Source organism: Pseudorasbora parva, chromosome 3 (assembly GCF_024679245.1).
Source record: "Pseudorasbora parva isolate DD20220531a chromosome 3, ASM2467924v1, whole genome shotgun sequence".
NCBI lineage: Eukaryota > Metazoa > Chordata > Actinopteri > Cypriniformes > Gobionidae > Pseudorasbora > Pseudorasbora parva.
Window position 1 is genome coordinate 61504459 of NC_090174.1, and position 102500 is coordinate 61606958.

Consider the following 102500-nt stretch of genomic DNA (forward strand, 5'->3'; position numbering starts at 1 on the left):
TATTTGGAAGAGTCATGAATATTAATGTTGAGCTCTGCTCTGATTGGCTTATTTCAGCAGGTCAGAGGAGTTCAGTGAAGCGGCTCGTGAGTCCTGACAGAACACAGACAGACTAATAACTTTAAGCAGAACATCTCAAATGGAGATTGATAAAATGCAGCTTACTTGTTTATTTGGTGTTTTCAGATCATCCGCGTGAGAAAGAGCTCGCGCTCGTGCGGTTGCCAGATTTCAGTTATTAAATCCCCCAAACAGAGTTTTCGGTGAAGAGAAACCCGTATACACTCCGGTTTTTATCTAAACATGTCCAATCTGACAACCATATGCACGCAAGCTTACTCTTTCTCACGCACGGATGATCTGAAAAACCAAACAAGTAAGTTGCATTTTATCAATCTCCATTTGAGATGTTCTGCTTAAAGTGTGTCGTTCAGCCTACACTTTAGACTTGTCTTTTGTCGTCAACGATATTGCATGTTAGTCACAATGTAGGTGTAGCCCCTACTGTTCGGACCGGGACTCGAACCCGGGTCCCCCAGCATGAGAGTCAGACCCTCTAACAAGGAGGCTAAAGGCTGCAACCTCTAGCGTCAGTCGCTAGAGCATCTCTTGAGGTCAGAGGAGTGAGGTTTACTCGCACAGCAACTACTACTGGCTGGCCTCAGTTACACTCACCCCCCCTAAACCTCACTCCCACCCGGGTCACGGCACCAATGTAACCCCTACTGTTCGGACCGGGACTCGAACCCAGGTCTGCCGGCATGAGAGTCGGATGCTCTAACAAGGAGGCTAAAGGCTGCAACCTCCAGCGTCAGTCGCTAGAGCGTCTCTTGAGGTCAGAGGAGTGAGGTTTACTCGCACAGCGACCTTTACTAGCTGGCCTCCGTTACATAGGCTAAGGTTACGCAGTGACTGTGATGTAGCCTAATCTGAAATACAAATAGGCAAAAACATCATAGGAAACACCATACTTTAGTTCTCAAAAATATAAATATATAACTTATATTTTTACAAAATGAATGGCCTTGTCAAATGACTATCGTTTTAACTTATTTGGTGGAAAAGGTGACGTTTGCTAGAAGGATCGAGTGAACGATCTGTAAGTGAAGTATCTACGGTTGTATTTTGTAATATAAAATAATATTACCCTTTGTCATTAGACACACTATTTCGTTTGGTATGGTACTTGGAGTTTCCTATTGTTACTGTAATCATCTTGCGTTATCTAGACAATGCGGTCTCTCTAAGAAACTTTCAATTTAATCAAATTATTTAAACAGTCAATAAGTGGATAAATCTCTACTTACTGCTTGCAGGAATACAGTCGCCCCTTTCTTCAGTTTAAGACGCTGAGCGAAGCTTGATTGAAATGGGCCGAACAAACGAACGATCTTGAATTAAATTGTTGTGGTATCGGATTATGAACATCAACCGTGACTGCTGACATGTTTGATCTGTGGGAAGGATATGTAAAGTCCTCAGGTCTCCTGAACAGCCTGAACATGAAGTGTGTCCATGCCAGCAGCTTGTTTTGATGATTCGCTCCGTCATTTCCGCCTGACAATGAACATGTTTGGACAGATGCAAATGTTGGGGGCGTGCATATAAATGATCCCCAACGCTTACGTCACGGTTGGGTTTATGTTGAGAAGCACTTTTTTTTGGATTCACGAGATTTACATAAGAAGGAGGAGGCAATGGTGTTTGAGACTCACAGTATGTGATGTCCATGTACTGAACTCTTATTATTTCATAATGGCAAGGTTAATTCAATTTTTCATTCTAGGGCACCTTTAATACACATGTTGTCATGACTTTTTACAGTGCATCTACATTCAGACATTAGTGTCAGGAGTGTCATGTAAAACAGAACTGGACCATTTCAAATAACACTGAATGAATAAATTGTTAAGGTTACAGTCTAAAACGAATGCTGGGTTGTTTTAACCCATGTTTGGGTCAAATATGGAAAAAACATTATAGGTTTGGGTGAAGTGAATAGACATGTGCAGTAATGATTATGGCAGCCGTCCAGACTTCAGCTGATCAAAGCAATTGAACTGATAGTGTGGCTGCGGCCGGACACTATTGATCAGGACGAGTCTCTGCTTTATTCAGAAGGTCTGTTAATAAAGAGTTTAAAAAAGCACTTGTGGTTTTATGTGCAAATGAAAGACGGAGGTTGTTACACACACACACACACACACACACACACACACACACACACACACACACACACACACACACACACAGCCCCTACATCACACACACACACACAAAACCTACCCATCACAGGAAACATTCTGCATTTTTACTTTCTCATAAAAACTCCTCCTGTGTGATTTATAAGCCTTTTAAAAAAAGTGGGGCCATGGGTAACGTCCTCATATTTCACCCTCTCCTGTAAAACCTGTGTCATACCCATGTCATTATACACATTTGTGTCCTCACATGTCACACACACACACACACACACACACACACACACACACACACACACACACACACACACACACACACACACACACACACACACACACACACACACACACACACACACAAACACACACACACACGTATGGTTCACTATCTTTGTGGGGACTCTCCATAGGTGTAATGGTTTGTATACTGTACAAACACTCCATTCTATCCCCTTACACTGCCCCTGCCCTAAATCTACTCATCACACACACACACACACACACACACACACACACACACACGCACGCACGCACGCACGCACGCACAAACAGTCCCTTCCCTACATCACACACACACACACACACACACACACACACACACACACACACACACACACACACACAAAAACGTTCAGCGGGTACCTCTAAAGGTGACAGCCACACACACACATACACACACACAAAAAAAACTTTCCACATGTACCTCTACAGGTACTTTTACTTTCTCAAATAAACTGATCCTGTATGATTGATAAGCATTTTGAAAAGTGGGGACCGCTGGCTGGATATCTCAAGTTTTACTATCCTTACATTTGGTCTGCACAAAGTATTATTATCAAGGACACACACACACACACACACACAGCCCCTACATCACACACACACACACGTTTGGTTTTGTGACATATGGGGACATTCCAGAGGTGTAATGGTTTTTATTCTGTACAAATTGTATTTTCTATCCCCTTACACTCTAAACCTACCCATCACACACACACACACACACACACACACACACACACACACACACACACACACACACACACACACACACACACACACACACACACACACACACGTTACTGTACAGTGTTTTGGATGATCCAAACCGCACCTTTTGTGAGCGCAACCTGAAACCAGAGATGCTGAGATTGCTGTAAAGGGCTGGCTTTTTTACTGTCTTCTTTCCTCCTCCCTCTTTTCTCTTCATCCACATAAGCCAGGCAGGGTTCGAGGTGTCAGGGCAATAATGCTGTTGTATTGTTTTTTTTTTTGTTTTGTTTTACATAATACGTAATCGAGCAGTCAGGTACTTATAGACACACAAGGTTAGTGAGATGAAAGACCTCGTTGCTCTTCAGCCGGATGCACTTTTTTCTTTTCCCAGCTATCCCAGAGAGCTGAAGAAGTGAGCTAAAGACGCCTGAAATCACACTGGACTGCTGCTTTTGGAGAGAGAAATAAAAGGTTTTGCTTGTGAAGAAAATTGCTTTTCATCAAAGGTATGTTTGTCTATCATTGTCATTATGCGGTGTCATTTAAACCCATCTGACAGGAAATGCGTTGCATTGGGAAAATAGAGAATTATTGATTTTATTTGCTTTTTAAAAGATACTTTATGCAAAATTAAAATACAATTATATTTAAAAAATAGCATTTATTTTTGCAATAATTATGGAAATACTTTTTAATTGCTATATATTATTATTTCTCAAAAGTAGGTTCTTTTAATTGTTGATTATTTCGATTTAAATGTTCATCTGTTGCATTTGTATTTATATTTAGATGGAAAAATTAATTTAAAAAAGCTGAATCTGAATTTTTACGAACACCAGTTTGAAGTCTCCTGGCTTTAAGGGTGTTTTTTTGGGATATGTTTGTCTATCATTGTCATTATGCAGCGTCATTTAAACTCATTTTACAGGAAATGCGTTGCATTGGAAAAATAGAGAAGTATTGATTTTATTTGCTTTTTAAAAGATGCAAAATTAAAATACAATTATAAGTAAAAAATTGCATTTATTTTTGTTAACTTTCTCCAATAGTTCTGGAAATAGTTTTTAACTGTTATGTATTATTATTTCTCAAAAGTAGGTTCTTTTAATTGATGGTTATTTAGACGGTAATGTTCACCTGTTGCATTTTTACTTATATTTAGATGGAAAAAACGAATTTAAAAAGGCAAAACTGAACTGAATCTGAGTTTTTAAGACAGCCAGTTTGAAGGCTCTCCCGGTTTTAAGGGTGTATTTTTTTGGGAAAATGTGCCTATCATTCTCATTATGCTTCTCAAAAGTTGGTTCTTTTAATTGGTGATTATTCAGACTTTAAAGTTGACCTGTTGCATCTTTTTATATTTAGACTTAAATACTTAAAAAGGCAAAACTGAACTGAATCTGAGTTTTTAAGACAGCCAGTTTGAAGGCTCTCCCGGTTTTAAGGGTGTATTTCGCGAGCGCCTGGGATCTGTCAGTGTGAGACGGAGAGGGAGGGGAAACAAAAGGCAACATTATTCCCTCGTGGACCCATGCTGCATCCAGCCATGAATGGAGTATTGAAAAACATAATATTGGTGACTAGATTCATTTCCAGGCCCTCACAACCACACCATTCTGTCTGCAGGTTTTCAGCGCTTCGCGTTAGAAAGTGCTCAGCGGCTAATTGGCTGCACAATAAACGCTCTCCGAAGCCGATCAGAAACTGCATACGCTTCTTTCTGAGGCCGACGGATGGAGGTTCAGCTTCGGCTCGTGCAGGTTCATGATTCTTTTTAAAGGGTTAGTTCACCCAAAAATGAAAATTTTAACCCCAATCACTCAAAAAAATGATATGTTGTATTTACTTCAGGTTCCACGTAATTGGGTTATGTTGAATTTAATTAACATTGTTTATTTCGGTAAACGTAATTTTTTTAACGTAAAGTAAATTCAGTGGCATTTAGTTAAATCAGGTTAACATTCTTAACTCCGAGGACCCTGTACAGGGTCAGGAATGACATTGTCATGAATATACTCTCCGTTTTAAATGTCTGTGGAGGAGCTCTGACCTTACATGTGGTACCAGTTGAAAGCTTAGAGTCTCTACTTTCTGGAGATATGCATCACTTTGGCATTTGTTTTACACAAAGTAATGTATTTACACTAAATTACTCTGATGTCATTTCCGCCTGGATTTGGCCGACCCAAATTGAAAAGCCTCCGATACACACATACAGTGGTCTGGGTTCAAAATGTTGGTGTCATTTTACAGGAAACCCTTTAAAGTTACATAAAACACTGCTAAAAGTGATAAACATGTAAGTATGTGTTGTGTAAGCTGTAATAACCCCCCCAAAAAGTATAGGCGCTTTTAGAGCTCTGCTTCCCTTATAATGTCACAAAATTAATGGTCAAATATGTTCTATTAACATTTTATTGACTAAAAATGCGTTAGAAAACGTTCATCTCAAAGACGAGTTGGTTCAGAATCAGTTACATACAGCAGGTCGGCTGACTTGATTTCCTTCTCATACATTCCCGCAGCGTCACAGTGCATTTCCCTATTGAAGCCCAGCGTCCATTGACTTCAATGGGGCTGCTTTAAACAGGTTTTTTTAAAGTGCTTCGAAACTGATCGGCCATTGGATAAACGCTGCGATTATGTCCCGCCCACGGACGCTCAGCGTCTCTGGGGGTGAATGGGGAGTGGGCTGGCCCGGACTCTGAGCTTCTGCGTGATGATTGGAGGGGCTGTCGAGAGACTGCATCTCCTTTTGACTGACAGCGTTTCTGTACTATAAGGAATCACTGAAGCTATTCGCGCTCAGTCCCATCGCGGATTTCTCAAGTTCAGTTGAAATAAAAACTGCTGCAACCTATTTAGGCTTGGTGAAATTGCTTGATTTTCATCATACATTTCACACAATTATACACCTCATTCCTTGTTTTAGTTTTACCGAGTTTAATATTTTTTTATAGCTCTGCTGGCCATTGAGAGGACACTGGTCAAGTCACTTGAAAAGACTCCTAGTTGGTACGACAGGGTCACCGACCATTTTCTTGAAAAGGAACGTAGGGCAGAATTTACTTTTAAATAAATAGACAATTTTATGATGTAGGCCGAAAATGAGCTTCCCCTCTCTGACAGACCAGTAGCCGCCACTGATTTATATCACTGTATATGGTGGTGGGAGGGGGGTCATCCCTTCAGACCCATTTGAGTAAATCTGTCATACAACATGACACAGACAAACTTCTTTTTTCCACTATTTTCTGTAATTTAGTGGAAGCAGCCCAAACTGTCTGCAGGGTCCTAGAGCACACAGGGCCTGAGTTACACACTTTCAAAAATGAATTTATGGGAAAAAAATCAAAAATAGCCTACTTTTTTGGGGGGTTATTATAGCTTAGACAACCTATGCTTACATGTTTATCCCTTTTAGCAGTGTTTTATGTAACTTTAAAGGGTTTCCTGTAAAATGACACCAACATTTTGAACCTAGACCACTGTATGTGTGTATGGGAGGCTTTTCAATTTGGGTCGGACAAATCCAGGCGGAAATCCCAAAAAATGGCCCTGGAGTGTAAGAGGTTAATTTTGTCCAAAACTATTAAGTTTAATTACTCTGAAATTAATATATAAAATAAAAAAAAGTAATCCAGTTTAATTGATTATTTTTATTTAGTGAAATGCTATTTTTCACAACATTTACAAAACCTTTTGCATTGGAAGATTGTATTGGCTAGATGGTTTTGTTACATCCATGGCGTGCCCAAAGTCATTGTTTTTTAATTATTAAAACAGCTTTTATTGTTATTAGCAGATCCTCACCCCAAGCATACGCTCTACACTTCACCACAATGATAACCTCCAAAAACACTACGGGTGCTTTCACACTTGTAGTTCGGTTAGTTTGGTTCGTTTGGTCCGGAAAAAAAAACTAAACATATAGTCCTGGTCCGCTTAGCGTTCACACGGGCATTTTTAACAGCGGACCTAAAGTTACCGAACCAGAGGCACAGGGAGACCGAGACTCCTCTTTTTAGCGCTCTCGGTCCGCTTGTTTGGTGCGCTCCAGGGTTCAGATGGCAGCATTCACATGTGTTCAAATGAACCGCACTAAACGAGCAATCGCACCAGGGTTCGTTTTAATCCAACCAAACATGACAAGTGTGAACGCACCCTAACATAAACACACACTTTTAAATACCAACATAAAACATTAAACATTAAAAAGTCTCTCCGTTTTCTCATCTCGTTAGAAATGCATAAAATAGCACTTTATTTAAACATTTACTCTCCAAATGCAGCTCATTTGCAAAGCATGATGGGAAGTTAAAGTCCTGTTTGATTGGGTAACATGACTGAAACGTTATTTCAAAATAAAAACATGTCCAAGAGTAACGGTTTTAAGTCAGTTTAACATAAATCAATTACATTGGAAGCAGAAACCTGATATAATGGTGTTAAATCGAGATGAATTGCTTAAATAAAGTGAACAGCATCATACGTTCATTTTTTTGAGTGACCATAGTAGGGGGAAAAATACTATGGTAGTCAATGGGGTTCAAAATCTGCTAATATACAAGCATTCTTCCAAATATCTCCCTTTGTGTTCAGGAGAAGAAAGAAATTCATGCAGATTTGGAGCAACTTGAGGGACAGTAAATGATGACAATGTTTATTTTTGGGTGAACTAACCCTTTAAAGGCACATACGGAAAAGAATAATAACAAAAAGAAAACAAGGATAGGGACTGAAAAGATGTGGGGGGGATGGTTATCTTATATTATTATCATACTATCTAAAATTAATAGATCCATTGAATGTGGTGACGATGATAAATGTTACATATAAGGACAAAAAAAAGACACCGACTAATACAATGATGGCGGTGTGATAGTGATAAGGAGTGATGGTAGTGATAATATAATAATAAATAGTAAATGAGTAATTTTTCTCATGAATACACACACACCTACACTCACCCACACACACACTCACCCACACACACACACACACACACACACACACACACACACACACACACACACACACACACACACACACACACACACACACACACACACACACACACACACACACACCTATACATTGACACTTTTATTTCACTTCTAGAATTATGTAATTACTTGATTGCCAGTTACTGCATAATTATAGTTTCTATGCCAGTTTGTCAATAAAAATAAAATTAAATTAAAAAAGGAAGAGAAAATTAACAAACAAGATCTCTTCCCTTGTGAAAAAAACCCACAGTAAAAATGGAATAATAAATAATGTGTTGTTTCAACTTTAAAAAAGTGTGTGTTTGTGCTTGACTTAAAATATTAAGTTTAGTTGGATTTTTTCATTCTCAACAAATTTTAAGTTGTTATAACATTTTTAGGATTTGCTACCACAACTTTTATCTTTTGTCAGATCATCTTAGATTATAAATGTGGTTCAGATAACATAATATTTTGAGTTTCAATCTCCTTGTATTGTATTAACTCAATGCACTTAAAATTATGCAATTACTTTTTTTATAAATGATGGATGCACTTTTATAATGGATGGATGCACTTTTATGATGACTGGATGCACTTTTATGATGACTGGATGCACTTTTATGATGGATGGATGCACTTTTATAATGGATGGATGCACTTTTATGATGACTGGATGCACTTTTATGATGGATAGATGCACTTTTATGATGGATGGATGCACTTTTATGATGACTGGATGCACTTTTATGATGGATGGATGCACTTTTATGATGGATGGATGGATGGATGGATGCACTTTTATGATGGATAGATGCACTTTTATAATGGATGGATAGATGCACTTTTATAATGGATGGATGGATGCACTTTTATAATGGATGGATAGATGCACTTTTATAATGGATAGATGCACTTTTATGATGGATGGATGCACTTTTATAATGGATAGATGCACTTTTATGATGGATAGATGCACTTTTATGATGGATGGATGCACTTTTATGATGACTGGATGCACTTTTATGATGGATAGATGCACTTTTATAATGGATGGATGGATGCACTTTTATAATGGATGGATGCACTTTTATGATGGATGGATGCACTTTTATGATGATAGATGCACTTTTATAATGGATGGATGCACTTTTATAATGGATGGATGCACTTTTATGATGGATGGATGCACTTTTATGATGGATAGATGCACTTTTATAATGGATGGATGCACTTTTATAATGGATGGATGCACTTTTATAATGGATGGATGCACTTTTATGATGGATGGATGCACTTTTATAATGGATGGATAGATGCACTTTTATAATGGATGGATGCACTTTTATGATGGATGGATGCACTTTTATAATGGATGGATGCACTTTTATAATGGATGGATAGATGCACTTTTATAATGGATGGATGCACTTTTATGATGGATGGATGCACTTTTATGATGATAGATGCACTTTTTTAATGGATGGATGCACTTTTATAATGGATGGATGCACTTTTATGATGGATGGATGCACTTTTATGATGGATAGATGCACTTTTATAATGGATGGATGCACTTTTATAATGGATGGATGCACTTTTATGATGGATGGATGCACTTTTATGATGGATGGATGCACTTTTATAATGGATGGATGCACTTTTATAATGGATGGATGCACTTTTATAATGGATGGATGCACTTTTATGATGGATAGATGCACTTTTATGATGGATGGATGCACTTTTATAATGGATGGATGCACTTTTATGATGGATAGATGCACTTTTATAATGGATGGATGCACTTTTATAATGGATGGATGCACTTTTATGATGGATAGATGCACTTTTATAATGGATGGATGCACTTTTATAATGGATGGATGCACTTTTATAATGGATGGATGCACTTTTATAATGGATGGATGCACTTTTATGATGGATGGATGCACTTTTATGATGGATGGATGCACTTTTATAATGGATGGATGCACTTTTATAATGGATGGATGCACTTTTATGATGGATGGATGCACTTTTATAATGGATGGATGCACTTTTATAATGGATGGATGCACTTTTATGATGGATGGATGCACTTTTATAATGGATGGATGCACTTTTATAATGGATGGATGCACTTATGATGGATGGATGCACTTTTATGATGGATGGATGCACTTTTATGATGGATGGATGCACTTTTATGATGGATGGATGCACTTTTATGATGGATAGATGCACTTTTATAATGGATGGATGCACTTTTATGATGGATAGATGCACTTTTATAATGGATAGATGCACTTTTATGATGATGGATGCACTTTTATGATGGATGGATGCACTTTTATGATGGATAGATGCACTTTTATAATGGATGGATGCACTTTTATAATGGATGGATGCACTTTTATAATGGATGGATGCACTTTTATAATGGATGGATGCACTTTTATGATGATGGATGCACTTTTATAATGGATGGATGCACTTTTATAATGGATGGATGCACTTTTATAATGGATAGATGCACTTTTATAATGGATGGATGCACTTTTATGATGGATAGATGCACTTTTATGATGGATAGATGCACTTTTATAATGGATGGATGCACTTTTATGATGGATAGATGCACTTTTATAATGGATGGATGCACTTTTATAATGGATGGATGCACTTTTATGGGCTTTAAAGTCTCCTCCTCCAGTCACTGCCATTATAAACCCTGGGATATTTTTTAATATAACTCTGATTGTGTTTGGCTGAAAGAAGAAAGTCATGACACTTAGGATGAGTAAAGCACTGGATGATTGAAATGTTTGGGTGAAGTAAGCGTTGGACTATAATAAGCTGATTTGGATCTGATGGTTAGTCCCAGGGCTGCCTCCGTGAGCGAGCTCTGCCCCCCTCGAGAGGCTCATGTCATCGGCTGCCTGAGCGTTCAGGACAGTCCCAGTGACAGATGCGCAGGAAGTCGCGTTTAGCAGAAATGTCTTTTTGTGCGCCCGAGGCCCGGAATGTGCACTATCTGCCCCGCGGAATATCATATTCTCCCCCAGAGCGCCGATCCTGAGCGCGGCCGCCGCTTACACGCATTCCTGTGGAAGGTCAGGAGGGTTTTGGGGGAAACAAAAAGGGACAAAATAATCAAATTTGACTATTTCAGCTCTTCAAACATTTATGTTATGTATTATTTATTAACGCAAAGTTAATCTTTTATAATATCAACTACGTTGCAGTTATTACACTTATTCATATGGGTGTGTTTGTGTGTGTGTGTGTGTGTGTGTGTGTGTGTGTGTGTGTGTGTGTGTGTGTGTGTGTGTGTGTGTGTGTGACTATGTGTGTGGTTCTGGTAAACACATGGGGGCAAAATGTCCCCACAAAGATGGCAATATCTGAAAACCTTGTAGGGACTTTTTTTGGTAGGTTTAGGGGTAGGGTAGTGTAAGGGTGTGTGTGTGTGTGTGTGTGTGTGTGTGTGTGTGTGTGTGTGTGTGTGTGTGTCTGTGTGTGTCTGTGTGTGTCTGTGTGTGTGTCTGTGTGTGTGTGTGTGTGTGTGTGTGTGTGTGTGTGTGATGGGTAGGTTTAGGGGTAGGGGCAGTGTAAGGGGATAGAAAATACGGTTTGCACAGCATAAAATAAATTACGCCTATGGAGAGTCCCTGTAAACCACATAGACCAACATGTGTGCATGTGTGTGTGTGTGTGTGTGTGTGTGTGTGTGTGTGTGTGTGTGTGTGTGTGTGTGTGTGTGTGTGTGTGTGTGTGTGTGTGTGATTTTACGTTTGTACATATATAAGGCGGTCTAGGAAAATGGGTCAAAATCTTGAATACATGCATGTAAATCAATAAAAAAATTGATATACATTTTTTACATTTTTTACTAAAATTCATACCACATTAACATATCATCAATTTTTCCCTAAATCCCGGGAACATATTGTACAAACAAAACAGCGAGCACATGGCCACAGAACGATCGGTCTATCAATATGTGTGCAGAAGTATCTGTGGCCTGCAGGCGAACATTGGTTGTTGTTGTTGTTGTTGTGTGCGCGCGTGTGTGTGTGTGTTTACATAACATACTATGAACAGAAGCTGTTCAATCACTGACGAGCAGATTCAGTAGTAGCCTAGTTACTGTAATAAGCTATAGTAGTGAGAATATAAGTGACAGAACCGGACTGTGAGAGAACAGGCACTCACTGAAGGTGTGTGTGTGTGTGTGTGTGTGTGTGTGTGTGTTCTGCAGGCGTCCACTGGATCGGTTTTACCATGAAAGCTCAGCGTGTGTCAGACGGGTGTTGTAAATCTGCAGCCTGGATCCTGACCGTCCTGCTGGCATCCCTTTTTCTGATCGCCATCACCACCATCCCTCCATCCGGTCAGTGAGAAGAACAGCTTTATGTGGAAACAAACTATATTTTAGATATATATTTACTAGTCAAACATTAGGAAAATCCTGGTAAAATGTTTTCAAAACTGATAATAATCATAAATGTGTGCTGATCATCAGATCCTCCTATGAGAATGATTAGTGAAGGATCATGTGACACTGAAGACTGGAGGAATGATGATAAATTCAGCTTTGATCACAGGAATACATTACACTTTACTATATATTCACATTTACACTGCCGGTCTAAAGTTTGGAATAAATAAAAATAAAAAAAAGTTTATTTTATAATTTTTTATATGCTCACTGAATAATATTGTAGCAGTTTTCTATGTATATATATAGTAAAGTGTAATTTATTCCTGTGATCAAAGCTGAATTTATCATCATTACTCCAGTCTTCAGTGTCACATGATCCTTCACTAATCATTCTCATAGGAGGATCTGATATATATATATATATATGTTAATATTAAGCACATTAAAAAAACATTTAAAACAGCATTTTGCTAATTATATAATATAGGTTCAAGGCCGACTTTGGGGATAATATGTTTTAAATCCAGTATAATATAATATAATATAATATAATATAATATAATATAATATAATATAATATAATATAATTAATAATATAATATAATATAATTAATAATATAATATAATATAATATAATATAATATAATATAATATAATATAATATAATATAATATAATATAATATAATATAATACATGCAGGATTTATGAGCTCAAACGGAGAAACTACACACAATGTTAGTCTTAAAGGGTTAGTTCACCCAAAAAATGAAATGTCTGTCATTAACTCCTCTCCCTAATGTCGCTCCACACCTGTAAGACCTCCGTTCATCTTCACACACAGTTTAAGATATTTTATATTTAGTCCGAGAGCGTATGCAAGTGTATGCACACTATACTGTCCATGTCCAGAAAGGGAATAAAAACATCATCACAGTAGTCCATATGAGACATCAGTGGGTTAATTAGAGTCTCTTAAAGCATCCAAAATACATTTGGGTCCAAAAATAACAAAAACTACGACTTTATTCAGCATTGTCTTCTCTTCTGGGTTTGTGTTCAATCCTCAAATAAAGATTCAAACGGTTATGAATCAGTGTATTGGTTCATGATTCGGATCACCAATGTCACGTGATCTCAGCAGTTTGAAACGTGATCCGAATCATGACACATGACCGTATGATTCTTTATTTGAGGATTGAAAAGAAACCCGGAAGAGAAGACAATGCTGAATAAAGTCGTAGTTTTTGTTATTTTTGGACCCAAATGTATTTTGGATGCTTCAAGAGACTCTAATTAACCCACTGATGTCTCATATGGACTACTGTGATGATGTTTTTATTCCCTTTCTGGACATGGACAGTATAGTGTGCACACACTTGCATACACTCTCGGACTAAATATAAAATATCTTAACCTGTGTGTGAAGATGAACGGAGGTCTTACGGGTGTGGAGCGACATTAGGGGGAGGAGTTAATGACAGACATTTCATTTTTGGGTGAACTAACCCTTTAAGTACAAACTTTGATGCATAATTCAGCCAAGATCATTTGTGCTACTATTATTAATGGAAGCTCACATCAAGTGTCTTTACAGTTTTTCTCGATTGCTAAGGGTGCTTTCACACCTGCTTCATTTAGTTTGGTTGAATCGTACTAGAGTTGGTTTCCGTCTTTGGTGCGGTTCGTTTGGTCAGGTCTGAAAGCAGCAATCGCACCCGGGTGCGCACCAAAAGCGGACCAAACAAGCGTACCGAGACCTCCTTGAGAGCTGGTACGCTTGTTTGTGGTGAGAACGTGATCCGACCTCGAACAGAACAAACTGTAAAAGTAGGCTACTGATCATTTTTGGACTAAACCAGCTGCCGTAGTTAGCTGCGCTGACATTGTGTGCATGATATTATTACCTGATAGACCGTTGGAAATATTTTCGGGAAGATGAGCATGTCAGTTAAGAATAATTAATGCACGGCTCCGCTTGAAGTGACGAGTGATGCGCGCTCGCCGTCTGCAGTAAATTAGAACGTTGTTTTCACGTCGCATCTGCGCTTCATTATAGAAATGTATTGTTTGCATACTGTGGCAAATACACACAGTGTAGTAGATTATGGCCAGGGACAAAACCAGCCCGTGCAGTCGTCTCTCCATAGTCTTATTTAGTTTGTGTGAATGAAGCGAATTTCACGCAGGAATGAAGGAATGGATTCAAATTGTTCAAGCGTCCAACTTTGCGCGAATAGCACGATTTATTCACGCCATTCGCGTGTGGTGTGAACGCAGCATAAGACACATTTGTTGAAAGCTGCTCTCCTTTTCTCTAAACTGTGAACACAACCTAATTTTCAAGCCCATTCACAAAACCTTAGACTCTTCTAGCAAAAAAAACCTTTCACCTCAAAACCGAGTCGATCAAAATTAAAAACACGACTCAACAGTCAGTAAACATAAAAATAGAAAACACAATGCTCAGGACATGAAGCTGGAGAAATAAATGTCTGTTGTTCACTGTAGGCCAAAAGCATGTTGCAAAACAAACAAACAAACTAAAGCCTGTGCATTTAGCACTTGTACAAAAAGACAAAACAGAAATCTTATCTGGTTGCCACCTGTGTACAGTAAGCCCATTTAAAAATAAAGTTATACAAATAAGTGTTTCTGTTCCTCTCTATCACAAACCAGCGCTCTCTGAACTGGCTCACTGTATATGTCCCCTCACGGCATTAGCCATAAGTGTGATCAGTCTTTTTTTTTTTTTTTTTTTTTTTTTTTTTTTTTATAAGTGTGATCAGTCTTGAGTTGTGGTGTTCAAGCGGTGACGTCTCTGCTTTAATTGTGTTTGACTTGTGTCACCTGTGCTCAGCATTATGCAGCTCGGGTGCATCTCAATGAAAATGAGTTGGCAAGTTGTGTCTAAACAGGTGAAGAGTGCTTCTGGTTTAGCCAAAAGAGTGATTGATTCAATCCGTGTGTTCAGGCCACTGAGCATTTGGTACAGACAAAAGGGTTTAGTGTTTTAGCAATTGAGAAAAACTGTACAAGAAAATCCCATAATTCCCTAAAAAGTAAAGAGTAGAATACATAATTCTAGTAAAAATTGTCTTTAAATGGTTTTATCAAGATCTCGACGAGCAACATTTCAGTGACCAACCTTGTTCAGTTAACATTTATTATATTTCAAGTAACAGAAATGTTCTTTATGGTTTTAATTAAACAAACAAAACAAAATATAAAACAAAACAAAAATAACTAAATAAAACAAAAACAAAAAATGTAAAAACAAAATAAATATAAAAAAATAATTCCCTATAAGACTTCCCTATAAGATTAATTAATTAAGGGACTTTAACGCGTTAATTAAGATTAATTAATTACGGGACTTTAATGTGTTAATTAAGATTAATTAATTAAGGGACTTTAACGCGTTAATTAAGATTAATTAATTACGGGACTTTAATGTGTTAATTAAATACGCAAAAAAATAAATAATTTTAACTACACTTATTTTTGTACCGCGGAACGTTTTTCAATGAATGAGTTTCGACGGACCAATTATACTGGAGCACCAACTAGCGCTCCGGAGTCACGACCAAGCGGGTAATCTAGCGCTCGGAAAGCGTTCCACCCATAGGGGCTGCCATTGCTAACCAAGCCATCACCTGCTGTTAGCATCCCATTGACTCCCATTCATTTTTGAGTCACTTTGACAGTGAATAACTTTACATCTGAGGCGTTTAAAGACTCCATTTGTCCATTGTTTATTTCTAAAGAAACACGACACTGTATAAAAGGCTCCATTACCTTGTATCTTACACTATCGCCCCGTAGAAGCTGTTTTTGTAAAAATAGGCTAACGATTACGTCATAACCAACGCGACTCTGTCGCACAGTTGAGAAATTACCGTATAGACCTGAGGAGACGCTCAGAGGCAATCTTTACTGTCTATCAGACAGTCGGGGGGACGTGGAGACATAAAGTCTGATAAAGTCAAGGGAGAAGAATGGGGAGAAGCCCATAGTGAGACAAAAGCAACGGGACAAAATATTTAAACAACGTGATTCAGATTTCACTTTCCACAACTACTAGAAGACCTACAGCTGTCAGACAGGAGGCTCACGTCACATCTACGTCCTCAAGCTCAGTCTGAGCCGGCACAGTTCGCTCAGCCATCAGGAAGTGATTGCTCCTTACTGACATCACTTTCCGCCGTTGAAGTCAATGGGATAGCTCTGTCCATTTCTTTTACTGTCTATGGTCACGACAACAACAAACCATAGTGAACATGAGCGAAGAAGCTGATAAGACGCTTTTGTTTGGCCCCGTGGATGGGAAATTTTGTTTTAAAAAACGAAAGGATGGAAGCGTCGACAAGAGCATTGTGTGCAAGCGATACAACAAGGAATTCACCGCAACACATCGAGCCTCAAATATCACACATATGCTTTTGCTACACTTAATGGCAAACATTGCGCTGGTCTGCTGGACTGAAATAAATAAACTATATTTTGTTGATTAAGCTTATGTATTCAGTCATTATTCAATGGTATACTAAAAATCCATGCGAAAAATTACTTCTCATTGTTCTCAGATCAAATATTTATATGCAATTAAAATCCGATTAATTTCGATTAATTAATTACAAAGCCTCTAATTAATTAGATTTTTTTTTTAATCGAGTCCCGGCCCTAATATATATATATATAGTTGACTTGAGTTGAGTAAACTACTGTATAATGACCCTGATTTAATCAATCAATCAATCAATCATCTTTAATCAATCAATCATCGCGCTTTTATAATCACGATTGTGTCAAAGCAGCTTCACAGTGTCAAACAGGATAATATTGCAACAAAATTAGATTTGGCTGTACAGTCGTACTGGAGAACACAGTGATGTTATCAGCTTATTTTAATTTATCATATCGACAATGTTGGCAGATCAGTATTATAGTTTATAGAATTAAATAAGACCTAATTAATTAATTCTATTTGTAGATTTAGTTGAATAATGGATCATCATTTTAGTGTCCCCAACTGAGCAAACCAAGCCAAAGTGGTTTAACTACTACAGCACTCCATCAAGTCTTAAATCAGCGTCTTCAAAAACGTCTGCTCTATGGGGACAATAGTCAAAATCAAAGACAACAGCCTCGGGGTGACACAAAACACTTCTCATTGTGCGCTCAGGACGTAAATCTCCCTGTTTAAAGACAGAACTAAAGCTGTAAGAGGACATGGACATCTGAGAAGAGTATTATAGGTGTTTCCTGGACTGAACATCAATGCCTTCGCATGAATCGACACTGACGCAAACGCCAACAAAAGCCTGAGATAATGTGTGTGTGTCACAGACTTTGTTTAGGGGCCAATTCTCACTATTAATAGTCGCTTATTATCATGGATATTACTAGGATTTATTAATTCATATAACGCCTTTGTTCTGCATGACCATATTCTACATCCATTCATCTAAATTTAACAACTGCACTCTAAAAAATGCCGGGTTAAAAACACCCCTGGTTGGGATGAAAACGGACAAACCCAGCAAATGGGTTAAATGTTTGGGCTACTATATGGCTGGCTAAAAATAAGCCCAAAATATAGGTTGGTAGTTAAAACTCAGACACGGGATTACTAGAGGCAGCAATAATAATCAAAAGATGAACATTTAAGCAATTTAATTTAGACTTTATTGTTTAATTATTATTCATGAAACCTATTAATAATGTTCATTTGTTAAACATAATAAAACTACCCATCATTCACTGGGTTAAAACAACCCAACCGCTGGGTTAAAACAACCCATTCACTGAGTTAAAACAACCCAATTATTGAGTTAAAACAACCCAACTGATGGGTTAAAACAACTCAACCGCTGGGTTAAAACAACCCAATCACAAGGTTAAAACAATACATTCAAAGGGTTAAAACAATCAATTCACAGGGTTAAAACAACCCAATCAAAGAATTAAAACAACCCAATCTCTGAGTTAAAACAACCCAATCTCTGAGTTAAAACAACCCAATCTCTGAGTTAAAACAACCCAATCGCAGGGTTAAAACAACCCAATCACAGGGTTAAAACAACCCAATCTCTGAGTTAAAACAAACCAATGAGTTAACCCAACCCAACTGATGGGTTAAAACAACCCAATCACAGGGTTAAAACAACTCAACCGCTGGGTTAAAAAAAAAACAATCACCAGGTTAAAACAATACATTCAGAGTGTTAAAACAATTAATTCACAGGGTTAAAACAATCAATTCACAGGGTTTAAACAACCATTCACAGGGTTAAAACAACCCAATCACAGGGTTAAAACAATCAATTCCCAGGGTTTAAACAACCATTCACAGGGTTTAAACAACCCAATCTCTGAGTTAAAACAACCCATTCGCAGGGTTAAAACAACCCAATCACAGGGTTAAAACAACCCAATCTCTGAGTTAAAACAAACCAATGAGTTAACCCAACCCAACTGATGGGTTAAAACAACCCAATCACAGGGTTAAAACAACTCAACCGCTGGGTTAAAAAAACACAATCACCAGGTTAAAACAATACATTCAAAGGGTTAAAACAATCAATTCACAGGGTTTAAACAACCCAATCAAAGGGTTAAAACAACCCAATCACAGGGTTAAAACAATCCAATCTCTGAGTTAAAACAACCCAATCGTAGGGTTAAAACAACCCAATCATTGAGTTAAAACAACCCAATCACAGGGTTAAAACAACCTAATCACAGGGTCAAAACAACCCAACCGCTGGGTTAAAACAACCAGTTCACTGGGTTCAAAAACTAACCACTGGGTTTTTAGAGTGTTCCTTATTAACTATTAATAAGCAGCCATTGGGAGTATAGTTAATAGTGAGAATTGGACCCTATAATGTAAATATAAATCTTCTGATGAATTGCACATTTAAGTTATTAGATGATGATGATGATGAGGATGAGGATGATGATGATGATGAGGATGATGATGATGATGATGATGATGATAGTGTCTGGTTTATGTTTAATATTGTGATCTTTCTGTGTGCAGAAGATGTCAAACCCAGTCCCAGACTCAAACGGAGATCAGTTTCCAGTAAGTGACTGAAGTTTTCTCATTCTAAATAGAATGTTGCTACATTGTTGCGATGTTTTAGGTAAAAACATTCTAAACGAGTTCTAACATTCTAAACGAACATTGCCATTTGAAAACGAACAATTTAAAACTCTAGTTTGTCAGTAATGCGACATGCTTTCTAGGAAATCTAAAGCTTCATAAATATAGTGTGTGAGAACGAACACACATGCCTGAAGCGTTATATATTCAGTGACATATACGCATTAATAAGCGGACAAGCCTGTGAATTGACCTAAATGATGTGATGGAAAAAGGCTCTTTTTTTGCTTGTCTTTGTGAGGTGCTGGAATCCGACACCAGCGATTCACACTTTAATACAATAGTTTGTATAGACACGGCATTAACTGTCTCAATACGGCTGCAGAACACGGGACAAACAAACCCTCAGTGTGTGTGTGTGTGTGTGTGTGTGTGTGTGTGTGTGTGTGTGTGTGTGTGTGTGTGTGTGTGTGGTCTGGTAATCCCTACTCTATGGGGACAAATCGTCCCAACAAAGATGGCAATATCCAAAATTCTTGTCCTTGTGGGGACATCACAGAAAGTAAAAATGCAGAATGTTTCCTGTGATGGGTAGGTTTAGGGGCTGTGTGTGTGTGTGTGTGTGTGTGTGCGTGCGTGCATGTGCGTGTGGAGTGAAGGGAAGTTCAACACAACACACACAAAACAGTAGTCGAGGCAAAACATGTCTAAATGTCATGGATGTTGAGTTATGAACTAATGACAGCAGCACAGGAGCCAACAACACTTACATTTGATTATTTATCTTGAAATATTGCACTCATATATTTGACATAAAAAACATAAAATATATGATTCAAATGCTTCAAATGTTTTTTTTTTAAGAATTATCGTACGTTCTCTTACGTTACGTTCGTAAAAACGTATTATATTATTATTATTATTATTATTAAAAACTGATTTGTTCAGTTTACTTAATTTAATTGTACAAACTCATTACTCAATTCCATTAATTTGTTCTTACTTAAACTGTTTAAGTGTGTGTGTGTGTGTGTGTGTGTGGGTAGCGTGTGTATAAATGTGGCGATACATGCACAGGTCCAAGGGCTCGATGTTTGCAAGCACATATGCTCATATGTGTACATGAAAATAATGAACATGCTCCTGAAAACTAAATTGTTCTGTTATTTTCAGTCTCTCCCATTCACTTTCAATGGTCGGCTATTGTGACCATTTTTGACCATGCCTACTCTCAGATAAATGAGGCCCACGATTAATCAGATGCAAACAGAAATATAAATCCAGTCCTAATTGAAAGAGAACAAGTTGGCAAAAAGATTGAATCCAAGATTGGGTGAAAATATGGTATAATGAGTGATTTATAAGCTATTTTTTATAGGCCGGTCATTTTTGACCAGGAACACCACAAGTGTGACTATGTGCCATATTTTTTACAAAATAAAAGTTTCAAAACAAATTTCCTGGTGAAACATTAGAGTAGACTAGTGTGATCAACAATACCAATTTTCTTCAGATTTTATTTAATATTTCCAAAATTATTCAAATAAATTAAAAAAATTACTCAAAAAATGAAATGCCTACTCTCCTATAAATGAGGCCTATGATTATTCAGATGCAAACAGAAATATAAAACCAGTCCTAATTGAAAGAGAACATGTTGACAAAAAGATTGAATCCAAGATTAGGTGAAAATATGGTATAATGAGTGATTTATAAGCTATTTTTTATGGGCCGGTCATACCTCAGGTGTTATAGGGTTTTGAACACCACATGAGGGTTAAAAACACTTTTCTTTTATTGGTCGGATGAATTATGCTAATTTTTTGAGATAGGAATTTTGGGTTTTCATGAGCTGTATGCCAAAATCATCAGTATTAAAACAATAAAAGACCTGAGATATTTCAGTTGGTGTGCAATGTTAATCTAACATATATGAAAGTTAAATTTTTATCATTACATTATGGAAAATAATGAACTTTCACAATATGCTAATTCTTTGAGACGGACCTGTATATATTCTATACATATTTTTTCTGAAAGTGTATCTTGAGTGGCTTATTAATGCGTCTCGCAGGTATCGACTGAAGCAGACAATCTGCAAGAAAACATAAGAATAATTCTTGATCTGTTTTATGAATCTGATCAGATTCACAGCGTGTTTTATTGTGCCATGCCACATATTTCTGTCCGTCTGAATCGCAGCCTGAGCAGAATTCACAGTCTTCCTGTTTCACCGGTCTAAGATTACAGGAAAATAGATGTAGTAGATATAGAGCGCTGGAGCTATGGAGGGCCAAGAACCTCCTTTCAACAAATAATTTGACCACAATCGTTGTTTTCTCTCTCGCTCTCTCTGACTTTCTCTCCTGTTTTTCCCCCACAGCCAATACTACAAATGCTCCAGTGACAACACAGTCTGGTGGTGAGTGTCTCTGCAATTCACTATCTTTGAACAAGAACACACCCTTTTAAGAAAAGACCCATAGGGGTCAGCGAGAGAAAAGGTGGATGGAAAACAGATAATGGCCGAGGAACAAAAAAAAGAAAGACAGGTCACTTCCCCTTGCTCAGTTTACACAATCCCCTTCTCCACCGCTATGCCACGTCCTCGCTCTCTTTTTGGAGTCATATGTCATATTTAGTCTTATTATTGTGCCTTAAGGTGAAGGGGATTAGGCACATTCTTACAGGCTTCATTATGTCATTATATTTGAGCAGAGAAGATTTCATGACTATGGCCTTCAACTGAACACTACACTCTAAAAAATGCTGGGTTGTTTTAACCCAATGTTGGGTCAAATATGGACTAACCCAGCAATTGGGTTGTTTTAACCCAGCGATTGGGTTGTTTTAACCCAGCGATTGGGTTGTTTTAACCCTGTGGTTCGGTTAAATATTTGTTTAAGACAACCCAATCGCTGGGTTAAAACAACCTAATCGCTGGGTTAAAACAACCCAATCGCTGGGTTAGTCCATTTTTGACCCAACATTGGGTTGTTTTTTACCCAGAATTTTTTAGAGTGAACATATTTTTCAGACATGATCCTTTGGTAACACCGTATTTTTGCACACTCACTCTAAAAAATGCTGGGTTAAAAACAACCCAAGTTGGGTTGAAAATGGACAAACCCAGAAATTGGGTTGTTTGAACCCTACACTGTAAAAAATTGCAGGTTTTTGTTGGTTTAACTTAAAAAAGTAAGTAACCTGGTTGCCTTAAAGTTTTGAGTTTATTGAAATTAAAAAATTTGAGTTGATACAATGAAGGAAATTTGTCTAATAAATAGAAACTCAAAATATTATATTATCTGAACCACTTAAAAAATGTGATAAATCATGAAAATAGCACTATTTGGCATGTTTCACTGCGTCATCAGAAATAAAACACACACAATTACCCAATATGCTTACAAAATCTTTTAATAATATTTTAATAAAGGTTGTCAAATCTAAAAAAAAATGTTCATTGTATTAACTCAAATTTTTTATTTCAATGAACTCAATTTTAAGGCAACCAGGTTAATTTTTTTCTAAATAATTTTTTACAGTGTAGTAAATGGACCCATTCAAACAACCCAATTTCTGGGTTTGTCCATTTTCAACCCAACTTGGGTCGTTTTTAACCCAGCATTTTTTTGAATGTTCTTAAAAATAAAGATTCCAAAAAGGATTACTTTGAAAAAAAGATTATATTGAAAATCTAAAGAACCTTTTGTGGAATGGAAAGTTTGTAACGATTCTTCACGGAACCATCAATGCCAATTATGAACCTTTATATTTACACTCAAAAAAATGCTGGGTTGTTTTAACCCAATGTTGGGTCAAATATGGACTAACCCAGCAATTGGGTTAACCCAGTGATTGGGTTGTTTTAACCCTGTGGTTGGGTTAAATATTTGCTTATAACAACCCAATCGCTGGGTTAAAACAACCCAATTGCTGGGTTAGTCCATATTTGACCCAACATTGGGTTGTTTTTTTACACAGAATTTATTAAGCTATTTATCGATTTAAACGCACTGACACTTTCTAATGAGAACACAATTTGGACTGAATTGAGCTGAATAATGATAATGTAGTGATTTTTACTTTTGTCCACCCAAGGACACTAAGTAAGAGAGTGATTGGTACTCACGTCACCGCTGACGTTGTGAATTTGGATCACACGTCACTTAAGGTGTGGTTATGAGTACATCAGATGACCACCTTCCCCCCTCTTAGTTTGGGACACTAGTCAAGGCCTTTTACCTTGGCTGTATGAGAACACTCCGCACAGGAGGCTGCCCAGTCATTTATAATGAATGTAAAGGGGGGAGAGTTGGTCAGCTGATTTATCTGAAAGATTGGTGAGATTTCTAACTTGTAGAGCCTTTTCTGCTTTATCAGCACAAGGAAGACACAATTGTAATAAAATAGATTTTATTAACAAAAGATAAACAGAACAATTAACAAAACTACTAAATGAATACAATGAATGATAAAGGAATAAAGTGCGTAAAATGCGTAAAATACATGTGAGTAAGTTAAGTGTGGCTATAGAAGAGTTACGTTATCTTATGGAAAGATAAACTGTTGTTTCTCTGAAATTAAGGTGAAGAACCTTATTATGTATCAAACAAATAAACGAAAGATTATTTGTTATTAACTAGCATCAGTTATATTACGTCTAATGTAAATTAGAAAATCATATACTGATAATATACAACAATGCCAAGGTCTCTAGAAAGAGGTTTGGTTAAGTGATATTTACGTTCCACGTGGTTGAGTAAGCAGTCCGATGGTGATGACTTCTTCCACTGGTTTTGCTGGGAGACAATGCAGTGAAGAAAGGAGCTGGAATCCGTTTCAACAGCCTTGAACACGAAGATCTGTGGGATGCTGATCTCCTGAGGCACCAAAGGGTCCTAAAATCTGGAACACGCAGATGAGGCCCTGAAGTAGGTGCAGAAGGTCCTTAATCTGGAACACGCAGACGAAGGAACCTTGAAGTGAAGGTTTGCTCTCCTGAGCTTAACCTTGTTGCAAATGTCTCTGTGTGTCTTCTGCCTCTTTGGGCCAGACACTCAGAAGTTGGTCAATCTGCTCTGGTCTCTCTAGCATGGAGACTCGGGACGTGCTGTAGTCGTCTCGCTGGACTAAAACTCTGAACGTAGTGTTGGTTAATGTCTCTTTCCTCACAGGCTGGAGGCTCAGAACGTTGTCGTATCTGTCGCTGCCTCACAAGCTGTAGATTCAGATCCTCGGATCTTGTGTTGTCTCTCTGGTTAAACCAGAGGCTCAGAACTTGGTTGCTCTGTCAAAGTCTAATCCTCGGCGGACAGACTCAGAACTTGGTGAACTGTTTGTCTCTCGGATGTGGAGACTCAGAACCTGGTTGCTCTGTCACAGTCTAATCCTCAAGGGACAGACTCAGAACAAGGAGTGTCTATTGAAAGGGTACCTTTATCCTTTTCCGAATAGGAGGAGATTGCAATTTGGCGCTTCTCCATTTCAGTGTTGCTATTGGCTGCTGGCATCAGAGAGGGCACACAGTGTGGCCCACCCTTCTTTCCCCTGTGGAACTCATTTGCATACTGTACACAGTTAGAAGTCTTTAAAGGGTCTTTAAAGTTCATCAATGCATTTCTCACTTTCCAAACCACCATCAGAATACCCTTGGCAATATACTAAACACAGACACCAAACATGATGGAAAAAGATTGAACTGTCATGTGTTCATTCATTTGTTCATTAACAGCTGAATTTGTGGAAGATGTTGCATTACAAATAGCTGTCACTGCAGGGATGGAAATTAGCACCCGCCACCAGCCAAATGCGGGTGATTTTGAGTTGTGACGGGTAAACTCGCTTCACCTACCGGCCACCGTGGCGGGTAAATAAAAATAGCATACTGTTTCCCCTCTTTATAAACTGTGTTCAGTGCATGCGAGTGCGGCCGTATGTCCGAATATGACCAGTCGTTTTCGCCGTCATTACCCGGATGTAGTGCCAGAAGACGCGAATAAGAACTCGCGCGCGCTGAGAGAAGGTCCGTCACTGTCATCCGGAAGCGCGCACCCGTCTCACAGCGCGCAAATATTGAGTTATCTTTCGAGTCTTGTGCTTAAACAGACAAACTCACACAAAAAGTATGCCAACATGTTCATCTTGATGAGTATCCTAGCAGACATAGTCTGAATATGCCTTAAGTGAACTTTATACAGTCGTGAAAGATAACGCATATCCTTCTATTAGGTCTTAAAGGGGAAGTCGCCTTTACTCTGTTTAATGTCAAACAAAAGGACATCACTCACTGCTCTTGATTGAATAGCTTTTGTAAGTTTATTAAGGATTAATCTTTCATTTAAACAGTTAAATATGCAGTTATTTTACATTTGATTACTTTATTCAATTTCTTTACCTTTCTGCAGGCCAGTAGACCTGTACATTATTATTTAATGTACACATAAGTGAGGTCAAGTTAAACATTTTAGTTTGAATTTAATTTTATACTGTGGGTTGTTGCAATGTGCTAAATAAATATTTGCATAATTTGTAATTGTAACTTTACTAAAAATCAAGGCATTGCAATTGCATTAATTAATATTAAAGTTTCAAATAATAAATCACAGTCATAGCATTAGCCATAAATGCAATGGATAATTGGCTAAATTTCTTTTAGTGCTTCGGTTTCAGCCAATAAATTTTATTTTGGTGCATCCCTACTGACAATGTTCTGCTCGGTGTGTCGTCAACACGCTTCAGGAGATGCCAAAACTAGTAGTTTCATTGTTGGTACTAAAAACCTAAAACTGGAAGCCATAAAAGATCACAAATCATCCAAATGCCACATCCAGGTAAAAAAAAAAAAAAAAAAAAAGAGCACACAGAGCCCTACTCATTTAATGAAATGTATATCAGTTCATGGTTTGTGTGTGTATTAGAGTGAAAGAAAAAAAATTCAGTATTTCATTGAGATTTGAGATTAAATAAACAGCTTAAGTATTGTAGAGCTTGTAGTATTAATTTTCACGTGCAGTTACACATTGTCGGTTATAAACAAGAAAGTGGCTGGTTAAAACATTGAGTGGCTGGTAGATTTTGAAATCCACCAGCCACAGTGGCCGGTGGATAAAAAAGTTAATTTCCATCCCTGTGTCACTGAGAATACTTATTTCTCTGAATAAGTATGAAATGGATGTGTGTAATTTGCATCAGTCTTAAGGTTTCCAAACATAGTTGTGAATGGATTTGGATGGATCAGTTTTGGTCTTTCTTTGTTTCACCCACTACTGCTGAAGTCCTGAGGAATGTTTATGGCCGTCACAAATCAGGACATTAGGGATCCATCTCTAGATGGGTGAAGGGCAGAAACTGCATGTGGACCAATGAGAAGTCCTGTCCTTCCTGGGCTTGTACTAGAGGTCTTCTTCTTGCCCTCAAAGAGGTGTCTGGGTGTTGTCCAAGCATCTTTATCTGATGGGTTGGACATCTTGTTTGTGCTAGTCCAACAAGATCCAATCAAAATGGAGCAAACCTTTGTCCACTGTTATGGGCAAAGAGGGGCCTGCCATAAACTGGGCCCTAGAATTCTGCTGTCCACTACAATAACGACTATAGATATTCTTAAGACTATTTACTTCTATTACTCATGAATGGGTGAAACTGCAACGCACAAAATGGTGGAAAAGTCCCACCTTCTAAATCAAAGAGCCAATCACTGACTCGTAAAGTCATTGTGTCGCTGCAGCTGCAGTTAGATGCTTCGGTTCCCATAGAAACCTGAGACTCATTGGCTCTAATAGCCTAAAAAATACACTTTTCGAGCAAGAGGAACATTTATGGGACAGTTCATGTCAGATTTTGATGCAGATTTGAAATATGTTATTTAATTTTAAGCTCCGGAAGCAGTTTTTGAGATTTTAAGATTACCACAATTAGATACATGCTAAATGCTGGGTTAAAAACAACCCAAGTTGTGTAGAAAAATGGACAAACGCTGGTTGGGTTGTTTTAACCCAGTGAATGCTGGGTAGTTTTATTTAACTTAACTATTGTTTAAAAATTACTGTATTGCTTGCTTAAAATTAACCAAAAGTATGTTGGAAATGAACATTTATTAATATGTTTAATAAATTAACATTATTAATAAGTTTATATAAATAATACATTGATTAATAAATGTTCACCCTTTTGATTATTATTGTTGCCTCCAGTAATTTCGAGTCTGATTTCTAATTTCCAACCCATTTTCCTGAAGCCTTTAATATTTGTTTGTGTTTTATTTGTAAAGAAAGCTCTTCTGCTCACCAAGGCTGCATTTATTTGATCAAAAATACAGTAAAAAATGGTGTAATATTATTAAAATTCAGAAAATTTTCAAGTATATTTTATTGACGTGATAAAAGCTGAATTTCCAGTCTTCAGTGTCACATGATCCTTCAGAAATCATTCCCATATGTGGATTTAATGATAATCATCAATGTTGACAACAGTTGTGCTGCTTCATATTTTTAAGCAAACCATGATGCAAAAGTTTGGTGATTACAAATTTATAATTAAGGATGCATTCAATTGACAGAAACGACATTTAAACGGGTGGGTGTACCTGTTCTCTTCCTACCTGTGTAACAACTTAAAGGGATAGTTCACTTTAAAATGTAAATTCTGTCATCCTTTACTCACCCTCCAGTTGTTTCAAACCTGTATGAGTTTCTTTCTTCAGCTGAACACAAGGGAAGATATTTTGAAGAATGTCAGTAACCAATCAGTTAACTGGAGCCTTTAGTAGGAAAAAAATACTATGGAAGTCAATGGGGTCTAATTAGAATTACACCCCAGTGGGTGCGCTTAAATGCACACCAGTAAGCCGAGAACTCAAAATATCAGCTTTTTGAAATAACCAGTTTTCCCCGTGTACTCTAGGGTCGGGCCTTAAAATCCGAGCTCGGAGCCCTCCCCCTGGACAGCACGCCAAATACGCATTTAAAAATTTACTCTCCATAAATTATATATAAGTGTGAACTCGTGAAACACACCTACATGTTGGACGCCCTGGGGGTCAGCAGATAAACATCACAGGCTCATTTTTGGGTGAACTATCCCTTTAAGATTGAGCTTGGTCTGATGATAGCCAGACAACATTTTGACTGTATTTTTGATCAAATAAACGCAGTCTCGGTTAACAGAAGAGACTCTTGTAATGCTCTTCTCACCTGCTCTTCTGGTTCCAGTGCGGCTGATGAACGGCAGGACCGCGTGTGAGGGCCGCGTGGAGGTGCTCCATAACGGCACATGGGGGACCGTGTGTGACGACGACTGGGACATGGTGGACTCTAATGTGGTTTGCCGGCAGCTGGACTGCGGAGTGGCCGTGGCCGTGGGGAGCAGCTCCAAATTCGGCCAAGGCTCCGGCCCAATCCTGCTGGATAACGTAGACTGCAGAGGAGGAGAGATGGACCTGAGTCAGTGTGGGAATCAGGGATGGGGCGTCCATAACTGCTACCACTATGAAGACGTGGCCGTCACCTGTAGAGGTATGTGCAGAACCGTTTGTGTGTGTGTGTGTGTGTGTGTGTGTGTGGCCGTCACCTGTAGAGGTATGTGCAGAACCGTTTGTGTGTGTGTGTGTGTGTGTGTGTGTGTGTGTGTGTGTGTGTGTCACCTGTAGAGGTACGTGCAGAACCGTTTGTGTGTGTGTGTGTGTGTGTGTGTGTGTGTGTGTGTGTGTGTGTGTGTGTGTGTGTGTGTGTGTGTGTGTGTGTGTGTGTGTGTGTGTGTGTGTGTGTGTGTGTGTGTGTGTGTGTGTGTGATGGTTTAGGGGCAGTGTAAGGTGATAGAAAATACGGTTTGTACAGTATAAAAACCATTACGCCTATGGAATGTCCCCATATGTCACAAAAACAAACGTGTGTGTGTGTATTCCTCCAGAAGCGTCTCACACACGATTACCAGCAGCATTTATTGTGTTTAACGCTCTGAGACGACACTCGTTTATCATCGAGTGAAAAGAGCCAGATTACAGCAACTAACATTTTTATTACGGATATTTTACACCAGTTTTTAATGAAGTGATGATTTGTTCCCTTGAACACGTGAGATGGATACGCTGCTTTATTCACAAATGTTTTGATCAATATCCCAATTTTGCGCATACTTTGAATGTGAACAGCTTCTGAACACTAAAACGTTCAGGCTAGGCTTCTCTAAACAGCTGTTAAAGTTAAACATTCACACTACGAAAGCTTGTTTTGCTAATAATAAAATACAAAAAACTAATTGTGACTATTGTTTCTTGCAGTTGTGAGTTTATGTTTCACAATTCAGATGTTTTCTTGCAATTCTGAGAAAAAAAAGGCAGAATTGTGAGATGTAAACCTGCTATTTTTGAGTTAATACCTATTTTTTAAACCAATGGAACCAATATGTCCAATTCTCTTTACACTGTAAAAATTTTTTTAGAAAAAAAGTTACCCTGGTTGCCTTAAAATTTTGAGTCCACTGAAATTAAAATTTTTAGTTAATACAGTGAACATTTTTTGAGATTCAACAACCTTTATTAAAATATTATTAAAAGATTGTGTAAGCATATTGGGTAATTGTGTGTGTTTTATTTCTGATGACGCAGTGAAACATGCCAAATAGTGCTATTTTCATGATTTATCACATTTTTTATGTGGTTCAGATACAATAATATTTTGAGTTTCTATTTATTAAACAAATTTCCTTCATTGTATCAACTCACATTTTTAATTTAAATAAACTCACAATTTTAAGGCAACCAGGTTACTTACTTTTTTAAGTTAAACCAACCAAAAATTTTTACAGTGTACTTTAAGAGAAAAGTGACACAAAAGTTCTGAATCAAAACTACTGTGCAGCGAATCATTATAATCAGTGATATTTTAATACCTAGATGACTTTTTTATTATTATTTTTTTTTTATTAATTAAAAATAATTGTATGATTTATATAATATAATTTAATAACTATACATAAATAATTATTTAAATTGTTTTATATAGCTTTTAATAATTTAATTTAAATTTTATTTAAAAAATAAAGCTATATTAAGTTAAACTAAATGAAAATGAGAAATGTTTTAAAGCAATTTTTGTATTCATTTGATTTCAGTAAATATTTATGTTTTATGCATTTTGTGTTATGTTTATTTGTAAAGAACTTTAACATCAACTAATAATGAACTGCATTTATCAATGCATTATTTATCAAATAATATCATATAATTAATATGATATACGTAATATAATATAATATAGTTTTCCTATTGTTTTTTGTTTTTGTTGTTGAATGTCATATTTGATACATCTTATTTATTTTTGAGTTTATAATTTTTTTTTAAATTAATTCTAAGATTTAAACTCATACCCGAATAAAAATTCGGAACTACAAGATGTAAATCTGAGTTTATAACATGCAAATGCAAAATATATATATATTTTTTTACCTTTTTTTATTATAGTATAAAACAAGCTTTCATATATTCTGTTGCTCACTGCAGTGCTGAAAGTCAAATTATGGAGAAGTTACGTCTCAAATGCATGCATTACTCAGACACCTGCACTCATTTACGTTTACTGTATTTTAATTCTGTAAGTGCTGATTATTAATATGCATGGGTTTGATGGTGAGAGGGTGTATGGTTTGTTTCTCACAGGCAGTAATGTGGCGGAGTCTCGTGGCCTGGAGCCGACCACGCCGCCCCCTCCGACCTCTGGCTTAAGTAAGTACAGTTCATGTCAGCTCATGAGGATATCAGATTTAAACATCTTTGGCATTGTCAAACTCATTTGTGTGACTGGATGGAGTGTTTTAGAGAGACAGAACGTGGGCCTATTGCACAAAACTAGGATAAGGGATTACGCCGGGATATCTTGGTGATCCTGGCTCAATTTATCCACTAATCGCTTTCATTACCGGTGTGAGTGTGCCTTTAGGGTACGTTTACACGACAGCGGTGTACTAAAATTTGCATGATGACAAGATCCCCAAGATATCCCGGCTTAATCCCTAATTTTGTGCAATAGGCCCTTGATCTGATACTTGGGCTGCGTCTCAACCAAGCGGCAATCTCCCGCGATCTCTCTTGAAGCCAATACGGAAGTAATGTAAACTGCAATTCCTCGACTGGCCACTAGGGACAGGCTCTAGAAGAGAGCATAATCTCAGTGAGCCCCATGTTAAAATACCAAACTTTACAGCAGAAAAAAAACACGTTCACAGTAGAGGCTGACGTTTTTCCGGGAATCCCACTGGTCACGGGATTCCCGTGGGATTCCTGCAGGATGGGAGTCATCTTTGCTATTAATCACGGGATTTGGACGGTACAGGATAAATGGTTAACGGGAGCAGACGGGAGCGGGAATCAACCAATAGCAAAGATTGATGTCAAAGTGGAGGAATGAAGTGGAGCGCGGCGCAGACTATAACCGACATAAGTGTTCACGGACGAGTGGATCTGCAGCTGAGTGTTTATGGGCGTGCATTTCCTCTCTCGCTCTCGTCGCGCGCGCACCCTACCGGGAGAAGAGCCCGTACGGCCCATACAAGGACCTTCCGCTCTATTAACGTCAAGCCGACCCATACTCGAAAAAAACTCTCCGAAACTTGTGAGAAACCGGAAGGAGTATTTTTAACACAGAAATACTCCATCAAACGTCCAACATTAGTTTTTGAAACTTTGTCTATGTTTAGGATGGGAATCCAAGTCTTTAACAGTGTAAAGCTCAGTATGCATGAAACAGCATTTCACCGCCCCTTTAACAACCGGATAGTCATTGCGTCACCTAAGCCCCGCCCACATCCCGCCATTTTCTATTATCCGGAAGTGACATGCAATGACTCCCTCGCAAAATGCTGACGGCTCGTCCCTACTTTACGCTTCAGAACGGCTTATCGGAATCCTATGGGTGACGTCACGGACACTACGTCCATATTTTTTTTACAGTGGTCTCAATCCCTCATTCACTAGTTAGGGCACAGATCAGCACAATCAGCACGTGTGTGAAAACCAGGGACGTTCTGAAACACAAATCACATGAGCCATCACACTACACACACTCACACATGACGGATGTTTTCGAAAATACAAACTATTATTTCATTATATTTCATATTGCATAAAATAACATACATTGAACATAATCTAGCTGACATTTATAATTTAATTTACGGCATTGAATTAATATTTAAAACTCTGTAATTGATCATTTGCACAACTAAGATTTTAGTAACTGTTCATTTATTGTATGTTTCTATTTCTACCTGCCCAGGGACTACGGGTGGAAAATAGCAATTTGCTAAAACCCGCTGCAATGCATCTCTCCACGCTATAAACAGGGCTAATGTTTTTATTGAGCAAATAAAAGTAATAATAATTATTGATTTATAAAATGTTGCACGTATATCTACTGTACCAAGCAAAGTATTTATCATAATGTACACTCCCAGGAAAAAAAGGTACAGTGCTGTCACTGGGGCGGTACCCTAAGGTACAAGAGTGAAAAGGTACATATCAGTGTTTTAAGAGTGCATATTAGTACCTTTTCGGTTTTGTACCTTAGGGTACCGCCCCAGTGACAGCAATGTACCTTTTTTTCTGACAGTGTAGGCCTACTTTAGAAAAATAGTATATAAAGATATTAGTTCTGCTGTCTGTCCCAATATGTAGTCCCTTCTGTCCTAAAAATATCTTGGTGTTTAGGAAGCCGATTGAGACGCACCCATACTATTCCCTACAGATGGTTTCCCTCCAAAATGATGTCACTTCCTGGAGGATGATGTCATTCACTGGAACTTAAACAAGATCTTATAATTAAGAATGGAAATGGAATGGAAAGTGAGATTAAGGACATTTTGAAATATCAGTAATTTATGACTTTAGTGAAATGATTTAAAATCCACCTTCATATTCACACTTTATAAAGTCAAAGTCACTGAATAAAAAACAAATCTGGTTGTTAAAATATCACTGATTATAATGAGACGCTGTACGGAAGTCTAAGAAGACGACCTAAAATTGGGCATTTTGGGTTATTCTTTATATACGCAGAACATCATACATGTCATAATATTTTTTAAAAAAAGTTAATAATTACTTAATAAATTATTGTTAATAAAATTGGACATTACTATAAATGCATTACATCACACATATCTTAATATATTTACTAAAATATTAAAAATCTATTTAATTTAATTATTAAAACAAATATAAATCATACACTACATTTTAAATATGTAAAGATGGAAATTGTGAATATGAAGTGAATATATAAAAAAATGTATTAAGGACAATTTCAATTTTTTTTATATAAATAAAAATGTAGTTTATGATGTATATTTGTTTTAATAATTAAATTAAATAGATTTTTAATATTTTATTAAATATATTAAATCCAATTATAGGGCCTTTTTCTTGATTCTTTAAGAGAAAAAGTGACACAAAAGTTCAGAATCAAAACTACTGCGCAGCGTCTCATTATAATCAGTGATAATTTTATATCCAGATTTTTTAATTAATATATTTTATACAGTATAATTCATCTTAATTATTAATTTTAATATGTTTTTCATTTTTGTTTAAGTTTTAGTAATTTAGTCATGTTTATATTATTTTAATAGCTTTTATTAATTTAATTTAAGTTTGAGCTATTTTGGTATCTTAAGTAAACCTTAATGAAATTATTTTGTTTCACTAAACGTTTATATTTTATGCTCATGGTTTTTGTTTTATGTTTATGAGTAAACTACTTTAACATGAACTATGAACAATACTTCTACAGCATTTATTACTATTAGTTCATGTTAATTTCAGCCTTTACTAACACATTATTAAAATCAAATGTTAACGTTAGCATTGTGAACTAACATGAACAACGATTTTTAAAAACAAAAGACAGTTGGGGACACTAAAATTATGATCTAAGTTATTCAACTAAATAAATATACAAATAAAATGAATTAATTAGGTTTTATTTAATTCTATAAACTATAATACTGATCTGCCAACATTGTCGCTATGATAAATTAAAATAAGCTGATACCATCTCTGCGTTCTCCAGAATTACTGTACAGCCAAATCGAATTGTGTTGTAATATTGTCCTGTTTAACACTGTGAAGCTGCTTTAAAACAATCGGCATTATAAAAGCGCGATATAAATATAGCTGATTGATTGATTGATAAATACTGTAATTGTCTTTATTGTCAAGTGTGACCGTTTTAGTTAATAACCCTGATTATAGTTATGATTTATGAGAAGTAAAGCTGAGAGCTCCTGTTCATCCGGTCTCCTGTGTCAGTCGAGGACACCCATCGGTTAAATGATGGCTAAAGAAAGCCTTCTGGGAACGTGTTTGGAGAATTAAATGCTCAAGTCTTTGTTCCTCTGGCAATATGAGAAAGGCTTTGGAGCCGACGTGGCAGCATCGCTCAATAAAACAATATGAGAAATATCAGAGTGCTTTAGTTTGCTTGAAACCGTAGCCCTGCGTTTGCATCATATTCTCATATATGAGATCGGCAGACTAAAATGACCGATAATCCGGCCCACGCCCTCGAACTTTATGAATTATGAGAGCAAACAGCTCTAGGGTTTCTGTTGGACACACTGAGTGTTTTTCTCAATGTTTCAGAGTAAACACTTACATAACAGCAGATCACTCGATATATGCACGGGAATAACTACCCAAATTGAAAAGCTTCCCATACACACATACGGTTCAAAATGTTGGTGTCATTTTACAGGAAACCCTTTAAAGTTACATAAAACACGGCTAAAAGTGATAAACATGTAAATATAGGTTGTCGAAGCAGTTATAATCCCCTCAAAAAGAAGGCGCTTTTTTCATTTTTTTTTCTTAAATTCATTTTTGAAAGTGTGTAACTCAGACCCTGTGTGCTCTAGGACCCTGCAGACAGTTTGGGCTTTCTCCACTAAATTACAGAAAATAGAGAAAAAGATTCATATGCAAAATTTACTCAAATGGGTCTGAAGGGATGACCCCTCCTTTTCCCCCCTTAAACCCCCCACCCGCACCCTGATACCCCCCCCCCCCCACCCCCACCCCCACCATATACACACACTCAAAAAATGACTTGTTGAATTTACTTTAAAAATATGTGGTAAGTGGTTGCACACAACTATATTGGGCATTTTTTTTTACAAATAACAATTTAGTTATATGAACAATACAATTCAAGTAAAATTTCTTTGAGTAAATACAAACCATTTGAATTTGTCACTGTTACATAATATTTATATGTGAGGTTTACTTAATTATGTTATGTTAAATTTATAAAAGTTTATTATGTAAGGTGAACACTGTTATCAATTTAATTTGCCTTTAAAAAAATGTAATTACAGCAAGCATATTTTTAAAAATAAAATGTAAAATTAACTCATTGGACAAACTAAAAATATTTAACAACATATGTCCAGTAAGTCAAATATGGACTTCTGTACAGCCATAACATGTATAAAAAAATAAAATAAAAAAATCTTTAAAAAAAAACTTTTGGCTAATAATGGGAATTAGAAGTCAATGAGTATGTATAGTAAGTTAGACTTTAAACAGGTACTTCAGCGCTGGGAAGATGAATCTGTATTTAAACTGGGTCATCAATGTAGTAGAAATGTAAAATTATTTTTTAATTTGGTGCTTTCTAGACTGAGAAAAGACAGAAAATGTATTTTTGTCTCATGGGGATGAAAGATTACAATTCCCAGAATGCTTTGCTGCCCTGTGAGGCCATTCCCAAAGCCACCGCTACTGGATTACTGTGACTGAGTTGGAGAAGACACTACAATTAAAAACTGATTTATCATAATGTACACTCCCAGGAAAAAAAGGTGCAGTGCTGTCACTGGGGCGGTACCCTAAGGTACAAAAGTGAAAAGGTACATCTTTGCACCCCTAATAGGTACATATTAGTACCTTAAAAGGTACTAATACCTTTTAAGCGCGAGTGTCACAGCACTGAGCACTAACTGCAGGAGTCAGATAAATGAGCTGATGAGCTCTCGTGATGAGAGCTGAGGTAAACACGACTACACTCGCGGCATACATTCACAACGCGAGTTCAGTCTGGCACGTTTCAGTTCATGCCTTTGCAAGCTTAACTTTCATAGAAATTAATTTGAGAAGTTAAAAGACTTACATTTCTCACCATAGCTCCGTTTAAATGAGTGCCTCCAGCTGAGCTGAGCTGTGAGTGTGATCTCCATCCCCCATGTGCGGGTCTAAAACATGCGGAAATGGCTCCCTCTGCTGGCTGCAGCCTTTAGCCTTTGGCCAAACATTCCTCCTATGATGCAAATATCGTCAATTTGCATCATAGGAGGAAATAAAATGCATAAATCTCTCGTCTCAGGGGGATATGAGGGGGGAAAGCACAATCATTTGAATATACTCCAGGGTCTCTACTGATACAAAGCCATATGCTAATCGCTGAAGTAACCCTTTAAGGACTCATGGGCCAAACATATGTTCAGTAGGTCAAATATGGACTTCTGTCACACCATAACATGTATAAAAAAAAATAAAAAATAAAAAAAATGGGGAACTTTTGGCTAGTAATGAGAATTAGAAGTCAATGATTATTTTTAGTAAGTTAGATGTTTGGAAGTTGGTTTATTATTTGTATTATTCTATCTTTTTACTTGTTAATCTTTTTTTTCCCATTGTTGCACTTCGAGATTCTTCGGAATGAAAAGTGCGTTATAAATAAAATATATTATTATTACTATTATTATTATTATTATTATTATCATTATTATTATTATTATTATTATAGTAAGTTAGACTTTAAGGACTCATGGGCCAAACATATGTTCAGTAGGTCAAATATGGACTTCTGTACAGCCACAACATTAAGGAAAAAAAAAAAAAAAAAACCTTTTGTGGAACTTTTGGCTAGTAATGAGAATCAGAAGTGCGCTTTAAAATGCGCTGTCATGCATCCGAGGGTTTGGTAAAGCTCTGACCGTCTCTGCTGTAGGAGATGGAGCCATCCGTTTGGCGGGGACTTCGGATCAGTGCCAGGGTCGGGTGGAGATCTATTACCAGGGCAGCTGGGGCACCGTGTGTGACGATGATTGGAGCATGGCCGACGCGGCCGTCGTGTGTCAGCAGATCAGCTGCGGTCAGGCTGTGGCCGCTCCAACAAACTCCTACTTCGGCTACGGCACGGGCCGGATTTTGCTGGATAATGTGAACTGTAACGGGCAGGAGAGCAGTCTGGCCGCGTGCTACAGCCTCGGGTGGGGAGTCAATAACTGCGGCCATCACGAGGACGCCGGCGTCATCTGCTCCAGTGAGTTTAAGTCGGATCGGTTCACAGAGACATATTCTGAGTCACAACATCTGAAAACACCAGAGAACACCAGAGAAACAAAAAATTACACTATAAATTTAAAGACTCTTGAATGCTGCGTTTATTTGATTATAAAACAGTAATATTCGGATGGATGGATGGATGGATGGATGGATGGATGGATGGATGGATGGATGGATGGATGGATGGATGGATGGATGGATGGATGGATGGATGGATGGTGGAATAACAGACAGACAGAGAGACAGAGAGACAGAGAGACAGACAGACAGACAGACAGACAGACAGACAGTCAGTCAGTCAGTCAGTCAGTCAGTCAGTCAGTCAGTCAGATAGATAGATAGATAGATAGATAGATAGATAGATAGATAGATAGATAGATAGATAGATAGATAGATAGATAGATAGATAGATAGATAGATAGATAGATGGATGGATGGATGGATGGATGGATGGATGGATGGATGGATGGATGGATGGATGGATGGATGGATGGATGGATGGATGGATGGATGGATGGATGGAGCAATAGATACTTCTTTCAAAAACATTTTTAAAAATCAGAATTATTCCGGATTTATAACCTGAAGTCCTGTGTTCAGACTCGCTGTATGTGAATATTGAGCAATACTGTATTATGTGATTGTAGGTCTAACTCTCTCTCTCTCTCTCTCTCTCTCTCTCTCTCTCTCTCTCTCTCTCTCTCTCTCTCTCTCTCTCTCTCTCTCTCTCTGTCATATTTTAGGCTCAAGCTCCACCATAATCCCGGTTACCAACACAGATTTAGGCAGAGGCTTCATCATTCCAGAGACCATAGCAGGTATAAACGCCTGTACTGTACTTTACGCAGGGCCTGTTTTCACATCATACTCGGCTGAATTAATAGCCAATTTATTGTCATTAACTGCTGTGCATGACCCTCCGTTTTGGCATTTTCTGTGGGCCGTAGTGAGCAGACCATCTGTCACACACTGCATAATAAATCCCTTAAAGCGCCAGCAGAGGGAGTGTTTAAAAACACAGCCTCTCATTCTTTCTCCTTTCTTTAGTGACAGAAAGGGCAGTGGCAGTTACTGTGATGACAACCAATGTGTCCACTACAGCCTCAACAACCAAAGGTACTGAAGACCTCATCCCAGAAAGCATCAGTGACAGTCTCAGCTCTCACTAACACTGAACATCTTTGAACTGACATTAGTGTTTCTAGTGGATGATAAAGAATTCAATAACTGCGGTTATAAGAGCGCCTCTCTCTCACTCTCTCTCTCTCTCCCTCTGGTTTCCTCAGAGAAGCCGAGCCTCCGTCTGGTGAACGGCCTGAACAGCTGCCAGGGCCGGGTGGAGGTGCTGTTCTCCGGCATCTGGGGGACCGTGTGTGACGATGACTGGGATCTGGAGAACGCTCAGGTGGTCTGCCGGCAGCTCGGCTGCGGCCCGGCGCTCGCTGCCAAATCTCTGGCTTACTTCGGCCAGGGCTCCGGCCCAATCCTGCTGGATAACGTGGACTGCACCAGCAGCGAGCTAAAGCTGACCGACTGCTTCAACCTGGGCTGGGGACAGCACAACTGCGGCCATTACGAGGACGCTGGAGTCATCTGTGCACGTAAGAGAAGATTATTCCCACAATATCATATATATTAACTCCAGTTTATTTTAATTGTATGTATATATTTTTTTTAATTTCACAAAAGCATGTTTTTCATGCTCTATAGTACAAAATAGTGGGTTTTTTAACGTCATCAGGTGACATATTATAATGTATGTAAAGCATAAACATTACATCTATATTATGTTATATTAATTATTATTAATATTTGTATTATATTTAATAAAATTGTATTATAAAATAAACTCATATATATATATATATGCATTCTATGCACACAAACATGCATGTGCATTCATGAAATTCACTACACCAGCATTTCACTATAAAGGAACACACACACACACACACACACACACACACATCAACAACAAAACACAATGTTCTGCTGAACTGAGTCTCCAAGTCAATTTTTCCTGGCGCGCTTCCTCTTTTACACATTAACAAACACGCACACACACTCACGCACACACATGTTAAGTTTTTGTGAATTGTGGGGACTTTCCATAGGTGTGATGGATTTTACACTGTACAAACCATATTTTCTACTGCCCCTGCCCTGACGCCTGCCTACCCATCACACACACACACACACACACACACACACACACACACACACACACACACACACACACACACACACACACACACACACACACACACACACACACACACACACACACACACACACACACACACACACACACACACACACACAGCCTCTGCCCCTAAACCCATCACAGGAAACATTCATTTTTACATTTTCAAAAAAACATAATTTAGTATCCACATCCATTTTACATTTATTTGGCCACTATCTCTCCCAATGTCAACCATCGAGAAATCCCAAAACTGATTTAAGGTCAGCTTTTGGGATCAGCAGCTTTAGCAGTGTCCTCTGTAAGACAGTTGGCCATAACTGAAAAATAAAGTGGCCTGTCCGAGCCCATCATCGTCAGCTCAGACCCACAGGGAGAGTCGGCCTCCGCAGGCCACGTGCATCACTAACACAGAAATACATGCATGTGTCTAATACATGAGTGTTTAAGAGGACAGGGGAAACATCACGAAAGTAGCAGCGTATAGAGCACCTCCACACACTCTAAACAATGCTGGGATGAAAATGGACAAACCCAGTGGTTGTTTTAAATGTTTGCCCAACATGCTGGGCAGTTTTATTTAACTCAAGTATTGTTTAAAAATTACTGTATGGCTGGTTTAAAAATGAGCTCGAAATAGGTTGAGAATTAAACATCTGACTCAGAATTACTGGAGGCAACGATATTAAACAAAAGGTGAACATTTATTTATAATAATGTTCATTTATTAAACATATTAATACATGTTCATTTTCAGCATACTTTGGGTTCATTTTTAACAAGCAATACAGTCCTTTTTAAAGAATAGTTAAGTTAAATAAGACTACCCAGAAGGTTGGGCAAACATTTAACCTAACCGCTAGGTTAAAACAACCCATTCACTGGGTTAAAACAACAAAACCACTGAGTTAAAACAACACAATTGCTTGGTTAAAACAACCAAACCACTGGGTTAAAACAACCAAACCACTGGGATAAAACAACCTAACCCCTGGGTTAAAACAACCTAACCCCTGGGTTAAAAAAAAACCTTTATTGGGTTAAAACAACCCATTACCTGGGTTAAAACAATGCAATTGCTGGGTTAAAACAACCCAACCACTGGATTAAAACAACACAATTGCTGGGTTAAAACAATCTAACCACTGGGTTAAAACAACTCAACCAATGGGTTAAAACAACCCAGACCACTGGATTAAAACAACACAATTGCTGGGTTAAAACAATCTAACCACGGGGTTAAAACCACCCAAGCACTGGATTAAAACAACACAATTGCTGGGTTAAAACAATCTAACCACTGGGTTAAAACAACTCAACCAATGGGTTAAAACAACACAATTGCTGGGTTAAAATAATCTAACCACTGGGTTAAAACAACACAATTGCAGGGTTAAAACATCTCAACCGCTGGGTTAAAACAACACAATTGCAGGGTTAAAACAACTCAACCGATGGGTTAAAACAACACAATTGCTGGGTTAAAATAATCTAACCACTGGGTTAAAACAACTCAACCGATGGGTTAAAACAACACAATTGCAGGGTTAAAACAACTCAACCGATGGGTTAAAACAACACAATTGCTGGGTTAAAACAACTCAACTGCTGGGTTAAAACAACACAATTGCTGGGTTAAAATAATCTAACCACTGGGTTAAAACAACTCAACCAATGGGTTAAAACAACACAATTGCTGGGTTAAAATAATCTAACCACTGGGTTAAAACAACACAATTGCAGGGTTAAAACATCTCAACCGCTGGGTTAAAACAACACAATTGCTGGGTTAAAATAATCTAACCACTGGGTTAAAACAACTCAACCGATGGGTTAAAACAACACAATTGCAGGGTTAAAACAACTCAACCGATGGGTTAAAACAACACAATTGCTGGGTTAAAACAACTCAACCGCTGGGTTAAAACAACACAATTGCTGGGTTAAAATAATCTAACCACTGGGTTAAAACAACTCAACCGATGGGTTAAAACAACACAATTGCAGGGTTAAAACAACTCAACCGATGGGTTAAAACAACACAATTGCAGGGTTAAAACAACTCAACCGATGGGTTAAAACAACACAATTGCGGGGTTAAAACAACCCATTCACTAGGTTAAAACAACGCAACCACTGGGTTAAAACAACCTAACCACTGGGTTAAAACAACCACAGGGGTAAAACAACAAATTTCAAAATTCAAATTGTTAGTACATTTCACAAATAGGTGGCAAGTAACATAATAAATTAAATATAAATCAGTAGAAAAACTGAATTTATCTTATTTCTTATATAATAATTTCTTATTATAATTATATATCAACTTCAAATATTTTTACAACATAGCTCTAGAATGAGTTTAAGTGGTTTAAGTTTTTATGTTTTCTATATTTCAGCGGCTTTTTATTTTGACCCAATTGGAAGAGAATTTACCGGAGGGAGAACAGAGAGACCTACTACAACTACGACTGCAACCACAACACCAGCAGAAGGTACGACATTTCAGAAGCTTTCCACATCAACCAACACACTGAGATATGGCCATAACGCGGAACTATGTGACTGGCCTAGTTGCACAACCCCTTTATTTCATATTAGGTGGTTATTTTATAAACTTGGGGGGAAAAAATTGGGCAAAAATGATTTTAGACTTTTATATGTTTAATATAGCTGCATGGCATTTATTCATGCAATGCTAAGGCATTTAAGAACATGCGTAAAAAGATATATAAGCAATTTACTAAGGAAATATTTGTTTTTAAAGCACTTTACGTATATAAAGCAACAATTATAGTGCCGACTATGCTCTGATTTCCATAAAAGTTTGCTTCTTTAAAATAATGTGCTGCACATGCTCACCAAATTTTGAGAAATTCGGAGTTTTCGTTTAGGATTTATAGCCTTTCGAGTATATATTGACATGCCCTTTTATTAAATGACCCAATTATAGCTATCCAAGGGGTAAAGTTCAACCTTTCTCTGATAATATTTGATCTAGAGAGTCTAAAGAATTGTACTGCAGTGGTTTTATTGGAGTTTGAAGTTGAGCGAAAAACTAAACTAGGACTTGCAAAAGTATTTTTTAAAAAAAAATATATATATTCTTAAATAGTTACAGAGCGATTTGATTGACAGCAGTGGTTCTTGAGGCGAAGTTGTTCAGAATGAGGAAATCTAACATACATATGAATATTAAATTAAATATTATTAATAAAATATTATTAAATATTAAAAAGATAAATATTGTGTTTAAAACTCGTTAGCCCCACCATTTACATGAAATAAATGAAATGAATCCCTCCGAAAAACGCAATGGTCTTAGATTGGTCAGATGACCAAATTTAGTTTCCTGTATTTTTATTGGCTGAAGTGCCACGCACAGGTTAAGGCCACGCCCCTTCCCATTACGGGCAGAAGTCACATCTGCGGAGACTAGCGAGGGTTTATGATGTCACCAACCCAGGAAGAAGCTCGTTGTAGTCCAAACCGGCCATCTTTGTAGGCAATAAACTGCCGTAAATTTAAAAGACAATATCTCCGTTTGCAGTGAACTTTCAGCGCTGTAACTTTGCAGAGACTGTTTATGCTCAAGCAGCGACATTACACACTAACTAAAGTTAAAAAAGTAAAATCGCATGCAACCTGCCCTTTAATAATATTTGAATAAAGGTTGTCGATTCTCAAAAATGTTCATTGTATTAACCCTTAAATGCATGACTGTTTCGCCGAACATTCTTACATATTCGGGTCATTAGCGACCCGGATCTATATTTAACATGGATAGACCTCTACCTGTCATGATAATATATAAAACTCCTGATGTTAGAGTAACACTTACAGAAGAATAAAATAAAACCTATTTCGTTACCTTTTGGAGCTTGGAAGGATTCAGTTTGAGCAGATGTTTAAAACCATCATCTTCTGTCCTCGTCAGAGCTCGTTTACCAGTATATTCAGCATCTGCCTCATATTCGCGACCCTATACAATTTTGACAAAAAAATTGTGAAAAAATAGGCATTCAATTATAATTCTATTACTTTTTTCTTGTTATATTGTTTAAAATGGATTGATTGAGGAATACTAAGAAGGTTGATGTCTAACTTTAAAAAATGAAGTCGAATGAGTCGCTAACGATCCGAGGTATGCATTTAAGGGTTAACTCAAAAATAAATTTCAATGAACTCAGACAACCAGGTAACTTATTTTTTAAATATTTTTTACAGTGTATTTGTATTTCCACTGTTTGAGCTTATCCAGTCCTCTCTCTTTCTCTCCTAAAGCCACCACGCGCCTCGCAGGAGGCCAAAATCGATGCGAGGGCCGTGTGGAAATGTACCTGAGAGGAGAATGGGGTACCGTTTGTGATGACGCTTGGGATATTACAGATGCTAAAGTGGTGTGCCGAAAGATGGGCTGCGGGCTGCCCAAAGCCGCCCAGGGACAGGCCTATTTCGGCCCCGGTTATGGCCCAATCCATCTGGACAACCTGAAATGCACAGGCACAGAAAATAGTCTAACTCAGTGCTCTCACATAGCATGGAACGTCCACAACTGTGACCACTCAGAGGACGCCGGTGTCACATGTGCACTCTAGTGACTCCGCCCACCTTAAGCCACACCCATTAGGCACAGTGGGCAGGGTCAGGAATAGCATCGACTCAAGGACTTGTATTCATTTTGTACATAACACCTCACGCCAACCCTGAAGAATTGATTTAAAAGATGAAATAGTTATTTGGGTGAGAAACAAGAAAAAATAAGTTATGCTCATACTGTTATACAAATAAATGTAATAAATATTATGAATGGAATTTGAATTATGCACTTTATAAACTATATAGGTTAATAAATAAGCTGAGGCTATTGATATACAGTGGAAACCAAAGTTTTTAGACTCTCCTCTCTCTTTAGGTATTTTGATTTAGACTGCAAGCACCAAATTTATTATGCCGTACAAAAAAATATACATATAAATGTTGCATATCTTACAGTAAAGTTCAAAGGGAACATCTTTAACATTTCATCCAATGTCAAAACAGCATTTGTTTTTCAAAAATATGGGTGTGAATGGTCAGAAAAAAAATGTCCTCAGGTGCATTTTAATTGGGAGAAATTGGGCTTTCAATGCAAAAATGTTTTCATTTTCTTTCTGTCTTTTGTCGTGTCTGTTCCATCACTTGTGAGTAGATTAACATCATTAAAAAAAACAAAAAAAATTGTATGGGATAAAAGGAATATTGCATTTGTATTGAGGAAACTAAACCATGTCATTGGCCTATTTGCATAATAGTGTATTAAGGTAGGAAATAAATTTAGGCCAAAAATTATGTTGAGATTTTTATATATATAATATATATAATTAAACATTTGGTATATTTAAAGTTAAAAGAAAACAATGTTTGTGTCCCTTTTTTTCTATATACACTTCTGGGGGAGAAAAAAAAGGTTAAATACTAAACCTTTAATGGGTAGTGTTTGGGTAGTTTTTGTGTTACGCAGGTCTGGGATCTGCGTGAAGTTGGCCCCCCACCCAACGCAAAACTTCAGCAAAATAGTCTCAATCGTTTGTACTGGTTTGTGCAGTTAAAAGTCTCGGTTGTGCTGCTTCTGTATCAAAATATTATACATTGAATTATAGACAAAGACGTCACTCAGTCCCATCACAAGATCCAAATTCACCCAAACTAATCTTGTTTGTTTGTGCTTCGTTTGTGCTGGTTTGTGCCATAAAACATTTTGTTTGTGCTGCTCCTTTTTTTTAAATATTAAAATAAAATTTATTGGTCATTCTGAGGTCACTCGGTCGGTAAAATTTTAATTTGTGCTGCTTCCGATGAATTATATTATATTGAATTATGGACAATGACATCAAATCTTTCTTAGAAAATGATTAGAAAAATCAGAAACCATAGGGTACTTTAAAGCAGCACTAGGTAACTTTTCAACCTTAAAGCAGCACTAGGTAACTTTTCAACCTTAAAGCAGCACTAGGTAACTTCAACCTTCATAATATATTTTTTAAGACTATTGTGATGATAAATCGACTTACAATAGGTTGAATGACACGTCTGCCATAGCCTGATGGGGTCTGTATCGTTTTTAATCGTACTTTTAAACTTCGGGTTTCGGGTAGTAACCCGAGAACAAAAAGAACTACAAAATTCGCCTGCTTTACGGCATATACGTCACTTCCACCAACACCCACACTTCCTTACATTCGGACGTGCGAGCCCAACATTGTTCGTCGGATAATATAGTCATGCCCGAAGCAGCAGAGACAAATAAGAAAGAAAAGGTTTTGTTGGAGGAAAGCAATAAGAGGAAACGAAAAAGTGCTGTGATTAAAGGCAGGACGAGGATCAACATGTGACCAGCGTTTGCTCGTCGGCGTGAGCTGAAGGAGGCGTGCCCGACCGATGCTGTCCTGCTTGTTACGGTGAGCTACCACTCAAACATTGAACTGAAGTATCATATAGATTCTGGAAAACGCTAACCAATAGACTACTATAATGACGCTGGCTTGTAAACGTGAGCATCGTGATTATTTGGCGTTTGAAAAAAATAAAACCCTTGAAATTATATTCATATGACATGCTGAAGCATATGCCACTGACTGTAACGTTACCTGGGTTGAAGACATTTCACACACGACGCCAGAAGAACTCTAACTCCCCTTGCAGTGTTCAGGGGAACTGTTAGTGCTGCACAGACCTGCGGGACGCTTTTATGAAGTTATTTGGCCCGCACCGCACCACTGTATATATTTTTACAACCCACCGCGCACCCGCGGCCATTAAATAGACATATGGGGTCCGCGGGTTATGAGACGACCCACGCATCACTAGTTTAGGGCTATCAGGGTTGTCATGTCAACAAATGCACGCGCGATGGCATCCCCTGTTGTAGGATGACAGAGCTTACGACAGTAGTTGAGGACATTATTTTTTCCAAACTGTAGGGGGACCCCGAGAGCAAAAGTAGCCAAGTGCGGCTTTAATATATAATATATTTTCAAGACTCTTGTGATGATACATTGACTTACAATAGGTTGAATGACACGTCTGCCATAGCCTGATGGGGTCTGTATAGTTTTTTAATCGTACTTTTAAACTTCGGGTTTCGGGTAGTAACCCGAGAACAAAAAGAACTACAAAATTCGACTGCTTTACGGCATATACGTCACTTCCACCAACACCCACACATCCTTACATTCGGACGTGCGAGCCCAAATTTGTTCGTCGGGATAATATAGTCATGTCCGAAGCAGCACAGACAAATAAGAAAGAAAAGGTTTTGTTGGAGGAAAGCAATAAGAGGAAACGAAAAAGTGATGGGATTAAAGGCAGGTGACCAGCGTTTGCTCGTTGGCGTGAGCTGAAGGAGGCGTGCCCGACCGATGCTGTCCTGCTTGTTACGGTGATTACCTACCACTCAAACATTGAACTGAAGTATCATATAGATTCTGTAAAACGCTAACCAATAGACTACTTTAATGACGCTGGCTTGTAAACGTGAGCATCGTGATTTGGCGTTTGAAATTATGAACCCATGAAATGATATTCATATGACCTGCTGAAACATATGCCACTGACTGTACCTGGGATGAAGACATTTCACACGCGCCGCCAGAAGAACACCTGCATGTGAACTCCTCCTGCAGTGTTCAGGGGAACTGTTAGTGCTGCACCGACCCGCGGGGACGCTTTTATGAAGTTATTTGGCCCGCACCGCACCACTGTATATATTTTTACAACCCGCCCCGCACCCGCGACTATTAAATAGACATGCGGGGTCTGCGGGTTATGAGACGACCCGCACATCACTAGTTCAGGGCTATCAGGGTTGACAAATGCGCGCGCGATGGCATCTGCTGTTGTAGGATGACAGCTTACGACAGTCGTTGAGGACATTATTTTTTCCCAACTGTAGGGGGACCCCGAGAGCAAAAGTTACCCAGTGCTGCTTTAAGTCTTTAAGAAAAAGAAGGCTTACACCTACTAACTTTACACTTGTGTAAAATGTTTAGCCTAAAACAAAATAGGATTGATTAAACTGATTAAATAAAAAAACGGTGACTCTTCTCTCTCATAATGTAAAATCAAGAATAACAAAATCTATTCAAATAAATAACATATGAAATCACAGAACATACTTCCGGTACACAAACCAACTGATTTGACCAAATATTTTATTGCACAAACGAAGCACAAACAAACAAGATTAGTTTGGGGGAAATTTGCATCTGATGAAGGGGCTGAGTGACGTTGTAAGGCCGCCCAAATCGTCCCAATGGAGGCTAACGATTGGCGGGTGAAGGTCGCTGCGCGTTCTGTCTTTTTAGCGGGGAAAAGGGATTTTATTCTAATTCCTCATTATCTGACTCCATTTAATCATAATTTAGAATTAAGGGTTAGAATGCCAATTGGTTATTTGGTCATTATATTTAAAGGCCCTATTCTTCACGTGTTTTCAAAGCTTTGATTATGTTTACAGTGTGCATTATAACATGAGTTCATGTTTCGCATGTAAAAAACACAGTATTTTTCACACAATTTACTTATCTGTACAGCGCTGTTTCCTCTGTCCTAAAAACGGCCTGATGATTTCCTTGTTCTATGAAGTCCCTCCTTCAGAAACACGTAACGAGTTCTGATTGGGCCAGCGCTTCCTGTGTTGTGATTGGACAGCAGCTTAGCGCACTTTGCCCGGAAAGGTCCCGCCTCTTACCATAACGGGGCGATGCAAGCGCTGAATGCGCGCTCTTCTCCATGTGAGAGAGCAACGAGACCACGCCCCCTATTTTGCGTGTTCTTGTGGGCGGAGCTTTAGTCAGCAAACGGTTCTAGTGACGTCATCACAGCAGGAAGTGCAGCGCTGTAGTCCAAACCGGCCGCTCGCTGTAGGCTTTGAAAGGGAACTTCTGTTAAATAAAATATCTCGCTTGGCATTGAACTTCGAGCTTTATAATTTTACAGGTATTATTTATGCTCTAACAGCAACATTACACACTAACTAAAGTTTGAAAGATGGAATCGCGAAGAACAGGACCTTTAATAGTTTAAATACACATTTAATTATTCCGTTTAACCCTTTGTTGAAATTATACCCAACCTGAATAATTCCAGAGCAAGTCAGAATCAATCAAAGTGTAACAATTTATTAACAGTCAGGTAAATGTATAAAGCCAATTACATAATCAATTCAAAGGTAATCCACATATAACATCAAATACGAATGAAAAATATACCTGACTTCTAAAAATTACATAATGCTGGGTTATCTTTAAGACGTGCAGCATTACGGGCTGACCTGTTTAAAGTGTCAAGCCCTGAGCTCTTTGCAACATTGCCTTAAATACCCAGAAACAAATGTACAAACTCTTTCAAATGTAAACACGAGTTCACAGTGGGAATTTGCATTAATCAAGTCCTATACTGTAGACTTGTATTGATGCAAAGGCCAAATGGCTGAAAACCACACCCACCATACTAAGACAAGATATCTCTAAACTCTTAAAACATTGATTATCTTTTGGCTAGCTTCTGTGGGAATGAGATCTTTGTACCAGTCGCACTGACTTTTCAAACAATATCAAACACATATAATATTGTATTGTGTGGATAACATTGTAATAGAGAGATTTTGGGTGTATTTTCAGTAGGGATGCACCGAATCCAGATTTTTGAGGTTCGGCCGGATACCGAATCCACTGGTTAAGATTCTGCCGAAACCGAATACCGAATCCAACTCCCATCCTCAGTCAATTATCACAATAAACACATTAATGACATAAACAACGTCCACAGCAGTGTATTTTTAATTAAATTTAAAAAAAGGCAACATTATGCCAGGATGACTATGCCGTATTGCTGTCTCTAGATTCCTTCTTGCACAACTCTTATTCTCTCGGATGGGAAGTTCGGTTCTTTTCCGCGTAACTTGTTCTTTCAGACAGTTCGTTTCAATGAACCGGTTAAAAAAAACGGATCACCGGTTCTTTACGTCCTTACGTAATGACGTCATTTCTATCATCCCGGCGGATGAAAATGCATTCAAACACATTCATCTGTAACAGTATTTGTAATCAAAACTTAGTATAATTATTATTGTCATCATCATCATCTTGGATATGTTTTTTAATTCATGTTTTGCAAAAGCACTCAATACAACCACTGTCGTGCAAACACTGATGTTTTACACAGATTAAATAAACCTACATTGACATAACATAAACTTACACAAATCCTTGGTTCACCCGTGCTCATATTATCAGCATCCGTTTTCCGAGAGAAACAGTTCTGTTCAAGACGACTCTATCAAGCATGCGGTATCTCAGCTCACTAGTTCTCACAGCAAAACATGTCTCAGTTCAGTGAACTGGTGGAGTTACAACATATTACATTTACATTTATGCATTTAGCAGACGCTTTTATCCAAAGCGACTTACAACTCAGGAGAACAGGAAGCGATCCGTCAAGAAGAGGCAAAGAAACACAAAAAGTGCCCCAAATACCAAGATTTGCATACCGCTCAGAGTAGCAAAAACCAGAAAAGGAAAGAAGAAAGGAGAAATAGAGGAGGAAAGAGTTTTTTTTTTAAATGTAAGATTAAGTTCTCATAGAAGAGATGAGTATTTACCTGTCTTTTGAAAGAAGCGAGTGATTCTGTTGTGCGTATAGAGGACGGAAGATCGTTCCACCAACCAGGAACAATGAAAGAAAAAGTTCTAGAGAGTGATTTCATGCCTCTCTGTGATGGTACCATAAGCCTTCGCTCATTAGTTGAGCGAAGGCTTCTGGTGGGGGTGTAGACTCGTAGGAGTGAGTCGAAGTATGCGGTGCTGAGCTTGTAGAAGATCCATAAGCAAGAGTCAGAGCTTTGAATTTGATCCAGGCAGTGAGTGGTAGCCAATGCAGAGAGATGAATAGAGGTGTGACATGAGCCCTTTTGGGCTCATTGAATACAAGACGTGCTGCAGCGTTCTGGATCATTTGCAGCGGTTTGATTGCACAAGATGGAAGTCTAACCAGAAGCGCATTGCAATAGCCGAGTCTAGAAATGACCAGGGCTTGGACAAGAAGCTGTGTTGAATGCTCCGTAAGGAACGGTCTGATTTTCCTGATATTGTGCAATGCAAACCTGCATGACCGAGCTGTCTTTGAGATGTGGTCTTTGAAGGACAGTTGGTCATCAAAGATTACTCCAAGATTTCTGACCAACCCTGAAGGAGTAATCAGAGATGAACCTAGCTGGATGGTAAAATCGTGTTGTATGGTGGGATTAGCAGGGAAAACAAGCAGCTCAGTCTTTGCTAGATTGAGCTGCAGGTGATGTTTTTTCATCCATGCTGAGATGTCCGCCAGACAGCTTGAGATTCGTGCAGCTACTATGGGATCATCTGGTTGAAATGAGAGGTAAAGCTGTGTGTCATCAGCATAGCTATGATATGAGAGACCATGTGCCTGAATGATGGGTCCCAGTGATGTGGTGTAAATGGAGAAGAGGAGAGGTCCAAGCACTGAGCCCTGAGGAACCCCCGTGGTCAGTTGATGTGTTTTGGATACCTCTCCTCTCCAGGCAACCTTAAAAGACCTACCTGTGAGATAGGACTCAAACCAGTGGAGAGGAGTCCCTGTGATGCCCAGAGATGAGAGGGTGGACAGAAGAATCTGATGATTCAGTGTAAAAGGCAGCAGATAGATCGAGGAGGATGAGGAATGACCCTGCAAACACACAACGTTGGCACAACATACTCAACCTTCTAAACCCGTTGACACAACGTGGCCAAAAGGGTGCTATAATACGTTGTGTGGTGAAGGTTGTTACAGTGTTGTCACAACGTTGACATTGAACCACCGTCCGGACCATTGCTTAAAGTTGTGCCAAGGTATCTGGACAACCACTGGGTGACCTGTACTCGTCATCACTGTCCTGAAGCGTGAATATCAGCTTTTTAAATTTCAACTGACAGTGTGTCAATCTTCAACGAGTAGGCTAATAACTTGATACGCGGATACGTGAGTATTGCTTTCAATTTACATTAGCTGATACGTAAATATTCAAACAAGCTACAATTTTCGTGTCTAACTTACGTGACAATCGTTCGTTCTTTATTTTACAAACTACATTTTTTTTTTAAATAATATATATTTAAAATAAAATAAACGGACAAATCATGTTATTATTCATGGAGTTGCGATTTTGTGTATTACCATCATAACGCTATTTCTTTTAACGTTACCAGATTTACTCAGATCCTTACCGTTAAGAAAGTGTTCAACATCTCATAATTGCTGGTTTCTGGACTTGCATTTCTCCTTTGGATTTGTTGATATTTCCTGGACATGATTCCGATTACCGACCTCATATCACCCGGCTTTCGAATACGATTTTCTGCCATATACAAACCCCGGTTTTGTTAAATGTTCTGACATAGCCCTATCTTTGCTTTTTTCTGTGTGTTTGATGTATTATACTTAAACTAAATATTTGTTTATTCTATTTTATTTATTTTTACAAAATGTATCTGTATGTCGCTTACCACATGCTGTTATAATAAAGTTGAATTAGTTGAATAAACTTGTATGTCATTTTTACTCTTCAAAAGTGTGTTGCAGGTGTTGATTATAATTAATTTACTGTTAGGCCCATAAATAATAGGATAAACAATAGGCATATAAAAAGTATAATGTCTGAAATTAAAAATGAACCACTATGTGGAATGGGGAATATAGCATTAAAAAAATAAGTTGTCAGAATGTCGTCTTGAAGTTGCTGAATGTTGCGCAACAACGATGCTACAGCCCCGTCGCGTCTTACAATTCTACGTTGTTACAATGTTGGGAGCACGTCGACATGCGACGTTGCCATAGTAGAAATGCAACGTGCCACAGACGTTGCCACAACGTAAACGTGTTTGCTGGGGATGATTTGGATGCAGCTTTAGCCATCCGCAGGGCTTCAGTAACTGACAATAATGCTGTCTCAGTTGAGTGGCCCTCTTTGAAACCTGACTGGTTTACGTCCAGTTGATTACACCAGTGGTTCTCAAACCTGTCCTGGGGACCCCCAACCAGTACACATTTTGCATGTCTCCCTCATCAAACACACCTGATTCAAATTATCAGCTCATTAGTAGAGACTCTAAGATTTGAATTGTGTGTGTCTGATGAGGGAGACATGCAAAATGTGCAGTGGTGAGGGGTCCCCAGGACAGGTGTGGGAACCACTGGATTAGACTGTGAGAGGAAAGCTTCATATACTTCAAGATATTAGTTTATTTCTAGTCTGAGGGACTGTCACTCATGTCAGAAAGTGAGTAACTATAGGAACTTTTGGGATCAGCGCTGATTTGAGACGCGAACCGTTTAGAACGATTCAGTCCGATTTGGTGAACTGGTTCGACCGGATCACTAAAAAGATCCGGTTAAAAAGAACGATTCGTTCGCGAACCGGACATCCAGCGGCTATTGTTTAGGGTTCTTGCCACCGCGAGACAAATCGGCACTGCAAATTGAACATATAGCTCGACTTGAATTGCCTTCTTGTGGCTAAAAGTACTGCCAAACAACACATTTTCTGTTCACAAGTTCCATTTTCACTCTCTCACAGCCTACTGCATTCGAACGGTCCACCTAATAAATACTTTGCCATAATCAACCGCGGCATCATCGACCAGTATCGCGTAGTGCAAGCGGGTTCGGTGGAAAAAAAACTCTAAGGTTCGGCAGAAACCGAACCCAGTCAAAAAGCCCAATATTCGGCCGAATCCGAACCCGAATCGTGGATTCGGTGCATCCCTAATTTTCAGTGATCTCAGCATGAGAGAGGGAAGGAATTGGGGGAGAGGGGGTCAACAGGGAAAGATGTAGATTAGCTGATAGTGAGGTGAGACTTGCGTCTCCAGTGGTGTGTGAGGGACAGTTCAGATGTTAATTTCCTTTATTTTCCCAGAGAGTCCTTGTTCCTCATTTAGACATTTCGGCATCTACTAGTTTAATATCCCACCGATTTTGGGATATTACAATATTGGGACAAGAGAGCTGTCAGTCAATAAATGGGAAAACAAAGTAACTTGCATTACTTATTTAAAAAAGTAACTCAGATATTTTTTTGTAAATTTCAAAAGTAATGCATTACTTTACTAGTGTCACGTCACAGACGAGGGAAAATGGTGCGAGGACTCATGTGCAGAAGAATGATAATTTATTTACAAAATAAAACATACTCAAAACAACAACCCACGAGGGGGAAAAACACATAATAGAATAATAAAAATACAAACTGAAACAAACCAACAGAATCACAGGGAGGACGGAAGACGCAGACATACACAAGGAGCTTATAAAGGGAAGAAATCAAGAGGGAGCAGGTGGGAGAAATCAAACACTAATCAGATAACAAGGGGGAGGGATCAGACAATTACATGAGCACATGCTCAGAATGACAAAACCCACATGTGCACACAAGACAGGACAGGCATGTGACAACTAGTTACTTGAAAAAGTAATCTTATTACGTTACTCAAGTTACTTGTAATTAGTTACCCCCAACACTGAATAATAGTCCGTAGTTATTTTTAAGCAGTGGGTTACTTTAAAAAAAAAAAGAATTACTAGTTACTAATTACATCTTCAATAGTGTAATTAGATTACTGTACAAATTACTCTCTCCAGAAAATATTTAATTACTAATTACTTTCCAAATCTTATATCAACCTTGAGTTAAGCGATCGACACGAAACGGCTCTTTTAATTTGTTCAAATACATAATATAAAGCTACATCAATTATTCGTATTAACTGACCACAGTATTACAAATATAAGGATAGCTAAAACTTTTAAAAAACTTTAAATGTTGATGTTAATTCCACTATTGTATTATAATTAACTGTTCTACAGTCTATACACAGTATTTAGTTAAATTGCATGTGAAGTAACTGTAATTAAATTACACAAAAAATAAGAGTAATCACTTACTTTACTTTTTCAAGGGAAACGTAATTAAATTGCAGTAACTAATTACTTAGTAATAGTAACTAAATACACCGAACACTTTATTCAAGTCAGTGTCGCGCAACCCCCCACCCCCCGTCATGACGTCACTGCAGCCCCTCACAACTTATGACGCAATCCAGTGAAAGCGTACAGAAGGGGGAGGGGCGTCTTGCATCGGCACGCGCAGCAGAGCAGGCAGCCAGACAGACAGCAGAGAGCAGCTGCAGCGGCAAGAGGAGCGCGCTCACGGCACATATATCACAAAAATACACCTATTTACACCAATTTAAACATGGTCGACCGCGAGCAGCTGGTCCAGAAAGCCAGACTGGCCGAGCAGGCTGAGAGATATGACGATATGGCTGCTGCCATGAAATCGGTAAGTGCAACTTTACCATCATTCATGTATGAGTATTTTACAATTGGCTATAATCGCGCGAGGTCTCTCAATAACCTTATATAAAATAATGCCATCGCATTATCACTGGAAATTCAAATGATTTTCGCGATTGAATCTTTTCAACGGTCAGTCGGTTCTTATATTGATGACTGAATCGATTCAAATGAACGCACGTTCTATTTTAACGAGCCTTTTCAGCTGTCAGACAGTTCTTGTATTGATGACTGAATCGATTCAAATGAACGCACGTTCTATTTTAACGAGCCTTTTCAGCTGTCAGACAGTTCTTGTATTGATGACTGAATCGATTCATATGAACGCACGTTCTATTTTTCCGAATCTTTTAAATGGTCAGCCAGTTCTTATATTGATGACTGAATCGATTCAAATAAGCGAACGTTCTTTTCCCCCCGAATCTTTTCAATGGTCAGCCGGTTCTTATATTGATGAGTCTAAAGGCCCATATAAGTGTATCCTGATAAGTCACAGCCCTGCTGAAATGATGACTAAGCTCATTTGAGACTAGTGTGTGTCACTGCCCGTCATTCATTAAACTGTAGTATAATGCAGCAGCGAGTGTGAATCCAAATTTCTGGGCGGTGCCTTTTAAAGATCCGAACGAACTGGACAACACAGACACTTTCATTACTGCACATGCATGGCCACAATTATAGCAGTTTTGCAAATCTGACATTAATGATATAGCCTATGCATCCAGTGCAGAATGCATGCCATATTAAAGAGGTTTGTGATGCATAAGCATTATTATATTGTGCTGGTTTAGGATGCAGATGATCCAATGCTGTTCTCTTTTGTCTCAGAACCCGTTGTCTCCATCCATGCACATTTGGTTTTCGTGCATTCACATTCTCAAGGCTTTGCAGGTTCGCTCTCACTAGGCGTGTCGCAACGTGTGCCAAGGTGCAGTGCCCGTAATGCACCATTTCATCCGATCCATCAGCCTCCATCCAATAGGGTGCAATCACCAACCCCTCTCTCTCTCTCTCTCTCTCTCTCTCTCTCTCTCTCTCTCTCTCTCTCTCTCTCTCTCTCCATCAAGGGCGTAGGTTTGCATGGAAAGTTGATAGGACTATATTAATGCAAGGAAGCACTAGAGTCTCCTGTCATGGAAGTTTTGGTTGTGTTAAGAGTCTCTACAATATCAGTGCAACGTTTGTAAAGTACTTTAGACATCATGATAACGTTTCAGAAACATCTTTACTTAAAATGCCAGGTTACGCTTTATTTTAAGGTGCCTGTGTTACACTTTAATTATACATTTAAGTACTGAGTTATAATAATTAACTACATGTCCTTACTATAGAGTTTGGTTTAGAGTTATCTGCATGTAATTATGCATAATTTACTCTTATTACTATAGTAAGTACATGATGTAACGTTTAACAATGACACTGTAAAATAAAGTGTAAACAAATGCTGATATACAGAGGATTAGGATTGACAAATGAAATTAGTTATCAATTTAATAATTCCAATTAAAAAATATATCAGTTTTAAATGGACAATTTTCATGTTTTAAAAAGCAGATACATTTAATACAAAATGTTTTATATTTTTACTCTAGAAATAACAACATCACACAACCAATTGTGTGTTTTCCTGAATGCCATCACGACTGAAAATGACACTGATTTCATATGACAGATCCATAAACAATTAATTAAAGCTGCAGTCCGTAACTTATTTTGGGTTAAAAATGATCCAAAGTACATAACCAGCCAGTGTTCAAAACTATCTGCTTACCGTAGCTCGATTTACAGCAGTAAGCTTGTAATGTTTTTAATTCCAGTGGTACTAGTGGATTTCCGTGGGAAATTCAAGCATATGTTTTGCGTCATTACGTCACATCTGTACTAGTGTTGTCAAAAATATCGATATGTATCGATACTGGAATATCTGAAACGATACGATTCTCAGTTTTTACAGTTTCGATCCCAGCTGCGCTCTCCTCTCCGACCGAAAGCGAGTTGACACACACACCGGCATATTCTCACTCAGCCCGGTTAACCTCTGAGCACGGCGAACGCGCGTTCTGCTGGACTTTTTCCTCATGACAGTGTGTTAGTGTTAGTGTGTGATCGGTCTGAATTTCGCGCGGGATTGCACATAAATTAATTCTACTAATCCCGCAGATTTCGTGCTCACATCTGAAGCGCACACACATAGTCTACCGTAATAAAGCCGCCTCTGACATGATACAAGTGCAAACATTTGCTTCTTTTTCCAGCTTATTATTGGTCAAATACACTCAAAGAATTATCAGTGCACATCTGGAAGAGTATTAACGTAAACACAGTCGCAAACAGTTCAGGAAGAACGAGTAACAGGAGCAGTGTTTAGGATCCATGCGTCCGTTAGTCTTAAAGGGACCGCAGTCATTTGTTATTCAAACTACAAAAAGACAAACGATCAACTGCTCTAAACTGATCGACTTGTGTAACTTTAATAGTTTCATCTGTACGCAATTGAATTTTTTACAAAGAACATTATCCAATGTTGTTTTAAATGTAATTACTATGCATTTTTTAATTCAGTTTCTTATCTGAATGTTAGACCTACCTGAAAAAATAAAGCAGTCTATTTAATTTGTATCTTTTATTCTATTGCATTTATTTGTGCTATTGTTTGTAATCTGTTTTATTGACTTTAGCCTGGATTGATGGCTCTCAATATCGCAATATATATCGTTGGGGGAAAAAATATCGCAATGTAATTTTTTTCCAATATCGTGCAGCCCTACCGTGAATAACTGCAATTGCAGTTTTCGAACAGAGATGGCGACAAAGAGGAAAAACTATGGACTGCAGCTTTAACATCAATTCACTTACATTTTAGATGCAATATTGACTGTTTTTGTTCTATTTCAGCAGCGAAAATAGATCACAGCAGAACCATAACGCCTCTCATAGCAAAGGTGTGTGTTATGAATCAGTCAGCGCTTTAAATAATTCGTAGCTGTGGCAACGTTTTTTGCAAACCACAGAATACATACCAAGGTACATATCGCAACAGTTTCAAAGTGAAATGAACACTAGAGGCAGTAAAACAGCAGTATTTTTTAGTTTTTTTAATATATTTTTTTAACCATAGTCCATGATTTGTAAACTAATACACTTTGGAGTTTGCGTCACTTAACCAACTCCATATGTTCGGATTTTCTGACCTATTAATCAGCTGGTACAGATTTTGCAATACTGAAAGCTCGGGAACGAATCCCGTGAAAAACGAGTCATGATAAAAGAGCTCAAAGACGAGTTCAAAAACACAAGCTAAAATCACATATGGATACAATTTTATTTTTGTCACATTTGCTTTTGTTAACACTATCGGGTAGATTTAGGTTTTAGTGTGGGTGTACGTTAAAAAACCAACGTAACAAAAAAATGCCAGATTCACGCACATCTGTTCCGGAAAAAGTTTTTAGCGCCACCCCAAATTTATGAATATAATATTAAACCTGAAGCGTAGCCAATATTACATTTTTTTAAATTTAAGATTGGGGGAGGGGGGAATGCCCTTTATAAAAAGTAAAAATATCACAAATATTTAAATAAGTCAAAGCTGATTGAACACTGGTGAGAATATTGCTTCAGAATAAATTATATTTATTCTGAAGCAATATTCAGAATATGGTTGGTCGGTCTCTTTTTGGTTGGTCTCTCAAAATTTACAACACACACACACACACAAAAATCTAACTTTTTTCCGGACAAGTACATCTCTTACTTGGACAAGTTGATGACCGATTTACTTGTCCGAAGGAAAAGCACATGAACATGCTTAATGTCGAGCCCTGCAGTTGTTGACAGATTTCATTGGTGAATTCAAATATGAAATTTAATTGTTTTGGAGAATTTGATGTTTCCCCATTCAAAGAGATACACTTGCATGCCTGAGAGGCGTTTCAAAGATGGCCGCAGAGTGAAATGACTCGTCTTAAAGGGACTTAGGGGCAATATAATATAACTACATGTACTTACTATAGGGTTTTGTTTGGTTGCATGTAATTATGCATAATTTATGGTTATTGCTATTGGAACTGCATGTAACGTATGTAACAATGACACTGTAAAATAAAGTGTAACGTAACACCGCCCCCTGGTTTCGCAGACAAGGCTCAAGCTAGTCCCAGAGTAAAATACATGCTTTAGCTGTTTTAACTGAAAGCACATACAAAAAACATGTCAGTGCCATTGTTTTGTCTCAAGATACACACCAGTAATGTTTTTCTCTAAGACACATTTATAAAAGCTACTTAAATGTCTTAATTGAACTAAGGCCTAATCCTGGCTTAATTTTAGGCCTGTCTGTGAAACCAGGTCATAATGTCATAACATTGAAGTGTAGGTCGCCTACACATGGCTCGAAATAAACGTTTTTACTTGAAACATTGTTCAAATTCAAGAATGACGTAGTTGTTTATGAATGAGTCATTGAATCTTTGACTCGACTGATTCGTTCAAAATGTAGAATCAGTCAATAATGTGAGATGCGTTATGGTTCTGCTGGGATCTTGGAACTGTTCTCACAGCTGAAACAGAACTAAAACAGTCAATATTGCATCTAAAATGTAAGTGGCTATTCTCACTTTTCCCTTTTTGCGAATAGATATGGAAATGCACTGTCTAAACTTAAACAGCTGTAATTCAAGAATGCCTTAGAATATAGACCTACGATTGGTCTCGTTTGAAAGCAGGGGTCTCAAACTCGCAGCCCCGGGATGATATTTTGTGGCCCCCTACTTGACATCAAAATTTAGTGTTAGTGCGGCCACCGCGTTGTTCTTAAAAGCACCTTTTTGCTTAGTCGTTGCGTGCGCTGCGCTTGCTGCCTCACTTCGTGTGTGTGTGAGAGAGAGAGTGTTAGATCGGCCCTCCCTTAAGCCTTGTTTATACTTTCGCCGCTGACTGCGCGCTCCTCACCAAACGGACGAGGCATTTATACTTGACGCGCTCGCCGTTGTGCTATTCTTTGAAACGACAGAGGGCGACATAAACCATCGACACAAAATTATCCACAAAGAAAACAGAGCGATGGACTATTCTATAAACCATCAGGAAAAAGTGTCAAGAAGAAGTGGGCTAATGTACACGGGTGATCATATATTTATCTTGGTACATTTCACCAAAAACCACACTACAAAAGAATCATGTAAAACTCAATAAATCTTAGTTTGATATTATTACTTGTGACATGAGAACAAAATAAATGTATGCAACTTAATTAACGATCTCTCAAATATTTCCTAATTTCTCTAAACATTTTAGTGTCATGATTTATTAATTTTTTTGATTGAACATCTTTATTAAAAAAGGGCTTATTTCTGCTTTTGTAGGCTCATTTTGTAAATATAAGCACCTAATTTGTATGTGCAGGCTGGATGCCGGTGTAATGAGACGTCATGCTCGGCTAGATTCGCCTAGAACTCGTTCATCTTCGGATGCAGAGCAGCGCTGTTACAAAAAATGCGCTAAACACCGGCAAGTGGAATAGGGTCTTGCGGACCCAACGCGCACGGCCGCCCACTCCGCGTTGACGTAATTTTTGCAGCGCGCACCCTCGCACTCATGCGGACGCGTCGAGTATAAACAAGGCTTCATGCAGTATAATTGGTTGACGTCGCGTGATTGACAGGAACAGAATCTAAGGCTGATCAGACAGTCACAGTCTTCACACACACACAGAAACGAGCGTGTCAATCTATTGCTTAAATGGGCAGGGCCGGCCCAAGGCATAAGCGAACTAAGCGGCTGCTTAGGGCCCCCTTGGCCACCAGGGGGCCCCCAAGAGCTCTTGAAATTACATCTTGCTGCCGCTGTATGTTCCTTTATGTTTGAAATCGCAAAATGGCCTTAAAACAATTACTAAATAAACTGCAAAATGTTACGTTTTCTAATATATGCACGGATTGATTCTGACAGCGCTGCACGAGCTCGCGGTGCTATCGACGGCTATAGCTTGTTCGTCAGGGTTTAAAGTCCACAGTGCGAGAAAAAAAACGGCGCTGAAATGGCGCTACTCGTCATTTGCCCGGTAACCTTTTTATGAATGGATGGATTTGAGAATGTGCTTTGGTTTAGTGCAAATATCTTATTTGACATGCTGCATGTTTTGGACGGAGTACAGCATAGCTTCCAGTTTCTGTTCACAGTAAATGGTTCTCTGCAAGTGCTATAGTCGAGTCGCTCAAAATTATCTTCTTTTTTTGGGGGGGAATGCAAATTCGTTCTTCCCAAAAAGCCTTCCCAAATTTGTAATGAGAATTTATAAATATGCTGTTGTCAACAAATAAAAGTACTAATGTTTTTCTGCATGAATTTCCGCCAAAATAAAAGTTCTGCTTAATGTTTGAAAGAAATCCACCATTTCTTGTTTTAAAAGAAGTCTCTTATGCTCACCAAAGGCTGCATTTATTTGATAAAAACTACAGTGAAAACAGTTATATTGTGAAATATTATTGCAATTTAAAATAGCTGTTTTCTATTATATATATATATATATATATATATATATATATATATATATATATATATATATATATATATATATATATATAATGATATTCATATGAAATTGTAATGTGTTCCTGTGATCAAAGCTGAATTTTCAACATCATTACACCTGTCTTCACTGTCACATGATCCTTCACAGATTATTCTCATGATGATTTGCTGCTCAAGAAACATTTATTTTTTAATTATCATGTTGAAAACAGTCGTGTAAACATCTTTATGATTCTTTGAAAGCTTCTATTTTAGATAAATCCTGTTCTTTTGAACTTTCTATTCATCAAAGAGTCCTGAGGTAAAGAATTGTGAGCATATTTAGCATGAGACTTCTTTAAAAAAAACAAAACGTTTAAATCGTACATATCCCAGTCTGAACTGTACTGTAAGACTTTGAATATTAAAGTGCACACCTGAGCACTCTTGTGGGTTTGCTACTTTTACAATTAAAAACCGTATAATGGTAAAAACATGACAGACAGACATGATAAGCAACACAGCTACAACTAATAAAATTGATAATGGGTGTGCGATTATTATCAGGAATTGACAATAGTCAATCGGTACCGAGGGGCCCCTAAATAAAATTCTGCTTAGGGCCCCATGAAGGCTTGGGCCGGCTCTGTAAAGGGGTGATGAATTGAGAAATCAACTTTCCCTTGAGCCTTTGATAAAAGGTCATGGTAATATAAGAATATCCTGTAAGTTTCAGAGCTGGAAACTTCCTTGTTAGTCAAAGAAAAGCTTTTATAGACACCAGGCCCAGAAAACGAGGCTCTCGAATCAATGACGTATTAGAAGAGAGAAGCTCCGCCTCTGTGTGTTCGCTGCTTCTGTAGCCCCGCCCACCTGCTTCTGTAGCCCCGCCCCTCTGATTATTCTGAGGTCACAGCGTTTGGTTTTGCGCGCTCACAAGGTTTGCAAAAAGTAAACCGGCTGAGGTTAGAGTCAGGGCAGACGACAGTGTGAAGTGTCATTCCACATAAGATAGGCTTACATTTGGAAATATATTACATCTACATTTCAGTGTTAACACATAAGGTGTTGATCATCCTCTTCTATTATTGTTAGCACTACCTCGAACTAAAGCGGCGTCTCTTTCGGAGCTGTCATTTTTTTAAACGAGCCGCGGCAATGTTTCAAATGAGCTTCTAACGCTGGACAAATGCCTTTATTTTCAACGCGATCACCTCGTACCCAAACCATTTCGAAACTAAGGAGCCTTTTGTCCTCCGATTACAAACAAGCTCTTCGGCGGCGCGTTTGCGGGACTCATGTTTCGCGCTGTAGAGGATTTTTACAGCGGTGCCGGGACTGTGTGTGTGTGTGTGTGTGTGAGAGAGAGAGAGAGAGAGAAAAATCGGCAGAGAGAACATAGAGAGATGCGACAGAGTTGCGAAATTGCAGGCGCGGCTTGCGGCTTTTATTTCAAATAGCGCAGCATATTTAAAACTAATTGGTTAACCGGTTTCAACCGGCTAATGAGGCTCGGTGGTCGGTCAAGAAAATGTTTAGTTTTCGCCGTTCCTAGCTCTAATAAAAACTCCACATTTGGCATTTTTACCGCAGTATGTTAACTGAGTTTCTTTGTGTTTGCTGTGCCCATCTGAGCCTTGCCACAGCATTTTTGTTTTTAAAAATGGCTATTGATGTGTAAATCATTGCTGGTCAAGTTTTGGTTTGGGGTTGATGAACTTGCAACCATTTAATGAAAAGGAAACTTGCATCATCCTATTTATCTACTCACTTAGACTGGATGCCGTCCATTATTGAAAAGTGCCTCATCATAGTCTAATTGGACTATCTCTGCTTCTGAGGGGAAATGATAAGGTATATTGCACAGGGCTTCTGATACACTCGTCTGCCATTAGTGCGGTTCACGTAATGGCTCTACTAAACAATTTTCATTCGGAGATGATGAATTTCACATATTACACAAAGATTAGTTTCCCCAGCATCTTTCTAAACGGTTTGCTTTTAGGCGGTCTAAACTTATAAATAATTCTGACTGGCCATTAATGGCATGTAGCCATCGCTTTCTGGATCCATGTGGAGTCTCCCAAATATTAAATATTAATAAGTTAAGCATGCAAAGAGATTCATGCAACTCGTTCTCTTGGACACACTAGAGGATGGATTGATATGTCCATGTATTGATTTATCTGTCAGCTGACCGGAAAACTCTGGTCCCTGTGCAGCTCAAGGGTGTGTGTATCCGTGTCGTCTTCTCTCTATGGGAGGAAGAAAGCCTTTCTACTGCAGTGATGTAGCCTACGCCCATAAACACTGAATAAACTCCAATAGAAAAAACAGCTTTCTGATGATGAGCCTCAGAGGTGCGGTTAATAATTTAATGCAGAATACATGAAATTATACATTGTTACTTCTCATGATGATGCTTTCAACTTTTACCACATCTTCCCAGACTACACTCTAAAAAATGCTGGGTTAAAACAACCCAACCGCTGGATTGAAACAACCCAATTTCTGGGTTAAAACAACCCAACCGCTGGGTTGAAACAACCCAATCACAGGGTTAAAACAACCCAACCGCTGGTTTAAAACAACCCAATTTCTGGGTTAAAACAACCCAACCGGTGGGTTAAACAATTTCTGGGTTAAAACAACCCAACCGGTGGGTTGAACAATTTCTGGGTTAAAACAACCCAACCGCTGGGTTTGTCCATTTTCAACCAAACTTGGGTTGTTTTTAACCCAGCATTTAGAGTGTGTTATTATATTATTCTACCTTTAGTACTTGCAGTTTAACACCATAATGAGAACCATTTGGCTTCATGTCAGGTGTGTTTTAGTTTAGGCATCTATGCATGCTTGAGCATTTTTTTCGTGTTGCTGTTTTTGTTAAATTATAGTCCATTTGTTCTGACATGTTATGCACAATCTGTCAGTTACAGCTTTGAAACAGTGGATTAACCATAGTTTAGACTAGGGCTGCACGATATTGGAAAAAAATTACATTGCGATATTTTTTCCTCCAACGATATATATTGCGATATTGAAAGCCATCAATCTAAAGTCAATAATTACCATTCCATGATATTAATAATTTCAGTAATAAGCAAGCTTCATTACAAGTGACAAAAATAAATGTTGGAAAGTTTGTGCAAACATGAAACTAAACCTCCAGAAGGTGGCAGCAGGTGACCGTCTTAATGAGTGAGTCACTGAGTCGTTCACTCAAACGATTCATTCAAACACTGAATCGTGCTGTGAGTAAGACGTGTTACGGGTCTGCTGTGAACTATTTTCACTGCTGAAATAGAACAACAACACTAAATATTGCATCTAAAATGTAAGTGACTAAGTGAATGTTAATTAGTTGTTTATGGAGCTGTCATATGAAATCAGTGTCATTTACAGTCGTGATGGTATTCAGGAAAACACTCAAGTGTTGTGATTTCTCCTCGAGAGGCTGCACGAGCGTCAACAGCGCGACCTTATTATCATCAGTTCATTATATATTATTATCCACTGGATCGCCACTTACACTAAATTAATGCACAATCATTCTTGCATTTTGGTGATTCGCTAGTTATTTTATGTTTTAATCAGGCTCTTGTCCGTCAGTCAAGTAAAATTCTCTTTCACTTGTCCCTTCAAAACATCCACATGTCCTGGACAAACGTTAATGTTGAGTTGTATTCCTGCTTTGTATTCATCGTAAAGATCTTTGTGGTGCCGTTTTAAGTGATCAGACAAATTGGTGGTGTTTTCTTGCTTTGTGGCCACAAGACACTCCATGCAGTACCTCTTTTTGTTCAACATCCTCCTTCTTGTAGCCAAAATAGTCCCAAAAAGAAGATTTCTGGTACGAACCTTTTTTTTCCCTCTTCGGATCCTCTTCGTCGTGCATTTTAGCAGTGAATGTTTGGCCGTGAGCGGTGAGCAGCGGCACAGCGAACCAATCACTGTGCAGGCTCAGGAACGTGCATGTCACTCCAGCAACAAACTGTGTGTGTTTACTGTGTGCTGCCGTTCTCTTAATACACCATGGGCTACGACCCTTCACATCGCATGTTCCGGCGATGTGACTATCGCACACGCGCACATCGCGATGTCGATGTTAAAACAGAATATCGTTCAGCCCTAGTTTAGACCAATTACATTTATTCAGTGGAAACAAAAAGCTTTTATAAATCATAGAATTTGAGAAAGTGAGTTTAAATTTAAACCATAATCAATTGATATGGAAAAAATGCCAATAAACTGATTCCTTAACACAATATGTTTAATATTTGAACTGTATTTTTAACTGGTAGCCTCTACAAAAATGCGATTAGCTCTTGTAACTGGGTTCAGACTAGAGGTCATTCCCGCGGGACCCGATCAGTTTTCTTGCGGTGCGGGAGTAAATGTCGTTCGGTAATGAAACGGTCATCAATCTACGACATTTTGTGTTAAAATTTTGTTAAATTTTGCAGTAGCTATAGCTAGTAAGCCGACAGAGATTTGAGTGACAGGTGTCGTATTTGATTTAGCCTATAATTTGTTACGATGTTGACAGTGTCATAAGTAGGGATGCACGATATTAGATTTTTGCCGATATCCGATATGTTGATATTTTTCAGCTCCGTTTGGCCAATGCCGATACCGATATATGTTTTTTTTGTTACCTTTGTTTGGAAACAACACCATTTTGAGCAAAAACTTTTTTTTTTTCATTCTGGTTTCAGATTTCTGAGGTCTCCTTACTAAAAGGATTCTTGTTGAAGATAAATAAATGTTAATAAAGTTCTTTGTATGATAAGAGTATATTAAAAGCCCTGAAAATAACAATAATAAATTAACCAATAATAATGCAATGTATTAGGTTGTTTTCACTTCAAGAATGACCGCAATGCTGACATGGTCTCATCACTGTAGCACTCCTTGCACACGTGAGTTATTGCAGGCGCATATTAACACGTTATCATATCGATTTTTATATTTTAAGCGTTTATCGGCCGATTCCGATGTTGTGCCGATAATATCGTGCATCCCTAGTCATAAGACAAAAATAACAAATACAATTACTGTATAGCCAACATTTTATATTTGCTATCCTAGTCACTTTCCTTCTTTAGGGGAAATTTAAATCTGGCGGGATCGGTCGGGTCGGGAAGAAAATCATTCTAAGTGGAAAGCGAGTGAACACAGAGTGAATTTTAAGCAGGAGCGGGATGAAAAAACAGTCCCGTGCAGACTTCGAACGGTTATGAGTCAGCGTATTGATTCATGATTCGGATCACCAATATCACGTGATTTCAGCAGTTTGACACGCGATCCGAATCATGAATCGATTCACTGATTCAGAACCGTTCAAATCTTTATTTGAGGATTGAACACAAACGCGGAAGAGAAGACCATGCTGAAAAAAAGTCATAGTTTTTGTTATTTTTGGACCCAAATGTATTTTGGATGCTTCAAGAGACTCTAATTAACCCACTGATGTCTCATATGGACTACTGTGATGATGTTTTTATTCCCTTTCTGGACATGGACAGTATAGTGTGCATACACTTGCATACGCTCTCGGACTAAATATAAAATATCTTAAACTGTGTGTGAAGATGAACGGAGGTCTTACGGGTGTGGAGCGACATTAGGGTGAGGAGTTAATGACACACATCTCATTTTTGGGTGAACTAACCCTTTAAGACTGTAACTCGTGTTTTTTTCATAACAGTACGGTCATAAAGCTTTTATGTGGTTTATTTTTAGAAGCCTGCTGCAGCTGCAAAAACATTAAAAAAACATCTGCCATCACTCTATGGTTATATAACAACAATGAGCTACTTACAGCAAGAATCCCCCTCTTCCGCTTTTACAACATCCGTATCATCCCATCCTCTCTGCTTCCAGCAACAATGCATTCATCTTTTGCTTCCTGCTCCGCTTTTAATTGAGATGCACTAACACTAAATTTCTCTGCAGGTACCAATAACCAATTATTCAGAATGATATCTGCCGATACTAATAGTTTGATTTTTAAACTATACAAAAAACCCTCTCATTTGGTACATTACTATAATAGAGATAACAAAAGAGCACAAACTATTATATGCATCTGCTATATTTTTACAGATACAATCATTTAGCCAGGATGCCAGCCGAACTCAGCCCCACCCACAACATTTGAGCTCGGGCGGTTCGGTCTGTACTTGATCCATAGAGGATCATCAGGGCGGGCTTTAGCCGATGACGGACAGATGATCAACAGTACCGTAATCATCACGTCATCAAAGGGGATTGGGTTATATTTGTTCAAATCCTAAACGGAGAGCTTGTTTGTATCTTTATTCACCTTCACTATTTCTCTCAGAAATGATGATCATGTTGTTAACCAGAGCTGCATGAGTCACTTCATGAGCATTTACTGTTTCATTTGAAAAAAAAACTATCATCATATAAACACACAGACACTCAGAGGTCTTAACGGCAATCCGTCAAAATAAAAGTTCGGTATAACTTGAAGAAATTGACAGAAATATATTAGACTACTGTCGTACAGTAAATTTAGCTATGTCACAATGTACTTTTAATAATACTACTTATAATAATTATACATTTAATTGCTAAGTTTTATCGATTTATGTATTATTGACAATTAATCGATTGTTGATTAATCGTTAACATCCCTAATAAAAGATGTCACGACTCAAATTAAAGACAGACGCTTGTCGCCACCTACTGGTGCAAAATATGTATGCAGAGCCATGAGGTTATTTTACAAATTAATTCTATTTTGATTAATTTATTTTTTTATATGGAACTTGATGCAAACCAAAAGATACGGTCAGTGACTAAATAGACTGAATATGTTAATACGGCAACTGGTTTGGTGCTTTCGTATTTTGACATATTATTGTTTCTTCATCCATCTTATGCATAAAGAAAGCTCCAATAGCTGACCAAATACAGCAATAAGATCATTTATATTGACACACTGTACACATACCGTAATTCTGATAAACCCAGATTGATCCACACTGAATGTCAAATAGTTTTAATAATAATGATAATTGAGCGAGGTTGCCATGGCTCAGTAATTGCGGGTCATTAAAGGAAGTTTCTCTGTTATTAAGCAATGGAGTGGAAGAGTGTGTTAGAATAATGCTGAGGTCACATCGATAAGATTTTGATTGTTGTTCAAATAAAGCTGCTTTATTGACATTGATGGCTCCATGAAAAACCTTTACTTTTAAGGGTGTAGCTGTTAGCGAGCCAACCTGTCTTTCTTACTTCTTGCCATCTCAAGTCTTTCTGTCTTTCCTCACCCTTTCTGTTGGGCTAAAAGTCGCTAAACATTTGCCTCTGAATTAGCTGGCGGCTTCATCTGAGTCTTATGATGCAACCCAAACTGTGGATTACAGTGACTACAAAGGGCTCACAGACAGAATGAGCACACTTTACGAGCGCTGTATGACTGCACTGTTGTGCAATGCATCGCCATCTAATTAGGCCAAATAATCAAGTGCTTTACCATGCCTGTGCTAGATTGTGTATGATTTATATAGACAAGACCTCATGTATGCAAATAAAACAGTAAAACAAGGCATTGCAATAAAGAAAGTAGTTTGATGTTTGCCTTCCATTTAAAACCAGTTCACCCATCATGAATCATACAGTCTTTTTGTCCCCTAAGATACCGACTCATGTTTGAAACCTGTATGATTTTTTTGTTTTTCCGCAGAACACAAAGTGTAATGTAGCACAATGTCCAAATTGCTTTGGGTTGTCCATCTTCATAAAGAACATAAAAAGTGCCACGTTTTCCAGCTGTAGGCAAACAAAAACAGTCTTAAAGGTTAAGGTGCCAGATTTGACTTGGACATTAATTTGTACATGGAGACAATATTGGTATCGTCTTCAAAAACTTGCATAACTAAAGACTTCAATTGTTTCATTACCGGATGAATCAGTGTTTTTGAACAAATCTCTTGAATGAATGATTCAATGACTCACTCATTAAGACTTCACTTGTTTCATTACTGGATGAATCAGTGTTTTTGAACAAATCTCCTGAATGAATGATTCAATGACTCACTCATTAAGACTTCACTTGTTTCATTACTGGATGAATCAGTGTTTTTGAACAAATCTCCTGAATGAATGATTCAATGACTCACTCATTAAGACTTCACTTGTTTCATTACTGGATGAATCAGTGTTTTTGAACAAATCTCCTGAATGAATGATTCAATGACTCACTCATTAAGACTTCACTTGTTTCATTACTGGATGAATCAGTGTTTTTGAACAAATCTCCTGAATGAATGATTCAATGACTCACTCATAAAGACATTACTTGTTTCATTACTGTATGAATCAGTGTTTTTGAACAAATCTCCTGAATGAATGATTCAATGAATCCCTCATAAAGACATTACTTGTTTCATTACTGGATGAATCAGTGCTTTTGAACAAATCTCTTGAATGAATGATTCAATGACTCGCTCAAGGACTTCACTTGCAGATTTGTATGTTCCACTGTGATTTTGTAAAGGTTTAATAGACACGTAAATCCTTTTTGGATTTGCGTAGAAAAGTGTGAGGACTGACTGAAATCTCAGTATACTCTACAATCACACTGCTTGATTAACACTCATCTGCAAGTTTTCCTGACAGGTTATGATTATGTATCCATGTGTGATAACCTTGATGCGTACAACAGCATGTTGCATCCACCCACACGCTCCATCACATGCAATCTCAACACACGCAAACACATGCAATCTCTCTCTCACACACACACGCACACAAGAAGCGTGGACATCATTGCTGTTGCCACGGCAGCAGCAGAGATAGTCAATTGCATCCAAACAAAGACGATTACCCTGTTTCTATGGAGACGGCTCTACTTACCCCCCTGCTGTCTGGATGGGAGTTTTGTGAGGAAGAGGTTAAAGGCAGTTTGTAAACTGTAATGTACGCAACCATATCTATACCAGTTTATGCGTTACTCAGTGATTCAGCATCTGCCTCAGGTTGTTTAATGGCTGTTGTGCTTGAAATGAAAGAAAGTGCAACTGATTAAATTCTAATGCGAACCTCCGGAGCTCTATATACAAGTTATTAGAGATATCTTCCATGAGCACTTAATTTACATTTAAAAAAACTCTTCCTCCTCTATTTTTCTCTTTCCCCTCCCTAATCTAGCTTTTGCTACTCTTGAGTAATATCCAAATCTTTGTGGACTTTTTGCGTTTCTTCGCCTCTTCATGACAGATCGCTTCCTCATTTGTAAGTCGCTTTGGATAAAAGTGTTTGCTAAATGCATAAATGTAAATGTATATGAGTGTTTTTCGGTTTATGAGCAAGTGCATATATTTAACATATGCAGCTACACTAAATGGTGTCTCCTCCGAATTTGCCTCACTGGCACGACATGCTCAAAACCCGTCTTCGGCGCAATAATTCCGATCTTTCATGTATTCATACTCTTGTGTAATCGACGCCCCATCCTAAATAAATCTGTCTCTTCCGTGATACCCTGAAAATTTTGAATAATCCGATCTAATATGATTTCCGAACTGTAAGGTTGCCAGAATAATAATCTTACACGGTGTGTTAATAGGCCAGAGGAGAACTGGCACCCCGACTGAGTCTGGTTTCTCCCAAGGTTTATTTTTCTCCATCATGCCCTGATGGAGTTTCGGTTCCTTGCCACTGTCGCCTTTGGCTTGGCTTGCTCAGTTGGGGACACTAAAAATATGATTAAAGTTATTCAACTTATTATACAAATAAAATGTATGAATTAGGTCTTATTTAATTCTATAAACTATAATACTGATCTGCCAACATTGAAATAAGCTGATAACATCACTGTTTTCTCCAGTACGACTGTACAGCCAAATCTAATTTTGTCGCAATATTATCCTGTTTGACACTGTGAAGCTGCTTTGACACAATCGTGATTGTAAAAGCGCTATATAAATAAAGTTGATTGATTGATTGATAAAAAAAATTTTTTTTAGGGTTTAACATTTTTTTACTTTGAAATTGCTAGTAAATGTCTCAAATAATTACAAAGAAGCGGTAACATTCAATTTAAACTAGTGTTGTCACGATACCAAAATTATGACTTCGATACGATATCAGACTAAAATATCGATATATCGATACTAAATCGATACCACAGTAAAAAAATAAATAAAAAAATAAATAAGATAAGATGCTTAATATGACAACAGAACTTGTTATTATTCATTGTTATTTTTTACTAAAAATTCATGTGGCCCGCATGTTCCTTAGGGTTGGGCATCGTTTTGATTTGAACAATTATTGATCAATTACTATTAAAATTATCTCACAAATGTTTGCTATCTCAATGTATTTTTTACAACGGGGTAATTGTGTTGCAATAGCTTACACACAGCACAAGAAAGCTTGATTTCGAATGGTAAATTGAATTTAAAAAGACGAGTAAACAGTAATAAAATAAGAACAAATAAACAGATTACAAACAATAGCACAAATAAATGCAATAGAATAGAAGATACAAATTAAATAGACTGCTTTATTTTTTCAGGTAGGTCTAACATTCAGATAAGAAACTGAATTAAAAAAACGCATAGTAATTACATTTAAAACAACATTGGATAATGTTCTTTGTAAAAAATTCAATAGCGTACAGATGAAACTATTAAAGTTACACAAGTTGATCAGTCAAGAGCAGTTGATCGTTTGCCTTTTTGTAGTTTGAATAACAAATGACTGCGGTCCCTTTAAGACTAACGGACGCATGGATCCTAAACACTGCTCCTGTTACTCGTTCTTCCTGAACTGTTTGCGACTGTGTTTACGTTAATACTCTTCCAGATGTGCACTGATAATTCTTTGAGTGTATTTGACCAATAATAAGCTGGAAAAAGAAGCAAATGTTTGCACTTGTATCATGTCAGAGGCGGCTTTATTACGGTAGGCTGTGTGTGTGCGCTTCACATGTGAGGACGAAATCTGCGGGATTAGTAGAATTAATTTATGTGCAATCCCGCGCGAAATTCAGACCGATCACTCACTAACACTAACACACTGTCATGAGGAAAAAGTCCAGCAGAACGCGCGTTCGCCGTGCTCAGAGGTTAACCGGGCTGAGTGAGAATATGCCGGTGTGTGTCAACTCGCTTTCGGTCGGAGAGGAGAGCGCAGCTGGTATCGATACTGTAAAAACTGAGACTCGTATCGTTTCAGATATTCCAGTATCGATATATATCGAAATATCGATATTTTTGACAACACTAATTTAAACATGAAATTTTAAGGTAGAAAGACTTAAATAGTATTTTCTCATAAAACGTACTCCAATAATGTTACTTTTTACAGTGTATGTGGGAGTCACAGAGAATTTAAAGGGGTCAAAAACATTCTTTCGAAGGCTTGATTGTGTTTGCGAGGTACACGGTAACGTGTGTTCATGCTTCTTTTTAAAACATTTTTTTTTTAAATCATATATTTTACCTTTATTCTACAATGCTCTGTCTCTCCTTGTAAAAACGGTCTGATGGTTTCCGGGTTCTGTGAAGCCGGTCCCTCAAAAATACGCAATAGGCTCTGATTGGTTAGCTGGCTCAGCTGTGTTGTGATTTTCTAACCGCATAGTGCACGTTTTTTCGGAAACGGCCATACCTTTACCGGCCGTAAAGACTGCGGCTCTTTAGTGATCGCTACTGAATGGCACCTTTTGTATTTTTAGAACGATTATAGCCAAATATCTGTCGCAACAGCTATTAACCCAAAATGAACACTAAACATTGCCTTTACTATAGAAGCCAAATCAAACACAGAACCATATTTAGCATGCCTGTAGATAAACAAGCATGTAGATATACACTCTAATCAAAGAATAATTTACACTAATTCCAAGTTCGCTGTTGAGATTTTAAAAAGTAACGTAAGGTGTTTGTTAAGTCTGAACAATGTCAAGATCAATATTAGTGTAGCCGACACAGTTGTTTTCACAGACTAACACACATCACGTCTCTGGCATGGACTACATTTTTTAAAATAGCATATATGCATTAGTTATATTCTCAATTTAATTTACAGAGCAATCCTTGCAAAGTCTTTAGGTACAGTAGAAGAGACTAGGATTAGTGTGTGTCGCACTCACAAGACTCGCAACAGGGGGCGTGGCATTACGAAATATGTACAGTAAGACAACTTTACAAAAACAGTAAAGCTACAGGCATTGTTCATGGTTAGTTCATGTTTAAGGTGCACTATGTAAGTTTTCCGTCCGCTATTCAAAACAAAGGCGTAGTTTGATGACGTCACGTTTGAGCGCAATTTTGGGACATGTGGTTTTCACCTCACAGCCGGTGGAAAAGAATCGGGATAGGACTCGGGCAGAAATCATGTTCATGGATGCGGTTATTAACGTTACTGTAGTGAAGCAGAGCAGGACCGAGTGTTGAGGAGCTGAGCACGGCCGCTGGAGAGATTCTTAAATGACCCTAGGGGTAATTAACAGATGGTTACCGAGTAGATTGTTCTCTGGGAAGCGTTTTCATGAAAATCGAATGTTTTATCTCTAAAAACAGATTAGCTTATAATGCTAGTTTATGGGGCACAGAGTAGTGAAATTAAATCGCTAGTTAATACCACTAACAAGGCTAGAAATAGCCTCACACTAACACGACAGCATAATGAGGGTCCCTACATGCAAACCGAAGCATTGAGAACTTTGTAAGTGTACAAACAGTTTAATAAGAAGATACTTTATAAAGACGCGTTTACAGACAGCAGCCATCTTGGAAAACAGTCTCGACGAGTCGATCCACGGACTCTGTGCTAAGTGAGCTGGTCGATAGGAATCAAGTTTGTGAAATCGAATTACATGGACATTTTTTATTTTATTTTCTGTCACGTTCAGTGCTTTCTTTTGGAAACAACGGACCATATGAGATTCCAAGTCACAGTTCCTCACTCGTGGCTCGACTCGTCCGTGATGGCTAGATGGCTGCTGTCTGTAAACGCATAATGCACTGCATGTCTTTATAAAGTATCTTCTTATTAAACAGTTTGTACTCTTACAAAGTTCTCAATGCTTCGGTTTGCATGTAGGGACCCTCATTATGCTGCCGTGTTAGTGTGAGGCTATTTCTAGCCTTGTTAGTGGTATTAACTAGCCATTTAATTTCACTTACCCTGTGCCCCCTATACTAGCGTTATAAGCTAATCTGTTTTTAGAGATAAAACATTCGATTTTCATGAAAATGCATCCCAGACAACGATCTACTCGGTAACCATCTGTTAATCTCTTAGTTAATCCCTCGCGAGCAGCGGGACTTTTATTATGCCACAGTCGCCGGCACCATTTTCACTTTTCTGGCCTAGTGGTCTTTGGATCTGCAAAAATGTTACATGGTGCACCTTTAACTAATGCATTAATTAATACAACCTTATTGTAAAGTGTTATCGAAATATCAAACCTGCTTTGTTGACGAGCGCTCAGGTTATCAACGGCCAGTCTCAGATTTCAGAAGGATGCATGCAGTGTGCTTGTGGGTTTTTGGATGAGGATGCGGAGCACGAATGATGCAGCAAAACAGTGCAGTAAATCACGCAGCCTCTCCAAAGGATGCAGGAAATTACATCTGAAAGGTAGTGAGAGAGAGAGAGAGAGAGAGAGAGAGAGAGAGAGAGATCTTTAGTCACCAGCTCATCCGCCCACTATCAGGCTGTTAAATCAAAGCATCCCTGCCATGCTTTCATTCGGCCAATCTGAAAGAATATGTAGGCTCACTTTTCACTATGTCGCTCTGCAAACGACAAACAGCAATTCTGGTTGTGATGTGTTTTTATACAGCCGTTCATCTCAAATGCTGCCAGTCTTCTTTGAATAGATTTACTACACCGCTTCCAGCCTACACATGGAGAAAACGAACAATAAAGATGCCATGTCCATAAATAGACATCTGGCAAATCGCCACATTGGAGCTTAACTGTTCACTCGAACAGCTCACTAAAGGACATTGTGAACTAGCATTTACAACACAGCACTCTCAGCCGTACTTGCATGACATTTCCTTCAAAATTAAGGCTGAACTTGACAGAGTAGTGTATAAAGACAATTGTCCCCCTTTTGGGTTTCATTAAAGGTGGGGTGAAATGCTGTTTCATCCATACTGAGCTTTACACTGTTAAAGACTTGGATTCCCATCCTAAACATAGACAAAGTTTCAAACACTAATGTTGGACGTTTGATGGAGTATTTCTGTGTCAAAAATACTCCTTCCGGTTTCTCACAAGTTTCGGTGAGTTTTTTTCGAGTATGGGTCTACTTGACGTTAAATAGAGCGGAAGGTCCTTGTATGGGCCGTACGGGCTCTTCTCCCGGTAGGGTGCGCGCGCGTGACTAGAGCACGCTGTAAACACTCTCTCAGGTGCAGATCCAGTCGTCCGTGAACACTTATGTGGCGCCGCGCTTCTCTTTATTCCTATGGGTGACGTCGAGCGACTTCAACGCTTCAGCACAGCATTCCCGTAAGGCAGCGCTGCATTTGAACCGATTTGAACGCAGAAATGACGGGAAGCTTCACAACATCGCTTCAGTTGCGTCTCAAAATGGATTTACACGCCACTGCTGTCAGGACTTCACCAAATCATACCAAAGAAGTGTGTTTTTGACGGAGCAGTCCCAGCGATAAAGCTTCGGTCCTGCTTTGGAAGCAGTCGGTGAGTAAAACTGCTTCAAATGTCTGTGCTGTCGGCTACGGACGCATGAGTAAACATCAGTAAACGACACGATCGCGTGCTTCGTCATTCAAATGCGCTAACTGTTAACGGTTACTCCATTGTTGTTCTCTGTATAACGTTACAGTATTCTGACGTGCAAAACCGTTTTGCTTGCTACTTCTAAGGTCTAGTCGCATACAATAGTCCATAAACCGAATCATGTCCTCATACACTGCGAGTAAAGACACAGAAATGTGGAGAGGCCATTAAAAACAGTAACTTACATACCACAGAGATGGACGTCCTGATCTTGCCGTTTCTCCTGTTCAATTTATTTCTCCCTCAGATTTGATTGTGGATCATTATCTGTATTAGCTGAGATAGCTGGGTTTCTCCACGCTTGAGGACGTCACCGCTTTGCGCGCTTGTCATTCTTTAGCTCCGCCCACACGATACGCCTCCAGGCGCTCGGTTTTTTCCGGAAAGACTCGGTAAAGCCTATATTTCTTTTATAAATATGATAAAACTAAAGACTTTTCGGAGATATGAAGGATGCAATACTACTCTATAGGTACTCAAGATTGACATGAGATTGACTGAAACTGAGTGTTTCACCCCCCCTTTAAGCCCCTTTCACACTGCGATTCCGTCAAATACACGTATAATGCGACCCGGCATTTGTTCCCGGGCCGCTAGATTTGGTCCATTCACACTGCCAGCGAAATACCGTAATATGTGCGCTTTCACACACAACGCTTAACGGTCCCGGGTCGAGTTGACACGTGACATCCTGATGTGACGTATAACGGCGAGCGATCTCCGCTTCAGCGCGGATAGTAAGGAGCTCCGTGGTCTCCACTTGTGTCCAGTTTGCGCTCATTTCTGCTTGTTTAATTTTAGTTTCTTTTGTATACGAACACTCTCTGCGTTTTAAACACCGACTAGCTCTTCTGGCACTGCAGGGTTGTATTATTGAAAAAACAAGCTCTAGGAGTCGCACGATAACTACGTACACGTTGCGGCATTAGTTTCGTCTTTTGTTCACACAGCGCTCGTCCCGGGTCGAATACCGCAATGCTCTGAGAATATTGCGGGTCCGACGTGCAGTGTGAAAGGGGCTTTAGTGACCCATGCAAATGAAGGAGGATAATGAGTGACCCCAATGCCCTAGTGCTGTATAAACAGCTGTCACTAAATGAAGGCGTAAACGTTTGTCTAGTGTGCTTTTTGTTTTGCCAGCAATGTTTAAAGGAAGCAGTCGTCATCAAAAAGCATTCTGCAGCACCGCAGGTTTTCCTTCCTTCCTTTTTTCAGGAGTACAAGACCAAAAGGGGTGTGACGAGACGGTTCACAAGATGAGATTTTTGCACAGTATTTTTAAGAAATCCTCTGTGACAAAATTCACGACTGGAAAAATAGTCTGCAGGTGCATTTTTAAGTGTTTAAAACAACACTTCCTTTGAAACAACACGTCCTTTAATCCTTTAATCTTAAAGGATTAGTTCACTTCAAAATGATAATTTAATTTTATTAATTCATCTCATCCAAAATGTTCATGTCTCTCTTTCTTCAGGATTTTTCTTCATATAATGGACTTCGATGGCAACCAATGGTTAAAGGTCCAAATCAACCAAATGAGGGCTTCAGAGGCTCTGCACGATCCCAGCCGAGGAATAGGGTCTTATCTAGACAAACCATCGGCCATTTTCTAATAAATAAATAAAAACATACTTTTTAACCTCAAATGCACGACTTCTGTGTTGTGCTTCTTCACGATGTATGACGCCATCACATCGGAAAGGTCACGCGTGGCATACGCGGAAGTACCGACCCAGAAAAGCGAAACAACAGTGGACAACATTCTTTTTTTTTTTTTTATGAATAAAATTATTTTATTCATTAAATGGTAACTTAACGCGCCATCCTCTATAAACCCGTCTCTTGCGTGATACCCAGAAATTTTGAATATTCCGATTTAATATGATTTCTGACCTGTAAGGTTGCCAAAGTAGAACTGAGTCTGGTTTTTCCCAAGGTTTATTTTTCTCTGTCATGCCCTGATGGAGTTTTGGTTCCTTTGGTCACCTTTGGCTTTGCTTGCTCATCCATTATTCAACTAAATATACAAACAAAATGTATTAATTAGGTCTTATTTAATTTTATAAACTATAATACTGATCTGCCAACATTGTCGCTATATGATAAATTAAAATAAGCTGATAACATCACATTTTGTTGCAATATTGTCCTGTTTAACACTGAAGCTGCTTTGAAACAGTCGGCGTTGTAAAAGCGCGATATACATAAAGCTGATTGATTTATTAAACCCTAAAACAACCTTTTTTTAGTTAATAATCTGCAAGTTTGGGGCTTTAGTAGTGCTGTTCAATGATTTGAGTAAAGGTTTTGACTTTTGGGTATAAAGTGTTTTAATTCTATAATATATGGTGTAAAAATGTCTAAGTGCTGCCCTCTTAAGGATTAACGGTGGCTACTACAGATGAATTTTCCTATTGGACGTTGTTTTAGGCTAGTAGTTGGTGGGTTTTGTTGTATAAACCTGGCAACCCTTTCTGCACGTGCGCTGGAATAAACAATCTTTGCCGGTGTTGTAAAAAAAAGAATATTAGGACACAGAGTACTTACCCAACATGATCATCATTTCTGAGAGAAATAGTGAAGGTGAATGCAGATACGAACAAGGGATTTGAACAAATTCAACCCAAGCCCCTTTGATGACGTGATGATTACGTTACTGTTGATCATCTGTCCATCATCGTCTAAAACCCGCCCTGATGATCTCATTGGTCAGTTTCTGTTTAAGCATAATTACTCCTCTATGGATCAAGTCCAGACCGAACCGCCCAAGCTCAAATGTCGTGGGCAGGGCTGAGTTCGGCTGCCATCCAGGCTAGATTTTGCCAGCATTTTTGAAATATTGCCAGTGGGTGGAGTTGGGCTCTGACCAGGGGTTGAGTTACACTTTAAGAGAACGCATCATTGAACCTGTGGTTCGCTTTGACTGTGAAACCTGTTTTAAAGGATGATTAAGTAACCTCTCTATCTCCTCCCCTTCTTCAAGGTAACAGAGCTGAACGAGGCCCTATCCAACGAGGAGAGGAACCTGCTTTCGGTGGCCTACAAGAACGTGGTGGGAGCACGCCGTTCATCCTGGCGCGTCATTTCCAGCATCGAGCAGAAGACCTCTGCGGACGGCAATGAGAAGAAAATCGAGATGGTTCGTGCCTACCGCGAGAAAATCGAAAAAGAGCTGGAGACCGTTTGCCAAGACGTGCTCAACCTCCTCGACAACTTCCTGATCAAGAACTGCGGCGACGTCCAGCACGAGAGCAAAGTCTTCTACCTGAAGATGAAGGGCGACTATTATCGTTACCTGGCAGAGGTGGCCACAGGTGAGAAGAAAGCCGGGGTTGTGGAATCGTCTGAGAAATCCTACAGCGAGGCCCATGAGATTAGCAAAGAGCACATGCAGCCGACGCACCCCATCCGCTTGGGTCTGGCGCTCAATTACTCAGTCTTCTACTACGAGATCCAGAATGCACCTGAGCAGGCTTGCCATCTGGCCAAGACGGCTTTCGACGACGCCATCGCCGAATTGGACACCCTCAACGAGGACTCCTACAAAGACTCGACCCTCATCATGCAGCTCCTGCGAGACAACCTGACGCTCTGGACGAGCGATCAACAGGATGACGAGGCAGGCGAAGCCAACAATTAAGCTTTGAAGAAAAGAGAAGATCTTTTGAGACCATTTTCCTCTCGGCCGTAACATTAAACACGTGTGCTCACAAAACAAAGATAAAACAAAAAAAGTACATGAAAAATTCACAAAATGGGCAAGATGCAACTGTGTCAGCCACGTTTGCTGATAGTAAAGCAGCGCAAGTTCTTTATTTCCCACTAAATTACGATTTAGAGAAATACGCTAGTTTAAAAGACAAAAAAGTCGCTTAAAAAGGCAAAAAATTGTGACGTTTACTGTACCCGAACAACACACTTGAGGAAAAAGCTTGTCGGTACATCAGTCTGAAGGGTTTCAATAACCAAACACTGGCATAGTGGCTGTTCTTATAGTGAAATACGAAGCGGAGCTGCTTATGTTAATTTACATTGTGAGTAAGAAGTACTTAAGGAACTTAAGGAAAAAGATAAAACTTGAATGTTATCGCCTTGCAAAAGTAGGAATTTGCAAACAGGCTGCACTGGGCGTCGTTTATTGGGATCTGAATTGCATCCACTAATGTTTGAAAGTCGTTTACGTTGAACTGGTTATCTGTGCCATTTATGATACACATCGTTAGTATGCATCTCACCTCTGAACTACTGTATTACATTAACGTTACATGCATTGCCTTCTCAATCCCAAAGCTAAAAACGGTTTCTTTCCTCTCAACAAAATAGCCATGATTGCAATCGTTATTATTATCATTATCATTGGATATCAAAAATTACCAGGCCTGACCCATACTGTACGAGAATAATGACGTTTTAGTTTAACATGTTATCAATTAAAATAATTAACATTTACAAAAATAAACAAATCCCAGTGCTTTGGAGAAACTCGACCACTTGAAAGTAGAGATGCACTGATGATACATTTCTCAGCAGAATTATATCAACTAAAACTAAACAGAGAACCCTCGCATTTGGTACACAATAATATTGGTTGAAAAACACAACAAAGATATTACCTTAAACTGCTAATTATCGTCCGATATAATAGGCTAATTACACCCAAATACAAAAATGACATGTTTGTATACTCAAAACTCAACTGCACATATAAAAGGTATGTTTCATGACAAATTTATGTGTTATTTATTTTATATATTTATTTAGACTTACGGTTGTGCTATTGTTTGAAAGGACAGAGGGTGACTCGGAGTAATTGTTATTTAAACCATCAGGAAACAGCAATGAGAAGTAGTAAAGTACACAATTGACGATATTTATTTGAGTACACCTCACCAAAAACCACACTACAAAACAAATTGTGTAAACCTTGTGACATTAGAACAAAACGTATGTAAACATATGCATACAACTAAATGAACAATCTCTTAAATATTTCATAATTTCACTAAACATTTTCATTGTGTTCAGTTTGATTTTTTTTTTTATTAAACATGGATCTTTATTTTCAATAAAAGGGCTTATTTCTGCTCATTTTGTAAATATAAGCAACTAATTTGACGAGTTACTTGACATATCTGTTTGATTGACAGGATACCATTGGCCATCTTGATCAGGCCTTCTGCTTTTATCGGCCGATACCGATTATTGGCCGATACATCGGTGCATCTCTACTCGAAAGCAATGCCTAATCTCTTGGTTTGATATGCTCAGATTATATCACTGGTACCATAGACTGTTTTCTGCCATTTTGTTAATTTATTTTGGCTAGTTTTTAATTCTCATGAAAAGCCTATTATACTGTTTCTCAGTGTAGGTCGATTACAGCTCAAATATTCTCCATAATACAATATTGTGCATGCTGGTGATGTATTTATAAACCATAGCTCGACTTTATTAACTGTAGATGTTATGTATTAATATGAACAAGAATTTAATCTGATTATTTTCTATTTATTACTTTATATTGGATTGTTTTGATTTCTTATATTTGTTTTCCTTGCTGAAGTGCGCTATACCAAAACAGTGTGTGTTTACCATAAATTAATCTGTTATGGATATTGCTATAGTGACATGCAATTCTTGTATTTGGTTTTTAAAAAAGGAACAAAAAAAGGAGACGAAAAGACAAAAAAAAATGATGTAACCACCATATCTGGCATTTTGTCACGGTAATTGTGCAACGATTAATGTTGTTCTTAAGAAGCGAGTTTTCCTTTCTGTGCTGCTGTGCGATATTTAAGATTTGCTGTAAAATCAGTGTTTGTTTTCTTTCTCTTCACTCATGACCTATTCTTATGATTTCTGTTTTCGTTCTTTTTCCCCCCTTGTCTACTGGTATCTTAAATGTGAGTTGTGTAGCGGTTGCACAAAAGAAACATAATGATAATAATAATGATAATTAAAAAAGAATAAAAACCTGACTGTGCTCTTCTAGCCACCGTTTCAGCGCTATTGTTGTATGCGAGTCATTTCCTGTTCACATCATGATGATGTACTTTTATTAATGAATGCATTTCCAATGGCACAATGGTTTGTGTAGTAGATAGTGAACAACAATGCCCATAAAACCCCTGTCCCGTGCCGTCTAGTCTCTGATAATGCTTTGGAATGCTTAAGCTTATCAGTGTTGAGTTTGTCTGTGAACTGACTAAAGCACCAGCTGGTTCACACACACACACACACACACACACACACACACACACACACTTATTGAAGTCAATAACTCTTCTTTAATAGATAATGCGTGATATTTTGGGGGGTAACTTCGTCTAAACTAGGGATGGGCATTTTCCCAAAATATTGATATTCAAATATTTGGGTTCATAAAAATCGAATATTCGTTAATTTAAATTAGGTATTTTGAGAAAATAAGAGAGACGTTTTATTTATCAACATGTCGTCACCATTTCTGAACAAGCTAATGATTAGGCAATGTACACAACACGCTTACATTATATATGGTTTTAAAACATTAAACAGTATGTGTAAAAAAAAAATGCCTAAAGAACAAAAGCATTATAAGCTCAAGCAGCGCGAGCGGAAAATAAACCCACTAAGAAATCAGAGCGCCATGTTATATTGTGCAGAACGTACACACACACACACACACACACACACACACACACACACACACACACACACGAGTCGGTATAAGTTATGGTTGTCGTTGTCCTGTTTGTATTGTTTCTCATTTTCATGTTGAGAGAAACGATAATATTGGATGATGATATTATTATCGGGTGAGAAAACGTGCCAATGACAGACGTTGCGAAGACAAAGATAACGGTTAAGTGAAGCACTTTAATTGTGTTTTCTGTTCTTAAACCCTCTACGAAACTTAAAGGAAGCAGTTGTCTCGAGAACATTGATGCTAATGCTATCATAATATATCTCGCCCTCACTCACTTACCCGCACTCGTGAACGCAGTGATGCTTTTTCCTGCTTCGGCTGGTGTTTGGATGTCATGTGATTCTCGTTGTTCTGGAGTAGATATTATGATAACCCAGTTTCATTAACTGATTTTATCAAAAGTAACTCCATTTTGTAAGATCATTTTCAATTGTCATCTAAGTAATTCCAAACACATCGCGAGGCAGACGACGACATTGGGATCAAATACACTCAACTTATTTACCCGCTCCACAGCGCCACGCAGTGGATTTAGTGATAACTGCGAGATTTAGAGGGATTTCTCATAGATCCACTGCATTTACAGCCAGCAAATCAACGCAGTAAAATTCGAATAGTATTTTTAGTTTTCGAACGTTAACTACAGATAGAATATTCGACTATTCGTGCACACCCCTAGTCTAAACTACTAAAAAAGTTCATAATGTATGGTTGTTTTGAATGGAGAAAAGTCCGTTAGAAGAAAAAAACATGCGTATGTGAATCATAATTATGAATTATCACTTTTTCGATCACTTTTTAACTATGACTTAGTATTTTATAATGTAGACGTTTTATCTTATAATTGTCTTAGTATGTCATAATTTGTATTTTTACATTATAATTATGCATATTTTTTATTCATAATTGATTTTGTATACTATATGGCTTAACATCTTATTATTTCAACTTTGTCACAGTTATGACTTTTATGTCATAATTGACTTGTCTCATAATTAATACTCAGTATCTCATAATTTTTTACTTTTTATGTCATAAATATGCATTTGTATCCATAATTGATTTTTAATTGACTTAGTACCTCATATTTACAACTTATGACTGTTAATTGCAAAATGATATCTTAATTAAGACTGTCTATCTAAAATATAACTTATCTCATATCATAATTACTTTTGATGTCATAATTGACTTATAACAATGACTTAGTATCTCATAATTTCGACTTGTCATAATTATGACTCGAGTTTGTTTGTGAACTCACACGACTCACACATCCACTGAAAAACACCAGCCGATTCAAACACAATAATATTTAATTTTGTTTTAAATGACAAAAGCATTTAAAATTAGATATAAATCATTAAATGCAAAAAGTCTGGCTGTGCTTAATGGGTTCATGTTTGTACCCTTTACACTTCCCATTAAACTCACAACATGTTTTTTTAAAATTATTATTATTCTTGTTTAAGTTAAACAAAACATTTTTAGAATAATTTTATAAAGGTTAACTTGAATTGAAAACCATCAGTTAATATCGAATGTATGTTTATGAAGTATTAACACAGATGTTCAGTGTGGATGAGCTTAAAGGAGCACTGAGCTTTATTGGAACAGTAAAAAATGTATTAATAAATATTACATTTTTACATTTAAAAGGACAATTTTGCAAAATAAATAATTTAGGTCATGTATTAAGTTCATACATATTTAATATGGACCACTATTATTGAAAATATCAATGAAATTATACTTTTTCTTATTGATGTCACACTGAAGCTGTGGTTTTCATTGTAGTGCACCCTTTAATCACCAAACACTATAATAATATGAAGTCTTTAAAGATTACAGATCTGAAAAACCACAGAACATCAATAAACTGTAAATGTGTAATATAATGGATTTAACAAACTAATGCCTGTTAAAGGTGCACTATGCAACTTTCCATCCACTGGAGGGCGCCTATTCTAAACAAAGGCGTAGTTTGATGATGCAGAGTTTGAGCGCAGTATCTTGGGACATGTGGTCTTCACTAGCCTAGAAATCTAGACGCACCCTAGCGGCAGCAAATTTAATTTGCCCGCAAGTGTGGTCTAGCAACTCTCAATTCCTATCTGAGCTGTATTCCTCAGAATCTGGACGGCCCAATCACATCGTGTAGGTAGGCTATAGAGTCGGCGGGCGGGGCCATAATGACGACGGCCGAGTTGCGTTTGCGTGCTTCTAGTAACACAGTCTTCTAGTAAACACAGAAACTGGCGAACGGCGGCGGTCTTTGGAATCAGCTCTGCCCGCGCCTCCGGAAGACTTGGAGTTAAGCTTTCCTCTGAGAAAAGAACAAAGAGCGGCACTGAAGTCATTCTTAAAAAGGGAAGATGTGTTCGGAGTTTAGCCGACCGGATACGGTGAATGTTTAATCTGTCAGCGAGCTCCCCTTCACCGTCGTTGCTTCGGTTGGTGTACCGCTATCCTATCGCGTGCAGAGGGAGTTTGAAAGACAACCGTTTATCCCGCCCCTCGGATTGAGCCGTCAATGGTGAGTTTCCAGACCAAACATCTTGATGTGGGTCTGGCTTGTCAGGCTAGGTCTTCACCTCACAGACGGTGGAAAATAGGACTCGGGCAGAAATCATGTTCATGGATGCGGTTATTAACGTTACTGTAGTGTGAAGTAGAGCAGGACCGAGTGTTATGGCGCTGAGCACGGCCGCTGGAGCGATTGTTACACACACACGGCTCGCGAGTACCAGGACTTTTATTATGACGGGACACAGTCGCCGGGCGCTCGCACTTCCGCTTTTTCCGGTCAGGTAAAGCAGCTCTGTTTATCATATCAGATACATTTAAGTGTGTTTAAAATGATGTTATGACGTTCCTCTGTGCGTTCCCTCGGCGCTGCTGTGACATGTTCACACTGATAAGAGAAAAGCGCTTCTGCAGAATAAAACCGAGGGTAGCGCAGATATGACGCGATTGACAGGCGACTCGCTCAAACGCTATGCTGAAACGTCCCGGTTCTTAGTTAAAATAGCAATTTTCTCACAATTTACTAATAGTTGGAAACATTTGGGATATTGTAAACTCAACTGAACAAAATATATAACAGCGGCCTAGTGGTTTTTAGATATTTTACAGCAAAAAATACTACATAGTGCACCTTTAAGTGATACATTATTGTATTATCTGTAATATTTTGTTAAAACTATCTTTTGGATCTAACTCTAATTATTTCCCCCATGCAGGTAATAATATGCAAAAGTCAAAATATTAATCTCTTAATTTTGCAGGAAGAAGGTATACTTATCCAAAATAAAGGCTTAAACATAGAAAAATGCCAATTTAAGGGGCTCCTCTTTTGGTGAATGTTTTCAGACAGCTTTCAAAATGGCGGTCAGACAGTGTGAACACATACCCATATTTCAGTGTGCAATGGTCTAATTAGGTTGAAATTACAGGAGATACACACTAACAAAGATAAAATTAGGTTAAAACATCAAGTAAATATTTTTTTCTTTTTATAATCTGAGCTCAAAGATGGTAGTGTGCTTAATGGGTAGGCTACTTGAGCTTAAAAGGTACGTTTACCCTATTTGTTTTGTTTAATTTAAGTAACTATTTTCTCATGTGAATTTTAAGTAGAAAAAAAAACGACCCTACCGTATCCAGTCGCGTTAAAAGCCTCGCCACGAACGTTAAACGCCAATAAATACCACCTGACGAACTCTGATGTCATTCATAACTTACCATCGAGTGATACATCTCCAATGAACAAATGTTAAACCTCATGTAGAGGGAATTAATTCATTATGCAACCAACTGCAACAATATGGAATTTAATATTTCTGAGAAATCGTTACTCTCCTCTGAGGTAACTATGGAGGCGACTCATTCGAAGTTCTCATTTCGAGGCACAACTTGAAGGACCAATGAAAATGGCGCAGGGGGAACCCGCCATCCAATAGGAGCATGGTTGCTATGCAGTTGCCGTGGCTTTCATAACGAATCAACGCCTCGGTATATGTATAGAGTATAATTGTACAAAAATGTGTTTTTTTGTTGGTAAAATAAAAAATAATAGGGTTAGTGTTTGTATATACAGTACAGGCCAAAAGTTTGGACACATTACTATTTGTAATGTTTTTGAAATAAGTTTCTTCTGCTCATCAAGCCTGCATTTATTTGATCGAAAATACAGATTTTCTTTCTTAAAAAATATAGTGATATATTATTACAATTTAAAATATTTGGTTTTCAATTTATTATACTTTAGATCAGTGGTTTTCAAACCTGTCCTGGAGGACCCCCAGCCCTGCACATTTTATATGTCTCCCATATTTGGCACACCCACTTCAGGTCTTGCAGTCTCTACTAATGAGCTCATGAGTTGAATCAGGTGTGTTAGATGAAGGTGACATACAAAATGTGCAGGGCTGGGGGTCCTCCAGGACAGGTTTGAAAACAACTGCTTTAAATGATCATTTATTTCTGTGATGCAAAGCTGAATTTTCAGGATCATTACTCCTGTCTTCAGTGTCACATGATCTCTCAGAAATCATTTTAATATTCTGATTTATTATAAGTGTTGGAAACAGTTCTGCTCTCATCACCTCATTACCTTCTGTCTCAGAGCAGTTTGTTACACTAAACAAGACTTCGCACTGAATGACTGAATTAACAAGGTATATATAGGCAGAGGTAATGAGGTGATGAGACACAGGTGTAAACAGTGAGAGCTAATGAGTCTTAGGCAAAGGATTATGGGTAATGTAGTTTGTGATGGAGTGACAGTCCGGGGTGGAGTGCCCTCTGGTGGTGATCATGGGCACTCACACTGGTGAATTGTGACAATATGTAACACTACTAGTGGTTTTTGGATATTTTAATCCAAAAATCTTACATATTGTACCTTCAATTTTCTTAAGGGCCCCGTTGGTTCTTCTGTTTATAGTTTCAGTTTAATAATAATAATAATAGATTTTATTTATAATGCACTTTTCATTCCGAAGAATCTCAAAGTGCAACAAAGGGGGGGGGGGGGAATAACAACAAAAAAATGAATAACAAGTAAAAATATAGAATACTACAAACAATCAACCAACACAGAAAACAGAACAGAAACAGAGCTGATGGTGAACAGAAACAGAGCTGATGGTGAACAGAAACAGAGCTGATGGTGAACAGAAACAGAGCTGATGGTGGACAGAAAACAGCTGATGGTGGAAGTCTCTGTTAGCTCCGCAGCACACTGTGGTCCACTCCATGTTTCAGATTTCTCCCAGCGGCAGTGTCCCGATGACATCGCCGAGGCACGACAGCTGAAGACCAGATGATGGGTCTTCTTCATGATGATTCAAACGATGGGGATCGCTGCAGCACCATGCAGGAGGCAGAACATTCTTCCGGGCACTTCTGTGGACACACCGGGGCCGGCGCAGATGTCGCTCCACGGTCGCAATGCAGGACGGAACAGCGGCGCAGCCGAGAAGCAGAACATCCCAACATCATGCCGGACGCCGACGACGAGAGCCTGGATGACGCTAGCCCGGTGCAAACTTCAGCCACCATGCAGCCCAAGCCCAAGGGAGACCACCAGTGAGCACCCGCGGCGAGAAACATAAAATGTCCTCCAAACCAGAAACCAACCGCAGCAATTCAAACGTAAACATTAGAGAAGCGGTTGAAAACGGCAAAACGACGAACAACGACTTCTCAGTGGCTGCCAGCAATCAGCAACAGTCCCAATTGTAGCTCTGACTGTTAGACTAGTCACAAACATAAGGAAATAAAATAAAATGTAAATCTAATAGTACATTAACATGATTTGTTGTGGGTGGAGAAGCGGCGAACAGACGACGCCAGCGTCCTCTCCCCCACGTTGCCTAGCAACTCCTTTTAGTTTAGCATTCCTTTAAATGTGCACATTGAAATACTGCCAGTTATTAATCCATAAGGGTTAGAGAGTTTAATCAGTTCTTTCACTCAGTACTTTTTAATGTTCTTTGGCAAATTCACAGGGCGCTCTTTCTCTCTCTCTCTCTGTTTAATATAATTGATCAATTGCACCCCATGTTGCTTTTATAACATTTTGGCAGTCGAATTAAAGTTGAGAGATGAATGCGAGAAAATGAGAGAGTTAGTGAGATGGAGTCTTGGGAGAGCTGGCCTACTTCTGCTTACCAGCCGAAAGTGTGCATGTGACCGCAGCTGTGTTTCCTCCAATCAAACCCTCGACTCATATAGTAAAGACTGGACTGTTCTATGGCTCAGAATTAGACTAATGGTAAAATAATGAATGGATGGATGGATGCAAAGACGAAAGAGGCCGGAGGGAAAGGGATAAGTGCAGTAATGATGAATATTTACCCCATTCCATGTTTTCATCTCACCTAAATCTCATGCCAATGGTTGAGCCAATGTTGAAATTTGAAGCCACTTATACACTGATCAAGCATAACATTAAGATCACCTTCCTAATATTGTGTTGGTCCCCCTTTTGCTGCTAAAACAGCCCTGACCCATGGACTCCACTAGACCCTTGAAGGTGTGCTGTGGTATCTGGCACCAAGATGTTAGCAGCCGATCCTTTAACCCCTTTAAGTTGTGAGGTGGAGCCTCCAGAGATCGGAATTGTTTGTTCAGCACGTCCCACAGATGCTCGATTGGATTGAGATCTGGGGAATCTGGAGGCTGAGCCTTAAACTCGCTGTTGTGCTCCTCAAACCATTCCTGAAGCATTTGTGCTTTGTGTCAGGAGCATTATCCTGCTGGAAGAGCCACAGCCACCAGAATACCGTTACCATCAAAGGCTGAACATGGTCTCAGCAATGCTTAGGTAGGTGGAGCGTGTCAAAGTAACATCCACATGGATGGAGGACCCAAGGTTTCCCAGCAGAACATTGGCCAAAGCATCACACTGCTTCCGCCGGCTCGCCTTCTTCCCATAGTGCATCCTGGGGCCATGTGTTCCCCAGGTAAGCCACACACACACACACACACACCAGGCCACCTTCTTCCATTGCTCCATGGTCCAGTTCTGATGCTCACGTGCCACTGTTGGTGCTTTCGGCGGGGTCAGGGGTCAGCATGGGCACCCTGACTGGTCAGCGGCTATGCCGCCCCATACGCAACAAACTGAGATGCTCTGTGTATTCTGGCAGCTTTCTATCAGAACCAGCATTAACTTCTGGAGTTTGAGCTCCAGTAGCTCGTCTGTTTGATTGGACCACACGGGCCAGCCTTCGCTCCCCACGTGCATCAATGAGCCTTGGCCGCCCATGACCCTGTGGCCGGTTCTCCACTGGTCCTTCCTTGGAGCACTTTTGATAGATACTGACCACTGCAGACCGGGAACAGCCCACAAGAGCTGCAGTTTTGGAGATGCTCTGACCCAGTCGAATAAGATTCTGTTCACTATAAGGCAATCCCTTCTCAGGGCTGTATTAATATTAATATTTTTCTACCACTGATGTAAACTGTGATCATGAAACATGCATACATATGCTATTTCAGTAGATGAGGCTTTCATGCATGACTACACTATGAAATACATTATGCATAAAACATTTCAAACCATTTCTATTACTTATTAAAGTGGGTTCTACCCGTTTTTTTATCTCTTCTCTGCTATTTTAAGGCACCTCTTACAGTTATAGTCAATAACTGTATTGATCTTATGTTTAGATTCATGGAAGATTAAATAAAATGTTTTCCTGTTGTGTGAGAGAGAGGACAGTTTTCAGCCGAGAGGATTATCAAGTTATTCAAAATATATTAGGTATGGGCTTGATCACAAAACAGATAAATGCCAGATAATTATTTGCCTTGCTTTGAAGATGTTTATTCCCAGTTCTACCATTCGGATAGCCCATGATAAGCCTTTATTACAGTAATATAGAGCATTATGTAATGCCTTAGGAACCCAGAGAGACACTCCCTGCTGTTCTGCTGAGACGAGACGACTGATGTGAGGAAACCATGTTGTTACTCTCCATCTCCATTTTTCTCATTTGCAAATAAAACGGGCTATTCAGGACTTCCATCAGTAATTGATGTGGTGGTGAAAAAGTTTAATATGGAGTCCGATTGGTTTTAAAAAGGCTAAATACTACAGTATTTGACCCCTGATTAACAGTAACTAATAGCCTAATATGGACCAGGTGACAGAAGCAGAAACAACTTTTGATGAAAACAAAGAATTATGAGATATTAAGACATCATTTAGAAATTAAAGACCCTAATTATGACACAATAAATTGAAATTATGAGATACTATAAGTCAATTGTGACATAAAAAGTCATAATTGTGACAAAAAGTTGAACTTAAGAGATATTAAGTCATAATTATGAGATAAAAAACTAATTCTAAATGTGCATAATTATTACAAAGTCAAAATTATGAGGTACTAACTCTATTATGCATAATACATACAAAGTCATAATTGTGAAAATAGTTGAAATTATATATTCATTCATAATTACAAGACACTATACACATATCTATGTCAATTATGAGATAAAATGCCATAATTATGACACAATAAGTCAAAATTATGAGTCATAAATATGAGATTATAAGTAAATTATGGATACAAATACATAATTGTGACATAAAAAGTCAAAATGATGTATTAAATCACAATTACGAGATAAAACGCCATTATTATGGTCAGTCATGACATAAAAAGTCATAATTGTGACAAAAAGTTGAAACTGAGATATTAACATAATTACGAGATTTAAAAAAATCAATTATAGACACAAATGTGACTTAAAAAGTCAAAATGATGACAGAAGAAGTTAAACTTATGAGATATTAAGTCATAATTTTGAGATAAAAAATTACAATTATGACAATAAATCAAAATTATGAGATACTAAGAGTCATAATTGTGACAAAATTATGAGATATTAAGAGATAAAAAAATCTATTATGGATACAAGTGCATAATTATGACACAATGCGTCGAATTTATGAGATACTAAGTCATAATATGGAGTCAGATTGGTTTTAAAAAGGCTAAATACTATAGAATTTGACCCCTGATTAACAGTAACTAATAGCTAATATGGACCAGGTGACAGAAGCAGAAACAACTTTTGATGAAAACAATGAATAAAATTATGAAAACATAATTTTTTATTGAGCTTGCCTGTGTATGCTTGCAAGTGGTTCAAAAAAGGTGTAGCAAAACCAGCATATAGTGAAGCTCCTGAAGAAATGTCCATAATTCATCTCAAAACCAAAAGAAAATAAACAAATTGTATCAAGACCAATCATATTTTTTAAATTATGACATTATTTTCAATTCTCACATTATTGTATTAATAAAAATAGTTTCTCAGGACAATATAGCCATTGTGCTTTACTTCAAGTAGAAGAGAGGAGGAGGAGAAAGAGATGAAAAACAGTGTGTGTGTGTGTGTGTGTGTGTGTGTGTGTGTGGGTGGGTGGGTATTACAGGAGAGGGTGAAATATGAGGACATTACCCATGTCCCCACTTTTCAAAAGGCTTATAAATCACACAGGAGGAGTTTTTTTAGAAAGTAAAAATGCAGAATGTTTCCTGTGATGGGTAGGTTTAGGGGCAGTGTGTGTGTGTGTGTGTGTGTGTGTGTGTGTGTGTGTGTGTGTGTGTGTGTGTGTGTGTGTGTGTGTGTGTGTGTGTGTGTGTGTGTGTGTGTGTGTGTGTGTGTGTGTGTGTGTGTGTGTGTGCGCGCTCAGGGTTTCTTTGTGGTGCTGACGGCCGCTGCGCTGCTGCCTGTGTTCACAGGGATGTTGATTTCCGTGCCCTGGATTGCAGGTTTGGGAAGAGGAGCTTCAATGGTCAGGACGCCCTCTGGAGACAGAGAGGAGCTTATCTTCTCGGAGTCCACACCAGGGGGCAGACTGCAACACAACACACCCCTGTCACGCATTTATGCTCCAAAAACAGTGTGATATATCATGCAATGAGTGCGTTTACATGCACGTTCTTAAGCCGATTATGCCTACAAATAAACCGACAATGAACATGGTCATGTAGACGCAGTAACCCGCTTTCTTCACTCTAAAAATTGCTGGGTTAAAAACAACCTAAGTTGGGTTGTAAATGGACAAACCCAGAAATTGGGTTGTTTGAATGAGTCCATTCACTGGGTACAAACAACCCAATTTCTGGGTTTGTCCATTTTCAACCCAACTTGAGTTGTTTTTAACCCAGCATTTTTTAGAGTGTTTTATCTGAGTTGTTATGGTGTTGTGGCAGTAGTAAGCGCACAACGCAGGAGATGAGGGTTCAACACAGACTTTACTTCAAAAGGACGAAGAAGGTTCACTACAGACGTGTTCATTCAATACTAACATTCGCAGCAACATCAACAATAACCGATGAAGGACAGAACAGAATAGGGAGTATAAATACACAAGGTAATGGAGGGCACTAGTTAGACACAGGTGGGGATGATAAACTAATCAGAGACAAATGAGCACCGGTGACAACAGAACAGAACATAATTGTGACAGGAGTAAGATCATAAACGGCGTAAGCATTAACCGGTCGGATCAGGTCGTTTTTTGCCTCTTACCCTGATTTCGCGCTGCATGTAAACGCATTAACCTGCTTTCTGTCGGCTTATTGAAGTACTCATGTGTGATAGATGACAAAAACACAAACTTAGAGCAGATTTAAACGTATCCAGCGAGTGTTTTGCATGAAATAAGGACATATATCACAAACGCAGACTCTTTAAGACCCAGAATATTGTAAAGATGTGTTCTCATCTCATGCGGCAGAAGTAGAAGAGGGTTCAGTCAAACCTGCATGAGGGATAATATGAGCCGTAAATCTCCTGCTGACACGCTTTATTTAACATCACAGCTGACGAAACATTTGAGTCAGATGCAAGAATTAATATTTTTGACGTCACTGCAAGGAAATAACCCGGTTTATTAATAAAGTCATGTAAACGCGGTTTACTTGCGTTGTCAGTTTACTGGTTTGCATGTAAACGGGGAAAACTGGGTTATTTCAATAAGCTAATATTCGTGAGTTATAAATGTATATGTAAATACTTCCCACTGTGCTTCCTCAGCATCTCAGTACTTACGTGTATTTCCTGGTAAAACATCTGGACACAAAGCCGTGTTCATCCTTCCTCTCCTCATGTTTGCCTAAATGTAGAGCAGATGTGAACAGAAATAGATAAGAAACTCTTCTGCATTAAAAAGAAGAGCATATTGAGACGTTTGCTGAGAGATCTCAACTCAATATACAGCACTCTAGGATTAGATATGAGATATTAATTCATCATTATTACAAGATACCGTACAAGATATTATAAGATACAAGACATACTACAATACATAAGATATAAGATAACAAGATACAATAGCTGTCAATTATCAGATAAAATGTGTTTAACATTTAGATGAAAACAGAATTATGAGATATTAAGACATCATTTTGAAATTAAAGGCCATAATTATGATGCAATAAGTCAAAATTATAAGACATAAAAAGTCGTAATTTTGACAAAAGATGAACTTAAGAGATATTGTCATAATTACGAGTTAAAAATGAATTCTAAATGTGCATAATTATGAGTCATTAAAAGTCAAAATTATGAGGTACTATCTCATAATGTTAGGATAAAAGCCATACTTATAACAATAAGTTACTGTTATGACATAAAAATGTCACAATTGTGAAAATAGTTGAAATTAAGACATTTAAGCTCATAATTACAAGATACAATACAATATACTATAAGTATCTGTCAATTATGAGATAAAAAGCCATAATTATGACACAATAAGTCAAAATTATGAGATACTTAGTCATACTTTTGAGATCACTGCCATAATTATGACATGAAAAGTCAAAATAAGATATTAAGTCATATTTACGAGATAAAACATAATTGTGATATAATTAGTCATGACATTAAAAGTCAATTGTGGATACAAATGTATAATTATGGCATAATAAGTCATAATTATGAGATAAAACGGCATAATTATGACACAATAAATTGAACTTATGAGATATTAAGTCATAATTATAAGATAACAATGGATACAAAAAGTCAGAATGAGATGCTCACATAATTACGAGATAAAACGCCATAATTTTATGATACAACAAGTCGAACTTATGAGATACTAAGTCATAATTTTGAGATAAAACATAATGGTGACAATAAATCGGATACATTTTTTAGATAAAACACAATTATGACAGTAAGTCAAAAGTATGAGATACTAAGTTATAATTTTGAGATAAAACATAATTATGACACAGTAAATTGAAATTATGATATTATGACATAAAAAGTAAAAATGAGATAATAAACCATAATTATGATACAAACCAAACCAATGAGATACTATGCAATAATTTGGAGATAAAAAGCCCTAATTATGACACAATAAGTCATAATTATGAGATAACAAAATGGATACAAATGCATAATTATGACAAAAAGTCAAAATGAAATAGCAAGTAAGAATTGTGCAATACAACGGCGTACTTATCATTATAAATCACCGCTCACGTTTTTCCGCACACATTTGCTCTGTTTGGTGAGCAGTATCTGTTCCTTCTCTAAAACATTTTCTGAATGTGTAAAACGACATAAAGCATTTGACCTCGCTGACCGCTCAGTGTCCCTCAAACTCTGGCTGACCCCCAGCCGGGTAACCCAGCACCAGCTCTGTGTTTAGACAACACGTGTGTATTACTTCACTAAATGGACATGAGTCTCAGGAGCTAAAAGTGTTGTTGAACTGCAGATGCTTTCATATCTCAGGAATGCGGCTCCCACCCTACAGAAGATAAAACTTCCCCCAGAAACATCTGCTATTCAGAAGCCTTCCTTCACTTCACTCTCCAACACCTCTCTTCCAAATGGAAAATCATAATTATGACATAAATGTCTTTATTATGTGATTATAAGTATGAGATAAAAAGCTGTAATCATTATAATAAGTCAAAATTATGAGATATTAAGACATAATTTTGCATTTAAAAGCTATAATTATGACACAATAAGTCAAAATTATGAGATATTAAGACATCTTTTTGTGATTAAATGCCACATTTATGACACAATAAGTCAAAATAATGATATTAAGACATAATTTTGCATTTAAAAGCCATAATTATGACACAATAAGTTGAAATTATGAGATATTAAAACATATTTGTGCATTTAAAGGCTATAATTATGACACAATAAGACGAGGATATGAGGTACTAAGTTAAATATGACATAAAAACTCATAATTGTTTAAAAAAGTTGAAATTATGAGATATTAAGACATAATTTTGTATTTAAAGGCTATAATTAGGACACAAAAAGACGAGAATATGAGGCACTAAGTTAAATATGACAAAAAAGTCAAAATTGTTTTTTAAAAAGTTGAAATTAAGAGATATTAAGTCATAATTTTAAGATAAAGACATAATTAGGAACAATAAGTCAGAAAAATAGATATTAAGAAATAATTTTGAGTTAAAAATCCATAATTATAATACAATAAATCACAATTATGATATTAAGACATCATTTTGAGATAAAAAGCCATATTTATGACACAATAAATTGAAATTATGAGATATTAAGACATAATTTTGCATTTAAAAGCCATAATTATGACACAATACGTCAAAATGATGACATATTAAGACATAATTTGCATTTAAAAGCCATAATTATGACACAATAAATTGAAATTATGAGATATTAAGACATAATTTTGCATTTAAAAGCCATAATTATGACACAATACGTCAAAATGATGACATATTAAGACATAATTTTGCATTTAAAAGCCATAATTATGACACAATAAGTCGAAATTATGAGATATTAAGACATAATTTGCATTTAAAAGCCATAATTATGACACAATAAATTGAAATTATGAGATAGTAAGACATAATTTTGCATTTAAAAGCCATAATTATGACACAATACGTCAAAATGATGACATATTAAGACATAATTTTGCATTAAAAACCATAATTATGACACAATAAGTAAAATTCTGCGATATTAAGACATAATTTTGCATTTAAAAGCCATAATTATGACACAATAAGTTGAAATTATGAGATATTAAGACATCATTTTGCATTTAAAAGCCATAATTATGACACAATAAGATGAGAATATAAGGTACTAAGTTAAATATGGCATAAAAATTCATAATTGTTTAAAAAAGTTGAAATTAAGAGATATTAAGTCATAATTTTTAGATAAAGACATAGATAGGAACAATGAATCAACATTATGAGATATAAAGACATAATTTTGCATTAAAAAGCCATAATTATGACACAATAAGACGAGAATATGAGGTACTAAGTTAAATATGACAAAAAGTCATAACTGTTTTAAAAAGTTGAAATTCATAATTTTGAGATAAAGACATAATTAGGAACAATAAGTCAAAATTATGAAATATTAGGACATAATTTTGAGTAAAAAATCCATAATTATAATACAGTAAATAAAAATTATGATATTAAGACATCATTTTGCGATTAAAAGCCATATTTATGACACAATAAGTCAAAATTATGAGATATTAAGACATAATTTTGCATTTAAAAGCCATAATTATGACACAATAAATTGAAATTATGAGATATTAAGACATAATTTTGCATTTAAAAGCCATAATTATGACACAATAAATTGAAATTATGAGATATTAAGACATAATTTTGCATTTAAAAGCCATAATTATGACACAATAAATCGAAATTATGAGATACTAAGACATAATTTTGCATTTAAAAGCCATATTTATGACACAATAAGTCAAAATTATGAGATATTAAGACATAATTTTGCATTTAAAAGCCATAATTATGACACAATACGTCAAAATGATGACATATTAAGACATAATTTTGCATTTAAAAGCCATAATTATGACAAAATAAATCGAAATTATGAGATATTAAGACATAATTTTGCATTTAAAAGCCATATTTATGACACAATAAGTCAAAATTATGAGATATTAAGACATAATTTTGCATTTAAAAGCCATAATTATGACACAATAAGTCGAAATTATGAGATATTAAGACATAATTTTGCATTTAAAAGCCATAATTATGACACAATAAGTCAAAATTATGAGATATTAAGACATAATTTTGCATTTAAAAGCCATAATTATGACACAATAAATCGAAATTATGAGATATTAAGACATAATTTTGCATTTAAAAGCCATAATTATGACACAATAAGTCAAAATTATGAGATATTAAGACATAATTTTGCATTTAAAAGCCATAATTATGACACAATAAGTAAAATTCTGCGATATTAAGACATAATTTTGCATTTAAAAGCCATAATTATGACACAATAAATCGAAATTATGAGATATTAAGACATAATTTGCATTTAAAAGCCATAATTATGACACAATAAGTTGAAATTATGAGATATTAAGACATAATTTGCATTTAAAAGCCATAATTATGACACAATAAGTTGAAATTATGAGATATTAAGACATCATTTTGCATTTAAAAGCTATAATTATGACACAATAAGATGAGAATATAAGGTACTAAGTTAAATATGACAAAAAGTCATAACTGTTTTAAAAAGTTGAAATTCATAATTTTGAGATAAAGACATAATTAGGAACAATAAGTCAAAATTATGAAATATTAGGACATAATTTTGAGTTAAAAATCCATAATTATAATACAGTAAATAAAAATTATGATATTAAGACATCATTTTGCGATTAAAAGCCATATTTATGACACAATAAGTCAAAATTATGAGATATTAAGACATAATTTTGCATTTAAAAGCCATAATTATGACACAATAAATTGAAATTATGAGATATTAAGACATAATTTTGCATTTAAAAGCCATAATTATGACACAATAAATTGAAATTATGAGATATTAAGACATAATTTTGCATTTAAAAGCCATAATTATGACACAATACGTCAAAATGATGACATATTAAGACATAATTTTGCATTTAAAAGCCATAATTATGACACAATAAATCGAAATTATGAGATATTAAGACATAATTTTGCATTTAAAAGCCATATTTATGACACAATAAGTCAAAATTATGAGATATTAAGACATAATTTTGCATTTAAAAGCCATAATTATGACACAATACGTCAAAATGATGACATATTAAGACATAATTTTGCATTTAAAAGCCATAATTATGACAAAATAAATCGAAATTATGAGATATTAAGACATAATTTTGCATTTAAAAGCCATATTTATGACACAATAAGTCAAAATTATGAGATATTAAGACATAATTTTGCATTTAAAAGCCATAATTATGACACAATAAATCGAAATTATGAGATATTAAGACATAATTTGCATTTAAAAGCCATAATTATGACACAATAAATCGAAATTATGAGATATTAAGACATAATTTTGCATTTAAAAGCCATAATTATGACAAAATAAATCGAAATTCTGCGATATTAAGACATAATTTTGCATTTAAAAGCCATATTTATGACACAATAAGTCAAAATTATGAGATATTAAGACATAATTTTGCATTTAAAAGCCATAATTATGACACAATAAGTAAAATTCTGCGATATTAAGACATAATTTTGCATTTAAAAGCCATATTTATGACACAATAAGTCAAAATTATGAGATATTAAGACATAATTTTGCATTTAAAAGCCATAATTATGACACAATAAGTAAAATTCTGCGATATTAAGACATAATTTTGCATTTAAAAGCCATAATTATGACACAATAAATCGAAATTATGAGATATTAAGACATAATTTGCATTTAAAAGCCATAATTATGACACAATAAGTTGAAATTATGAGATATTAAGACATCATTTTGCATTTAAAAGCTATAATTATGACACAATAAGATGAGAATATAAGGTACTAAGTTAAATATGACAAAAAGTCATAACTGTTTTAAAAAGTTGAAATTCATAATTTTGAGATAAAGACATAATTAGGAACAATAAGTCAAAATTATGAAATATTAGGACATAATTTTGAGTTAAAAATCCATAATTATAATACAGTAAATAAAAATTATGATATTAAGACATCATTTTGCGATTAAAAGCCATATTTATGACACAATAAGTCAAAATTATGAGATATTAAGACATAATTTTGCATTTAAAAGCTATAATTATGACACAATAAGACGAGAATATGAGGTACTAAGTTAAATATGACATTAAAAGTCATAATTGTTTCAAAAAGGTTGAAATTAAGAGATATTAAGACATAATTTAGATATAAAAATAATTATGAACAATAAGTCAAAAATATGAGGTGCAAAGTCAGTGACAAAAAAGTTAAATTTAAGAGCTATTAAGTCACAATTATTAGATAAAAGTCACAAAATTATGACAATAGGTCGAAAATATGAGGTACTAAGTAAAATATGACAAAAAGTTGTGATTAGGATATTAAGTCAATTATGAATAAAAAATGCATAATTATAACGTAAAAATAAAAATGATGACTACTAAGAAAACTTTAAGATAAAAAGTCTACATTATGACATACTAGTTAAAACATTTTTTTTTAAATAATTATGAGTCTAAAAAGTGATAATTCGTAATTATGATTCACATATGCATGTTTGTTTTTGTTTTGTTTTTCTAACGTGGCAGAAATGAGCTTCCTGGACTTTTCTCCATTCAAAACAACCATACACATCAACTGTACTTCCCTTCCTCACAGCAAAATATAAACTTTTTATAGTAGTTTAGACGGAGTTACCCCAAGAATTATCACATATATCAAGAAGAGCTGTTGACTTCAATAAGTTCACCTTTCTTCGTCATGTTTGAAGTGTGTGTGTGTTTGAATCGGCTGGTGTTTTTCATCGGATGTGTGAGTCAGTTCACAAACAAACTCAACACTAATAGCTTAAGCATTTCTAACATGAGCTGCTCTTCTAAATTATGCATTCATTAGAAAGCGAATGCTCACCGGTGATCTCCACCTCTCCATCTTTGGTCTTTTAAAAAATCAATTATGGATAAAAATGCATAATTATGACATAACAAGTAAGTTACTTCGAAGTAAGATACTAAGTCGAAATTATGAGATACTAAGTCATTGTTATAAGTCAATTATGACATCAAACGAAATTATGAGATATTAAGTTATAATTTAATTGAACAGACAAAATCATAATTAAGATATTTAGACATAAGTCATACGTTGTAAATATATAAAAAATTAAGTAAAAATTATGAGATACTGAGTATTAATTACGAGACAAGTCAATTATGACATAACAAAAGTTGAAATTATGAGATGTTAAGTTATATATGATAAAAAATCAATTATTAATAAAAAATGCATAATAATAACAGAAAAATTAAAATTATGACACACTGTAAAAAATTATTGAAAAAATAAGTAACCTGGTTGCCTTAAAATTTTGAGTTCATTGAAATTAAAAATTTGAGTTAATACAATAAACATTTTTGAGAATTGAAAACCTTTATTAAAATATTATTCAAATAATTAAATTTTTTAAAGAAGCATATTGGGTAAATGTGTGTTTTATTTCTGGTGACGCAGTGAAACATGCCAAATTGTGCTATTTTCATGATTTATCAATTTTTATGTGGTTCAGATACAATAATACTTTGAGTTTCTATTTATTAAACCAATTTTCTTCATTGTATCAACTCGAATTTTTTATTTCAATAAATTCAAAATTTTAAGGCAACCAGGTTACTTACTTTTTAAAGTAAAACCAACAATATATTTTTACAGTGCTTAAGTCATAGTTAAAAAGTGAT

The 102500-nt window shown here is 37.3% G+C and overlaps 3 protein-coding genes across 3 annotated transcripts in view; 2 read left to right on the forward strand and 1 right to left on the reverse strand.

Annotated features, from left to right (window-relative positions):
- Positions 1–12455: 12455 nt before the first annotated feature.
- On the forward strand, positions 12456–45601 carry LOC137071584 (scavenger receptor cysteine-rich domain-containing group B protein). The gene is made up of 11 exons (XM_067439713.1): positions 12456–12581; positions 19676–19720; positions 22125–22163; positions 28954–29256; positions 31398–31463; positions 37741–38055; positions 38822–38896; positions 39126–39194; positions 39365–39679; positions 42681–42776; positions 44566–45601. The coding sequence occupies exons 1-11, from the start codon at positions 12473–12475 to the stop codon at positions 44877–44879; spliced, it is 1746 nt and encodes a 581-aa protein (XP_067295814.1). The 5' UTR covers positions 12456–12472; the 3' UTR covers positions 44880–45601.
- A 9850-nt stretch (positions 45602–55451) lies between these two features.
- Positions 55452–82977, forward strand: ywhag1 (3-monooxygenase/tryptophan 5-monooxygenase activation protein, gamma polypeptide 1). Its single transcript, XM_067439714.1, has 2 exons — positions 55452–55660; positions 79970–82977. The coding sequence occupies exons 1-2, from the start codon at positions 55574–55576 to the stop codon at positions 80624–80626; spliced, it is 744 nt and encodes a 247-aa protein (XP_067295815.1). The 5' UTR covers positions 55452–55573; the 3' UTR covers positions 80627–82977.
- Positions 82978–92792: 9815 nt separating this feature from the next.
- hspb1 (heat shock protein, alpha-crystallin-related, 1) overlaps positions 92793–102500 on the reverse strand; it is an 11710-nt gene continuing 2002 nt past the window's right edge. Inside the window, exons 2-3 of the mRNA XM_067439715.1 lie at positions 94760–94823; positions 92793–93560 (exon numbers count right to left, since the gene is read on the reverse strand). Of these exons, the coding sequence (XP_067295816.1) occupies positions 93392–93560; positions 94760–94823 (233 nt within the window). The 3' untranslated portion in view covers positions 92793–93391. The remainder of the gene's footprint in view (positions 93561–94759; positions 94824–102500) is intronic.

Bases quoted from the DNA above. Each gene is read 5' to 3' on its own strand.
- ywhag1 (XM_067439714.1), top strand. From the start codon at position 55,574: ATGGTCGACCGCGAGCAGCTGGTCCAGAAAGCCAGACTGGCCGAGCAG. The intron at 55,661-79,969 runs GTAAGTGCAACT...CCCTTCTTCAAG, and splicing joins TGGCTGCTGCCATGAAATCG to GTAACAGAGCTGAACGAGGC.
- LOC137071584 (XM_067439713.1), top strand. From the start codon at position 12,473: ATGAAAGCTCAGCGTGTGTCAGACGGGTGTTGTAAATCTGCAGCCTGG. The intron at 22,164-28,953 runs GTGAGTGTCTCT...TTCTGGTTCCAG, and splicing joins AGTGACAACACAGTCTGGTG to TGCGGCTGATGAACGGCAGG. The intron at 39,195-39,364 runs GTACTGAAGACC...TGGTTTCCTCAG, and splicing joins TACAGCCTCAACAACCAAAG to AGAAGCCGAGCCTCCGTCTG.